General features: G+C 39.9%; 7 protein-coding genes and 3 non-coding genes across 21 annotated transcripts; 6 read left to right on the top strand and 4 right to left on the bottom strand.

Annotated features, from left to right (window-relative positions):
• Positions 1-23,134: 23,134 nt before the first annotated feature.
• Positions 23,135-27,036, bottom strand: RPS12 (ribosomal protein S12). 2 transcript variants are annotated; one of them, XM_085575193.1, is made up of 6 exons: positions 26,978-27,036; positions 26,816-26,934; positions 26,290-26,406; positions 24,530-24,632; positions 23,967-24,068; positions 23,135-23,224 (listed from the first exon to the last, which is right to left on the bottom strand). In XM_085575193.1, exons 2-6 carry the CDS (start codon positions 26,827-26,829, stop codon positions 23,162-23,164), a joined length of 399 nt encoding a protein of 132 aa, XP_085431319.1. In that variant the 5' UTR covers positions 26,830-26,934; positions 26,978-27,036; the 3' UTR covers positions 23,135-23,161. The 2 variants fall into 2 exon arrangements, with proteins under 2 accessions (XP_085431319.1, XP_021396357.1); XM_021540682.3 differs by having other exon boundaries at positions 26,816-26,867; positions 27,006-27,036.
• Positions 23,544-23,678, bottom strand: LOC116183524 (small nucleolar RNA SNORA33). The gene has a single exon (XR_004148156.1). It is a non-coding gene; the product is annotated as a small nucleolar RNA SNORA33 (small nucleolar RNA).
• Positions 24,135-24,221, bottom strand: LOC116183525 (small nucleolar RNA SNORD100). The gene has a single exon (XR_004148157.1). It is a non-coding gene; the product is annotated as a small nucleolar RNA SNORD100 (small nucleolar RNA).
• Positions 25,512-25,586, bottom strand: LOC116183516 (small nucleolar RNA SNORD101). The gene has a single exon (XR_004148148.1). It is a non-coding gene; the product is annotated as a small nucleolar RNA SNORD101 (small nucleolar RNA).
• Positions 27,037-32,611: 5,575 nt separating the features above from the next.
• Positions 32,612-47,781, top strand: SLC18B1 (solute carrier family 18 member B1). 3 transcript variants are annotated; one of them, XM_021540559.4, is made up of 14 exons: positions 32,613-32,770; positions 33,096-33,235; positions 34,277-34,372; positions 36,121-36,194; positions 36,971-37,118; positions 39,849-40,005; positions 41,465-41,601; positions 41,834-41,935; positions 42,842-42,933; positions 44,084-44,179; positions 44,746-44,820; positions 46,242-46,335; positions 46,435-46,481; positions 47,269-47,781. In XM_021540559.4, exons 1-14 carry the CDS (start codon positions 32,734-32,736, stop codon positions 47,339-47,341), a joined length of 1,368 nt encoding a protein of 455 aa, XP_021396234.1. In that variant the 5' UTR covers positions 32,613-32,733; the 3' UTR covers positions 47,342-47,781. The 3 variants fall into 3 exon arrangements, with proteins under 3 accessions (XP_085431311.1, XP_021396234.1, XP_085431310.1); XM_085575184.1 differs by lacking the exon at positions 32,613-32,770 and adding an exon at positions 32,847-32,993; XM_085575185.1 differs by lacking the exon at positions 41,834-41,935 and having other exon boundaries at positions 32,612-32,770.
• A 3,673-nt stretch (positions 47,782-51,454) lies between these two features.
• LOC110476002 (pantetheine hydrolase VNN2-like) lies at positions 51,455-54,819 on the top strand. Its single transcript, XM_085576219.1, has 4 exons — positions 51,455-51,641; positions 52,635-52,773; positions 54,175-54,328; positions 54,700-54,819. Exons 1-4 carry the CDS (start codon positions 51,455-51,457, stop codon positions 54,817-54,819), a joined length of 600 nt encoding a protein of 199 aa, XP_085432345.1.
• A 565-nt stretch (positions 54,820-55,384) lies between these two features.
• LOC110476003 (pantetheinase) lies at positions 55,385-69,968 on the top strand. 2 transcript variants are annotated; one of them, XM_085575183.1, is made up of 9 exons: positions 55,385-56,239; positions 57,933-58,174; positions 58,279-58,409; positions 60,107-60,299; positions 61,732-62,023; positions 63,154-63,527; positions 65,706-65,876; positions 66,248-66,407; positions 67,251-69,968. In XM_085575183.1, exons 2-8 carry the CDS (start codon positions 57,962-57,964, stop codon positions 66,365-66,367), a joined length of 1,494 nt encoding a protein of 497 aa, XP_085431309.1. In that variant the 5' UTR covers positions 55,385-56,239; positions 57,933-57,961; the 3' UTR covers positions 66,368-66,407; positions 67,251-69,968. The 2 variants fall into 2 exon arrangements, with proteins under 2 accessions (XP_085431309.1, XP_077638330.2); XM_077782204.2 differs by lacking the exon at positions 67,251-69,968 and having other exon boundaries at positions 66,248-66,558.
• A 4,304-nt stretch (positions 69,969-74,272) lies between these two features.
• On the top strand, positions 74,273-80,167 carry LOC110476058 (pantetheine hydrolase VNN2-like). Its single transcript, XM_021540684.4, has 7 exons — positions 74,273-74,528; positions 74,633-74,763; positions 75,800-75,992; positions 76,558-76,849; positions 77,699-78,072; positions 78,229-78,399; positions 79,686-80,167. The coding sequence occupies exons 1-7, from the start codon at positions 74,316-74,318 to the stop codon at positions 79,803-79,805; spliced, it is 1,494 nt and encodes a 497-aa protein (XP_021396359.3). The 5' UTR covers positions 74,273-74,315; the 3' UTR covers positions 79,806-80,167.
• A 6,403-nt stretch (positions 80,168-86,570) lies between these two features.
• TAAR1 (trace amine associated receptor 1) lies at positions 86,571-95,458 on the top strand. Of its 3 annotated transcripts, none has more exons than XM_085575186.1 (3): positions 86,571-86,936; positions 89,696-90,876; positions 93,036-95,458. In XM_085575186.1, the coding sequence occupies exon 3, from the start codon at positions 93,139-93,141 to the stop codon at positions 94,138-94,140; it is 1,002 nt and encodes a 333-aa protein (XP_085431312.1). In that variant the 5' UTR covers positions 86,571-86,936; positions 89,696-90,876; positions 93,036-93,138; the 3' UTR covers positions 94,141-95,458. The 3 variants fall into 3 exon arrangements, with proteins under 3 accessions (XP_085431312.1, XP_085431314.1, XP_085431313.1); XM_085575188.1 differs by lacking the exon at positions 86,571-86,936 and adding an exon at positions 86,943-87,541 and having other exon boundaries at positions 90,735-90,876; XM_085575187.1 differs by lacking the exon at positions 86,571-86,936 and adding an exon at positions 86,943-87,541.
• Positions 95,459-109,878: 14,420 nt separating this feature from the next.
• On the top strand, positions 109,879-141,536 carry STX7 (syntaxin 7). Of its 6 annotated transcripts, XM_085575189.1 has the most exons (12): positions 109,879-111,156; positions 112,057-112,133; positions 113,238-113,424; positions 116,553-116,692; positions 130,942-131,011; positions 132,592-132,682; positions 134,289-134,426; positions 135,058-135,110; positions 135,748-135,838; positions 136,491-136,563; positions 137,537-137,619; positions 140,126-141,536. In XM_085575189.1, exons 4-12 carry the CDS (start codon positions 116,611-116,613, stop codon positions 140,216-140,218), a joined length of 774 nt encoding a protein of 257 aa, XP_085431315.1. In that variant the 5' UTR covers positions 109,879-111,156; positions 112,057-112,133; positions 113,238-113,424; positions 116,553-116,610; the 3' UTR covers positions 140,219-141,536. The 6 variants fall into 6 exon arrangements, with proteins under 6 accessions (XP_085431315.1, XP_021396361.1, XP_085431316.1 ...); XM_021540686.3 differs by lacking the exon at positions 112,057-112,133 and having other exon boundaries at positions 109,879-109,923; XM_085575190.1 differs by lacking the exon at positions 112,057-112,133.
• Positions 141,537-142,030: the final 494 nt, after the last annotated feature.

Raw genomic sequence — 142,030 nt, 5'->3', positions numbered from 1 at the left:
TGGGAGGGCAAGAGCAATTTGGCCCACCCCATTTAAAATGTAAACAGATCTCTTAGTAGGTAGAGAGAAAAGTGAAAATTAATTAGCCAGCTTTTCTTTTGTCTTACAAAGTTGGTGGGGAGGAGGAAAGGGCTGCAGAAACAGAACTCCCCTTGCATAAGACCCTTCAGGAATACACCTGAATAAGAAAATATGCCAGATGAATTCAGAGAGGTAGTCTGCACACAAACACTGAGCAGGATAAGAGAGCAATTAATGTTAACTGAGATAATTTTTAATGCATTTCAGAGGAACATGCCACGGTCTGTCTTAAAACATGGAATAGGCATTATCCTGATAGGCATGGAAAACTCTGCTGAGGAGGTCAGAGTTTCAGTAGAAAGAATGTGAGGAGGGAAATGAGTATGTAAGATGAATTTTACAATGAGAAATCAAGTATTAGGCAGAACAGAGACTGGTGGTTCAGAGGATGATGAGGAAATCCCCACCAACACAGGTGGTTTCCCAGCATGTTCTCCTCTTGCACTGTTTGGGCACAATGGGGTCACCCAGGGTAGTCCAGAGTTGATCCCTTCTACAGACCCTGTTCTAGTCACTGGTGAAACCCCTTGGCAATGCAGCCACCTCTGAAAACCTGTGCCTGGGCTGTCTGCAGATGCACCTGTGGAGAAAAGTGAGGTACAGCCTGGTAACAGCAGCAGAGAAAAGCTAAACTTTTCTTATCTATTCCCTTCTTTTTGAACTCACCCCAGCTAAATGATCTTCCCTGGTTCTTAAGGAAGATTTATATGTGACAGCTAAAAAACTGATGATTATTTTGTTTATCACACACAGCAGCTTTCATTGCAGAGATATAAACAGCATCTCTTGACTCCAGTTCTCTGGGGTCATCTCTCTCAAGTTCTTTTTTGGATGTTTTTATAGCCCTAAAGCTCTCCCCTTTTAGAAGGCAGGACTCCCAAGAACTGCATGTTTTATTCACAACATCAACATTGATAACACAGTCCACCATCAATTTCCTCCCATATGTATGCAAGCTCATTAACCACAACAGCTTTATTTTGTATAATTCAGAAATTCTACTGAAAAAAATCCAAAACACCAACCCAACCCTAAACCTATATTAAGTAGAAGGTCACACTTTGAGATCAGCTGGTTTTATGTAGGTGTGTCCAAGATGAAACTGTGATCCCAACATTACCACGAGCTTCAACAAAACCTTGAGGTGGGACCTGCCAGTAGAGGGCTGAGAAGAACAGAACTCACTGAGAGATCTGCTGAAAATGTCCCTGCAGCATACTCAGCATCCTTGGTATCTCCTACAGGTAACCATGTGTCCAGGTCTCCATTAACAAATACTTTGATTTTCTGAACTCTTGCTGTGCTAGCCACCAAAAAAAAGAAGAGGAAGAAGAGGAAAAGAAAGAGGAACAAGGAGGAAGAGGAAGAGGAAGAGGAAGAGGAAGAGGAAGAGGGGAAAAAAGGAAAATAAGGGAAAGAAGGGAAAGAAGGGAAAGAAGGAAAGCATGTTGGGTTTAAATTTCTTAGCATTTTAGCCTGGAAATTGCACAGAGGCTAATGAATCGTCCCAGGCCCCTCTCCATCCTCAGCTAGATCTGCATCTAGTATTCCTCTCTATGTTTACAGTTGGGAAGAAATTGAATTAACTACATAGTATTATTTTAGCATAAACGAACAGGAAGACTGCACCAAAATTGATGACCCAGTGGGTGTTGCACCTCCCTGACTGTACTGTATATGCAGAGCTTTCTAGACTCAAATTTATTGGTTTGTCAGAAACTTTAGTTATTTTCATCAAGTTGAGTTTTACATTAAACATTCCTCAACTTAATTGGAACCATGCGGACACATTTGGGCAGCATCCATATTCCCGCTCAAATAAAAGGGGTACTTTGTTACAAATTCAGCATACTTCACTGTTAAATTATATTTTTCTAGCAATTACAATTAAATATGAAGTTCACACTTAATAGTAGACCTTGTAATCATGTGGGAGTAGTTCTCCTGTGAACATCATGCATGGGTGGGAGAAGGGAGAGCCCTGTAGCCTAATTTTAATAATGAAATAAACAGTTGTGCTGGTGAGTAATTCAGGGATTTTAAGACAGAGCATTGGCAGGATGGAAATAGTTTAAGGAGCTTATTTAACCCTCTCACCTGCTACTTCTAGCTCACTCAGGAATCTCCACCACCCAATTTCAGCCAGAGAGGAACAGCACCAAGAGATAGGGGAAGGGGTCAAGGGGTAATGTCATGCCTGGTTGTTCTTGCTTTTAGTCTCCTTGTGAAAGTTGTTGAGGACAGCAAAATGAAGTTTGCACAAATATTTTAAAGTTCTCTTTTTTCAACCAATTTGTTTCTGAATTTAATAACAACAATTTTGTAAAAATGCTCTGCTTTTCTGGCATTTGTCTTGAAAAATGGGTAATGTTGTTCAGAAAATTGAGATTTCATTTTAAATTTCATTTGTGGTTTTATGCTTTCAGGCCTGTCCCTGTAAAAAGCAGGGTCTTTCTATCATAAAAACAGAGTGTGAAATATTCCAGCAAGTTATGATGGTATTTCTACTATCTTGAAACATGTTACTACTGACATCTCATGGAGTTACAGAATATAAACAACAGTGAAAAATACAAAACCTAAACCTTACAGGAAAACTTTCTCATTCCTATTTTTTTTCTTTTATGAAAACAAAGCTTTGAATTTGTATTTGTACATGAGGAAAGCATGAAAAATACAGGGGTCTAGGCCTGAGAAGACACTGGGATGAAATCTGCTTCACTAAAACAAAGAAAATCCAAGATTAACTTAGAGGAAATATGTCTGCCCAGCTCAATCTAATTTCCTAGACTTTGCCCTGAAAATCTCTTGCAAATTAACTTAATTTCCACCCTGTCTATTTATAGGCAACTGGAGCTTGTCCTTCATGCAGTTGATGCTGCCCAGCTACTGTCACCCATCAGTGACAACCCAAGGCATTCCCTGCTTTCTCTCTGCTAAGCTAGGTTCAATATGTTTGAAAGAAATCTCCATGCATGCCCAGCTCAGAAGGAAAGTAAATTATGAGACTGTCAACAATTCAGACAACCTGCCCTGGCAGCTCCTTGCATTTGTGGACATACATTTGTGGCCAGTCAGGGATGTGCATTATCCTGGTTTTGGCTGGGATAGAGTTAACTTTTAAAATTAAAAACTAATATTTTTTTTAGATTTATTTTTTTTGTAGCTAGTACAGTGATGTGTTATGGATTTAGCATGAGAATAATGTTGATAATACATTCATATTTTTTAGTTGTTTCTAAGTACTGCTTATACTAAGTCAAGGACTTTCCAGCTTCCTATGCTCTGCCAGCAAGAATGCTGGAGGGGCACAAGAAGGTGTGAAGGGACACAGACAGGACAGCTGACCCCAGCTGACCAAAGGGGTATCCTGTACCATATGGCATCATGCTTGGTACATAAACTGGGGGGAAAGATTGGCAGGGTCTGCTGCTCAGGGACTGGCTGGGCATCTATTGGTTGGTGAGTGGTAAGCAATTGCACCGTGCATCACTTGTTTAGTATTTTTTTTAATTATTGTTATTATTTTTCTTCCTTTTTACTCTTATTAAACTGTCTTTATCTCAACCCACAAGTTTTCTCACTTTTACTCTCCCCCATTCTGCTGGCCGGGGACTGAGTGAGCAGCTGAGTGATGTCTAGTCATCATCTGAGTTTAAACCACAACATGAATGTGTCACATGGGCTATAGGAACAGGATTTATGTCCTCAGACACATCTTCCACACTGAGCATGCTGCAGATATCTGCACCAAGCATCTGCTAGCTGAGGCACAGAATTTAAAGGAGTGTTTTCCTTCTTCATCCTGCACATGTATCCTGTTTGTTCCTGTTCCCACCATTGTTTTTCCTGCGTAAAGCATGCCTGGAGAAGCCAGCTCCAGGCAGGCATGTCTCAGTTCCCTAGGATGGAGGAATTAAATAACTCAAAGCTATTGAAAGCACTATCCTACAATGCTATCACCCTATTTCTGATATTGCAGCAGAGAATTAAACCTACAGGAGTACACTGTTCTCACAGAGCCTGCCTTACTGCTTCCCTGACCTGCTGAATTCTCCCGGTCAGCCCTAGAGCTGCCGTCCTTCTGGGTGGATTGGTCATCCACATTGGTCATCTGGAGGGTCCTAAGGCATAGCAAACCACTTCTCCCACTCAACCTTTTCTGCTTTCACCTCTCCTCTTTGCCCATGCAGCCATTATAGTGGTAAATACTGGAGAGCTCATCTACTTCAATAATAGATTAGTGCTGCTTGAGGCACTGAGGATCTCTGCAAACACTTTTGGGGTTCCCAAGATGGTTCCAAGCCACTTTCACTTGGTACAATTTAGCTTCATGTTGGTCTCATGGCACTGCAATTTCATTTTAAGCTGGGAATTTTTTTTACACTGGGGCTTTTCTACAAAAACAACAAACATGACTGCACAAACCACACATTGAACTTTGGAATCCATACTGTTTGACTAGTTTTGAAATTTTACAAAATAATGATCCTTACAACATCCAAGGGCTGCCTCCACTCTGTTACAAAGTCCCAGGGGTTCCAGAGGACTTCCAAGGCCAGCACCTTGAGGTTTCTTTCTCAAAGATTCTCATTGCCATGCTCCAGCTCATGCTTTCTCTGAGGGTGGCCAGATTTCACCACTCATGGACAGCACAAGGAAAGTTCATATGAAAAGACAAGGCCAGAAATATTCTACTGAGCCTAAGGCACAGCATTTCTTTCAGGACTTAAACCTAATTCCCCATCATTCTGCAAATACGCCTGAAAAGGCATTGCACAAAAAATGAGACTGCATTGCAGCAAAAGATGCCTTCTGCTCTTTAAACAATCCCTCTTCAACAACACATATTCTCATCTGTGCATTTTTAATAGAAGCATAATTTTTGTCATATGTTGTAATGAATAGCATACAGCTAAATGGTGCGTGTAAGACTGTAATTCCATCTGGGAGTTTGTTGACATTGATAAACCGCTTGGGTTTTGCTTTTGTGGTTCATGCCATTACAGCAACTCAACAGGATTACAATCCTGTTAGATATAGCTGGTTATAGGCATTATACCATATGATAATGATTGTTTCATTAAAGAAAGTACTTAAAAATTCAGTTGAAAATTCTCATCAACATTCTGATAATATGGCATTAAAAATTATGTTTATGTTATTACCTGAGTTGCCAGTCTAGTTTAAGATTCCGCATCTCAGGCAATGAAAATACTTTAGTTGGATTTAATTATATCTATGCTGCGGGACCAAAGCATTTCCCTTGCAATTTTGTGGCATCACTACTTTTATAGGATATGAAAGCCAGAACATTGCATTGCCCATGAAGAAAAGTGAACCAGACAAGTCTAGTAATTTCATAGTCTAAACTGAGTCAAACAGATACAAATAGGGAAAACTGCAGGTTTACATTCTTTTTCTATAATTCCCAGTCACTAGCAGTGATAGCAGTGGCAGTGCTAAGGGTGGTTTAAAAACCCTTATTTATTAATATTTTCCTTCAATTCTATTGTAATTAATAGATCAGCCAATCCATGCATGCATTTCCCTGAAAATGAAGCTTATGTTAAAACACATTTCCCGCTTGTCTGCAAGTAAATGCATTAAACCTATGTGAAAAGGAACTTTAATTCTTCTACACTTTACTCCAAGTTTGTCTGGATCACCATGGGTTTTAAACATTTCAATCATGCAGCCTGTTTCTAGCATGGCTTCACTCTGCTAATTGGCATTTAGTTCACAATTAATTAACTGCACTTAATGACTTCCTTCAGCAAAGCCCAGATGTTCTAGGCTGGATGGAAGGGAAATATTTCTGATATGAACTCTTCCACTTATACAAACCACTGGAATGGCCAACATAGCCTGATAGATTACTGGAGGCACTGTCACGTCTGATATCCTGCTGCTTCTGTCCATTGTTCTCTGTGGAAAGGCTATTATCTGTAATACCCCCTGCACTAGATTCTCAGATTTCACTTTTTGCACCAAGCACCACCAGCAGGAAAATCTCAGGGATGGGTCACAGTAGCCCATAGGTCCAGGGCAAACAGGACAGAAAGCAGCTGCATTTATTGGACTAGGTGAACTTCAAAAATCCCAACACAAACTACTCTGTAATTCTTCCCCTTCCTACTGCTGGCTTTACCATTAGCTGCTGCTCACTCAGCACCCACACATCAGCCTCAGGTGCCTTGCTGCTGCTTCCAGACATCCACACAGGAGCATCCTGCTAGCATCCTGTTCACACATTCTTGAACACTGCAAGAGAGTAGATGCACTCACCCCATCTCCAGTAAGAAAAAATAGGGAAAGAAACTAGGTGACAAAACTACCCAGAGAGTCAATGGAAATTATTCTCCTGAAACCTGCAAACCGGATCATTGTCTAGAGGCTTTGCAGGTGATGAGAAGCTTCCAGGCAGAGGAAGTATTTAAAAAGCATTTGCTTTAAAAGCCAAACTACCGTTTAAAGTGTTAGGACATCCAGAGGTCCATTTGCCTGTTTATCCCCATTTCATGCAGTTTCAGACTCCACTACTGCTGTTTCTTACTCAACAGCGACACACTACAGAGACTGGAAAAACTGAAGTTTCACTTTCAAAATAATGGCACTTCCACCCTGTGGCTAGAACCTTCTCCATAGTACAAAATCTTTGCAGACATAGCTTTCACAGCAAATTCTGTGGAGATGTGATGCATACTGGCAAGAGAAGTTTGCTAGGAATGTCTAAACCAGCTAAACATGACAGAAATTAAACCTCTCAACAGAGCTTTTAGCTTCTATAAGAACATAGACCAGAACTGATGGTTTAATTAAGGCATGTTTCCTTTATTCTCTTCTGATACCCTTAGCTGACAAGGCTGTATATGCAAAATGTTTGAATGCAGACAAACCTGCTTCTTCTGGGGAAGCCACACAATGGCCAGCAAACAGTTCCAGCATTGATGGGGAAATGGAGGGGGCTGAAGCAATACAGCTGTGACATGTGGTGAAGCAGCCTTCTCCTGCATCCTGGGCAACACCCAACAGCAACACAAAAATCTGTGGGGGGGAATTTAGGGTTGCAGGTTGCTCCCACAGAAGTTCTCTGGAGATAAGGTGGAAGGAAATAGAAGTAAACAGAAGGCAACCACCAATGAATCTAGTTTTGCAGTGATTTAAGATGCCTAAATCCTTTCACTCAACATCTGGACTAAATTCTCATTAGTCTTAAACCATTATCAGAAAACCTTAATATATGATTCCTTCCCACTAGGCTCTGTCATTCTCGTCCAGATATATCTCCACATTTGTCCAAACAATACAGATTTTTCCCCTGTTAACAGTCTACAATTACAACAATTCCTGTGAGGGCAAGATAGAAAGGGAGGAAGGCTTGAAGGGCCAGTCTCTATCCCCTTTTGCACATCATTAATAACACTGTTAGTGCAATAATGAAGTAATCTTCATTATAAATGCAACAGAGAAAAAACAAAATGTGATTCAAGGTGGGATCAGTGAATGACGCCATCAGTTTTTAAAAATAATATTTAAAGTAGGCAAATTTGATCTGAAACCATTGAAAGAAAAATATGGGAGACCATAATATGGGGTCATTTTACAGTATCTCTTTTGTAAACTTAAAGGTACTTTGCCCTAGGTTAGGATAGGATAGAGTTAATTTTCTTCTCAGTAGCTGGTAGGGTGCTGTGTCTTGGATTCAGGATGGGAACAATGTTGGTAATATACTGAAGTTCAAGTTGTTGCTGTGCAGTGCTCATTTCAAGTCAGGGAGCAGCTGTGGGGCAGCTGTAGTTAACCCATAACACACATTAATGAAAGTTACACTATATACACATGTAAAGAGTGAACATTAGTGCATGTAAGTTATGATACTGTTTTCTGATGAGTACTGAAAAATTCCTGGAAAAACATTTGATAACTACTTAATGTTTTGTAATACTTTCAGCTGAGTGATTTCCTGCTCTAATGGCCCTGCAGTTAATTTCACTGGGTTTGGAGAAAAGACTATAGAGAAGATTTTTGGTATTTCTTTATGAAGCTTAGTTTTATCCTAGGATGAGGAACCCTCATCATTTTTACAATAGCTGAACCAGGAATGTGGCAGACATTATTAGTCACAACACTATGGGTAATGCTAATAATAACTAAATATACTAAATAATAATAACTAAATAAACTAAACTAATAATTTCTTTACTTCAGGAGTCACAAATTAAATAAGACAGAAAAAATTAATCAGGAAGCAGAAAGCCAAGACTAAGTAACTCAGATTCTAGGGCAGGCATAGTACATCTATCAGAATTTTTAGGCAATTGATCTTCAAGAACAATTAGAAGGTGGTGGTCTGTGAAAGGAGTCCAGACATTCAACAAACCTCCTTTAGCTCCTTCCTCCCTCTGTCCTTCATGATCAGAGCTGCAGCTTCCTCATACTGTGCTCATCTTGGCACTGACCTAGAGGGAAAAGAGTTTAAAGCTTATCTGTTTTACTTTTTGTAGAGTCGCTTTGTTTCCAACATTTTGTGAAAGCAAAATTTTGTGTCTTTCTTAGATTAGACACATTTGTGGTTTTGTCCATATTATATATTGCTATGGCTAGATACAATGCCAAGTCCAGGCATCTGGTTTGTACAAAGGATGGGTATGTGATTCTGATTCCTTATTTTGAAGGAGGGAAGAAATATGTGTCTCTATGTCTTTCCAAGTCATTTAGAATGAAGGAAACACCTTACATATAACTTTTAAAAATATGCTATTCTGAATAAACATGCTATGAAGAAGATGACAAGGATCTTCTCTTGTGTTAGATGTTTCTTTTACAAATAATTTTATTTCTAGGACTTCATAATCTCCAGACCTGATTTAACAGTTTCCACATCAACTTCCACTGAAGCCAATAAGAACAAAGGGCCAAAGTGTGCACTTGCTAGTTCGTCCTTTAAAAGTAGGGGCAGCTGCAGTGTATTCACATTTACTGACATTTATTAAGCTGATTTTTAGCATTGCCAACTGGCCACGTGGATTTGCAGTCTCATGGACTGCAATTTGAGTTTGGGATATATTCAGCTTGCACACTGAGAGCAGAACTGCAGCTTTGGACAGTTTTTAGGTGGCTGTGCTAAGGGTAAAGCAGCCATTTGGTACTGTGTACACATTATTTTTAAGCACTGATCTTGCCTTTGATTTCCTTCCAATGCCTTCCCCCACATACAGCCAACTAACCAAGCACAATCCACTTCTTTCTATGTGGCAATTCCTGAGGTTTTGTTCTTGGTTTGTTGGGTCTTTTGGAGTTTTTGTTTTTTGGAAGGGAGATTCTCCCTATTGTTACCAAATTTGGAGAACAGACAAATCCTAGTGGCTGCTAGTCAGATTCCAGCAGCCAAAACCATGGAGCAAGGAAACAACTCAGGCTTTTCCTGTAAAATCTTAAGTCAGGCCTACTTATCTGGAGTTCTCTGACTTAGCACTGGCCTGAGGTGTCTTTGTTCACAGCACCATGGGGGTTCATGCACCAGAGGTATGCAGGCACCTGGACCAGTCTTCAAAAGCTCCCCTTGCAGTTCTGGAGGAGTAGATGCTTCATTTCACTCATCATTTAAACATCTGCTTTAAGATGAGATTAAGTGACCCCATTTGTGTTTTCCACTGGCCATAAAGAGAGTCAGGGGGTGCTCACTGTACCTTGTAGATACATAGGTTTGGTAAACCAGCCTTGAAGTCATAAACAGAGACACCAAGGGAGAGATGAAGGACCTTACCAGAAGACACTCAATAGCCTTCCTGGTATTTTGTCCCATGAACTGCTTCTACAATTTACTTCAGAGAGTTATTGAAAAACAAATGCAAAGACTCAAGAAATTACTTGGACATAAAGGACCAAACTTCTTTCTCCCCATTCTTAGTCCAGGATTGTACACACTAAACTACAAATCTCTGTGCCACCCCTTCTTCTTGCTTCAAGATTTCAACTTCTACACTGCACAGGTCTAGCTTCAGCAGGACTGGGGAGACACAATCTACACAGATGGACAGAAAAGGCTGGATTAGTTCAGAAGATAAACCAGTTAAAATCACTATTACAGAAACTTTCTAACACAGGAAAAAATATAGAATGGGTATCTATTTGCTGGAATAAAAATATACCAAATTAAGGTACTGTACTGCACATATTAAAGTACTTAAGTACTTCAGATTTTTAAGCACAAGGGAGCGTGAAACTCTGACATCATTATCATTATAGTCAAGAAAGAAGTGAGCAGAGATACCATGAATGTTTGCAAGTACATTTCCTTCTTGTGAGAGCAAAACACCTGCACTTATATGTGTGCAAAAACATGCAGTGGGGAAGTTAGGAAAGAAAGTAATTCAATTTTTCTAGACTCACCAGGAAAAAAGAAAAATAGATTATGGCATATTTTTCAAAGAAAAAAACCAAACAAACTAAAAGCTGTAAAATAACAATGGAGAAATTTCTTCTTTGCATCAACACAGATTTCTGAAGGCTAACTATAGGCTATATTTTATAATATGATGAATTTGTAAATGTTCTAATGAGTAAAACAAAGAATATTATCTTAATTTAATTGAAAAAATTAAACTACAGCTAAAAGAAAATATTCACTGCTTGATGCAAATGGCAGCAGTTGTAATGACTTTATGCATATACATCAAATTAGCTCATATTTAAAGCTTTAAGGATTTGCTTGTGTTCCTTATAGTCTTCCTGATTGCCTTAAAACACTAAGACTATTCTACCATATTCTTCTAAATATGGGAAGTTTACTAGGAAATGTTTATTTATTTTTTTAAGTTCACCATATTTTCTTGAGAGAATTGTTTTAATATCGCCTTTATGGGTTCCAAGGTCAATGTGGCACATCAAAGTTTTCTTGAGAGAACCTGTTGAATTTCTATGTGACTTTTCTCCCAGGGCCCAAAACTTTAAAAATCATGTTCTTTTCTTTCCTGAGGTAATTTTCCAGCAATGAGAGCTACTGGGCTTCTATGCATTTTAGTCAAAGCTTCTTCAAGGCATTTTTTTCCCTATGGTCTTTTATGAGTTTTCTCATAGCTACCCAAATAATTTTCAAAAAGTCTCAGCACAGTTTCACTAGTGACTGCTCAACAACTATCAGTGAGTGGACTTTAGGTTTTCCGAGCCTTTCAGATGGTGCAAACTGCCTTCCGATCCAGGAATTATTGCAGTCAGAAAAAAAGTCTCCTTGGAAATGGAGGATGTGAGAGACCACAGGGCTTCCTACAGGCACCAGGGAAACATTGTATGGATAAACTTTTGTAGGTCTGAAAAAAATTAATTCATGATCCAGTTATAAATTAGATCACCATCTACATAAACCTGTTTCAGGAAACCAGAGTTGCTACATGCTGACACTCTCCCAAACCCAAACACTGCAGTAGTCATACCACAGCCATGAATCTCCTGTTGGAACATCATATGACTATCAAAGGCAAAGTAATTTGGAGGTCAATTTATCAAATATACTGATTAAATTAAACTTCTGCTCTATTATTAGCAGTAGATGATGACTTTGTGTACCAATTCTTGGATCCATGATACATAGATCTAATACAACGTGGTCTGTGTCCTAAAGCTATGTCGAAGAAACACAACACAGAAATAAAAAGCCACACTACCCTCACTCTTTGTAGCTGGCAATCTGAGGGACAGATTTGCTCTACACTTCATAGCAGTCACTGGCAAAGCTGGGAAACAATTCAAGACCGGTGTCCTAGCCATAAAACCATGCTTGCTCTCCTGACATAGAAAGAAACGGGAACATGCCAGAGATGCAAAGCAAATGCCAAGTTGTAGAATGGGCCCCTGAAGTATTTTTCTCCCTGGAGAGAGATTAAAGCCTTGCAGTACTTATAAACACCTGCCTAATGATGACAGAATTGAATTTATTGCTTCTTGCAGCAAAAATGCCTCAGAAATAAGATACTAGATGCCCCATTGAGATCATCCAAAACAGCATGTGTTGTAGTTATCACAAACTTCAGGTGGTAGCCCGAAACATCTGCAGCACATGTACAATTTGGTGAACACTAAGGCGCAGCTTGTAGAAACTCTGCCTGGGACCCTCCAGAGATTGTAAAGTAGCTGAGACATGATAAGACTTGAAAGAACACCTCACTTCATGATCCTCCATCACTACCCCTGCACAGCAGCTCCAGTGGAAGCACTGCCAGATGCCTAAGTTGTGCACCTTCTTCTTCAGCTTATCACACTCTTAGGTTAGTGAAAACACATTTCTGAGGCTGGGATTTGTTCTGTGTTAGGATCCCTGTTTGAACAGTGATCTTAACACAGAACTGCTGCACCTTTTCCTTTGGGAATCAACTGTTCTCCAAAAGTACTTATGCCACAAAGTATTTCTAAAAGAACACTGAGCTTCAAAAATGTTATTCAAATGCAAGATTTTAAACAAATCTTTCTAGTCCCTCTTAACACATCTACAAGGTCAAAAAAACCAAAGCTCTGCCATAACCAGCATCCATAAGAATAAGTAATATGATGCCTAGACAAAAAAACTTTACATCTCTATCATGTATAAAATTGATATGAGTAAAGGCAATGTCCATTAAACTAAATTTGACAGTGATGTTAAAGGTGAGGAACTATAATTTATATATTGCCTGTAACACAGTCAAATTCCTGCTAGAAATGGCAAAACAATCTAAACCACAGCTGCCTAATATTGTTGGATTTCTTTTCTCTTATTAAAAAAAATCATGACTTTTTATTGATAGGAGATGTAATCAAAATGGACCTTTTTGACTGGAGAGATTTAATCATGCAGGTTGAGGAGGAGCCTATTTGCAGGTCATAAATTAGGTGAAAAAGATCTATGTTTATTTATTTTCATTTCTTCTCCTCTGGACAAAAATCCCTATTTTATTATCTGGAACAACTGGCAAATATTTTAAAATATGGTCCTTACAAATTTAGCTTCATTCCTCAGATGTCAGGCCAACAACAGCTAAAAGAAAAAAAACAAATAAATTCTTGCCCTGTTCACCCTTTCACCACCTTCATAATTCTGTTCCTCTCTGGAAAACTTAAGAGAACTGGTGAACATTGCAGTGTGCCAGAGAAGTCAGTGCACACAGGCTATTTTAGATCAAAGGGAGAAATGCCTTCTGAAGTGCCAAGAACTTCCTTGCTATTAGGCCCAAAAAAATGTGCCAGTTCATATTTTCTGATGGATTAAATATTATGAATATTATCTAATAAGGGCAGACCTGGGTGACTAAAGACATTATGGGCTGGACAAATACAACTTGCAACTCCTTATGAAAATAGCCCATCCTGATGCACAGGCATCAGGCAACATGCTTGGAGGTGACATACATAGAGAGCACATGCCAGCTTCAGCCCTGGACCAATTTCAGCCAGAAGACAAGTAGATCCAAGAGCGATGTAATTCCCAGGATGACATTGTCACAGAAGGTGCATCCACTGCAAAACCAGAGCATGCTCAGAAAGAAAGAAGCTCAAGGACATTTTAATACAATTTCCCACAAGTAAAGATAGAAAGCTAACTGGATAGGTATATTCATGGTTCTCATATTCCCAACTCAAACGTTAACAAAAAAAGATTTTTACTTCTTTCACTTCTAAGCTACCCTCAGTCTGCTAGTCTTCACCTTTGAGCTGGCTGCTAATCAGCCAGGCTCCTAAAAAGTCTTGCTTCTTGACTACCAAAGGATTGTAGCAGCTACCTCTTCTTGACTTGCTTTCTCTGCAAGTACTGACTCCTTTTGTACCTTTTTAAGCCTGCGACCTTGAAACAAGAGATTTTAGACAGCAATTCGAGCTCTTTTAGCACTCCAAGGGCATGCCTATCTAATCTTTTTCTATCAGAAATGCCCCAGGTGGTGAGACCAATGTCCATCACCCAGGCTTCTGTCTCCCACAGTGGCTGTGGTAGAGGTGGCTTAAGGCAAGCACATGAAAAAAATCACTATCTGAAATCTAATCTTCATGCTCCTGCATCCTGCTGTTAGATTTCAGGTGTTAGCGGGAATATTACTGCCTTCCCAATAGGATCTGGTTTGCGCTTTTTATCCATTAATTTGTCTAATCTATTTTGAAACTCTTGATATGTTCTGACTTCACACTTTCTTGCAGCAGCAAGTTTGAGAAGTTTATTACAGGCTTTGAAGAAAGGCACTTTTAAAAACCTGTTTTAAATTACATCTGATCAGTTTCAATACATGTTCTCTGATCCAGTACTGTAGAATTTGGTAAACAAGTTTAGCACTCATCCTCTGCGCTGCCTTCTTGATGCTATAAATCAGCTTCACCCCTCTTCAGCTTTCTCACCAAACTAAAGTGAAACCATAAGCCTGCTGTTACTTTTTTTGTAGTAAATTTAGACTTTCTTTTAATTTTTAATTTTTTTTTAAGAAGAAATATACCCTTCTTGAGATGCAGAGACCAATTGTAGGTGATACTCAAGGTGTGGAGGCACAAAGATTTTCTACATTGTCAAAATGTACTCTTTAGTCTTTTTCTCAATACCGTTCCTGATATGGGCAATTTTAGCTGCAGGTACACACTGAGCCAATGCTGACAGAGAACTGCTAACTCAGCATGGCTTGGACTGTTCTAAAGCACCACAAAATTGTTTTGGAGATGCTTAAATTAACTCCAAACAAGAGGCTAGATCACACAGCCAGACAGGGTAATGCCATGAAGAGATGCTTGCTTAAGCCCTGGAAGATTTACAACTACACAATGGCAGTGTGCAAACTCCTCCTAGTTTTGGTAGCAGCTTATCCATCTAGGACACCTAAAATCACAGCACATCAGGTAAAGCAGGCAGGCCAACAGCCCTCCTGTGCATTTGAAATGTCTTCAGAACAGTACCTCTCTTTTTGGGAGCCTTCTCCTCTCCCCCCAAGCTCTGTATCTAATGTGAACATCTGCAGTCTATGTACAACAGAGTTAATAATTACAAGAAAAAAAAAAATCACAAATGAGCAAATTCTCCACAATTTAAGACTTGTTTTCAGTCACCAAGAAACTTTCCCAGTATCCCATCTGAAGGGCAAGGCATAGCTGTTATGGAATAGTGCAGGATGGAAAGCATGAACAACTTCCTCTTCATCCAGTGCTGCATGTCTTCTCCCTCCCTATGTATGCCACTGATGCACCTCAGAAAATATTTATGAGTTCTCATTCAAATACTTCAGCTGATAAATTTAATATCATATTCCCTGGGGTAGGCAAAAAATAAAATATTGCATTGGCCTTCACACATGTGGATATTATATTACTTTACAATGAAACCCAGCACAAGCTGCACATTGCAGTTTTTACCACAATCTCCTTGGTAGGAATGTTTCAAATACATTGCATATGTGTGAATACAATATAAGCATACTGAAATGCTTTGAACACTGTAATACATCAGACACTTGAGACAGGGAGGGGGAAAAAAAAAAGCCTTCACCTATCTTGGCTCTTATCTCAAGTCTATGCTGCTCCTTTACGTGTTTGACAGTGGTGTTCTTTGGTCTGATGGATGGCGCTACTTACAAAGTATGAAGTGAACTTCCAAACAACCGGATCCTTGACCACATCCCCCAGACCTGCTAGCTTGTTTGTTAAGTATCTCGGTGAAGGAAAGCAGACGAGAGTGCTTGCCCTGTGTGGTACAGCTCCCACAAAAACGGATTAAAGGCGTCACGGCTGAACAGCAAAGTCCTTGGCTTTAGCAAACACATTTCTACACACCGTAAAAGCCCCAACACCTGACGTGCTGGTGTTTTACAAGGCTGCAGTGCTGGAAAGTAGGCATAGAAGCCGACAGCGTTCAAAGGCATTAAAGAGTCACATTGCCCATTCGCTTCCTGCGCTGCCATCCCGCCGGGATCACCGCGGCCGGCACCTGCTCCCGCGGCCGGGCTCGGCTGCCACCTCCCGCCTGGAGCCGGGAAGCGCCGCCGGGAGCCGGGAGCCGGGAGCCGGGAGCCGGGAGCCGGGAGCCGGGAGCCGGGAGCCGGGAGCCGGGAGCCGGGAGCCGGGAGCCGGGAGCCGGGAGCCGGGAGCGTGCCTCGCCAGCCAGCCCCGGCACCGGGACAAGCAGACCGGGCTTTGCGCTACCCGTCCTCCCAAACGGGTCTACTTGCCCATGCTACGCTTTGGGAAATTAGAACTTATTAGCTACAGGCACCCATCCACGCAGACCTCCCAGTCTGAGACTCTTCTAAACTCTATTTTTCAAGAATAAAGCACACTTGGTAGCTTTCTATGCATAGAAATAAATTGAAACTAGAAAATGCCCATATGTGTGAGCATTATTCATTCCTAAAGAGCAAAGCGCTAGCAAGCTGGCACATCCAAGGAATGAAAACACACAGTCAATGAACATTTCCAAGTGACTTACCAACCTCCACACAGGAGCTTGGTGGCACAAATATTCATCACCATTTTTAACCATAAAACCATAGTCTTCATTTAGGTCTGCTGGGGCTGGTTTTGAGCAGGGGTTGGTTGTTTCATAGTATATTTGGTTTTCTTGTTTGGTTTATTTTATAAACTGCAGACTTCACCCCAGCAGAACCTTGGATCATTCTTAGGCTCTGTTGGTTTGCCTTCAAATTTCCTGAGACAACTGTAGAAAAACAGCATATGACTGAATGTTTAACCGAATCATACATGCCAAGAGACTTGAACAGGATGGCACACACAGCCTTTTTTCCCCACCTAATACTATCTTGAGCTTTGTAATTTACCTTTAAAATGGCACACCCATGTGTTTTTATGGATGCAATTTCATTCTTCCACTCTTCTGTCCCTCGACAGTTGTTCTCCCTATACTTTGCCACTCATTTTATAGATTTTTTTTGGCAGGAAATCAAGGGTGAGAGAGGGTCACCTCAAGGCTCATGGCCAGATTGTCTCTGTCTCATTGACTTAGCCTCTTGCAACTGTTGCTCTGCCTCCACCTGCCACTAACCATGTTGACCAGTTTGCCGCTTCTCTTCTTAATATAAGAAAAATCACTCAAAATTCATGTTCAAACAGCAGCTTTAGGGGCATTTTCACACAATAACGAGTAAAAGAGGCACATATATTTCCAATAACTTTAATCTGAAAAGGACATGTATATGATCTTGAAGGTCAACTAGAATGATGATGCTGTTCACAAATGATCAAAAAAGGATCAAGACATACTAGTATTAAAAGGAAGTGTAAAAGCTGTTGTGCTGAAAAACAAATGGTAGATAACCACAAGGGAAGAGTCAGAACAAGCTGAGATTTCTATTTGGAGGGATGGAAGTCAGCCTCTGCAGAAACAGGATATGAATTTACATGTTTTTTTCAAGTACAGTAGCTTGCTAAATTCTGTGCTTGTAAAGGTACTTCTTATACACGTGCTGACAAACATCCTATTTTGCTGCTCTGAAAACAGCAAAGCTAAAGGGTCATACTTGAATTTTGTCCATTCAAATAAATGGATGAAAAGGAATATATACCATAGCTCTATTGACATATGAACACTTTTATATATATGGATATCTAAGGGTGTTTCATTTGTTTTTGGGGAGGGGTTCTTCAAAACATGACCTCAATTCCCTTAAACACATAGTCTTAAAATAGAAACCTTTTGGTTTTTTCCCCCATTTGCCTTCCTAAACCTGTCCTAAACATCTGTATTATGTTATCCAACACACTGGCTGCTAACAATACAATCAATACAAAAGGTTACTTAGGGGTCATGGATTTTTTCTGTCTTCAAAATACAAAGCTTATTTTAACAGGGATCTGATCGCTTTCACTGTAGAAAATGTTTTGGAATTATTCGGGTGAGAAGGAAAAATAAAGCATACTGGAAGAACTTTTTTTTTTTTAATTTGGAAACAGGTAATTTAATAAACAATTCTCTGCACATCCACATAAAATACATTTTTTAAGTTTCACACCTTGATCGTAAATTTTATAGGGCAGGACCTTGGCATGCCAAGAACTGACATAAATGCCTTTTTCATCACTTCTGGAAAACAATATGTCTGCTTACACATTAGTATATTTTAGAACATCAACATACTAACACTATTGTTCTGTTTCAAAGTGTAAAACTTACCTTACCTCAGACCTTAGTCAGACTAAAGATGAACAGATTCCTGACAGTGACTGAGCTATAGGACAAGCTAGGTTGATTTGTACCTGAACATTCTCTCCCTTGTAGATATATTTTATATAACTCTGTTTTGTGCCTATTAATCTTTCAGTATTATGAAATATTATGTATTAATATTTTTTAAAACAAAACAAATTGTGTTTGGATTGTAATTTTTTTTTTAATTAAAATTTTTTAAAAGCATACTTGTTACTTGAAGTATCCCGACTTCATGTAATATGTTGCCCAGAGGACTCAGTGAAAATATTTTAAATACTTTTACTTACAAACTATAACCCGTCCCCTGCATTTATGAATTGGAGAAGAGGGCAAAAGTTCCTTAAGACAAAGTTATTTTCAGATTAATTCCCAGTAGTTCCAACAATATGACTTGGATGCTTTCAGAATGAAAAGGAGGAAGCATGGTAACAAATGGCTGAAAGTTCAAGTATTTGTATAGTGATTTACTTCTGTAAAAGATTGTATCATAATTTAGTGTAGATCAAGTACATGAAACAGCTGATGTGCACTTAGGGGTTTTTGTGGTGGACTTCCATACAAAAATAATGCCAGCGCACCAAGAAATTATGAATGCATGTGGGATCATTATATACAACACATACTAACCACTCCATCTGCTCAATTTATTAAACAGAATCTCAAAACAAACATTTGTTTGTTGACCAATGCCTGAAAAAAAATGTGTATTTATTTAAGTGTCTGAAACTATTGAAAACATAATTTGTCATTATTTCTGTTTTCCTTAAGGCTTAAAAATAAAAACCACATCTGTGCTCACCTAACATCTACTATCTGGTTCAATGGTCTTGATGCCCAAGATTTTTAGCTTTTTCTATTTTTCTTATATTTGTAGCTTTGCAGATTGCTAATGCATGTCTGTAGCTCCTACTAATTTCTGTCCTCTTTTCCTACATTTAGGAAAAGTAAGCTAACCTCCTAAACACATTCCTAAAATAGTTTAGTCTTATTCCAAGAAGAGAACCAACTACAAGGATGTTCCGTTATACAACCAGAATCTGGACTAGAGATAAGAGAACTGGGGCAAAGAAGCCCCTGGGCTGCTTCCAGAGGGGCAGTACCCTGGGAAATATTACCTAACCCACCAACCTTTTAACTGGACAATATGTGATAGGTATACTAATCAATTAACCTTAGAAAAATTGTAGAATTACTGTACTATGTTCAGTTTTTGCCATATGGTGTACCTGAGAACTTTAAAGGTTTGATTTTATGTCATCACTCTAACGTTGTTAGGGCAAGTCTAACACAAATTACAAATCTTACTAAGGTTTCACATCCCAAACATATAATCTCCAGAAGATCTTCAAGGCTGACAAATAAGATACATGTTCAGAATTCTTTCACATCCTTGGATGAGACCTTTGCAAAGTCTTCAGAAAGGGAGCAGCTTTCAGGGACAAGGCCTGTACCAGCTCCAGGAAAAGACACCTGAGGAACACTGGCTTGCAGCTGGCATAGCCAGGTTTTAAGAAAAAAAATAAGGAACAAAATCAGACAAGTAGAGGCAATTCTTAACCAGAAATCTTAATAGAAAATATTGGGGTCTATGCCTAATTTTCTACAGGTTATTTTGTGGCTTAGACTAGTTCTCACCCTTCATAAAGTACTTATTGCCTTAAATAAGACAGGAACATCTCTTCTCTTGGCAAAGCAGGCAAACAATTCTCTCTGAATTAATGGCTGAAGCCCACCAAAGTGCTTGTGCAGATTTGCTGCTGACAAGCCCTGATGCCCCAACACTTATGCTACTGCAAAGCACACCAGTACACTACAATGGGATCCTGCTGAGTGAGCTGTCCTAAAACAGAATTACCTTCAAGTGAGCTCTTAGGCTCACACATCAGAAGCACACACACCCCCTTTTAACAAGCAGCAGAGGAGCTGTGCCACTAGCCCAGACTCCAAGGGCCTGAAAAAGTAAAATATGCACTGTCATGGGAAACAGAGGTCAGGTTTAACCAATTCTCCTACAGGAGCTGCAGTCAGGCCCATGACTCCATTGAAGTAGGAACTGTGTAAATGTGGTGGTGCTGCTGTTCTCCAGATACTTGAGATTTTGTAACCTACAGCAAAACACAGACAGAAAAAGAGTAGTGGTCCAGATGACACACCAGTGGTTCTAAAAGTAAATGACCTTAACTGGTTTCAAGACTTTTTTTTTTTAATTATCATAGAGGATGTTATCCTATGCTCTCTGGAAGTCTGTTCTTGACACATTCACAATAACTTACCAGAATTTCTTCAAAGCACTTCATTAGCTTTCTACTTCATGGTGAAACATATTTTAGGCCTGTAAACACCTATCCTTCCACACAAAATCACCCAAACCTGTTATTTCAGTTCAGAAAAAAAATAATCAAAAGCCATAAAATATGCATCACTGAATAAACCATTCTGTGTTATCCCTGTTTCAAAGGGAAAACATGCAAGACATTAAATACAATGAACAAAGGAAAAGTCAGGGTCAGTCCTGGAACCCTAACTCTGAAGTCTTTAATTTCCATTCCCATTTTTAGTGCTAACCATATGCATTCTGGAGGCCAGTAATGTACCCCATGGGTAACAGGGCTGCAACCTCAAGTAGAATCCCAAAGCTTACCCCTTATCTGAAATCCTGCAGGATGTATCAAATTCAATCCATCTTCTACAATTAAGAAAAAATATCCTTTTTTAAGCATGAAGATATTGGCTCTTAGTCTACAAAAGAGAGGCCTTAGAGAAGCACTTACTAAGTGTTGCAGTATGAAGGACTAAAAGTCCCTTCTTCGCCTCAGTCAATTTGAAAAATAAAATAAACTCTTACTAAATATTAAGGTGAATCAAAAGCCTTGGGTGGAATTTGGATCTCAGGAAATTTTTGAAAATAAACCAAAACCTAGGGATAACCTTAGAGTAAAAAGCATAAAGCAAACTTAAGTTCTCCAATATTTACTATGCATAGACTTGAAGGTCACTTCTTGTTTAATTTCCTAGAAAAGCCCTAATTTCACACCTAAGCATTTTGATAAAATTTAGATTCCAACCTAATTCCTTCTTTCAAAAAACATTTAGTGTTGATTCTATTCCAATGGGAATGAAAAGGAAAGATGGCATGGAAAGATGCCATTCCCTAGTATTAACTCATTGCTATGCAAAATGTTATGGTGCCACTAAAAGAAACGTTCCTGAACGTTTACTGAGGTGTCATTCCACTGCAGCAAAATAAACACTGCCTAACAAACTTGCTTCTCGCTTGTAAACAGCTCCCCTTACTTAAATCCATTCACAGCCATTAAGAGGAAATGCAATAAATCAGCTACTGCTAATTCAGTTGCCATTCTAATGATATAAATCAAGCATAAACATTTTGATGTTATTTTTCTCACACCAAGTTAAAACTGTTAAATGAGTATTTTGTAAACCTAGTTTGTGTGAGCTGGACTCTTCTCAACTTGGTTGCAGGCTTAACACGTGTGAATTAAACCATGGAATATATTAGGTTGGAAAAGATCATGGAGTCCAACTACAAACCAAACACTGCCAAGCCCACCACTAAACCATGTTCTTTAGTGTCACATCTACAGGTCTTTTAATTGCCTCCAGGACTGCTGATGCCACCATTTCCCTAGGCAGCTTGATCCAATGCCTGACTGCACTTCCTAATACCCAGTCTGAAACTCATCAGTCCATTTTCTCTTAACCTGTAACTTGCTCCTTCAGACAAGAGACCTCCACCCCATTACAACCTTCTCTCAGATGGATGTAGAGGCATGGCCTCCCACAAGCCTCCTCCAGGCTAAATAAACCACTTCCTACCTGACTCCAGACTCTTCACAAGATTTGCCATCCTCCTTTGGACAAACTAAGGTCTGTTTTCTGAGAACATGCATTAGTTTAGCAAAAGGATACAGACCACACAGATTTAAGCAGGTGACTTTGAGTACACCTGAGAATGTTACTATAGAAACCTTTTCTACAACCCAAGTCACTCAGCTCTAGCTACTACAAGTAGCAGACAGGGCCAAACGTAGGAGACCCTTCAAGAGCCTACAAACCCTAGTGAAAACTTAAGAACCTGAACACAGATAAACATTCTCATCAGGAATTCCCACCACCTCAGCCACAGGTGCCCATCCCCACATATTCGCATTCATATCTTACACATTCACACCAGTCTGAATCCCTTGCTTCCAAAAAAACAGATGAAAACACAAGTTCTGAACCAAGCTATCAATTAACTATTATAGAAACCGAAACACTGGCAAGTTAGGAGTTTAACACTGCCTGATCTGAGCAAGTGAGAATTTAACTTGGCTACCCTACCTACTGAGAACTACAGAATCAGATCTAGAGGTGCATGAAAATACTAGTTAGAAGATGTTATCACCCACAATTTCAGGCAGAGAAATAAAACACATATTGTGTCCATTAACTTCCCTGGATAAATCAGGAAAGCATTCATAGAAATCCTGCAACATCTCAGTAGAACTGGGAAACAGTAAAGGCTGTTCTCATTTGACTCAGCAAAAGGACCCAAACTTTTATCACAGAGGCACTAATGCTTTAGATAAGTTACTCAGAATCCTAGAAATACAGACCAAAGCACTACCAAGCAAGGATAGTATTTAACTGTCTGCATTATTGCAACTTGAATCTGGTGCCATGTTCTAGCTGGTAACTTCTGGGGTAGGAACAAAAAACAGAATTAACCTAAAACAGGAATGGTGGCAGGGATCTTTTTAGCAAACTGACAGTTAAAATACTGATAAATTACACCAACATTTGAAAAGTTTTTTTGCATCTTCTGATGCTGTCCTTTACAACTCAAAAGAACTGTTCCAGACAGCAAATCATTAATCACACATACACTAGACTGGTTCAAAATTTATTTGTCATTCATTTCTTGCACTTGAAGTACTCTTCAATGACATCTTTGGCCTGAGATTCCTTGCCATAGTCCTGTAACACAAAATAGCCCATTATTAACATAAAGAGAGACCCATCCTAAATTTTACAAACTGTTTTTCACAAGGACAAATGGATTCTGACACTTTTTCCACAAGAAATTCCCAAATTCCACACAAATAAGCTCAAACAATTTGCCAGTTTTTCCCCTCTTCTTTAATAAGGTTATTCTAATAAAGTACTGTTCTATTTCATTCAAATGTAACACCCATTGACAGGAATGCAAACAAAATCTTTTCTGCTTAAAGAAACTCAAAGCATGTGAAAAAGTAGCATAACTAACGCATGCAGAAGGCACTAGTCTTCATTATGAAGATGTAGCCATCTCTTGGGACCTCAGAGACCACAAAGTCTTCAAGGCTCGTACTGTGGCTTTACTTTGCCAGTGTTATTGTGAAATAAGCTCTGCAAAACATTTTCAAGTTGAGCAGACATACTGAACTGGCTCTTCTGTCTATAGCAAAGCTTCCTATCTTCTAGGTAGGCCTTTCCTCTTAATGATTACTGGCAGGTAGGCATAGATACTTTGAGGACACAGCCATTAACTCACAAAATGTACATGAGTAAATAAAACATGACAGGGACTATGAAACAGGAAAGCAGTTTCTATTCACTATCAACAATATAATACTACTAAAAAAAATTAGCTGTATTTAACAGTTCCTTATCTAAAGCAACATTTAGTTTACTACTTATTTTCAGAAGTCACAAAATAAGACATAATCAGCAACCTTACTTTGACAACCACACAACTGCAGCCCACCACTTTGCGAGGTTTTCCTTCTCTGTCGATCTTGCAGAGACCCACCCATTCGCCCAGCTTCTTGTTGTCATCAACCTGTGCAGAGCACCACATGGCATTAGAGCTTGCCACTTCTGGCACAGCTGGCTCAGCCCAGAAGCTGCTGTACGGTCAGAAGCATTGGGTAACGGATGGCTGCTTTCCTCACAGGCATCAGCAGAGGGAGCCAAAGTATCATCATCGTACAGCTTGAGCCTCCCTGAAGTCACAGCAAAGCTTCTCCCACCTTCCACTCCCAGCAATATTTTAGTTCTTATACAGGACAGCAGAATTTACTTTAACTGTGCAAAATAACCAATCCACATCCCTTGCCATTTACACCCACAGCTCTTGTTCTGTGGAAAAACAGCAATCATGCAGAACAATCTGCTGCTAAGGGAACTTTTGCCTAAGTAAGCCATACACAAAATTACAGTAGGGTTCTAAAGCTTCAGCTCTCTACATGCTGGAACAAAGAGCATAACTGCTCCAAACTTTTGTCTCAAGTTGACACTCACCTTTATTAAGTTGATCTGATGTTCTGCACAGAGTGCTTCAACTAATTTTACATATGTGGGCTCATCACAGTTTGAAGCCAGAACACAGAGATGGGCTTGGCGTCTAAAAAAAAAGATAACTAAAGATGTTACTTGAGGCATTAATTAAAATTTCTTGATAATCAAAGAGAAAAAATTGCATTCAACACATGCATTTATAGAGAACCACGTTTTAAGTTTCAACTTTAGATTACAAGACACCATAAGCTTTTGAAATACTAAATATACTTTTAATGTGATTGGTCATTTTTAATGTTTTTCATATATACATTACAGGCTACTTATATGTTGTTAGCTTTATCCTCAGTCTATTCTTGTTTTGAAAGCTTCTAAAAATCCCGCTAAATAAATTCTCAGCCACTGGAAAAAGGTCTGATGACTGGATAAACACAAAGTCTCCTACAGAACTGTCACTGTTACAAAGCGACCAAGTTACAAGTCACCTTTTCTTATTTACCACAGATTACAGTTTTTTAACATTAGAACTTTAATTACTAAAAGCTTAAATTTCCACATCAAGGTGTTTAAAGTTCTTCAGAACAATCTTTTCTACTTACGTTCAGAGAAGCTGTAATGACAGGGCCTCAATTCTAATTAGGATCTTTGTATACTGTGGTACAATGTTAAGATACCAAAGGGATACCTGACAACAGAGAGAGCTGAGTAGGTCTTCTATACTTAACCTAATTAATTGTGACCTCTGCAAACAAAGTCAGTTTTCCCTAAAAAGACCTTCTCCATCAGAATGCCAGACTGCCAGAAACATTTCCAAGCAAGAATCATCGCACACAGGTGAGTACCAACCTCACGCACATCATCTGAACACACAGCTTACAAAGCAGTAGCTGCACTCAGAAGAACCCACACAAAGTGGCGGTCACTCACCTACGTTGTGTTTCTCTGCCCTTGTTTAGTGCCTTGCCCCAGAGGTTTCTGCGTACAGGTTTGTCAGACAGCAGCTGTCACTCACAGGACGAGTGAAGGGGTATCCGACTAACTGAGAAGTCATCACCCAAACACTGTAGCTTTCTATTTAAGCAGATTTTCCTTGCAAGGCAAGTATGGATTTGCATATAAACACACACATACAGTATGTGTACAGGTATACCTGTATATACACTTTCCCTAGAAAGGCCATAACTGACTATCCATCCAATGACTAGCATTTAAGTTCAATGCTGTTTTGACATTGCACTTTGACAATTTATTTACTGTTGCAATATACAAAGACAGCAGAACAAGTATAAGAAAGCTATGATTTAAAGCTTTTTCATAAAAACGAAATTAACTCTTCCAGAAGTTCGAAATACATATTGACCGGATTAAAATCTTATAAAGTTTTGAGAATACTTTCTTCTTAAAGCATAGGGTTCTTGAGAGCCAAATTTTTATAGCCACATACAGCAGGCTCCATTCAATTTACTTCACAAAACCCACACAAACACTCGGTGGCACTGGGGCCACAAAATGACAGAACCTAATACACCAGGTGCTGCCGTTCTTCAATCATCGAGTTTGGCTTCTGTATTCTAAGATTCCACTTTAACCCAAACCAGAAGTTACAAAATACAAAAAATTACTGGCAGAAAAATATTATCTTGTATAAGTTTTAAACTGAACACCTGAACAAAATGGCCACTGCAGGTGCTCAACACACCTCATCACAAAGTCTCACCCAGTTTTACTAATCACAGTAGAGAAACTGGTGACGCCACACTTACTTGTCCAAGGCTTTGGCTGCTTCACGGATACCGCGAGCAAGGCCATCGTGGATAAGTGCGGTCTTCAGCACTTCTTGCAGAGCGGTGTTAACATCCATTACACCTCCAGCAGTAATGCTAAAGAGAAAACATAAAATGTTCTGATCGTGGCAATAACTTTCAACTAAAACCAAAAGCTTCCCGTTCACCTGCAAGCATCCGGCCGTTAAAAAGTACAGAAAAAAAGCAAGTTAAAGCACTATACCGAATAAAGAACAGACGAAGGAAGAACTTGAAAGAAGCTAAGGCATTAAGTCCTCCTGGCGAGCCACCGGGCCATGCTGCCTCCACGCTCCGTAGGGAGGAGGACGCCATGCGCACAGCGGCCCTGCCAGGCGGACCCCGCGCCCATCTCCCGGCCTGCGGCCCGCAGCAGCGCCGCGCCGGGGCCCGGCCGCCCGGCACGGCCAGAGCTCCCGAGCCTGCCGCGCAGCGGAGCGACCCGGCCCCTCCGCCCGCCGCCCCCGACGGCCCCGGCCCCGCTCACCCTTCCTCGGCCATGGCGCTCTCGGTGGGTGCGGTCCCCGCCTGGGTTCCTACTGCAAATACAGACACAGGCCGCCCCGGTGAGCGGCGCCGGCCGCCCCGGGGCCCCCGCCCGGCCCGCTCCCGCCGCGATGCCCCGCGGGCCGGGGGGATCCCGCCCGGCCGGGCCCGGCGCCGCCGCGGACACTCACCCGGCCCCGCCGCGCGCCGCTGCACAGAGAGGGGGCGGCGCCGCCGCCGCGCGCTCTTATAGCGCCGCAGGACCCCGGCCTGCGCGCGCGCGCTGGGGCTGTCCGCCGCGGTGCCTGAGCTCCGGCTTGCCCGTCTCGTGTCCGCGGCAGAGGGAGATTTGTGCGCGTTTGAAAGCAAGAGCTGGGAAGTGGTTTGAAACAGAAATGAAAGGATGAAACGCAGTAGCTGCAGGCAATAACTGCAAATTGGCAATTGCTGTTATTGCTGTAAGCAATAACTGCAAATGCTCTATGGGCGTACCTCTGCTGTTACCAATGACTGACCCCAGCAGAGGCCCTTCCTCAATGAGGGTTAAAAAAAGCCTCACAAAAAACTCGGTTTGCTGTTTTCCAGGGAACGATTTAGTCTCCAAAGGAAAGCTACCACCCAAGAGGTTCCATAAAAAGGAACATTGTTCTTTTACCGGAAAAAACACTTTTAAGTGCTTAAAGTCTCCATTTGATTTGGGGGAGCAGCCTCTGGGGGTAAACCATTGGTGACAGCTGGGCAGGAGTCGCGTAGGGGTGGATCACCAGCCAGGGGTCACCTGGGCTGCTTCCCTAGGGCAGGACGTGCACCTGGTGCTGCCAAAGCGGTCACTGGGCTCACTGGCACCGTCCCTGTGTCGCTGTGGCCAAGAAATGGAGAAAACACCCTAATTCCTCTCTCTGCCAGCAGGTCACAACACTGAGCTGTAGATTGGAGACCTCGTGAGTGGGGCTGCTCGCCCCTGTTCCTGTCACACATGCACAGGTGATTCAGCTGATGGCAAGTGCAGCCCACCCACCACACTGCAATGTGTTTCTTGCTCGGGTGCTGACAGTCTGACACAGGCTTTGTACATTCCAGCTGCTTCAGCCAGCTTGACTGTTGGGTACTCTACATGTCAACATCTCTGTAAAAAGTACATAGAGTAAAATATAAGAGAAATAGGTAACAAATATTGATAGCCATGGTTTGTAACTAGTGCAATCAAACACATTTGTCACCAGTGTTGTCAGCCACCTTTTCCACAATATGTTCTTCCTTGGTCTTCCTGGTGTTGCCAAGCAGCAAGATGTAGGCTAAATACAGCTAGGGAAGAGACACTGTGCACAAAGCAACTCACTGGAGCTGGTCAGGGCAGGGGAGGACAGAAAGGAAAAGTGGAACCTGCTCAGCTGTCTCAGAGCCACCCCACATGCCCCCAGCTCAGGCTGCACAGCCTTTTAGAGCCTGCCTGGGGGAAAGGCCTGGCTGGGGGCTGCAGCACTTCCAGGCTCCAGCTGTGAGACACAGCTCATGTCAACTCTTGAGGCAGTCAGGTACATTTGCATTACAGAGATCTAGAAAGAGCAGAAGCCAACCTCTGAGCAAGTCATGGAGAGAAGCACAGTATGGGGGCTGTCCTGTCCTCTCCCTGCAAGCTGAGCTAGCAAGGACAAAGGTACACTGCCCCCTGCTAACACGGGCAGCCTCCAAGATGCATTTGGCACCTCCAATGCTGCCATATATTGCTTGAAACTCTGAACTGCAACTCCTGTTGCAATACCCCAGTGTGTTGCAACCACTGCAGTCCTAATACAGATATTCTAATTTAGCAGTTCCTATGAGACATGTGGTCCTGACTTCTTCCGTCCTTCCTCCACAAAAAGTGGGAACATGTAATTTCCTTTGTATTGCTCAGAAAGCATGCAAGCAGACACAAATAATACTGCCTGCTTTTTTCCCATCTCTTCAGGGGAGAATGTTTTTCCCTATATCCACCAATCACTTAATCTTCTTGTGCCCTTGAAAGGACTCAAAGGCACCTAATCTATAGAGTAGTTTTTGTACTGAGTGGAACAATATACCATTATCTCCCCTAAAGGATAAGAAGTCTGTATGCAGCCTAAAACACATCAGTATCTCCAGGAAGTGCTATATACATTCAGCCCAGGAGATGGAAGTATGCACATCTGAAAGCTTTGTATTACAGCAAAAATGATAATAAAAGTCATAGTCTAATATTCTAGCAGTAGAACACTAAAAAGCAGTTTTCCTAGAACAGTTGCAAGAAAGCAAAGCTGTGCTGAGATAAAAGTTATGTATTTGTAAAGAGAGGGTTTTCATTGGCACTGAACTCTGTGTGGAAATGTTGGTATAGCCTAGTAGGAGTCTGTTATTTTTGTCTAATAGCTAATGAAAGTGCGTGATCCTGTTGGAAGGTCTGCTTCATTGCACCGTGTGAGCTCAGCGGTTCATGTGGCCATTCTGCATGCTGTTGGCACTACTCCACCTGCTCCACCTTTCTGTCCATATTCCTAGAAGCAGTAGCTAGCTTCTTAAGCTCTGCCTTTTCCCTTGGAGTTATGTTCATTGAGGACCCTGCAGTTCAAATGCTGGCATACAGCCATGGGGAATGACATGTTTAAACCAAGGATTGCAGTCCTGTGCTAAAAGTACTTCCGGTGCACTTGAGGCTGGGTGAGTGGTGTAATGAGAGTGCTAGAAAATGGGGAGCTGCCACATGTGGGGTTCTAAAGGGCTGGGGTGGTGTCAGTGCAGATGCTGACCTGCAGCTTCACTGAGCAGCCAGCCCCAGCAGAGAAATTTGGTCCTCTCAAAATTTGGTTATACTACAAGCAGCATAACATGCTACCTATAAACTTGGATTTGGGGAGAGGAAGATGAGCTGCTGTCACATAGCATTCAAGAATTTTGATTGTCTCCAGCCTGCTGCTCTGAGTGATCCATTTGCACTCACCATCTTGCTGCATATATTTAAAAACCCTTTGGTTATAGCTGTTATCCTTTGTGCTTGCCATTCAGTTCCTTGACTCTCCCTGACTGTCTCCCTTTCCAGGCTGTCAGCCTTCCTTTCTTTTTCCACTCTGATCAAAATGGGAACTGAACTCAGGGACCTTTCAGAAGAGCAGTACTGCAGCGAGACTATAATGGTTCACTCTTGTCTCAGCCATCCTTCTCCTTTGCCCCATTATGTCTCCTTGTCTCTTGGTCTGCTAACATATATCTTCCCCTTGTACTAACCCTGGAAACCACAAACCATGTTTTCTTCAAAATGTCAGACTTCAGGGATCGTTTAACTGCCGTATTGTAAACTGGAGACTCAGGAACTGAGTAATGAACAGTTTAGACAGTGGCACAGTGTGGTGAGGCAGCCACGTAAGCAGATGAAAGTATCAGGTATTGCAAACTCTCAAGAGAGGTCCATGACACTGCTAAACTCTGAACAATAAATTCTGAATTTCAGTTCTGAACAATCCTTGCAAAAACTTACTTTCATCTCACATCTGTCTCTAGAAATACAAAACATAGGCATGAACAATAAATAAATGTCATAGGATAGAATTGTCTCATTTTCCTTGCAAAACAGAAATTATTTCTCAGTCCTGTGGAAAATCAAGCTGGAAGCCTTCTTGTTCTATATCCACAGAAGTTCTGCTCACCAACCCCAAGGGAGACATGTGTCCTTCCAAGTGCCTCTAGATGTGGAAAAGAACAGCCACCCATGGGTAAGAGATGTCTGTGTCAAGTTTCAAGTGCTTGAAGAAATTAAGGAGATATCATTCTGGAGTTTCAGGGAGAGGACAAGCTATGGTATTTCAATACCAATTCGAAATTAACTAAGGCCTTCATTCATGATAACCAAAAAAAAAAAAAACCAGTTTGCTGGTTTCTGTTGCCTTCTACAGATTTTGCATGAGGTGCTAAAAGGATGTGGTTATCATGTGGTCACATTAGAGTAATTTTAAACTATTTCCCAATAGCATTGTGCAGCTGCTGACAAAAATATATTAATATGATGTAAGTGTGCACTAAGGATTTTCTTGATAGCAATGCAAGTCTTTCTAAGATCTCCACAACTACACAGAGCAATAATAAGGAATATGTATTCCCACATGTGCTGAGCATTTCATAATGTTCTGGATGTCTGTGAAGGAAGCTATTCTTAATGCAATTGTCCTTCATGTTTTTATCTTGTGAATATAAGCTATGAATTTGACTCTATGTCTAGTATTTATAGAGAACTAGTGCTCTAACCCTTGAATTCTACATTCAATTTGGAATCTGAAAGAAAAAATACATGTTATTAAAGTTGTTGCAGATGTGACATAAGCAAGAAAGGCTTGTATGCTTTGAAAAAAAAAAATATTTTTTTATTAGACTTGATAAACTGTTGTAATAGGCTGGTAACAGGTCCTGGTTCTAAGGTTAGCAAGTATTTGTAGCTCTACTGGTTTTGGCTGGGGTAGTGTTATTTGTCCTCACAGTAGCTAGTATGGGGCTGTGTTTTGGGTTTGTGCTGTAAACAGTGTTGATAACACAGGGATGTTTTAGTTTCTGTGGAGCAGTGCTTGCACAGAGCCAAGGCGTTTTCTGCTTCTCAGCTCACTGCAATAGTGAAGAAGCTGGGGGTGCACAAGGAGCTGTGAGGAGATTCAGCCAGGGCAGCTAACCCCTACTGACCACAGGGATATTCCGTACTGTATGATGTCATGCTCACCGTATGCAGAGCTGGAGAAAGAAGAAGAAAGTGGGGGACATTTGGAATGATGGCATTTGTCTTCCCAAGTAATGCTTACATATGATGGAGCCCTGCTTTCTTCAAGATTGCTGAATACCTGCCTACCTGTGGGAATTGGTGAAGAAATTCCTTGTTTTGCTTTGCTTGCAAGCATGGCTTTTCCTTCACCAGTTAAACTGTCTTTATCTCAACACATAGGTTTTTTAACTTTTGCTCTTCTGATTCTTTGCCCGATCCCACTGGGAGGGACTGAATGAGAGGATGTGTGGGGCTGAGTTGCTGGCTGATGTTAAACCACAATGATAGCTTAATAAGAATATATGAAAAATTAACCAACATGTTCTATTAACAAGTTTCTTTTGGCAATGCATAAGCAAGGACCTTCACTATTGAAGTCATGTATCACTGCTACTTCTCACACTCCTTCACTATTGGAGTCATGTATCACTGCTACTTCTCACACTTCAGCCTTCTGTGCACACTGACTTTGTGGAAATCTGACTATAGGCTTTGTTGGGTTACTCATATGTAATTAGTAATGAAAGGACGATTGGTGTTTGAAAATAGTTGGAACCTGTGGAGTTAAGAGTCTAGACTCAAAAGAGCAAGTACTTGGAGTAGGAATTGTTTAATCTCCTGAAAATAATTTACTGCATCTCCATCCACAAAAAAGGAATGCTTCATTCTCTTGCCACAATTTTATTCTTTCTCTATAAGTTTCTCTTATTCACTCTACTTGCCCGCCATACTTTGAATATATCACGCTTTTGTTGTTATCCTTTTGTGAACTCATGATGACTTGCAAGTGCTCCTCCTCTCGCCGGAGGCTGTGTAATAATCGGCTATCTTGCTCGGTGTACCAATCTTAGCAATGTGCCGTGAATGCCCGGAGCCAGGTGTGCATGCCCTGAACCAGGTGTGCACGCCCTGGGCCAGGTGTGCACGCCCTGGGCCAGGTGTGCAGCGTACCCCGGCAGCCGGCGGGCTGCCATCGGACGGCGGCCAGCCCGGCGCTCTGCCGGCCCGCGCGGGCGGTGCCGGCGCGGCTCCGGGCGCGGGGCGGCCGCTCCGCAGCCGGGCATGCTCAGTGCCGGCGGCCGGGCTGGCGCTGGCCCCGGTCCCGGTGCTCGCGGAGCCGCGGGCGCTGCCACACGTGCGGCGGGAGGCGCGGCTGCGGCCCCATGGGCAGCCGGGCGGCGGGCGGCGAGCGGCCCCCAGGTGCGAGGCGGGGGCGCCCCGCGTTCCTCGGCCGGCACGGCCCGGGCCGGGGACAGCGGCTCCCCGCGGGCTGCGGCCGGGCCGGGCCGGGAGCTCCGGCCGCAGCCCAGCGCCTCCGGGGCGGGCTGAGGGGCGGCCGCCGGCGCCCGCACCGCGGCCAGGTCCGCGCTCCTGCACGGGGCAAAAGGCAGCACGGCTCCGCTCCGTTCTCAGAGCCGGGAGGGTACAAGTTTTGTGTGGATTTTAATTTTCCAGCCTGGTTTGTAAATTCTTCCCCTCTGTTAGCTTCTAATACTTTGTTATAATTTTCATTTGGTACTTTTAGATGATGGCATGTCAGAAGCAGTTGGTGAGGAATCAAGACGGCTTACCAGAGAACAGCTTTTTACGGTAGTTGCAGCAGCTTCTATAAATTTCAGTTCAATGATGTGCTACTCAATCCTGGGACCCTTTTTCCCTTCAGAGGTAAACAAACAATTTAGCTACTCTCTACATTACTTGTTTGCATGTTGAAACTTTTAGAAATTACTTGAGCTCCATGGGACATTTATGGCTGGCTGTAAACTCTGAGTTAAGACTTTTCAGTTGTGGGAATTCAGTGATAGCATGATGCTGCAGTAGCTACATTGCATAAAACGGTGACCTGGATCTTGTCAATGGATTAATCTTCCCTATGACTGCAGAGGAGACAGCAAACCAATGAGATGAGATAGAAATCAAAATGAATTCTTGGAGAAGTGAAAAAAATTTTTGCTTAGTGTTGCATAGTAGTTTTGTAGAGCTGAGATTAAACTCTGCCAACGTCCTGACTTGCATTTCTGTGCCCTAGCTACTCAATGACTTTTTATTTATAGCTGCCTCTGTTAACTCATTCTGGGCCATCATTAACTGTGCTGACTTCCTCACCTAGGAAGGGGGAAAAAATAAAATCTCTGCTTATGTTGAATGAATACAACAAAGAAAAAGATGGTCATGGTGCCTTTGCAGCAGAAGTCTATTTCTCTCATTACCAAATTGTTACCAAGTATTTCCAAATAAATATTCTTTTTCTCTAAATATTCTTGTGCTTGTGCCCAAATGAGTGTATTTAGCCAGTTAAATAAGTAAAAAAATTGTCTGGTGCTTGTTATAGGGTGGCGTGTCACAGTGAAGATAACAGATATCTCCGTTTACTGCCCTTTCACTGTGCAAGGGATCAAAGTTTTGTAGCTAGTACCCTTGCACACGAATTGAAGCCGCCTTTATATAGTCTGGCTGCCTGCTCAGCAAATAACACGCTTTCATTCACTGACAAATTAACACTGCTTTTCCCTTGATGACATATTAGAAGTGCAACATGTTTTTAAATTGTTTTGTTACCTTATGAGCCCCTACTGCCTTTGAGAAAAGAAATTGCTTTCTAACTGCATTAATAGACAATTAAAAATATTTAAATACTCAAGGCATGAATGTTGTTCACCGCAAGAATTTGACTGAGTCTCTACATGGTTGTGATTTTTTTTGCAGGCAGAAAAAAAAGGTGCCAGTAACACAATTGTTGGCCTGATTTTTGGATGTTTTGCTTTGTTCAATTTCTTGACTTCTTTAATATTGGGAAATTATGTAAGTATAATTGAAGCTGTGACCTTTTTCTGTGATGACACAGGGTGGTAGGTGAAGGCAGTTCTGCAAGCCTGAGAAAAGAGACATCTCTTCAGTAGTGCTCCTGCAGTTTTCTGTCTGCAGTAACTGGAGTCTGACCAGTCAGTCTGAATGTGATCTAAGTCTTGTCAGTACTCTTCTGTTGTTCCTGAGAGTAGCATAGGGCAACAGACATGTAACTGTTTTGTCTGGTTAACTGTTCTGTTTGGTTTGGAGTAATCTGATGATCAATTCTGCTTTCTATGACCTCCTTTCTCCAACCTCCCCACCCTATTTTATTTGTGGCACTTATATATTCTGCTTGCCTTTGATGACATTAAGGTGTTTTGGTTTTGATTTGTTTTTTTCTTTAGTTAGCTGCACCTCTTCTTCTTTTCTGGTATGTTGTCTTTTTTTTTTTTTTTTAAATATTTGCTTCTGTTATGCTTTCTGCTGTTTAACTCAGTTTCCCCTTCAACTTCATTCTGTAGTAATTTGAGAGAAATGTCTCCATTTCTTGTAACTTGAGCTTTCCCACAGTTCGGGATTCTTTTCATGTTGAAGAAATCACAAATAAATTATATAAATGTTTGTTTGTTTATGTGCTGCAGCACTGCTGTCTATGCAGTATTTGCTAGGGCTGCTCAGGATCATTCCCTAAGCTGGGGCTGCTGCAGAGCAGCAGTTCAAAATTGTCTCTCTTTGACTGGGCAGCCTCTTTGCTGAGGACTGAGTGGTGAGTGCTTATTCTCTGGTGCTGAGGTGGATCATAAAGTGTCACATAAGTGCCATTACTAAGTCCAAGTCTTGGTGCCTGTAGTGGTATTCAGCTATGGCACAAGCCTCACCAAGTACTTTACAGGGGAAAGAGTGTGTGCCATCCTCACTGCAGACTGCTGAAGTGACTATCAATAGACCTGGACAGTGCAACAATCAGAGATGCTGAGGGTTTCAGTGAAACTCAGCAAAATGTGGGCTCTAGTAATAATGGCTGAAAGGCAGGGACTTTGTTCAGACCTGAACAAAAAAGGAGCCTGAAATACCTACTGTCCTTAGGGAAAGTTGCAGCATGGAATTAGAAGCTCAGCTGTACTTTGTTGTGGGATTGAGTTTCCTTTATGGCATGCCTCCTGTCATCCTTCACTCTGGTGAGAGAGTCTGAAATGAGTTTTCTTTATGGCATGCCTTCTGTCATCCTTCACTCTGGTGAGAGAGTCTGAAATGAAGAAAGGTGGGGTCATTCCCTGGTATTGAATGGAGAGGCCTGAAAGTACCATGCTTCCCATGCCAAAGCTTTGTGATGTTAAGGGTTGTCGTAAATGTGCTTAAAAATCAGCTTGCATTGACTCTCACTAAACAGATTAGTGGTGGGTATTGCTGGCCTTGCCTCAGTCAGTGGTAGTGCTGGAGGGGAGGTTTGGAAACAAATGTTCTTCTTGTTTATAATGAGGAATGCTTGCTGTAACCTGCTGCTCTGCAGAAGCTGCAGTATGCTGCTGTGAAATAGTTAACCGCAGCATTGTCTTACCTTTCTAAAACTGGGTTAAGTCACTTAACTGTTCAGAGTATTTTTAGGTTCATTATTGAATGTAGGCACACCAGTTCCAATCTTTTAGCTACAGGTGCTATAAAGTTCCCATAAATTTTTGATTTCTTTACAGTAACTTACGTTGAGAATTTTTGATCTTTCCTTGAAATACTAACATGTAAAAATGGTATTTAATTTACAGCTTTCACAAATTGGAGCAAAGTTCATGTTTGTGTCAGGGATGTTTGTTTCAGGATGTGTGACCATTCTGTTTGGGTAAGTAATTTCTATTGCTTGGTTTTGTTACATTTGTCTTCTGATAATTTTCATCCGTATGAAAATATGGACATAAAATTAGAAACTCCTGGGCATCTTTTGTGTTAAGTCATCTAACTTTTTGCATCTTTAATTTTTATCTACCTCTTGTAAAGCAGAAGCACCTCTCCCTTTCACTAGGTTTCAGAGTCTGTTTACTATGAAAGCAGAGGAGTTAGGTTCTATCTATTTAAATAGTAGTTCATGGATGGTGAGAAACCTGTCAAAGTGCAGCAATAAGAAAACTATTTCTGCATGATGTTTTAATTATTCTTTCCTTTAAATATTGGGCTTAAATGGGAAGCTTTTCCTGGCAGGTGGAGAGGCTAAGTCACTAATTTTAGCAAAATAAATGCTTTATTAGTAATAAAGGAATCTCTTATTAGTTAGTTCTAACATACTGCATCAGACTTCTTGCTTGGAAAAGCAGGTAGCTTGGAAGCAGGTGCTTGGAAAAGCTATGAAATACAGCAAAGGTGGCATTGGAGTTTTTCACAGGTTATGGTTTTCATGCTCTTTTCACTGCCAAGTAAAGGGGAAAAGGAGAAAGCTGCCAGAAATTGGTAGCGTTTGAATGATTTCACTGATGTGGTTCAAAGACAAGTGGTAATAGAAAGCATTGAGTGTCTTGTAACTGCGTCTTTTAATGAACAAGGAATTATGCTCTAGGCCTTTAGTAGATGGCTTCTTCCATCCTGAGAGAAGTCAAATATACTGTTGGGATTTTTCTTTTCCAGAATGCTTGACAAGGTGCCAAGTGGACCAATGTTCATCAGTTTCTGCTTTTTAGTAAGAGCAATGGATGCAATAAGCTTTGCAGCAGCAATGACAGCATCGTTCTCAATCCTTGCAAAGGCATTTCCCACTAATATAGCTACTGTCCTGGTAAGTTCAGAAAGCAGTGTTACAGCTGAGTTCCAGAAATATGGCAAATTGCCAGTGGGCAGCCTAAAATCAGGAGGAGAAAATCTGTTGTCTCATATGCGGGCTTATTTGAAATCATCATGTAATGTTTTGTTTGTAATCTAGAATCACAGTCATAGAATGAGTTTAGACCTTAGAATAACTCTTGTTAGATATAAATTAAGCTGTATATATCAGTTGCTTGTGCTTTGAAGACAGTTACTATTGGCGACAGTAGTTATCTCTTCAGTGAAAATCAAGACAAAATACTAATACAATACTACTACAACTTTTAGTGACTACTTCTACCTGGATAGTAAGGATCCATGTGAATTGATTAAAAATGGTAAATTAATTGAAATGGTGTTGATTTAAATGACTGAAGGATGCAAAACTGAAACAATTTTGGCTTAATTTTTCTAATCTGTTGATGAAAGTTATTTATGGAAAGAGAGCTTGAATTTGTTGAAATCTCGAGGGCAGCATTTCTGATCATCAATAATTCATTTTAACTTGAGATACTACCCTTTTTCAGTTGAGGTTTTAAGGTGTTAAAGAAAAGTTTTGTGTTTAACAAGATGCTGTTTTCTCTGTCTATTTTTCAATACATCATGGTTTTCAGTTCAGATTTATTCTGTCAGAAATAACTGCATTAAATTTTAATGAGTGAGCAAATGTTGAGAACTTATTTAAGAACATGAAATAAAATTAGAAAAGTTGCTGCTTTTATTAATATTGTTGTTAAACTGTTTAATTACTTCTGTGAATAGAATATGTCTTTCTAAGTAGAAAAAACCCACTAAGTTGTATCAGCAGTGGTTAGCTGACCTTTTCATTGGAGAGCAATTTATATATTGTAATCATGTTTTGGATTTATTCAGTCAATAAGGTTTAGGTTTCCTGTTTGTAAATTTTAAAACATAATTTAAATAGGTAAGTAAAGTAATTTTGACATAAAGGACTTGATTACCCATTTTATAATCAGAATTAAAAAGAAAATAAATTCTGTTATGGCAGCACAGTAACCATAATGGCATGGCTGAAAATGGTATCTGATGGTGATGGTCATCTCAAGACCAGAATCAGAAATGCTACACAGCTGTTGCTTGGTACCTACCTTTATTTAAAATCTAGAAAGGGTGCTATAGAAAGACAATTTCTAAATGTTTGTGTTTTTACCATATTGTGTCTCTAGTATCTTGTTCTGCATGATAATAAAACCTCTTCATATTATTCGTGTAGATTTAGTGTCCTTAAATAGACATGATGGAGAGACTGAGCTCTGAGGCAGGAGGCAGAAGAAAGAGCTGATTGTTTGAGCAAGGCGTATCCTTGGGTAAAAGTGAAGCCTGAAGGAGTGATGAGGCTTTTTTTTAGCCTTGCTTTCTGTTGTCCTTCTTGATAGTGCTAGATGGTGAAAAGCACCTTTCCTCTCCAATTTTTGTACAAGTTTTCAGCCTTCCTTTTACTTGTTGGATACCCTAGAGGTTGTATAGGGAAGTTATTAAATATAGACACATTAGCCTTGTTGGAGTGGGAAATTGAGCATCTGTCAATGTGATCCCTCTGTAGAGTAAGGAGGTGTGGACTTCAGAACATAAGCAATCTCACTTCTCTTACAGTATCATGTTTATCTTATCCTCTGATCTGTACTACCGCAATGTCTCAGCTTCCCCCTCATGCCCTTCCCACTTCATTAACTTAGAAGGCCTAAATGAGGTATAGACCCAAATAATGTAAATTGTTTAAACCAAAGCCTCACAAATCAAATGTTTGTATGGCTGGTGAGCAACAAAACTGAAAGTATCATCTGGATGCAGTGATGTTAATGGCCATGCCTAGTTATTTCCTTGGCTAGGAAAGGAAAAGGTTGCACCCTAGACTGACCTAGGGTAAAGAACTTGGCTTTTGCTGACTGTTTTCAGGACATTTGACTACTTTGACTTGTATCAGTAAAATTAAAGATGAGGATGATTCCCTGGAGTATCTTTCTGGGTTCTGGAAGTTATCAAAACTTTTATCCGTAAGCAGTTATTACCACTAGCTCTTGCTGGTGGTTTAAGAATTGATTAATCAAGTGTTGAGGCAGATGTTGACAGTGGTGACTATGACATTGTATCAATGTACAGATGTATCTGTATTACTGTCCTTTTACAAATTAGTATCTTACAAACCATACCAAATTATTAAATTATATCCTAAACAATCTGAGTTGTCCCTATTGCAGTTTCATTATTTTTTCCTACGCTTAGGGAGTGAGTCCAAACAGTTGTTTATGGAGAGAAAGCTTTAACTTGGCACATGTACTTCATCCCATGAGATGATGACCCATCTGAGTAGGTTTATTTAAATCCTTTCCCTCAGGCTGGAGTGTAATGGCAGGTGGGAGAGGTGATCCCTTCAGCCTGAGGTGTCCTGTGGATGCTTTCTGCTAGTCGAGCATTTGCCTTGCCTCAGGATTGAGATCTGTTAGGTGACAGCAGAGTTGTGAATGCTGCAGTATAGGTAAAGAGTGTAGTGAAGCAAAAGAGGTCATGGCTGTCACATAACTGTGGAATTCCTTTTGCTGTCCCACCCTGTGAAGGTCACTACTAGATCTTGTCCTGGCAATGCAGTTTCTTGCTTTTCACTACCCATGGCTTGCTTTGTATTGTTGCATTGTATTTTTTCAACACACTGACTTCCTTTCTGCTTTCTTTTTTCATCCTTTAGGGCAGCCTTGAAATTTTTTCAGGACTCGGACTGGTGCTGGGCCCACCTTTGGGTGGCTTTTTGTATCAATCATTTGGTTACGAGGTCCCTTTCATCACACTGGGATGCATAGTGTTGGCTTTGGTGCCTGTGAATATGTGCATATTGCCAAGATATGGTAAGCATCCTTCTACCTGCTTCCTTCACTCACCTTAACTTCTCATGTACTTAAGTGTCTTTAAAAAAGTGTCAGCTTCTAGAGTCTGATCCAAGTCAGAGGGCAAAACCCCAGTTGAATTAGCTTATCATGTTGATCAGGCCCATGTGTAATGCTAACCTAAATTCATGAGATGGCCTGGAATTAACACAACTCCTCATGCCCTTCTGCAAACAGTAGGAACTTCGTGTGGAAGTGAACTGAGACATATTTTTGTTTTCATTTGTCTTAGATTTAGGGCTTGTAAAAGACCAGTTGTGTCTGCTTCCTATAGGTTTGTCATTACAGCTAGTTGAAGAAAAGCTGGAGACAGATTTTGCCTAAAACAGGAGAACTCAACATGTTTGAGGAGTGAACAATGGAGGGGAAAACTATTATAGGGAGGAAAAAAGATGTTTATTTGTACTAACAATCTGATCTGATTAACAGGAAAGAATTTTAAAAAGTTAATAAAGAAGGGGTTCAATGAAGTGATGGAGGTCATATAAATTTACTAAATTTCAGATGATCCTGTTTGGACAGAAAACTAGCTTAAAGATAAGTCCTCATGCAAGACTGTAAGGTTACAGTTCTGTTATTCTTTTCTAGAGAAAAAAGAAAGCTAGTACCTTTGAAATGATTCTTTAATTTTTTTTATCCTTTAATACAAAAACCATGGAGAAAAACTTAAAGTATATTGGCTTTTAGAAGAAACTTACAATGATTAACCATGTGTTGTTGCTGCTGGCTTTCCCCCCTGACTTCCCCAAGCTCTGAAATTGTCATGATATTGCTGCCAATTTGGAAGTATGTTACATAACTATTAGCTCTGAGCTGGTGGATGCTAATGCTTTTTTCATTATATACTTCGAGACTACATTCAGATATTATAGGAGACACACCATCAGGAAGAGGGCCTGACTTAAAATTCCCACATAACCATGACATCTGAGTTTTCTGGAGTACAAATGAACATGTTGGAGTTCAATTAGTTGTTTAAAAACTTGGATAGATCTCAACTGATAAATAGCTATCTTAGTCTCAAAGGATGTTTATTTTATTGGATATGCATTGTTCATATATGTGTTCAAGTATCAAGCTGAGACATATCCATGAGGATTTCACTGTATAACTGCTAACAGAGAAGCAAATACTTTTTTTACACAATTGGAGTAATATATGCTTTAGTTCTTTTCAAGCTGGGGATTTGCAGTGTTGGAATCTAAATTGTATGCTTTTCTTCTTCACCTACAGAATTTTAGTTTTACTATAAAAATAATATAGCACATAATAATCAACTGTTGACTTTCATCTGTTGTGCAACAGGAGTAAGAAGACTAAAAAAAAGAGAAATACTATTTCTTTTCTAAAGCAGGAAGATGAATCATGAGCTTATGCTGCTGAAAATAATGCAGTTCCCCCCTCTCTTCTGTTGAAACAGATTCGACTCCTACAAAGGAATCCTTTTGGAAGCTCATTCTTCTGCCAAAAGTGCTAATACTCTGTTTCACTATATTCTCTCTAAGTGCATGCTTGGGTTTTTTTGATCCCACAATATCTCTATTTATCCTAAAGAAGGTAAGCCCTGCTTAGCAATGAAAACCAATGAAACTGAAGCTCTGTGGATGATTTCAAATATGTGAAAAACCTCTGCAGGGTATCAGTAAAATACTTGAAATTGCAAAATACATTTCAGTATTTTGACTTAATAAATAATTCATTGAAGGATATATATAAATATATGTCCTTCAGTGAATGTAGCATATATGGTTTGTCTTGGTTTTTGTTTTATTTATCTTCCTCTCCATAGTTCAAACTCCCAGCTGGTTATGTGGGCTTGGTGTTCCTTGGTTTGGCACTCTCATACTCCCTATCTTCTCCCCTCCTTGGACTCTTAAGCGACAAACTGCCGGTGAGTTCTACCCTGCTGTTTGTGCAGGGTGACTGAAGCACTCTGTGCACTTGCTTAAAGGTGGGGAACAATGAATGAAACAAAGGATCTAGGCCTGGTCTTGTAAAGGGATCTGCCTTTCGAGACCTTGCACGTGCACCCATTACTGCCACGTGGGAGGCACTAATCTCTTTTGTAAGATTCAGGGTAATTTAAGAATGTCCAAGTCAGTAAAGAAAATCAGACAAGCAGCTGAAGTGTGCTGAGCTTTCCTAGAGGACTAAGCAAAATCTTTTTCAAAGCAATATGGAAGAGAGTAGGAAAATATGTCCCAGTTATCCATGCTTTTAACCACATCTAATTTTATTATCTTTTGAGGAGTAAAGATGTACTGGTTAGCTGTATTGACTTTATTTCTTAAAAAGTGTAATAGTCAAATTAGATCAGCAGAGTGGGCTGCCTGTCCTTTAGCCTCGTCCTTTAGCTCTTTAACAGCACCATAAAAAGAGACTTTGACAGTGGTACACCGAAAACTGCATGTTTGACAGCCAGTACTAATTGATCAAGGAAACCTACACTTTGAATACTATGCCTGAAGGACAGTGACAATTTTCTGATACTTTTTTACTGACACAAACTAGTAATGCCCTTTGTACATGAGAATTGCATAGAATCGTGGAATGGCCTGGGTTGGAAGGAACTTAAAGATCATCATAAAATAATACAGGGTATCATTTCTTATACTAAAGAAGACTAAGACCTAAAATACTTTGCTAACCGAGAAGGACCACTGCTCAGTATCCTGAAATCTCTGTACTAAGCCACTGCTGACAGTGATTGCATCTGGGGTGAGGAAACAAGAATTTGTTGGTTTTTGATGTATGTGACAAATTCCCAATTTTAAATTGCATAGCTTTTCTTTCACAGTACCTCAGGAAGTGGCTGCTGATATTTGGAGACTTGATAACAGCAGTGTGCCTTTTCATGCTAGGACCCGCTCCTGTACTGCACATTGAAAGGTACTGCCTCTACCAGAGTCTGTCCCATTATATGATGTTTTCAACCAGAGTCATGTATCTCTGTAAGTCTGTAATTAGCAGCTCTGACCATGAAACAGTTTTGGTTTTTAGCTTCTACTTTTGACCATGAAACATAGTTGTTTTTTGATGTGTAACATGAGACTGTGAATGTAAAGCTGTGAAAGCATCTGAAAATGGAGGTTTTATAGCTTCATAAAATAGATAATTTTCTTTTGCTTTTCAGTGTTACTGTGTTCATGTTAATATGTATGGTAGGAAGAACACTGCTTTTCATTTTCCTTCCCTCACAATTTTGTGGCATTTCCTGTTAAGCAAAACAAAGTTCTCATCTTATTTTCCAAATTTTTCTGTTTCATCAGTGTTTTTAAACTATGGGGTTTATTTGCATGGCTGTGCAGCAGTACTGATTTTACTTCTCTCTATATCTAGCCTACTGAGAAAAGTGACAGATTATAGCTTTGTTTTCACTAGCAAAGACAGTGTCTGTTGTACCTGAATGCTGTAATGTCATATTTCTCAAGTTAATTCACAGCAACACATTCTGCTACATTTACAAAACAACTACTATGATAGAAGATACTGTGTTAAACAAGATACTGTGTTAAAGTGATAGGCTTGTTAATGCATAGAGCTCCTCCTCAGTTGCTAATTTTAAAATATCATAGATTTGTAACTGGTACGTTTTCAAATTTAGATCATAGATTTGAGCTAGGGAGAAAAATAAATTAGTAAAGTCTTCAAAATTCTTTAGCTAAGTCTACTTGGTTGTAATAATTAGGCTACAGAATTTTAACTTCAAAATCCTTTACTTCTGCAACAAACCAAGTCTGGTGCTTGCACACAGTCACTGCTCATTTAACCTCATCTGTCTAACTCTACCTATATGCATGTCATAAAATGAACTGCATTTGATAAGAAAATATATAATTTGAGCACGATTTTTTTATATTCTTTAACAAAGTATTTTTTCTAAAGCATAGAACTGGATTTTTCAAGTATTGGGACTGGCTTCAAGATACATAGTTTGCTGATGAGTCAGGGAGAGCTGATATAACAGCCTTCAGTCAAATGGAGTCCTTACTGAAAAGAGTCTTCAGCAGCTAACTTCTTGTAAATGCCTCTCTTTCAGTCAGCTGTGGATATTTGTGCTAGTGTTGGTTTTGATTGGCTTTTCCCTTGGCATGAGTGCTATCCCGGTGTTTCCAGAGATCCTGCAATGTGCACAGTAAGTAACTCAGTCCAACCTTTCTTTCATGTTACTGACACAGGAATCTGCAACTGTTTTTCAGGGGTGAATATGAAGTAGGGCTTTTTTGCCCCTTTTTGAGACAAAGGTAGATAGTAACACTTAAATGCTTCCACTACTCTCTTGTCTTCTGACTGAGCATCCCAGTCATTCTCCTCCCAGTATAACTTTGTAAATGTGTACCTCAGTAATGACCTATAAGGGTCTTGATTTACTCTTATTAGTATGTTCCTTTTGGAACAAAGTGTTTGCTTCTAAAAAACCACCTGTCACAGTTTCACACTTACCATATGAAGCATGGGGAGTTGGTGTGATGGTGTGATCTTAACTTGGGAGAAACCAGAGATGAGGAATGGCGATGCAATCCTCCAGAGAGGCAGCAAAGAAGAAAGTACTGGGCAAACAGACATTCTACTGTACACTTTTGCTTGTTAACTATTTATGTGGTGTGCAAATTAAAAAGAGGGGAAAAAGTCTGTAGGTAGAGGCTACGGACTGAGACACAATATATATTGTACTACCCTAACTGGTCTGTCCTTCTGCAGTGAGAATGGATTTGAAGAAGGCCTGAGTCTTCTGGGACTGGTGTCTGGGCTTTTCAATGCCATGTGGTCCCTTGGGTAAGTGTAGCCCTTTTTGTAAGCTATGAGAGTTCAGCTGTTCCACACCACTACCACATGGAAACTTCGCTGTCACTGTGCTGACCTTGATTCAAAAGTTTCTTGCTTGACAGGTGCCTGGTAGGCATGTTAAAGCTTTTTACCCAGCAAAAGGTAAAACTTTTGTTTTGACAATGCTCTGAACTTGTCTTTCTGAAACATATTGCTCTGCATATCAAAAAGCTGCAGTGATTAAAGTGGATGTTTGCTTGCACTTCTGTGTGGTCATTTTTCCTTTCACTAAAATATCTAATGCTCAATACAGAGAAATGTGGACCTTAATTTTTTACAAAGCTAAGCTCACCCAGATGGAGTAAGCTAGATGTCCGCTCTTGACTAATTCTGTTTTCCTTTTTCCATTTTCCACATTTCCTCCTTTTGTCTGGGTAGCTTAAGGTAGAGATTTCTTTTTAAGCCACAGCAATTCTTTAAGGTTTATGTTTGTGTAGCTTAGCAGAGTGTGTTTATAACTGTATAGTGTGTTTATAACTCAGGGTCATCGCAGAAATAATTGAAAGATGCTACTGGCTGAGTGGCCCCTCAAAGCTGTCACTCAGTGGGAAGTGACAGAGTGCCCCTATTGGCAGTCACTTACAGGATATTTTTATCTGTTCTTGTAGTCCTCTGTGGCTGCAGGTATGTTTCAGTGGCACAAATGTGCACCATTTTTTTCCAAGATCTAGCTGTCTAGCAGTCCTGTTTATTTGGTATGGGGTTTAGTACAGACACAGGTAGTAGAAAGTTAGCAAACCCCAAGTTTATGCTGTTATCAAGCCTGGTTTTATAATGTAACTTGCTTCCAGGAAGTCTCTCTAGTTTTGCAGAGTTTTGTCCCTTTCTGTTGTGAGAAACTATATAATGTAAGACCTTTCATAAAGACACAACAGCTCCATAACCTTTATGACCTGCATTTTTAGACAAGCATAAAGGTGCAGGGCAGTTACACACAGATCAACCTTGCAGTGACCATGTCTGTCACATTGTGCCTCCCCAACTGCTTATATTCATCAGACCTTTGTCTTGAAGTTTAGAAACTTTGTTTTGAGGGATGTGACTTTGAATTTCTCTTAGAATTGATCAGTGTGTATGTTTTCTTAGAGCATGGTCTTTAATGGGGTCTCTCTACTGAAAATTACTGCATTCAGCTTTCTGAGGTAGATCTTATTTCCAGATGAGGATGTAATTACTGACACCTTGGTAAACAACAAATTCATAGTTATTGTGAATTTTAGGAAAGTTAGGTCTGTGGAAGAAAATCTCTTTGTTGTCAAAGGTGAGAATCTATGATGGAAGTCCACAAAACCCAATAAACAGTTCTTTGAGAATATGCTGTGTTATCCTTTATGTTTGGGATGCCAATACCTCATTTTGATTTGATGCAGGGCATTTGTAGGTCCTATTCTGGGAGGATTTCTAAATGAAAAGCTGGGTTTTGAATGGGCTGCAGCCATTCAAGGAGGTTGGCCACTGTTAAGTGTAAGTAATTATACATAATTTTTTATATCTGTTGCAGTTATGAGCTATTGCATAAGTTTGTTATAATTACTATAATTGTAACTGGCTGTTTCTTCAAAGGGTCTTGCAACTGGAATATTTTATATCATTGAGACAACAAGGAAAAGGTATGCTGAGATATTTATTCTTAATTTTTCTTGCAATCATGTTAAGCAAACCTTTGATGTACTTGCATTTTTTCCTTATTACCAGACTAATAATGAATGATAAGATGAGCAATAAAAACATTGCTTAAACAATTCGTCTATATGGTTTCCTAAATCCCTACTGATCTAAACAGACAGCTAAACCAGGCAATGTCTATTCTATAAAAGCAGCAGGACTATGGCATTAATGAGCAAACTCTACTGATGGTTCCTCCAGGAGGGTGTCTGTGAGCTGAATTGTTTGGATGGTCACAGAGAGCAGTGGTCAATGGCTCAATGTCCAGAAACAGACTAGTGATGAATGGTGTCCACAGAGGTCTGACTTGAGACCAGTACTGTTTAGTACCCTCACCAACAACTAAAAGAAGGTAGATTCAGACTAGATACGAGGAAAAAATTTTACGATGAGGGTAGTGAAACACTGGGCCAGGTTGTCCAGAGAGGTAGTAGATGCCTGGAAACATTCAGGCCCAGGGTGGACATGGCTCTGAGCAACCTGGTGTAGTTTAAGATGTTGCTACCCATGGCAGGGTAGCTGGCCTAGCTGATCTTTCAAAGTCCCTTTCAATCTGAACCATTGTATGATCATGGGAATGAACAGTGCATGGTTCTGTGCAGTAGGAGGGAACCAAATCCAGTGATCCATGTAGCTCTTTGATTCTTTGCCTGTTATTTTGGTATCACATAGAAGTATCTAGAGGATATAAAATCTGTGTTATCTCTCCTGTTCTTTTCCTTATGCAAACAGTTCCAGTTCCAGCCTGCAAAATCCTCCTGGTGATAATGAAGAAAGGACTCATCTAATGGGCAATGAAACATAGCCAGACATACTTTCAATTCTCTGTTTGCTGTTGTGGTTTTAACCCAGTATTGAGGTGAATGGCCTTAACTGTGCTTCGTTATTCTGGAGCTAGGGCATGATCCCTTAGTGAACAACCAGTTGTGGTTTATTTGTAGAGGCATTACTGTTTTGAAACACTAAACACTGACTGCCTTTGTTTTGGAAGTTCTCCTAAATGATGAGTAACCCTCAGCTGCCTGTTAAATTGTGTTTTATGTACAGTGCACCACTGTATGTGAAAAGATGTGTTTTCAAATGTCTGGTTTCTGTGCTTGTGTGTGCTGTGCATTAATCTTGGGTAAAGCTATTTTGCTACCATGATTTTCTGTATATTTTTAAAGGAAGTTCATTATCTTGTAAAAAGAGAATTATAAAGGATTGAGCACAATATTGTTTTCAATAAAGCAACTTTTTCCCTAAGTTTTGTACATTTTCTTAGACAACAAGAGTCTAAAACACTTCTTGTCATACCAGCATTTTTGTTATCTTGAGAGTGCCTGAAATAATGAAAATTTGACATGTCTACACAATAAAAACTGATCTTCAGTCCTGGGGGAGACTTAGCATCTGGTCTATACATTTATATACATACACAAAAGATAAATGCATGTTTTTATTATATGTGAAGAATCAGCTTGGTGATTGTGAGATTTATTTTGCTAATACATGCTAGCTGGAATGTTTGTTGCTTCTGCAACAGCAGATCTGTAAGGAGTCTAGGGCTACTGTGGGGGAAAACCCCAACATTTTCTCATTGTTTCCAGATGCTCAGCTAAAGATATTCAAGGGGAACTGAGACAAGGACACTCCTGAAAAACTCACACTAGACTTTTTGACCTTGGTTGTGGCAAAAGTCTTTTAATTTATCATTGAGCTCATAACTGGCTTCTAGAAGGGGTTCTCTGTGGTGGCTTTTTTTCCAGTTAATAAGAAAATGGTCCGTCCTAGCAGCTTCCAATCTTTATTTTGTGACTAGTTCCTGGATTTTACATAAGAAATACTTCTTTCTGTACCGGAGCTCTTTTGGACTAGGAAGAACAATTGCTGTGGTAGCCAAATGAGCTGTGAAACTTCAGGGTGCCAAAGGGCAGGCCTTCCCATGGAACATCTTAGTAACTTCCTTTCCTTTTTGTATCAGACATTAGACTTTACTGAAATCAGGAATGTACACCTCTACTTATTAGGAAATGCTGACCATGCCAGTGCTGATGATGAGCCGGGTGAGAAGGAGCTGAAAGGACTAGAGTTGGATGCAAGATACAGATCTGTAGACATGTGACTTAATTGGCTCAGTTTGTGCAATATGTTCTCTTACCTGATGTGTGCTGTTAGGACTTTAGATGGGCCGGAAGACCAAAAAGAACACAAATGTCACAGAAATTATTGAGCTGCCCTGCAGTGTGTGAACTTCACAAGACCACCAGTAGAAACTAGACAAGCCTAACCAACCTCTCTGACAGGGCAGTGAGGGCTTCTGTGGGAAGCTAAGCCACTCCCTTGGTTAGTGCTGTGCTTGTCTCATGCAGTGGCAGGTCTGAATACCAACCTTCCGCTGCTGACACAGCTGTAGAAGCTGTAATGGCCAGAGACTCTGCCAGGTATAGCCAGACTGCAATTGGTGGGACCAGGGCAGCCCCGAGCAGGAGCCCGTGTGGCAGCACTGAGCTCGGGATCATCTGCCTGCCTGCCTGCCTTCCACACGCCTGTGCCCTTAGGTTTGGGCAGCGCTGGCTCTGCTGGGAGCCAGGCTTGCCTTAAGCTCTGTCACTACAGCCTGGCTGACCCACGGGTCTGGCAGGTGGTGCAGTTCTTTGGTGCTGCAGAAGAGTGCTGGCTTCCCTGCCACGGTGTAGAGCAGAACTGCTCAATTCTGGCAGCTCTCTTGCCTTTGATACTATGAGACTTACCAGGCAGGGTGATTGTGTAGACATCTCAGGGGTGTCAGTTTTCAGCCACCCTGGGGAATTCTCCCAGGCTCTGTGCAAGACTCTCTTTTTAAAGTCCACTGCCTTTGCCTGTCTGCGGCCTCCTCTTATGTGGCTTCCAGGCTCCAGACATGGGGCTTCCTAAAATTTGTGCCTCTGCTGTGCTTTTGGTGCTGTCTGCTCTGGGGGCCTGTGCCATGGACACAGATGTTGCAGCTGTCTATGAACACAACGTGTTATTGTCAGAGGACACTGAAGTGCCAGTTTCTCCTGAGGAGGCCTTGATGCTGATGGAAAAAAATATTGCAATTTTGGAAGCAGCCATGAAGAAAGCAGCCAGACAGGTATTATGGACTCATTGGAGATATTTGTTTGAGTAAACACTGACCATTTTTTATTGTCTTAATGGTGTTTGTATGTTGGTACCATATCGTTGTGACTCCTGAAGATGGCATTTACAGATGGGAAACAATATAGCCTTATCTTGGAATATCCCAGACCCACAGGTGGACTGGATTCCGTGTGCTCACCCTGGAAGGTATCATCCCTGTTCTACATGGGGGAGCAGTCTGAAGCAAAAGACAGCTCGGGGTGATTGTTGATAGTTTTAAATGTCTTGAAACAAGTTCTATGAAATGAAGCTATGTTAAGACATCATATAGTTGCCATAAATAGCTTCAGATAAATTTCATCATAATTTTTCTCTGCCGTTTTAAATCAGTGTGATTTTTTCTGTTTTAGTTTGTATATCAGGAATGTTGAGATTTATTTAATAGAACAAACAAATGCACAGAATTTATGTTTCAGTAAGGAATTCTATGCATGTTGTAGAAAATGTTCAAGGTACAGAATTATTAGGAATATTTGTGAATAAAATAACAGCTACTACTGAAAGAATATACTGCACAATACAAAACTTAGATTTTTGAATTATGATATGGTAGCCTTTTTATTCTGTTATTTTCCTTAATAAATTGTACCATTTTTTGAAGCTGCAGTAAGCAGACAGATAACAAGAAGAAACAAATCCTAAGCTACCTCAGCACAACAGCCACAGGAAGAACTGGAGCAGAACAGCTGAGATTAGCCCATGTGTGGGTGTAACTTCAGCGCTGTTCCACACCCCGGCAGCAGAATAGAGACTTGAAGGTGTGATTTGCTTCCACTGCGAGGAAACCCCTCATTCCTCAGTTAACGTGAGGTGATTGTAGCATTATGAAGCACAAATCTGCTGTCATCTGTCAAGTAACAGAAAACAGCAATCTCCTTATAGATATGGCTTAGATCTATCAGGCTGATGATCTGTAGTCTTAACATAAGAAATTTTTTTTATTAAATGGTTTTGATGTTTTATTTTTTATTTTTTCCCTTCTGATTAGGTTTGATCCCTCATCCATGCTTGAAAGACTGAGCTGTCTGGTGAGGAGTAGCTCCATCTATGTGGTTGCAAATATGGGAGACAGGAAACTATGTAATTCCGGTGACCCAAGTTGCCCGAGTGATGGCCACTATCAGTACAATACCAACATATTCTTTTACTCAGAAAGGAAACTAGTGGCTCATTATCACAAGGTGAGAAAATTTTACAATGTTCAGGAAGTGCATGATTCTCAGGAGATTAAAGATGTGAAACAGAATCTGCTTCCTGGACTTCAATGTATTTCTGCATAGAGTGAGACCAATAGACCAATTGTCAGAGGGCAGATGGAAACCACTGACACTATTCTAAATTTAAAAGCAAGTAACTAAATGCTACTCAATAAACCCTCTACTGCATCTCAATAGGATGTGACACATAAGATATTTAAACATTAACATCCTAAATAAATTCTTCCTAACTGAACACAAATCCCTTTTACTGATATAGATCAGAAGCAACAGATATTTGTGGTTGACTTCTCTTGCAGTGGTATGAGTTCTCCTATTTGAAATTAACATGTAGTACATTCACAAAACATATTATCCATTATTTGTATTTATGTGACTGGCTCAATGTTCATTTAACTCAAATGGTTTGATTTATTTTCTAATATTTTATTTTCTCAATTTTTTTTTCCTTTTCCATGTGCGATACAGCCTTTTTGTGACAGAGAAACAGTTTAATTAACCCAGGATTTGTGACTTTCAATACATCCTTTGGCTATTTTGGCATTTTCCCTTGCGCAGACATGCTCTACCATGACCCAGCTGTGGTCATGGCTAGCAGATTTCAGATTAACACCATTCTGTTCCTAACTGCTTGGGTGAACACCCTTCCACTGTTGTCAGCTGCCCAGTTCTACTTAGTACAGGCCTTGGGAATGGGGGTCAACTTCCTTTCAGCAAATACACACAACTCCACTTTAGATATGACAGGTAACGTGACAGTGCTCTAATTGTCCCTCATTCTCATTAAGCATGCATACTCATGTCAACAGGAATAGGACACGAGAACTTGTAAAGTTCTTGATACAAAGAAAATAAAAATGTGCCATGTAAGAACTTGGAAATTCTTCAGTTGATTACAACACCTCTAGTCTTTGTTAAATAATCAGTCCTGGAAGTTTATGTGTGTTTTTCTTCATCTTCTGACCCTGGTGTTTTATTGGTATTTTGGCCATGTGAAGACCCAAACTTCATTTTCTCCACTAGATGGAACCCTAACGCTTAGAGATGTTCTTGAGAGTTCTGTAAATAGTACTTCTGGGCTGGAGACCATGTGTGTCACATTTTCTTTGTAGGCTTTGTTTTCATTGTATATTTTTCCTGAGCAGATGCTAGAAGTCAAGAACAAATTTTGTGTGAATGTGTTTGCAGAATTGAGAGAAACGTACTGCTAAAATGTATCTCTAAACTTTGCCATCCAAACAAAAGGAGATGCACGCCATTCCTTTAGTTCTCAGTATATGACCCTATGTCATACAACTCATTCTTTATTAATAGGTTTTACTCTGAGATTTAAAGTTGTCTCTGTTTATGTAAAGAACTTGCTTAAAGATGTGAAATTTGGTAATATATTTTCCTTACAGAACTTTTTGATTGGACAGTGTTACCACCCATTTTAATCAGAATTACTGATTTATAATGCAGTTAGAGAAGAATGCAAAACTTCAGCCATTTAAATCATATATAATCAGGACACTAATCTTGTCACTCGCAATACATGAAACACCAGAGCTTGATCTATTTTCCATTGATGGCAAAAAAATATTAGGTTAAGATTGTAGCCTATGAAGGCTCAATTTAGTTTCAAAATAGTCTGGTAAACATTAGAATTACATTTTGCACGTATATAATTAGTGACTACTGCTTACCTGTCCCATATATTTGCTTTCAGATTAGAAAATTTCTGATGTTATGTGTTTGCAGGGAGTGGTATTTATGCCCCAGACAGTCCAAGAGCATATTACTACAATACTGAAATGGATAATGGTCACCTTTTGGTAACAGAACTCAGTTCACACCCACATCTCTCTTCTGACTATCCTGTTGCTGTCAACTGGACATTGTATGCCAGCCAGATCAAACAGCTTCCATCAAACAAACACTCTTTCAGTGGAGTCATTTACCATGATCTCTTCTCCTTTATGGAACTCACTGAATCTGGGGGAAATCAAGCCATTTGCCAGCAGGACCTCTGTTGCCATCTCTTCCAAGATGGTAGAGAAGCAGGAAGATGAAATTTATGTCCTGGGTGCCTTTGACAGGCTACATGTTGTTTGAAGTATTATTTGCAGGTAAGAGTTTTCTGCTCTTATTTGAACAGTGAGAAGGATGCAATACTCTCTTTGCAGTCTGTTTGCCTTTATTTATTTTTTTTTTTAATTGTAGGCATTTAAGACAAGGCATCTTTTACCACCCCCCCACCCCCCCCCCCAACATTTATTTTCTTCATTATACATTTTGACTTCATTAGGGATGTTAATCTGCTTTTGAGCGTTACAAAATTATGTAAGTATAGGCCTTGGGTTGACCCTATGCTGTCACACCCTTGAATGTGAGGTCACCCAGCAGTTTTGGCAAGGACAGGAGAAGATAAGTATGTATGTTTCTCTGTGCTGATTGTACATCTGCAACACATCTGAAGAAGTTGCTCTTAAGGTTTTTCAGGTTATAGATTTGTCAGGATTTATTGCTGAGGGGAGATCTTATTGCTCCCTGCAACTACCTGAAAGGAGGTTGTGGTGAGGTGGAGGTCGGGTTGATCACTTCTCCCAGGTGACAGGACATGAGGAAGTGGCATCAGGTTGTGCCAGGGGAGGTTTAGATTGGTTACTAGGAAAAATATCTCCACTAAAAGGATTCTCAAGCATTGGAACAGGCTGCCCAGGGAAGTGGTTCTCTTGCCATCCTTGAAGGTATTTAAAGAATGTGTAGATGTGGTGCTTAGGGACATAGTTTAGTGGTTGGTTTAACAGTGCTGAGTAGTGCTTGGACTCAATGGTCTTAAAGGTCCTTTCTAATCTAAATGATTTTATGATTCTAAGCAAGTTTCTGTATATGAAAATGACAGAAGAATGTTTGTGTCTCCCTGTCTTCATAGGGATACTCTTGTCAAAAGAGAGCTGTTTTCTGCTCAGTGGTCTGTACCATTGTGCTGATGTGATTATCTACCATCTGGTTATCTAACAAAATAAGGACATTAAATGTGGATATACCATTTGTATTTGCTTGACTTGTCAGTGTACTGATTCTTCAAAATTTCGCTGCCACACTTTTTTTTAGTGTGCTGCAAATCATTTCTTTATACAGAGAAATATATAGAGAACTATACAGAGTATATACTAAATAAATGCATAGATGTATTAAATAGGTTTTTCATCATGACAACTTTTCTTGCTATCAAATCCAGCTTATAGTTACTGAAAGCTTAGTGATGTTTTGCCTTTCTGTCTCCTTCTCCCCACAGATCTGCAATCTTTCCTTGTAGCACGTGTGGGCAGCCCGTGGAGACAGTTCAGACCAAATTTGAGATGTTCTCCCTCAGTGGCATTTTTGGCATCAGCTACATCTTCCCAGAAGTGTTGTACAGCGGGGTGCAGCTGGCCCCTGGGGAGTTCAAGGTAATGGGACACCCTTGTGATTTGTCAGGCATCAGTGGTCAAAAACCCACTACAAGAGCAACTTAGTTGTTACCAGAGTCCTCTGTCCTCTGCCTTGAGTTCAAGGCAGCTTTATTTCTGCCTGATTTTCCTGATTGTATTCAAACAGTAAGTCCACCTTGCCAATTCTCTTCTGCCCTGTTTCCCCAAATCGTCTAGAACAAGACCTCCCTCAAGACAGAAATGTAGTTTTTCTCAGACTTCCTGCTAGCTCCAATTGAGACTGAAGCTCTCTCAACTAGATCAACATTCCTGAATGTATGATTTTATGTTTGCCATACAATAGTACTGCTTTAAAGCTGCTCTTGCTTAATTTATTTTTTCATAACCAGGTGCTAGCTGATGGACGTCTGATAAATCAGAACACTACATCAAAGCCAGTTTTGACTGTAACACTCTATGGGAGGTGGTATGAAAAGGACCCTCCAAGCACGGATCAAGCTTCAGCATGATTTCACTGTAGATCCTTCAATCTTTCATCTGCTCATTTCTGTAATGCAAATTAATCACAAATGATATTAATTAATACTAAACATGTTAATTAATACTAATATTTCTAATTATAACAGCATTGTATTCCTCAATTTGCCTTATCTAACAGCATAGTCATTGCACATTGATTTATTGACTTGATTTTGCAGCCAAAATCAATATTCTTCTGGAGTGTTGTGGATTTCTATATGATAACATACGTTGGCATAGGCTTGGACTTAACACTGGGAATAATAGAAAATAAATTCCTCTGACTTTAGTGGTGTACAAATCAGTAGGGTTGTGCCCCAATAAAATCAGTTTTTAATTATTTGAAATTTTCGTTGGAGTACTAGCAGCCATTTTCACAATGCTGTTCACACCCCATTGCTGAACAGGCACTTTTGTGAACAAGAGATTACCACAACCTTTGAAAGTTCTAATTTCCTTTGAAAAAGAAACCAAGTCTTGAAAATATGTACCTTCAAAAAACAGTTATTCAGCTCAGCACACAGCAATGCATTATCATACAAGGACATGTACTTCCTGAGAGAGTAGTCTACATTAACCTTTCTGGCCACATTTTTAGGATGTGGAAAATCTCCCTAACACAGAATTGTTGATAACTCTTTGTGTCACAAATGCTCAAACCAAGCAATTTCTCAGGAGCATGTCTGTGTTCCCATGGAAGAGTTGCTGCTACCAGGGCAAGGGAGAACTGGGATGGTGCCAGCAGGTGTTGGGTAAGGGAAGTGAAGAGCTGGAGCAGGTGGGACACGCTGGCACTTGTGAGGATGTGGGCCCTGCCGACTGTACTTCTTAGGTAACTAGACTGGATTACTTTGTGTTTCCCAGCTGAGAGTTCTATGTGTGCCTAATTCAGTTGTTTCTTCTGCAGGTTTGTTTTGAAGCACAGACATTGTTTATACTTAATCTGAACAACATCAATAAAAAAATTGGGGTTTTTTGACAGGGCAATATCCTAAAAATAGGATTGTAGTCCGTGAAAGTGTCAAACTCAAGCCCTCTACAATTCATTTAGTAGGAGTAATGGCTAACATGCGGGGAGGAAAAGCACTGTATCTTTAAATCTCTACCTGCGCCCTAGGAAAAGCTGTCCTGTTAGGGCACAAGTGAGATAACTACGTGCTCCTGCCAGAAGCGAGCGCCTCTGACTTCCCGGCTCTGCTCACATGTACTCAGTGCTCGGCAGTGATTGCGCGGCCGCCCCAGCGACCTTTCACAGCCTTCTCCAGGCACGGTTAACCCTTGGGATGCGCAGCAGTCTTCCTCACGCTCTCCTCTCGCTAAGCGCAAGGAAAGAAGCCGGAACACAGTCTGACCACAGACTCCCTCTACAGCTAAGCTGATTTAGCACCAAATTGCATTCTGCTTCCCAAAGTAAGTCCTCATGTAGCCGTCACCATGAGACGGTAGCAGCGATGAGGGAGGGGTGCAGGGGTGGGAAGAGTGGATTGGGAGGAGAGAAATGTGGAAAGTAGGCGGGCTCTAGATAAGTTTCCCTTTACATTGTCCGCAGCCACGTAGAGCCCCGACCACTGCAGTTTTCTTCAGTTTCTTCGGTGGATTTGTTTGTTTACCTGGTGTCAGTTCCTTGTTCCTGGGCGAGCTCCCAGCTCCGCAGGAAATAGGGAGCGGTGCCTGCTGGAACAGAGGCAAACAGGGAGAGCTGCACTGCACCGTGTCCCGGCAGTGGGACTTGAATTCTGCTGGGCATTCTCCAAGCACTGCACTTGTAAATATTTTCTGCTCAGCCCTGGCAGGGCAGTCACCTTTCCGGCTGATGTCCTCACTATTGCTAAACAAGGGAGCATTTGCTGCTTCCTCTTTCACACTGATGTCTGACTGTGCTTAATGTGACTCAACCTATATTTCATGTGGTAAAAACGTGAGGCAGAGAGGGAGGAAGGCTTCCAAGGTACATTAGTTCAAGTATCACCGAGATCTCTACTGCAGCCTTAAAAAGGCTTGTCTTTAAGCTACTGAATGAGCATGCTGCATCTAGTTATGTGTGTAGAACATCACTAGATAAAAATCCAAGTTCTTAATGATTGAAATCCTCAGTCAGCACTACTCTGTGAGAGAACTCTGTGCTGGTCTGTGTTTTCTGAACCAGCTCTACAGTGGCAGTCTGCTGTAGCTGGAAGCAGTCAGCCTGTTCCCAATGCTCACATAGCCTTTTTCAAATGAGAACACTGCAAAGATTAGAAGGTCAAAAATGGAAAATGTAATTAGAACAAATTTATTTGAAATAAGTTGAAGTTTAAAATGAAGGCCTCTCAATACACTGCAGCTTCCTGTGGACAGAAAATGTGCAGAGGAGCAGGCATGCTACTGCACCTGGTGAACTAGCCTGCTCTTTTGTTTCAGGCTAGTGAGAGACAGGCAATGAGGTACTTACATACCTTATTTCAGAGGAAAAATTCTATCCTGATTCATGTTTTCTGGTGAAAGACTGTTGGAAAGTGATTCTCAGCTAAACAGAAGTGACTGGCAGAGACATTGGGATGAGTTCAAGGGACAGTTTTGTTGTTGGCATGCTGGGTACATGAAATCTAAGTACAGTGAGATGCTAATGCAATTTCTTTGGTCTAGAGAAACTCAAATGTAAGCTGCACATACTGACACACTGCACAGGAATTGAGGAATACGAAGATGTTAGAATAAAGAAGTTTAAATTACCCTGAGTTTTGTCACTCAAAATTCACAGAAGTCTAGCTCCACACATGGCAATATCAACCTTGGTATCAGTTGAGCCTTCACAGATAAATAGTCTTGTAATCAGTGGTAGGGAAGAGTATAACAACAAAAATTGGATTGTTCTTTCTAGATTGTTTTTTTTTTACTGATTTATTTTTTTTTTTTTACTGGCCACATTAGTGTTGGCATTGCCCAGCATTTTTGTTTTGTTCAGTTGTGACATCCTTTATGTGTACTGCAGTACTTTCTTATACCTCACACTTGGTTCCAAGGTAATACTTTAACAGACCTGCAGTTCATTCCTCCCTCTTTCAAAGTAAACTTTGTCCCCCTTCTCATGTCTCTGCATTTTTCTTTTGCACTGTTTGTCCAGAGCACTCTAGGAGCTGGGAGGCTGCAGCCATGCTCCCTTCCCAGGCTCTCCTGCTCGCTGTGGTGTTTGCACTGGCAGCCCTTCAGGCCCTTGCCTCCGACACCTTCATGGCAGCCGTCTACGAGCACGCCGTCATCCTGCCGCATCCCACCCAGGAGCCCGTTTCTCCCAGCGATGCTTTGGCCCTGATGGACAAAAACATGGATGTCTTGGAAGGGGCCATCAAGGAAGCTGCCCAGCAGGTACGAGGGCTACCGTGAGGGTTGTCCATCAGTGTTTTCTGCTCCTGCTGACCCTCCTGGTTGTCTGTTGATGGGTGACCATTAAATGGAGCTTGTTGTGACAGGGTGCCCACATCATTGTGACTCCTGAAGACGGCATCTATGGCTGGCGATTCACAAGAGAATCCATCTACCCCTACCTGGAGAATATCCCTGATCCAGTGGTGAATTGGATTCCCTGCACTGACCCCTCAAGGTGATTCCTTTTGCAATGGTTTAGGTGATTTCCACCTGTTATCTCATGGAGCCTTGAGCAACTCACATTGAGTTACTAAGAACTGCTAACAACTCTGATACAAGTTTCAATTAAAATTAAGTTTGAAGGAAGATAAATTGTTAAATAGCATGTCCATGACTAATTGATGAGGGAAACATGAAGATTTTTTTTGATTAAACACTTAGGAGAAAGTCAAACAACATACAGAATTTGGATTACTAAAAGTAGAGGAAATGTCTCTTTTTGATGCCAGAATATCCTGTTTCTCATTCTGCTTTCATTTTTTTCACACTCACTTGAATAGAATAGACTCTAAAAATTATTAACAGTAGTATTTATTTGATGTTTTGGTTTGTTTGTCTTTTACAAATGACATGTTGAAACAAAAGCACACAAACCATTTTTGTGGCAAGAAGTAGTCTCTGAGCAAGAGGTGATGAAGTCAGTAAATAAAGTCCAAACTTCTAAATTATAAAAACGCAGGAACTTTTAATCTTGGTTTTCCACAATTAAGGTAAGAGAAAGTCTGAATTGCTAGAGTCTCTGTGTTGTAGAACATGATCTGTCATTCAAGCAGCATATTCCAGCAGTGACAAAGTAAGCTATAGCCGAGCATTGGACTTCAGACTCCTACAGCTTGCAATACGTGTTCAGCTAGGGAATTACAGCTGGGGTCTGCCCTTTTCACCATGGCTTTCTGCACCTGCTTGATAAGGAGCAGGTTATTGTATCCGTGAGCATATAATAATTCAATGCTTCCAAGAAGAAGAGTCACAGTTGCACAAGATGTGCAACTTTTTGTTGAGATGTAAGTAGCTAAAGTATACAGTCTTTCATTGAAGGTAGAGTGTGGGGTAGCAGTGTGTCTAAGCATGTCTTTATTCTAGTGCATCAGACAGGTTTAGCAGAGGTGATCTGAGTCCCTTGTCACTGTTCCAAATCAGGGGTTTCATTAGCGGATTTTGGGACTATAACCCTTGCCATCACTGTCTGGCATGCCTTATTCCTGGTGCTGTATATGTATCATGCATGGAGGTCCTCCTTTTTACACCCTTCACAGCCGTAGGCATTGCCACACTACAAAGGGGAATGAATGGCTGCTCTCTTTATGGCCTGGTATGGATGCTTCAGAGGTGCTGCCACTTTCTGGCACATGGGCCCTGTCATATCTCAAAATTAATAACCATGGTTACAGGTCTGTGCACTCCTGTCTATGGGAGGAAATGAATTGCTGAATTACCTTAACCATATAATCTGCATGATCCCACAGCTCAACCCTGCTTAGCGTCCTAAGGACCCAGAGCTGCAGTCCTCAGGTGCCAGTATGCCTGATGCTAAAATATCTGCTTGTGTGACATCAAGCTAGTGTCTTCCGCTGCCCAGAGATTGCTCTCCTGCCCTTTCCCAGCCTGAGGATTACCAGTTTACTGCAGAGCATATTCCAGGTGCTGAAGTGGACTGGCAGGCATGTCCCTGCAGAGGCCAGTGGGAGGCTTCCAGGGCCTACCGCAAGGTGCAAGAAGTAATCTGAGGAAGCACTGCAGCAACTCTGTGTATCTGCCGTGGCTGCAGGATTGGAGATGCTGCTGGTGTGACCTCAAGTACTCTGGAAATGGACACCACCGACAGCACAGGGTTTGTTAATTTTGTTTTTCTCCTTCCCTAAAATGCCATAGATTTGGTCCAGCACCAGTGCAGGAACGACTCAGCTGCATGGCCAGAAATAACTCCATCTATGTGGTTGCAAATATCGGGGACAAGAAGCCGTGTGACTCCAGCGATCCCAGCTGCCCCAGGGACGGTCGCTACCAGTACAACACGGATGTCGTCTTTGACGCACAGGGCAAACTGGTGGCTCGGTACCATAAGGTAAAGTGGTCTTGGAGAGACAGAAATTAATTTTCCACTACTTCCAGAATGTCTCAGTTTGGGAAGAGAATTAGATACCAGTCATTGTCCACTGGCAGAGTTTTGTTTTTCTTTATAATTTAAAAGAATATCTCTCTTGCTATGAAGTGTCAATCCCAAATTTGCATTTGCTGTCATGTTTCTTAAAACAGACTGGAGTGAAAAATGATTGTTGTGGTGCAATTTAGTGTCATATGGTTTTGGTTGACTTCCTCAGTTCATTAGCTCACTACTACTGCAACTTCTGCTACTTGAGCAGCTTCAGTTTTCAGTGCCAGCTTTTCACCAGACTACCATTTAATGTTCCTGGATTTCAATGTTCACATCTATTTCATGGTAGATGAGCAGTCTGATTTCAGAGAGGCATGACCATTTTTTCTGATGCTGTTTTGGCACAGTTTTTGCACAATGGGAATTATTTGGACAAAATGATGGTCCTAAGATGGGTGTAAAAAGAGATAAGGATATTGAAACATTTGCAGCAGATGGAAGTTCTTCTTTCAGTATTATGTGCCTACCTGCAAGTTCCATCCAAGCTGTTTATGAATCATGTGCCAGATATCATGCCAATGTGGGTAGAGTGAAGTCAGTTTATTTAATGTGCTTTGGGCCCAGTATTTCATCTGGTTGTTTACAGACAATGTCAAGATATCTATTTGTGAGCAAACTGGGTGAGTGAAACACTGATAATGCAAATCTGTCCCCCAGCCTGCTATGGCTCATGTGCTGAATTACAAGTTAAGTAAACTTGAACTTCTTTTCTGGTGTGGTGTCCATATTTACTTTCAGACCACCTGGATATTTATAAAGTACTCTTAATAAATATGCATGTGAAGGAAGAAGGAAAATGTTGGAAAACTGAGAGCATCACAAACTTCAGTTTTTCTGTTGGCTGAGATCATCTGCCTTTCCTCCATCAGCACAGCCTTTGTTTTCTTCTATGCATTATCCCAAATACTGTCCTGTGCTTCCTGCTGGTTCTCTGTACTTTCAGTGCTTCTGGGCACCTCCACACCAAAGTCACCAATTTTGTCTCTTGGCACCAGATTCCCCGCACTTCTCTTACATTACTATTTCTCTTCTGGTTGCATTTGGGTTGCCAGAAATATAAACTAGGTGGGGGAAGTGGAGAGATTATTCTTACAGAGATGACACCAACAGACCTGAAGGCAGCTGGCTGCTTTCCTAGCTAGATGCCAGGGCAATATGTAATATGTGTTCCATATTTTGGGTACGATGAAAATATAATATTAGCCAGATTTCCTACTTTTGAGGGCTTCCAACACAGGTCAAAAATTTTCTTTAGTCATTCTGAACAGTTTTAGGGAATGATTCCAAGACACATGGTTATTAAGTACCTCTAACTCGTTTCTTTATTTTCCTTCCCCTACAGTATAATCTCTTCCTAGGAGAAGATCAGTTTAATTATCCAAAAGAGCCAGAAGCTGTCACCTTTGAGACTCCTTTCGGAAAGTTTGGCATTTTCACTTGCTTTGACATCCTTTTCTATGAGCCTGCTGTGGTCCTGGTGAGCAAGATGCAGGTGGACACCGTGCTCTTCCCAACAGCTTGGATGAATGTCCTGCCCTTTCTGACTGCAATTGAGTTTCACTCTGCTTGGGCTATGGGCATGCGTGTCAATGTCTTAGCTGCCAATACTCACAACACTAGCATGGAAATGACAGGTAACTTAATTTTCACTCTGTGCAAGAATCTTTATAACCAAGAATCTCTTATTCCCCATTCTACAAAATAATTTTGCAGAGCAATATAATGTATTTCTCTGGAAGGTGAAGAGTCTATTTTCAAATTTCAAAGCTGATTGATCCTATTCCTATTGGTTTCATAAAGACACAACAAGACTTGTAGTGTTTTATTTTCCCTAGTTTCTTAGGATTATCTTTTCTTTTAATGCCTCTAAATAAGTAGTAGGTCACTGCCCTTATACCTGAATAGAAATTTTTGTGGTTTTTAAGGCATTTTCCGTCTGCACTTCTAAGTCTATGATTGAATGCCAAACTGTGAATACACTCGTCAACCATATATGTGGCTACATATATTCTGCCAAATTAGATATTTATTTTTATACCTGTTACAGAAAACCATTAAAAACACATGTTCAGGCCTGTTGTAGTAACATTGCTAAGATGTCCACATCTTCATTTTAGAATGTAGCATTGATTTTTTAAACCTCAGCTTACACAACAGTATATTTCAGCTACACCAGTATCTTCACTGAACTGTGCAACCACAGTATTGTTTTGAGACTTTTCATGTGAAATGCCTGACAGGCTTCTGCAGTGATGGGTGTGACAGACCTTTGATTTCCCTCTGTTGCTTGGTGCTAGTCAGATGTGAATCACTCATGAGGGGAGGAGTTTGCAGCCAGTGTAAAGGGGGCTGGACAATTGCTGTCTCCTGTTCACGGACAGGCCTGGGATAGTTTCCTGCATTGTGTTTTGGATTGTCTCAACCAGTAGCTGGTCCTTTCACATCAATCAGCCAAGAAAAAAGGAGCTATCAGCTCCATTGCATACAGGAGAAAAGATAACTGAGGAGGCCATAAATATAACGTAACATAAAAAACCAAACATCCTCTGCCTCTGGCTACACTGAGAAGACCTTATTTAAGGGAATAAATGCTATTATTTGCCAAAGCATGAGCTCTGTGTACTGAGTTGCTGATGGTCACCTTTGATGAGACTGAAATACCTATAATCTGTGTAGAAGAGTGGATAAGCTATCAGTAGAGACAATTAGAAGGATAACATGATTTTTTAAATTCTTCTTGGGTTGACTATTGTGTTCTCCACAGGGAGTGGCATTTATGCACCAGCTGGAGCCAGAACATACTCCTACAACAAGAAAACAGAAGATGGCCACCTCCTCATTGCTGAACTAGATGCACACCCTCGTCTTTCTCCTGTCTCCCCACCTGCTGTCAGCTGGAACTCATATGCTTTGAGTGTTGAAAGATTCTCACAGAATGACCATGAATTCACAGGAATCATCTTTGAAGACCTCTTTACTTTCACGGAGCTCACTAAGCCTGGGGAGAATCTTACTGTCTGCCAAAAAAACCTCTGCTGTCACTTGAGCTACAAGATGGCAGAGAAAAGAGATGATGAAGTTTATGTGCTGGGTGCTTTTGATGGCCTTCATGTTATTGAAGGACAGTACTATCTGCAGGTAATTTTTTGGAGGGGGTTACTTACTTTAGGAAGCCTATTTACAGGGAGAAACCTGTGGTGGAAAAAAGAGAAGACAATGTCTCTCTTCTGTGCTGGAGTCCTAAGTGCACCTTTTGTTAGTAACAGAAAGAAGTTGCTAAAACTTCCAAGCCTATTTGCCTTAAAATCCAACAAATGCAGTAGAGAGGTCTCTAAACCTCTTTTAAATGCCCAGAGTACACTTACTATTTTTAGAGGTGTGCATTATTGGCTAAATTTAAGTTCTCTTCTGTGAATATCTGCAATTAATCTCCTCTGTATCACAGAATCACAGAATAGTTAGGATTGAAAGGGACATCTGAAGATCACATAGTCCAATTCTCCTGCCGAGGCAAGGTTACCTAGAGCAGATTACATAGAAACACATCTGGGTGGCTTTTGAGTGTCTCCAGAGAGAAAGAATCCAAGACCTCCCTGGGCAGCCTGTTCTGATGCTCTGCCACCCTAAATGTAAAAAAGTTCTTCCTCATGTTGAGGTGAAACTTCTTGTGTTTTAATGGCCATTTTGCTCCTCATGCTGTCACTGGGCACCACTGAAAAGAGCCTGGCACCATCTTCTTATCTCACACCTTTGAGATATTTGTATGTATTGATGAGACCCCTCAGTCTTCTCTAGACTTAACCAGCCCAGCTCCTGCAGTCTCTCCTCATAAGAAAGATGCTCCATCATCTTTGTGGCCTCAGCCAGACACTTTCCAGTAGCTCCTTTTCTTATATGGGCTGAGGAGCCTGAGCACAGTACTCCAGATGTGGTCTCACTGTACTTTCATCAAAGAATGATGTTAAAAATCAGTTGATCATAGCTATCTTTATGAGATACTCTGCTAAGTTAGGGTCACAGAGATGTTAACTTTTTGTCATTATCCAAATCATAGCAATGAAGCTTACTTAAATAGCTTATGACTTTTAGTGGAAATATCCTCTCTTCCTCTCTTTTAATCAAATATTTGGAAAGACAGTGAGTTACATCCTTGTTGAATTTGCTTAAAGCCATATTTGGAAACATCCTTTGCCTTCATAATTATGTTACTGTGCCAGCAGATTATACTTTTGTGTAGTTACTTCTGCCTGTCAGCATTACCATTTTGTACCAGCTAGTACAGACCTCGGGATATGAGAGGAGGTGTTATCCAGAAAACAGCTCATCTAATACTACGAAGGTAGCTTGAATAAATTCAGTTCTTGGTGAGTATTGAAAGTTCTAGAGAATACAGTAATTTCTACTCTTCCTTTTTCCCCTCAATATCTTTTCATTTCCTCAGAACATATTCCTTATTTCTCTGCTTATTTGCATTTCAACACAAAACTATATTTGCTGATGAATAATACTTTTGATTTTTTGCAAACATGCTTCTGTCCCCCAATACCAGACATGTAGAAAAACTCTATCACCTATTAGCAAAACCAGACAACATGCTTTAAATCATTCCTGAATCAGAGGAGTGCTAGCCCTATTTCATATTTCCTCATGAAGACCATAAATATTTATCAGCTGGATAATTAACTCTCATGACAAAAGGGAAACAACATTGTGATTCTTACTTTATGTGCTGCAACTACTAACACGAAACCGTAACAAAATATGCTAACTCCTTGGTCTATATTAATTAGGATTTGGACAGGGAACATCAAATTCAGATTTCCCATGGACTACCAGGCCATCTAATGAAGTACCACCATCAACATGTACAATTAGCAGTAAGAAGACCTGGATGTGCACTTGTATAATGTACCTATGTGGAAGACTTTGTTTACTTTGCCTAGAATTTCCATTCACAAACACATCTTCTAAGACATGTGGGAAAGAAACATTCAAATAAGACGACTGGCAATTGAAAGAATTAGTGGAAGGGACAGAATCGGGTTTCAGATATGAAATAAGGTGCTTAGGCTGCACTTATGTCAGAGACAATTTATTTATAAAATTATTAGACTAAGGGTCTAGAAGGTCTGGAATACACCCAATCAGATCAAGGGGTAAAAAAATAAGCTACAACTGAAAAGGAGTCACCCAAGAATTATGAAAACGATGATCCTGTGACTATCACCTGCTCTGACACACATTAGATTTGATGACACAAGGCTTTCCTACCGGTGTTACTGTCTTGCTAAATACATTGTCTCCTCCTCCCCGCAGATCTGCACCCTGCTCAAGTGCCCCAGCACAAACCTGAGCACGTGTGGGCAGCCTGTGGAGACAGCTCAGACCAAGTTTGAGATGTTCTCCCTCAGTGGCACGTTTGGCACCAGCTACGTCTTCCCAGAAGTGTTGTACAGCGGGGTGCAGCTGGCCCCTGGGGAGTTCAAGGTAATGGGACACCCTTGTGATTTGTCAGACATCAGTGGTCAAAAACCCACTACAAGAGCAACTTAGTTGTTACCAGAGTCCTCTGTCCTCTGCCTTGAGTTCAAGGCAGCTTTATTTCTGCCTGATTTTCCTGGTTGTATTCAAACAGTAAGTCCACCTTGCCAATTCTCTTCTGCCCTGTTCCCCCAAATCGTCTAGAACAAGACCTCCTTCAAGACAGAAATGTAGTTTTTCTCAGACTTCCTGCTAGCTCCAATTGAGACTGAAGCTCTCTCAACTAGATCAACATTCCTGAATGTATGATTTTATGTTTGCCATACAATAGTACTGCTTTAAAGCTGCTCTTGCTTAATTTATTTTTTCATAACCAGGTGCTAGCTGATGGACGTCTGATAAATCAGAACACTACATCAAAGCCAGTTTTGACTGTAACACTCTATGGGAGGTGGTATGAAAAGGACCCTCCAAGCACGGATCAAGCTTCAGCATGATTTCACTGTAGATCCTTCAAGCCTTCATCTGCTCATTTCTGTAATGCCAATTAATTACAAATAATGTAATTAGTACTAATATTCATAATTTAAATGGCATTCTATTTTTCAAGTTGCCTTATCTAATGGCATTGTTACTGCACATTGATTTATTAACTTGATTTTGCAGCAAAAATCAATACGCTCCTGGAGTGTTGTGTATGTGTTTTTATATGATAGCATTGGTTGGCATAGGCTTGGTCTTAACACTGGGAACAAGCCTCTGACTTTAGTGGTGTAGGATTCAGTAGGGTTGTGCCCCAAGAAAAAGTTTTTAATGATTTAAAATATTTTTTTGAGTATTAGCAGCCATTTCCGCAATACAGTTCCCACCTTATTTCTGAACAAGCACTTTTTTAAACAAGGGATTACAAGAACCTTTGAAAATTCTAACTTCCTTTGAAAATGAAAACAATTCTTTAAAATATGTTCCTTCAAAAAGCAGTTATTTGGATCAGCACACTGCAATGTGTTATCATATCACAACCTAACTCACAGTTGGAGTCTATTTTAATCTTTCTGGCCATGTTTTTAGGATGTGGAAAATCTCCCTAACACAGAATTGTTGATAACTCTTTGTGTCACAAATGCTCAAACCAAGCAATTTCTCAGGAGCATGTCTGTGTTCCCATGGAAGAGTTGCTGCTACCAGGGCAAGGGAGAACTGGGATGGTGCCAGCAGGTGTTGGGTAAGGGAAGTGAAGAGCTGGAGCAGGTGGGACACGCTGGCACTTGTGAGGATGTGGGCCCTGCCGACTGTACTTCTTAGGCAACTAGACTGGATTACTTTGTGTTTCCCAGCTGAGAGTTCTATGTGTGCCTAATTCAGTTGTTTCTTCTGCAGGTTTGTTTTGAAGCACAGACATTGTTTATACTTAATCTGACCAACATCATTTAAAAATCCAGACTCACAGGAGGCAGAATACATTGGGTTTTTTTGACAAGGCAATATCCTAAAAATAGGATTGTAGTCCGTGAAAGTATCAAACTCAAGCTCTCTACATTCATTTAGTAGGAGTAATGGCAAACATGCGAGGAGGAAAAGCACTGTATCTTTAAATCTCTACCTGCGCCCTAGGAAAAGCTGTCCTGTTAGGGCACAAGTGAGATAACTACGTGCTGCTGCCAGAAGCGAGCGCCTCTGACTTCCCGGCTCTGCTCACATGTACTCAGTGCTCGGCAGTGATTGCGCGGCCGCCCCAGCGACCTTTCACAGCCTTCTCCAGGCACGGTTAACCCTTGGGATGCGCAGCAGTCTTCCTCACGCTCTCCTCTCGCTAAGCGCAAGGAAAGAAGCCGGAACACAGTCTGACCACAGACTCCCTCTACAGCTAAGCTGATTTAAGAAAAATTAGCACCAAATTGCATTCTGCTTCCCAAAGTAAATCTTCATGTAGCCCCTAACATCAGGCGGTAGCAGCGAAGGGGGCAGGTGCAGTACAGGGATGGGAAGAGTGGATTGGGAGGAGAGAAATGTGGAAAGTAGGCGGGCTCTAGATAAGTTTCCCTTTACATTGTCCGCAGCCACGTAGAGCCCCGACCACTGCAGTTTTCTTCAGTTTCTTCGGTGGATTTGTTTGTTTACCTGGTGTCAGTTCCTTGTTCCTGGGCGAGCTCCCAGCTCCGCAGGAAATAGGGAGCGGTGCCTGCTGGAACAGAGGCAAACAGGGAGAGCTGCACTGCACCGTGTCCCGGCAGTGGGACTTGAATTCTGCTGGGCATTCTCCAAGCACTGCACTTGTAAATATTTCTGCTCAGCCCTGGCAGGGCAGTCACCTTTCCGGCTGATGTCCTCACTATTGCTAAACAAGGGAGCATTTGCTGCTTCCTCTTTCACACTGATGTCTGACTGTGCTTAATGTGACTCAACCTATATTTCATGTGGTAAAAACGTGAGGCAGAGAGGGAGGAAGGCTTCCAAGGTACATTAGTTCAAGTATCACCGAGATCTCTACTGCAGCCTTAAAAAGGCTTGTCTTTAAGCTACTGAATGAGCATGCTGCATCTAGTCATGTGTGACTTAGGGATGAACATTACTAGATAAAAATCCAAATACCTAATGATTGAAACCCTCAGTCAGCACTACGCTGTGAGAGAACTCTGTGGTATCTGCATTCATCTGCTGGTCTGTGTTTTCTGAACCAGCACTACAGTGGCAGTCTGCTGTAGCTGCAAGCAGCCAGCCTGTTCCCACTGCTCACATAGCCTTTTTCAGATGAGAACACTGCAAGGACTAGAAGGTCAAAAATGGAAAATGTAATTAGAACAAATTTATTTGAAATGAATTGAAGTTTAAAATGAAGGCCTCTCAATACACTGCAGCTTCCTGTGGACAGAAAATGTGCAGAGGAGCAGGCATGCTACTGCACCTGGTGAACTAGCCTGCTCTTTTGTTTCAGGCTAGTGAGAGACAGGCAATGAGGTACTTACATACCTTATTTCAGAGGAAAAATTCTATCCAGATTCACATTATCTGGTGGAAGGCTGTTGGAAAGTGATTCTCAGCTAAACAGAAGTGACTGGCAGAGACACTGGGATGAGTTCAAGGGACAGTTTTGTTGCTGGCATGCTGGGTACATGGCATCTAAGTACAGTGATATGCTAATGCAATTTCTTTGGTCTAGAGAAACTCAAATGCAAACTGCACATACTGACACTTAGCACCGGAACTGAGGAATATGAAGATGTTAGCATAAATAAGCTTTTAAGACACCCTGGAGCTGTGTCTTGCTAGGTCCTCTGCAAGACAGCAATGGAATAAACTGTCTCAAAGCAACCACAGTGAACCAGCTCATAGTGATTAATCCAACCTATGAAATACCTTCTAATGAAATCACTAGTAAGAGATATGGTCTGACGTACTTTGTTCCTGTTTTGTCGCATTTTTCTGATCTCTTAATGTGTTCTTATGGGTACTCCTCTAATAAGCTTGTTTCACATTCTTCAATCATGTCCTGAATCATGGACACTTGATAAGTAAGGAAAAAACCTGCTACATCAGTCATTACTGTGATGCTTTTTGGATGGTGAAGCAAGGATCATCTGAAAGAAGACCCACAACCAACATGCCTCCCCTTGATTTATCCATAACTGAAGCTCTACATTATTATTCTTATGTCCATATGGGATGTAGCATAACCTACAACAACAATCCCGATTATGTTTCTCATTTCCAGTTGCAACAGCTCATCAATGTGTTTGGTTTAGTAATAATGTGGTAATATTATCTTATTACTACTATTTATTGAGAAGGATCTATTTCTATGTCATAAGATTACTAATATGTTATTAGTTCAAAACAGCAGTTGTTTTTCTCTGCTGGATTTTTATTTTTCTAACCCTCAGAAAGCCTGAATTGTATCCCACAGTGTACATTCTTATTAAAAAAGCATTTAATATTTTTTCATGGCAGATTATTGATGGGATCAGTAAATAAATTAGTGAAAGATGTGATTTGTGGCAGGTCTATACACATGCTCAATATTTCTTTGTCTCTGGAATATGGCTTATACTGTCTTATGCCAGTCTGCTCTTTTACCACAATTAGACCCTTTTTCCCGTATTTGTGTTGCTTTGGTTTTATATCCTTTATGCTATTGGTGCCTATCACTGTGTAGGAAATGGCAACACAGTGCATCATGGAAGCTGAACGAGGACTCCAGTCAAAGAGACCCTCCTGAAACAAAATGTGCCACCACTTTTTCATCAGAACATGATTTGAAACATTATTCATATGAAACCTCTGTTAAAACAAAACTTAGAATTGAAACCTCTGGTTGTCAGTTCTGAAAAACAGCTTGATGACACTTCCTGACTGCACTGGATGCTATTCAGTGACAGAATTTTTACTGCAACTAGTGAAAAAGTCACTGAGTGATCTGGTATCTCATAGCAGCTCCTCCCTCCCATCTTCTCTGTTTCTTTCTGGTCAGTTAACACCAATGTATGTGAAATAATTCCTCCTTCTTGTTAATGCTGGGTGGTGCTGCCCTGCAGATTAATTTTCTCTAGGAATTTGGGGATTTAGAATTCTATTTCAGACCAGCTAGTCCTGGTGAGATGGCACTGTTCACATTTTTGCTTTCTCTTCTCTCCAGTGGCTTGTGTTTTGTTGATGCTGCTGGACCTTAGCGACCTTCTTTCAGCACATCAGTGTATAAAGATGTTCATGTTCTATGTCTGTGTCCTTAAGAGTGGTTAGAGACCTCTGTTTGTGTAATTTCTCCTTGCTTTTCCCCACATTGTTACCACTGCTGGTCTCACCATGGAATCATAGAATCTTCAGGGTTGGAAGAGACCTCTGAAATCATCCAGTCCCAATGTAAACTTGGAATTGCCACTGTAACCACTAAACCACCATGCAGTGCCATATCCAGACCCCTCTTAAACATCTCTGGGGCTCCACCACCTCCTTGCACAACCTATTCCAATGCCTGACCACCTGTACAGTGAAAAAAAAATTTCCTAATATCTAACCTGAATCTTCTCTGTCCCAATGTAAGGCCATTACCTCTGGTCCTCTCACTGCAGGCACAGTAGGAGAGATAAGTCCCCACCTCATTGCAAACTCCTACTAAACAAATCCAACTCCCTCAGCTGTTCCTCATAATGCATGTTTTCTAGACCTTCCAGGAGCCTTGTTGCCCTTCTTTGGACAGGCTCCAGCGCCTCAACGTCCTTGTTAAAAGTGAGAGTTCCAGAATGGAGCACAGCACTCAAGATGCAGCCTCACCAGTGCTGAGTACAGCAGATGATCACTTCCCTTGTCCTGCTGGCCACACTGTTCTTCTTACAGGCCCAGATGCCATTGATCTTCTTGGCCACCTGGGCACACTGCTGGCTCATACTGAGCCAGCTGTCAGCAAGCACTCCCAGGTCCATTTCTGCCAAACAGCTCCGGAGACACTTCTCCTCCAGCCTGTAGCACTACCTGGGATTACTGTGACCCAGGTGCAGGACCCAGTACGTCACCTTCTTTAATCTCCTTCAATTGTCCTTAGCCATTGGTTGAGTCTGTCCAGGTCTCTCTGTAAACCCTTCCTACCCTCACACAGATCAACACTTCCACCCAACTTTGTGTCATCTAGCCATTTTTTTACCCACCCAAGATTTTTACTGTGATGCTGTCAAGGTCCTGAATCCCATGTTCTGGAGCTGGTGAGACACTGGGAGTGCAAAATTCTCCAAACTCAAGCACTGATTACCGCTGCTCTGCTCCATATGACCTTTCTTGTTTCCAAATGTAAATAGATACTCACACGTGACATAATAGTGACATGTCTCACATAATGACATGTTTATCAAAGCCCCCAGACAATGTGCTTTGACTCATGGAAGCTCAACATTATTGCTGCTAAAGTCACACTGTCTTAAAACCTTGTTTGAGTCAGTTACTGTGTGACCACAGACAGATCTCAGTCCAGCAAGGGATTATCCAGTGTGGTCCTCTTCCCATGGGTACAAACTCAGTGCAGGCACTGTACTTGTCCCCAGGGAACCTGGTGGGTGATACCACAACTCTCTCCCAGGGAAAGGATCTGGATTTAATGGAAGTTATGGCACCTGGGAAGATCTCGTCTTGCAGACAGGATTCAGCAGTAGTGTGTGGCCAGTCTCAAAGTTGAGAGGTGGCTTCTTCAGGTTTGTTCACTCCTGATGTCAGTCCTCTGGATAATGGAATGTGTGTGCAAGTGGTGTAGGATCCCAACCCTGAATGTGGTGAGTATCTTGAATCCAGAATTTTGTTCAAGGCCATTGTGGTTTGGTTAAGGTATGTTAAGTATTTTTCCTACAGAATACTGACAGAAGCCATAATGACACTGAATTCTTTTTGCTACAGAGATTGCATAACACTTATCATTGTGAAATGTGTTATTGTGAGAAGTGAGTCAAGCATACAGAAAGTAACCCTTTGCAAGTCCACCCATTAACCACATACCAATTCACTTGGTATAAAAACAAGGCTGCGTGTAACCACCGATAACAATAAACACTTCTTTGAGGGCAGTGCAGAAAAAACCCTTTTGTTACCTGACTGCTGAGTCAGAACCAAAGGTAAGAAACTTGGGTACCAGATACAAGTGATTTTTGTGTACATACAGCTTTAGCTTCAAGATTTCTGCTGGAGTGATCTGTGGATATAAGAAAGCACATTGCAATAGGCAAAATCTAGAAATTGTGTGTCCTATTCAGGATGGTCTTCCTAGAGAAACCTTTGGGGACCAGAGATCTTCAGGACTTGGTTATTGAGCAGTTGGTGTGCTGATGGTTTTGCTCAGACAACCAGCCTTCCCCACAGCTCCCCGCTAGGATATGCAGCAGCCCCCAAAGTCCCTGCCACTCCGAGCTGTGTTGACACAGGTATTACCCATGCTGGGGCCTGCCTCCCCTAGCCATGCCTGCACCTCACACCCTTCAGTATGGGCAGGGATGTGTCCATCATGGTCTCTGCTGAGATTTCCCAAAGTTCTTTTCCTTCTGGGACCCAGGCTTGCCTTGAACTGTGTAACTACAGCAATACTATGCCTGATTATTTTGTACGTCTGGTAAGTTACGTTTTTTCAGCTGCAGCACTGTGGTGACTTCTCAATGGCTTCCCTGCTGTTACTGCGAGGCAGAATTGCTCAATGCTGGCAGCTCTCTTGCCTTTGATGCTGAGTCTTTCTGGACAGGGTGATTACATGGGTGTCATCTTTTAGCCAACCTGGGGAATTCCCAGCTTTTGTGCAAGACTTCCTCTTTTTAAAGCCCACAGCCTTTGCCTGCCTTCGCTTTTCTCTTGGGTGACTTCCAGGCTTCAGACACAGGGCTTCCTAAAATCTATGCTTTTGGTGCTGTCTGCTCTGGAGGCCTATGCCCTGAACACAGATGTTGCAGCACAATGACATTTTAGAATCGTAGACTTGATTAAGTGTTGGCTTCTCCTGACGAGGCTTTTGTGCTGATGGAGAAGAATTATTCTTCTCCATCAGAGTGAAGAGGAAGATTTTTCAAGGAGGAAGAAGGAGTTTTGGGGTTTTTTTATTTTTTTATTTTAAATGATAAGTCAGGTTATATTCCTTTACCCTCACTAAAGTACCACAGGTCCTAATTAAGGTTTTTCTAGGGATCATCTAAAACCATAGTAGTAATATTCTATAAACAAAATGCTGTGCTAAAAATTTATTTCCGTGAGAAAAAATGCTGCTTTTCATGAGTAATTTCAAGTTGCTTATTGTACAAAAGCTTCCTTTTGAAAGGACCATCATAAACAAACAATTGTGTTGTTGAATTCTTTCTCACAAAAAAAGCAAGTCTCTTAGCTGTAGGCAGAAAGGTCAGCACAATTCAAGGGATAGTTTATATTGCAGTGTGAGCCCAGTGGGGAAGACACTCTCAAGGCATCCACTTGAACTGAAATAAGCCATTGGCCAAAAGCAGGAGGTATGGCAGGACCACATGTCTGATAAACATTGCTGAATTATCTGCACTCTGGAACAAGAGGGCTGTACCCCACACAGGGGGTCTATCTTCAGCTGTGGCTGAAGTTTTCACTGATGGCAGCCATGTGCAGTCAGGTGATATGGAGCAGTGTATCCTAACCAGGTGAGTCTGGGCTTGCCCTGAGATGGGTTTAAAAGTATGGAGAAGGATGCAAATGAAATGTGCAAGTGCTCCTTCCAATAAACCCCTTATAGATTAGCATGGCTTCTGACAAGTTCTTTTAGGCTTTTGTTCTATTTTTTAAAAAAGATTTCATATTGGAAACAAGATCAAATTCCTAGGAAAACTTCTTTGACTTTTTGGCCAAAATCTTCTCAGATTACTCAACAGAAGATTATGGCCAAAGCAAACACTTCAGTATTTACTCCTCCTCTTTCTCTCTAGTTTATATTCCCCATACTGATCCAGGAGCTGGGAGGCTGCAGCCATGCTCCCTTCCCAGGCTCTCCTGCTCGCTGTGGTGTTTGCACTGGCAGCCCTTCAGGCCCTTGCCTCCGACACCTTCATGGCAGCCGTCTACGAGCACGCCGTCATCCTGCCGCATCCCACCCAGGAGCCCGTTTCTCCCAGCGATGCTTTGGCCCTGATGGACAAAAACATGGATGTCTTGGAAGGGGCCATCAAGGAAGCTGCCCAGCAGGTACGAGGGCTACCGTGAGGGTTGTCCATCAGTGTTTTCTGCTCCTGCTGACCCTCCTGGTTGTCTGTTGATGGGTGACCATTAAATGGAGCTTGTTGTGACAGGGTGCCCACATCATTGTGACTCCTGAAGACGGCATCTATGGCTGGCGATTCACAAGAGAATCCATCTACCCCTACCTGGAGGATATCCCTGATCCAGTGGTGAATTGGATTCCCTGCACTGACCCCTCAAGGTGATTCCTTTTGCAATGGTTTAGGTAATTTCAACCTGTTATCTTACGGAGTCTTGAGCAGCTCACATTAAATTACTAATTTAATTCTTTGATCTATAAAAATTCACAAGTACTGTAGAAATGAGGTGCATCAAAAAGAGTTCTTAATTAAATGGTAATGGGAATATGTCAAGTAAATGCATTGAGACAGTTTTACTTGTGAAAGGACAAAAATGAGGATGTTTTAGGCAGAATAATTATTTTAAAAACATGCAGAACTTTAGTGATTCAGATCACTTGTGCAAACATTCTGTAAGTAGAAGCTAATTTATTATCATGTTAGCTGCATAGATCCGACAAGCTGATTCAGTCCTCAGCTGAGTGGGCTGAGTGTTTTCTAAACCAAATTGCATAAAATATTAATCTACATCAGAAAGAAATATCTTTTGGAAATCCAGCCACTTGCACACCTGCTGTGTTACATGTAGAGGTGGCTCTAATGTGTATCAGCTGGGGACACTGAAAAGTCTGAGTTCATGGCTAAACTAAGTTTTTATGTTCTCTTTTGAGGCCTCTTTTGAGGAGTTCTTAGCTCTGTAAATACTGTGCCTGCTTCTTACTAAAGGCATAGAGACAACCATTATTAAAAAGGAGTACAATTGTCTTCTGAATCAGGGCTTAGAGCTGCTTGATAATTCACTTTTTAAGCTATTTAAGATTCATATCTCTGTACTAACTTATTCTCGTCTTTGCTTTGTGAAGGTCTCCACATCTTTGTATGCATATTAGCTGGGAATTCTATCCACACAGAAAATAACACTGTAAAGGGTACAGGAAAGAAGAACACATGGAGTCCATTTTTAAAGATAAAAGACAGTGGCAATTTAAAATGGTGCTATGAACAGAGAAGAAAATGAACAAAACCTATGATTTTATCTATTGCTTTTTCAGTATCTGGTCATGTGCAGTTAATGGAGTAGTAATTCTGAATGCATGATTTCTACATAGGTGCTTAAAATTCTAAAATACTTTTTTTCTTTCACTAAAAATGCCATAGATTTGGTCCAGCACCAGTGCAGGAACGACTCAGCTGCATGGCCAGAAATAACTCCATCTATGTGGTTGCAAATATCGGGGACAAGAAGCCGTGTGACTCCAGCGATCCCAGCTGCCCCAGGGACGGTCGCTACCAGTACAACACGGATGTCGTCTTTGACGCACAGGGCAAACTGGTGGCTCGGTACCATAAGGTAAGGAGATGCTTCAGCATCAACCTCTAATTTATTATCAATTAATTTTTCAGCTCTCTGGCACAAATTTCAGGTGGTTTATGCAAAAATTTTATGTTATTATAAAGTGACAACCAATCCAGGATGATTTGATGATCTTATGGACAGAAGATTGCTTGACCAGTCACGCAAATTATTCTCAGGAACACTGTAGCTGCAGAGTGCATGCCAGCTGCCAAACACTTGAGGGCTACATTTATGACAGTAAATGGTAAAGAAGCATTGACAGAATTTTCCATACTCAGTGAATATTAGCTTTTCCTTGATACATTCATAGCCAACCTAGACAGTGCTTTTGCAGGGGGCATCTTGGCCCTTGGTCTTGGAGTTTAGCAGCTAATACTGAATGGACATTGCTTTCAGGAGGTAGAAGGGGTGGGTCAGCTGGATGGATACAAACCAGCTTTGCTAGCCAGCTCAGCTACCTCAACTCCCAGTTCTGTATTAAAACTTGTCTCAGATGCAAAAGCTGTTCATAATCTTGCCTTATTTTCAGTTTCTAATATGCCATTTTTTTCACCTGCAGTACAATCTGTTTAGAGGTGAAACTCAGTTTAATTATCCAAAAGAGCCAGAAGCTGTCACCTTTGAGACTCCTTTCGGAAAGTTTGGCATTTTCACTTGCTTTGACATCCTTTTCTATGAGCCTGCTGTGGTCCTGGTGAGCAAGATGCAGGTGGACACTGTGCTCTTCCCAACAGCTTGGATGAATGTCCTGCCCTTTCTGACTGCAATTGAGATTCACTCTGCTTGGGCTATGGGCATGCGTGTTAATTTACTTTCAGCAAATACTCACAACACCAGCATGGCAATGACAGGTGAGTTGCATGCAGGGAAATTGTTCCCAGATCCAGAAGCAGGCAGACATGTTTTAAGCATAGTGAAGTCTCTGAAAAACAGTGTTTTAATTGGACTAAAGGTCTTTGTGATTTTGTACTGAATGCAACAAACAACTTCAGGTAAGAAAATATTGAATGTTCTGAAAAAGGTAAAAATAGAAAGCCTGTGACATTAACTTTTGATAACTTAAAAGTGAAATTTTATTTCAAAAATAACACAAAGTTTCCCTTAAATTTTCTCAGTCTCTCATCTAGAAGCAGCATTTTCTTTTTAAAATTCAATCAACAGCTAAATGGAGAAAAAAATGTTTTAACCAGACCCTAATAGTGTAAAACCAAATGGAGAATTCCACTTGTATACTGAATAAAACATTCCTTTTTTTTTCTTGTGGCTGCAGTAAACTTAGAGATATTATGTTTTGCTCTGAATATATATTTGCTGCCTATTTTTTATTCTCCTCATGAGAAAAGGGTGTAGTTGCATTTATTATTCTCCCTTGAAGCAAAGTGAAAACTACAAAGGAACATTTTTGCCTGCCCTAAATAGACTGAGCTGAGTTTAGGCTACAACCCTGTGTGTCCTTCAGTGAAACATAACTACCCCCATGATTGCCTCCTTTGTCAAATCTCACTCTGAGGGCTATGATTTATTTTTAAATGAATCTGTTTTAACACTAGGATGGGTATTTCAGCTGTTCTGTGCTTTGAAGTTATACCAAAACTCTCAGTAACGTGCTGAATGAAAAGAGTATCACTGAAAAACAATGCCAGTGTGGTGTGAGGGGTGACTGGTGCTGGCTAACGGAGGGCTGCTGATGTCCTTGGCAGGCAGTGGGCTGTTCACGCCAGAAGGACCCGCCGCCTACCACTACGACAGTGTCACCGAGGAGGGACATCTCCTGCTAGCAGAGTTGAGTGCACATCCCCGTCTGTCCCCCACCTACCCTCCTGCTGTCAACTGGAGTTTGTATGCCACGAGTATCAAGAAATTTCCTGGAGAAAATGACACTTTCTCGGGACCTGTCCGAAAGGATATATTCACTTTCAGAGAACTCAGGCACAAGGATGGAAATTGCACTGTTTGCCAAGGAGACCTTTGCTGTCATCTGGTCTACCAGATGTCAAGCAAGAGGAAAGATGAAGTTTATGTCCTGGATGCATTTGATGGGCTTCACGGTTCTCTCATAAAGTACCACTGGCAGGTAATTGCATGTTTAGAAGTGAGTATGGCCACATGCCAACCGCCTAAAACCATTTGTCTATTACTGCATCCTGGGAACTTTTCTTGCTATCAAATCCAGCTTGTGGTTGTTGAAAGCTTAGTGATGATTTGTCTTTTTGTCTCCTCCTCCCCGCAGATCTGCACCCTGCTCAAGTGCCCCAGCACAAACCTGAGCACGTGTGGGCAGCCTGTGGAGACAGCTCAGACCAAGTTTGAGATGTTCTCCCTCAGTGGCACATTTGGCACCAGCTACGTCTTCCCAGAAGTGTTATACAGCGGGGTGCAGCTGGCCCCTGGGGAGTTCAAGGTAATGGGACACCCTGGAGCTGTTTGTTGCAAGGTTTCTCATGCTGTGGCACTGAAAACTGACCTGGCAGCAAAGTCCCATCCCACAACGACTTTCTTTGGTTCTGCAGACTGGAACCCAAGGGGACAGATTTAAACAGGTGGATTGAATCAATCCTTACTGATGAGGACATACCAGTCCTGGAGCTCTTCAGTGCTTTCTTTAACAAATCTGTCTTCCCACTGCAGATGGTAAATGAAGAAACAATAGATTTCAATGAGCTATTTCCTACAGGTCTCTCACGATGGGCATTTTAGAAGAAAAAGAAATAAAATATTCTGAGAAATTGTCCAAACAAGAAAAATTACTTAGAAGTATCATATGTAAGAGCAGAGATTCTATGCAGTTAAGATGTTAAAAGTGATTTTTGAGGGGTTTGTGGGGTATATTTTTTTTATTTGTCAGTTCATATTTTATTTTTGCCAAAAGATGTTTCTATTAATGAACCTTAAATAAGTTTTATGCAATAGGCTAGATGAAATTCTAATTGACTGGAAGAGGTATCTAACAGACAATAAAGACAGTGAGAAAGACCTGCAAAATTTTAGGGGAAGCAAGGGTGGTTTTTTTTTACAAAGTAGGAAATTAGAAAGCCTTGTTCACCCTTTATACTTGTTTTTGAATGAGACTTCTGCAAAAATAGGCACATCAAAGATTTTTTTTATTATAAAAATATGATTATGGTCTAATTTTAAAACAATAGGTTGTATTTTCTTAACAAATGCATGCTTACCTTTTGTTACAGGGGCAAAGAATATTTTTACAGGTGTTCACAGTTGGTGAACAGTGATTTCAAATTGATAAAAAGGAACTAAAAAAAGCTACATATGGCCAGTATCTTGAAATTCCCTATTTCCGCCTGAAAATTTTTTGGAGTCTACAAATCAAAAGATGTTTCAAATATGTTCTAGATGTGCATATAACCTTTGTTGCCTTGTGTGAGTAATTAAAGAGAACCTAACAAATTAGTTATTTTCACTCTCACCTTCTTACAAGGTAGAGAAAATTATCTTTTTCCTAAAGACAGAGGAAGGCTTAGCAACTTCTGTGTCCAAGGAAATGTGGGAAGGCTATAATGGGGAGGCTGTGGCAGACCCAGAGAGAATTCTGTTTTCTTTCACTATCATGATTGTTTTTAAAAGTGTTGCATCAAAATATTCAGCATCTAAGGTCTATTCTTTCTGTGCTATGCAGTATTGCCACTCTGATAGTTGACTATTAGTGCCATTCTTTCTCTTTTCCATCAGGTGCTACGTGACGGGCGTTTGAAAAGCAAGCATGGCACTTCAAAACCGCTCATAACAGCGACACTTTTTGGAAGGCTTTATGAGAAGGACCTGCCACATCCTCTGCGAATTTCCCTGTAAAGTATCTCCTTAGGAGTTACACACTCACTAGAGACAGGAGGGGAATTTCCACCTGAGCCGTAGCAGTTACCTTGTATGATTCCTATTCTGCAGTATTGCACTTCTGCTCAGCACCTGTGGCAGTTGGGCTTATATGTGATAAAGTGATGTGTTCACCCTGCTGTGCATGCCTTTTTAGCAGTGCTTGAGTGAGTGGAATTATTTTTAGCATACATGATCTGTCACATGAACCTTTTAATCAGAAATTTTGTTTTCCTCAAGATTTCATATAGATTGATAGGATTACAGCATAAAGAAGACTGATACCAAAATCTATGAAATGTGATTTGTCATTTTATTGAGAATAAATTCTCTCCAAGAAAGCCTTTCTGTCCCTTTTGCCCCTTCCTGTTTTTCAGACTGTATAATCATTAAGTGTCTGCATTTCTCAGCCTTACAGCCCAGTCAACAAGTCCTACTTAACACTCAATGAGCCTTGGCCCCATTCTGACCAAGGTACTATACAATAAAGAGAAAACTAGATTTGAAATTATCTTAGGTGCAGTCTTAGAGAGAGAAAGTGGTGCTCCATAACCCTCCCAGGTGTTGGGTCTGGCTGTGGTCATAAACCACATCCAGTTCTGCAGTCCCTCTGATCTTGCACCTTTATACGTGGCAGATGGGTATTGGGTCCAGGACACTTCCAACTTACTATATACATCCAACTTACTATATACAACACACTACTCCAACACTTTCTCCTGGGTATATGGATAATTTCTTTAAAACTGTTAAGATATATGACATAGGCAATCTTTTAGCATCTGAAACACATTTCACCCTGAAGCATGAGAAATGGGCCTTATTTTGGATTTCTAGCAATGATACATCAAACTTGGCAGCTCTGGTTCTCATTTCTGTCTATCATGTTATGGAGGAAATGACCTTTGTTTGCATCAAATATGCCTTGAAGTGGTCCCTACCTCCACACTTATCCCATAGCATTTTGCATCTTCTGCCATTCTTACAGCCTGCACCAAGGTTAGCACTGAGCTGTGCTAAATGTGGCATGTAAGAAACACTCTGTGACTTCCCATCCCACACACACCTATGTATGTTATCCAGAAGTTGTTGAAATCACATGATTTCTGTTTGCCCCGTGCTGCAACTTTAGGGGCTCTTTCTGGGAGTGTTTTCATCCTGAAAATAAAAGACTTGAACTTGCAACTCAGTGCGATAAATGTACCACTTGGGCGCAGTTACTCAAAACAGACAGTGATTCTAAGTTGTGCTTGCTGGTTCCTTGTTCAGCACTTCACAAGTGAACACAAAAATCTTCCATATATTGCTTGCTGGCATTTCTGAAGTTCTGGGTACTTCCCAGGTATGTGCAGAGCTGACTGTCTTGGGTTGTCAGAGCTGGACACAGGTAGGATACAATTAATATTGCTAGTTAAACACAGGATATCAGGAAAGGACTCTTGTATCTCATCCATTAGCAGTGCAGAAGTCCAGGCTTCCTTGAAAATTATACTAAAAGCAAATTTGAAGAACGTCTGACCTGCAGTTTTTGATGTGCTGCACAACTTTCCTCTTCCTGAGAGGTTTCCAAGGGTGTCATACAATGAACCACTGAGGAGTTTATAAAGCCCTTTCCCATTTCTGGTGAAAAAGCAAGAATTTGGACAAGCAGAGAATGAAGTCACATGGGCTGTTGCAGCATCCTCAGAATAGCTCCATCATTTCAATACACAAGAATCATGAACCCTGCTTTTGAGAGAAGATTCCCTGAAGGGGTTGCAAAAACCAACCAGATTTTCACCTCAGTGACTGGTGTCACAAGTGACTAGACAAAGTTCAGTAAATGAAATGTGAGGTTTTGTAATAAAAGGAAATTTCAAATTATGCAAATTACAGAAACATTCAGAATATAGAAGCAGAGAGTTGATGAATGCCCAATGCAACACATTACATTTATCTCTAACAGCAGCAGTATTTAGTGACTCTGGGACAGATATGCTGGAGTAGAAAAGTTAAATTAATTTATAAGTATTCATGTCAATGATCCCACCCCAAAAGCTACTACAGATGGTATCTTAATGAGACACATCCCTCTCTGAGCAGGAAAAGCGTGCTCTTCATACATCAATATATCTGCCTTACACCTTGATGCTGGCCAAAGCAAACGAGACACACCTGTCCACAGTGTTTCTAACCACACAGAAAGAAAAACAACTTCATAATAGATTTTATTGATGCAAGACTTCAGATGAAGGTAGAAAAATACTCCATTTAAACAAATACGATTCAAAGCTTTCAGCTACCTTAAGTAAAACTGGTGACAATTTTGGGGAAACTGAGTAAAATTTAATGTAGTTTATTTTACATATTGAGTTAAAGTAAGGAGGTCTTGGGAAAAATTAGAGAAACAGAATCTTAATAATCTAGAGTTTTAAAGAGAGAAGAACTATTCAACCATCCTTACACATATATTTAAGTCATCATGACCTCAAATAATGCATTAAATAATGTGGTACTCTGAGGTAAGAGGTTGTGCGACTTGTAGACCAAGTAATTCGAAGCTAAATGTTTATGAACAACTCATGTTATCATGGGTGAATTACTGACAGTATGGGATAGCATTCCTAGGTACATTGAATCAGTGCAGTTACACTGAGTGATAGACAGAATGACAATGACCTAAATTGGAACTGCAGAATTTCTAATTAACCAACAATTGAATTATAACTCCACTTCATCCAGATGATGATGGTGTTTTCAATGCTACTGCCCATCACCAGGGCAACAAAGCTGAAAGAGAGAACTAACTTGCACAGGTCAATAAAGAGAGCAGCAGTTATTGTAAGGTTTACCACAGTTAATACAGGAATGCTTCTTCTCTGTGGCTTGTGATGGACCATGCGATGTCATGAAGCTCCAACAGTGAAGTAATTATAGTACACCTTCCAAAAATGAACCTTTTAACACTGTAAACAAACACCACCTGAAGCCACAGATGAGCATGACAATGTTACCAAGTGCTGTTGATCTGTGAGTCAAACACAGCTGATTGGTGAAACAGAAACTTTGCATATTGACAACAGAATGTTATTTTCTCTTTCAGTCTGGAAAAAAAAATAACAGCTGTGAAAGTATTAAAATATTTCTTGCAGTCACTCATTACTATAAAGTTTCAAGGGAAATAATCCATGTTCTGTTCAGATAGTCTCATGGCAGCAGAGAATATCTACTACAAATATGTACAATATAGGAAACACATTGTAACTGCATGATTTTAACTTTGTCTATCCATCTTCATTTGATGCTTCTAATGTTAAAGTTAATTTATAGTCTGGGACCTGTGATAGTGTCAGGATGCAAGATTAACAAGGAGTATACAAAGAAGGGATAGATTTTAATGTCAAACGAATAGTCAAGCTTTAGGAAATCCTCTTTCAGAAAAATGGGAGAATGAATATTTAGATACAGTTGGTCACCCAGCTTATGTACTGCAAAACATAATAGCATACAACCTAAAAAAATAATTTTAATACCTTTGAGATAGTCTTCAAGAGCAAGTGATGACTTTTGTAACAGGAATTTTGAACATTTACTTCTAAAGGAAAATTAGGAGTATGAGACACACTTGAACTTATCAAAGTTAAATACATGGAAACATTAAGGTCAGGTTTTTATAAGACCGTTATTTTTCTATTTTGCAATTCACTTTGATGTGTTTTCCAGCCATCTGAGATTGATTTTTATACACTGAAAAAGGTCTATTCAGTTCTAGTTTTAGGGCTCTATAAGAAAAATTCATTGCTGGCAGGGAGAGGGGGGCATTCAGGCAAGACTTTCTTGTTAAACTTATGGATGAGTTTGGAAAAATCTAACCTTTATTCTGCAACATTTATGAAATTCTTAGACAAAATAGAGTACTGACAATTTTCATTAAGTTGAGCAAAGAAAGTACAGTGAACTCTAGGCCTATGCCACTGCCATGTTACTTACAGACTCTTTAGGATACACTCTCCCATGCTTTTTAGAGACCTTTCTAAGTTTTCCATATAGGATTTATTCCTGTGCTACCTAAGTGTTGCTATATAATACCTAAAACTCTCCCTTCCTTTCATTTTGTCTCCACTAGGAGCCAGAATTCTTGACTTAATGCTCTGTTCACTGAGGTCCAATGAAGTTGGACAGTTTGAATGGACATTACATTCAGTTTGCATCTACTGATTGTGTATCTGCAGAAACAGAGCTGTTCTACATTTAGCTTTGAACTCAAACAGCCATAATCTGTGGGTTTTTTCAGTTCTCTCTGCATGGAGGGTCTCGCACAACTTGACTGGGTTTAGTTGTGGTTGGAAGTGATCAACTCTGCCCTGAAGAGTTTCAGAGATAGTGACTGATGCAGCTCCCATTCTGACAAAAGTTAGGCATGCTGATCTAGTGAAATTCCCAGTACCTTTATCACCCAGCTGACAAAGTGTACAAAAATTGATCTAAAAAATGCACAAACCTTTATTTTCTTCCTATCCCCTTATTGTTAAGAGGTTGTCTTCTCCAGTTTTTTCAGAGAGGCTCTTATGCCAAGTTGGCTGCAAAAAGTACCATAAACAAATGGTGAAAACACATTGTCATTCATTCATGGGTACATTTTTTTAAAAAGAAGAATTATTCTTGTTTAAGAAGAAATCAAACATTTCTGATGCTGATTTACAGGAGTGAAGAGCCAACTGTAAAAACATGGCCCTTAATAAATCATGAGGTATTTCCTGGTAGCTAGGCTGAAAGACAGAAAGCTTTTGGCAGGTGTGAGTAAAAAATATGTGTGGTCTTTTCATAACTGGTATAAATTAGCTGTACCTTAAGAGTATCAGATGACTGTATGTATGAGGATTGTGTATATATAAAAGCTTAAGTTTAATCAATCATTATTACCTAGCAACAGGCTTAAACATTTATTTTGTTGAAGAGTTTATGACATTATCTTTAATGTTACACTAGACCTTTTAGTTGTTTATTCATGTTAACATTAACCTGTTTGCAGGAATTCTTCCTGCATTAAAGCTCAGCATTAGACTAATCAAAAACAGAAACCTCTTGTACTTGAGGGTTGTGTTATACTTAATGTGACTACTCTTGTATTTTGCCAAGGGAATCTTGCAATTCCAGTTGCTTCCTGCTGAGCCTTTTCTTATAGATTGTTTTCCCTTCTGTCACCAAGGATGTGACCTGTATTCCTCCCTGATTTGCCAAGGCTCATCATTAGATCTTGATGACTTACAAACATTTGCAAGTAGAAGGGAGAATTGCAGATAAGAACAAAATGGACTACGGGGAGTAAAAAAGGGAGGGAGGAAAAGAGAGAGATGCTTTCTCTTCGCCAGTTCTCACCTGCATGAACAAAAACGTACGCAAGATGGTAGAGGAACATTTAAACAGCTGAACCTCCTGTTGCCATCTGTTCCCTCTAAGTGTCTTGTGTATTGGCAGGAGCTAGCTAGTCAGTAAGAACTTGATAACAACTCATAAATCAAGTTCAAATCAACTTCAGTACACCCTTACCTCTTCTTCAGTGACCTGGTATTCAACTGATATAGAGCACCTACTCACAAGATAAATAAAGCTTTTGTGGTGAAAAAATGGGCTGCCCAGGCATGCCTTCCTGAGTAGAGGGTCAGCAAGAGAAGGTACAGCCTCTGGCACTGGTAATTTCTGCACTAGTTGTGTTCCTGTTTCTGCAGTGCCATGATACCACTGATGCTCATGTACAGCATCACTGCTTCCTACAGCAAGAAATTACTGCAGAAGCAAAAGATGGCCCTAGCAGGTTGCCCCCATAAAAATGGCCCACAGTGCATCAGCACTGGCATCTGCAGCTTGTTGGGCTTGCAAATGGACTACTAGAAACATATGCAATATTTCTGGGGAAATAGCATGTGTCTACTGTTGTCAAATCCAGCATTTGTGAAAGGAATGGAGAATAGTCCATGAGAAGGCAAGTTAGAAGACACCATTTATTGACATGTAAGTCTTTATTAGCAAATTTTACCTCTCAGTGGCTTCCAGTAGAGTAGTCACACTTCTAGACCAGAATGTGACATTTCAGGACTTTCATTTCACCATGAGTTGTCCTTGTCCAGCCTTACATCCTTTGTGCCCCCTTGCCAGTGCCATACTTCCCTATGTCCCAAGCTTATCCCAGTCCCAAACATCCAGGACAGAAGTTGCAGCCTGAGCTCCACAGGTCCTGCTACAGGCTCAGAGAAACCTCTGGGGAGCAGGAGCTGAAAGGCCTGGCTCTCCAATGCAGCTCATTAAGTGACACACACAAACTGACCCAAATTGGGTAAGTTCTTTTCTCTGGGGCTACATATTTTCCTGGAAGGATGCTCCTTCTTGGGTTCCACAGCATTACTAACACTATTGTTTGAGGATGGGGGATACTGTCATTGAGCTGCAGGTATAGCTCTCTGGTATGGTAAAATATATATAAATAGGAAAGCAGCAGCTCTTAAGTCCCTGCTACAAAGCAGATCATATAAACACCTGAGCATCATAAATAAAGAGCTAGCAAATTTTTTCATTAGAAGGAAACAATATCTTTTAATCAGTCTTGTCAGACACTGTCAAAGTATTCTGCTTAGAGCTTTTGGAAAATATCCACTCTGGGATAGAGAAATGAAATTTTTAAAGATAACTGAAAGTGTTAAAGTTTGTCAACATTACACAAAACGGAAATGTGTAAGTGAAATATTGGGCAATGTTAAAAACGGTTCAGTGCTATTAACTCCATCTGTTCCTTGACCACAAAGAACATTTCCTTCACTCCGCATGATTCTTTTATTGAAAGACGCCTGGCTTTAGCTTACTTCAAATTGATTCATCTTTGCATATGCTAGTGGCTTGTGTCAGAATAGATTTATTACATGTTTATCTTTTCTGGATATTTAAGACTTACGTCATCCTGTTGATGAGATTTTCCCAGCAGTCTGTGAACCAGTCAGACCAAGCATGCAGCCACTTAGTTGGAAGAATTAGTGTGGGATGAGTCAGTCCCACGCTGTATCTGCAGCCCACGCCGGTTGGTGATGAGGAAGTGATTCCTGTGCCATATCTTCCCCAAGTCATGCAGTCCGGAATACGGTGAGCTGCTGATTTGCTAGTCTGGGATGTAATTTTCTTTCAAAGGTCAATCTCCTACGGTTAGCACTGAAGGTTATGGTTGTTATTCTACACAGTTCTTTCTGTAGTGAACAGCAATAGCACCAACAGCAATAAGCATGATTTAAAGTATGACTTAAAAAGCTATTCATTCCCAATGGCTGAAAGAGAAACATAGGTAGGGGGCAAAGCTCTTTTCACAGACAGCTATGAATTCAGAGTAAGTCTCCTTCCTTTCTGTGAAGTTGTTAGAGGGCCATAAGGATGCAGAATGGGCTTGTACCTTTTCACTGTTCAGTGCTTTCATTTTGGAGGTGGTGTTCAGATGCCAGCAAATATCGACAAAGCAGTTATAGTCAGTAAGTGCAGTTTTTTCCTGTTGGATTGGTGGGTGCAGAGAAGCACTGGCAAGACACAAGGGACCTGCCCTGCTGTGCTCTGCTTTGTGCTGCAGCTGCAAAGATTCCCTTGCCCTGCTGGAGTGAGAGGCAAGGAGCTGCTCCTGCCCTTGGGAGCCCTGAGAGAAGCTTTTGCTGCAGAATGAAGGCAATGGACCACATTATGGCATTACTTACTGAGACTACCAAGTATGTAGAATCCCTCACCCTGTGCAGAGATAGTTTCTTGGTTTTGGATGGATATGTTTTGCTTTGCTATTAAAACATTATTTTCTTGGAATCTCTTACTCCTCTGTGAATTTCAGAGATTTGCATTTATGTTGGAGCTTGGATTTATAGTCCTTATCCTAAGCACTATACTTGCAGAAAGAGCACAAACATTGCCTTACTGTATAAACAGCTGGCTTTACTTGGCAAGGAAAAGTGATGTTTTCCACTGAAAACTATGAATAGAAACCATGGGAAAAGGTCTACAGCTCAATTATCTATTCTCCAAATTCCTCTGATACAAATCTGGGTTAATTTCAGACTGTTTTCAATGGAATTACATCAGGTTTGCAGAAGTAGCATTCAGATTAGTAGCTGACAGATCTTCTTGTTTAACCATTATAAAGAAATAATTGTTTTGTACTAATAGCTTATTGGGAATTTGGGCATTTCCCCCTACATTTCAAGCATATGAATGGAAACTTAGGAAGATTTTTTAAAATATTGTGGTCTTTTTTTTTCCTTTTTTTTTTTCCTGAGAACCGCATAAAGGTGAGTGGAATTATACACTTCCAAAACGCCTCTTCAGGCATAAGGTTACATTACAGCCTGCAGTATTTATGAATCCATGGTTCTCCTAACAGAGAAACAGTTTTTAAAATTAACTGTGTGAAAAGGAGAAACTTTCTGCTGATTGACCAAACAATACCCACAGAAATGCAAGCTAAATGAATCACAGTAGAAACCAACACTTTCTTGATATTTTTTTCACAATAACAGTTCTCATTCTCAAGTCTTTTTCTGTTCTTTCCCACTTCTAGTGTCCCTTCCAGAGTTTTGTGTAAGAAGGATGTGGAAACTTTTCAACATATTTTTCAAATATCTTTTATGACTAGAAAAGTGCTATTTCCATTCCCTTCTGTGCTGTTTTCCATTTTAATTACTTTATGCTTTAAAGACAAACAAGAAGAGTAGATAATCCACAGTATTCTAGACACTGTGACATCTCTCTTTTTTGGTTTTTCAAAACTCTGAGAGAACTACTTATTGCAGAAATATAATTTCTTTTAGGAAAAAAACCACAGCAACAATTTTGTAGATAAGTTTTTACTTTGAATTTTGATGTATAACTGCTCTACTATACTACAGATTCACAAGACTGCTAAACCCTGACAATTTGTAAGTGCTTTGAGTTCTCACAAAAACAGTTTGGCATGTTTCTCTTTGATATTTTAAGGAGCAAGGCTGAGAATATTTTAGTGACATAAATATCTGGAATATTTTTTCCACATCAGCATTAAGGCACAAGAAAATGCCTGTTTGAAGAATCTGCACCAACAGAGTGAAAGCTTGTTACCACAGCGTTACTTCTCACTAAAAATTAGTTGACAATTTGGCCTGCTTAATTGCTTTGATATATCAAAACCTTCTGCTTTACTTTCATTTCAGCCAACACACCATTAAATATCACTGTTCCCACGCTCACAGCTCCCCGAGATCTGTGGTTCACTCCTTTCCGATGTGTGGGTCTTGCAGGACAGTTTTACTGCAAGCCAGGAGAGGGAGGGAAGTGCTGTCTGACCAGACACAGGCTGGGCACAGGAGGAGGCAGAGCAAAAGCCACAAACCCACGCTCCGTGGCTGGCTGCTGCCTGCCCCTCTGCACCAGGGCACACCTGCTCAGGGCAGGGGAAGGCTCCCCAGCCCCAGGGGCTCCCCCAGAGGTTTGCAGGTTGCTGCCAAGCAGCTGCCTCTGGAACGAGCACTTGAAGCAGAGTTGCCATTCCAGAAAATTCCCTTAAGTTTTGTCCCTGTGTTACCCACAGGAGAGCGTGGAGCGTGGTGGGAGAACCCTGTGAGCATGCATGGCCTTGGACTGAGTGCCCATAATGAGCTGGCTGCCACACTGCTCTATAGCAACCAGTTGTACAGAGTAATGTAACATGGGTTTATTCCCCAAAATTTTACCTTCTTACAAAATATATACGTGTCAACACAGTAGTTACCAAGGCCTAAACATTCACTCCTCAAAGAGAAGTGTCTGGCTCCAAGGAAGCACACAGCATCTCAGAAGGGTGAAGGCCTCTTTCACAGACCAGTATTTGGGACCTAATATTTTTTTTCACTTTTCTCTAGCTCTGAAGAATTGGACCTGACTCCTCTCCTCAACATAACCTCTCAACACTCTCCAGTGGTTTCTCTCTCAGCTTGATAGTTGTTTCTGCACTTTTTTAGTTGTCAAACTCTCTTGCTATAGCAGAGAGCCTTGTAGCTCAAAACCCCAGTCTGCATAAGAGAGCAGACAGAAAAAAAAAAAAAAAAACCAACAACAAACCAAAAAAACCCCAAAAAATTAGAGTTGTATGCACTCATTTAAATTTTTGTGCATATAACATAATAAAGTATCTAACCCAGGCCATCAGAATAATTTGCAAGAAGCAGTATCTTAAACCACATTGTTGCATATGACCTCAAGGCACCCAGCTTAGCTGGGTTTTAGCTGATGGTCATCACAATAACGCTTTTTTACATTCAAGAGTATCACTACTTTAAAAGACTGGGTGGTCCTTTGTGGAGCAAAAAATTGATACTCTTCATCCGTGACTCTGGTATGGCCAATAATAGGTGTTTACTTAAAACACTTTTTCATCAGTTGTAGCTGTTAACTGGTGAGCTGATAGATTCAACCTGTTTGTTCAGTAATCATAACTAGGCTGGTAGATACACAATGTGTCACTCTGTCTACATTATACCTTTCCAAGGAAATCTTACATGCTGCTGTAACCAACCTATACTTATGTATTTTGCTATATTTTAAAAGCTTACAGGAGGTAGACTACATGGTGTCTTTTGTTCTTTCCTTAGATAATACTGGGCTGCTCACAATATGGCTGTAACATTTAATCAAACAAGTAAACACACTTCAAATCAATTCAATTTACCTATAAATAAGGCCCATTAAACATGTATGAGTTCTACAGCCATGATTTTGTTCTCTGTGTGGGTGACAAATCAAACAGTTTGAGCTACTGTTCACATCAGCAGCTGCTATTGAGTCAAACGGCCCAGAATGCTGGACCACATGCCAGTGTTCATCACACCAGCATCCCCCAGTAACACATGGGGATTTCTGGAGGCTACTCCAGCTGCGGATTAAAAGCCTGTTCTCTCAAAGTTTGTGTTACCCAGAACTGAAATGGTGGTGAAGAGGATCGACTGCCTTCTGAGATGGTCTTTAAGAGGAAGAAGTGCCACTCAACCAGCAGAAAACAAATGAGTGTCAAGAACAGATTCCTACCCAGCATGAAGTGACAAAGGTAAAGAAGAGGGTTTTAAGAGTATGCTTCTTTGTATTTCCATTTTATTGCATTTTAACTTTTGTGACTTTATATGGAAGGAAAACATTCTGCTTTCTTCTTGAAAATATCTTCAGAGTTCAGGTCACTTGAACAGTTTGCCACATGTGTTTTGATTTATGTAGTTTCCATGTAATGCAAAGCCACACACTAGATCCAGTTTTCTCCAACCTTTGGCTGGAGTTTCTATTTTGTTTTATTAAAAAAAGTAAAAAAAAAATTTCCCTGATTTTTTTTGTTTAAGAAAACCTGTTTTCAGGGCAGATCATATTTCTTTAGGCTAAACAGTTTATCTATCAGAAAACACAGAGAAGTTATCGATCTTCTAAATCTTAAATGAAAACTAAAGATAGCATGTTAATTGTTTTTTATTGGCTTCTTAGAGTGTTTTACCACAATAATTTCATTTAATTTATTTATACTTTTATACAGAACAAAGGAAGTTCAAAATCTATGTGACATATTTACAATCTTATTGGGCTTAAAACCTTTATAATGATGTCCAGTAGATACAGTCAAATTGGTGTTTAATTCTTTCTACTGTGAATATTGAAAATTTAAGTTAATAAATATTCATCTGGCCTTGGGTGTAAACGTGCTGAAAGAAGGAATGACAGGCAGCAAAAGAAACATGAAGAGACTGACAAAAATGGAAGGAAAAGGTATATGAAGTGATAATTGAAATGAGGTGAAAAAGAGCAGAGATGGTGTTAAATATCAGTAGGCAGAGAAAAGGGGAAGTGAAAAACACCCCAAACAGTACATAAATATACTCACACTCCATATGTTCCCAGCTCCTGAGAGTGACTTTGGGTGAGCCTTGTCCCTGGTACTTGGGTGCCACTGCCTGGCCCTATTTGCAAAATCCTTCTGTATAACACAGGCTGTTTGCTAGTTGTAGCTGTCAAGGTTTTTCTAGCTATAGTTTTTTGTTCATTCAGTTTCCAGTGCAATGGTGTGCTTATAATAACATTTAGTTTAGTATGAGAAAGAAATTATTTTTTAAATTGTGTTCTATCCAGAATAACCAGAGGCAACGAAATCCCAAAGCAAGTGGGTTAAATCAGTACTGGCTGAATTGTCACATCAGTATTTTTCTGACAACCATTTTACGACATAATGATAGTGTTAATGAGCAACATATGCTAATGATCTCTGGTTTTTCACAATAACACTATCTTTCTGTTATTTAAAAGAAAAACAGAATTTTCAGAAATAAATATTGCTTGCCAAGTGTTTAAGTACTTTCATTAAAAGTTTTCATAAAAAGAGTGACTTGCAAAAGGGACATGCTACTACTACACAAGAGGACAGTGATATTTGTGTCCTTAGATGAAAACTAAACCTGTGTTATGAAAATGCTTCTCTCCATGTTTGTGCCTTAGCTAGAAAACAGACTAATATATTAATACTCATAGTAATGCTAAACTCCTAGCACTGAAAAAAACTAGAGCTCAACAGAAAAAAAACCATTTGCTTATACAGCAGATAATGTTTTAGATTAGTCGGATTCTTCCATTTTATTTTGTCAGCAAAAGGGCAGAAAAGTTTTTTTTCTTCTCTTAGATCTTTTCCTTGCATCTCTATTTACAGCTAAAGCCTGCAAGGACTTTCCAGTAAAACTTGATCTGTCCAGTCATCACTATCAGGGCAGGGCTGGAGGAGAGGTCAAGCATGGACTCCTCAGATGTAGCCTTCTGTTTTAGACTTGCAGGTTTTAGACTTCTTTATCCAAAATGAAGTTGAAGGAGCTTCAGAGTTTAAAGTTACTAATTTTCAAGAGCAAAATCGAGATACAGGACTCCAGCCAATATTGATGAAGACTAGGACTAACAGAAGCAGGAAATATTGAAAAGGGCTTATCATCTGCCTGCTGGACAAGGCACTGCCCAGTGCAGGCCTCTCAGAGTCACTGCTTCTCTGCTGTGAGCACAGCCCATTATGCAGCTTATTTCACCAAAGGAGATGCCCATTTCCAGGGAAGTCAGATGATAAAAGTGTAATTCTGATAAATGTAATTACAAAATACTTTCATCCTTCATGAATAATGAGATGTGAATTTCCTACATATCCAACCAAATGAAAATGTTTACAATGCCCTTTTATTTTCCTCTCTGCAGCTCTTCCCATCTAGAAAAGTGAAAAATCAGTCATAAACATACCTCAGAATTAGGAAAAACAGTACCTGCTGCATAGCTACGTGGATTTGAGACCCCAATAAGAATGCAATTGTGCTGTGAATTCATAAATGGCTCTTGCATAAGGAGCAGCTGGTCGAACAGCATCCGTATTTCCATGTACATCTTCATGGTTTGCATTATTCTGTCCACAGTGGTTGGAAATCTGACAGTTATCATCTCAATATCACATTTCAAGCAGCTCCACTCGCCTACAAATTTCCTGATACTTTCAATGGCTACAGTAGACTTCCTGCTGGGATTCTTCATCATGCCTTGCAGTATGGTGCGGTCTGTTGAGCACTGCTGGTGTTTTGGGGAGTTCTTCTGCAAGATCCACACGAGCATGGACATTATGCTGAGCACAGCTTCTATCTTCCATCTTTCCTTCATATCCATCGACCGTTACTATGCTGTGTGTGACCCTTTAAGATACAAATCAAAGATAAATACTTTTGTCATCGTGGTCATGGTGTGTATAAGCTGGATGGTCCCTGCTGCTTTTGCTTTTGGGATGATCTTTCTAGACCTAAACTTGAGAGGGGCAGAAAAGATTTATAATCATGTCCACTGTGCCGGAGGATGCTTTCTCATTTTTAGTGAAACTTCAGGTATTGTGGCCTCCATAGTGTCTTTTTATATCCCTGGATTTGTTATGCTGTGCATCTATAGGAAAATATACTCTGTAGCCAGGAAGCAGGCAAGATCCATCAATGCAATTAGCAGAAAAAAAATGCAATTTGAAATGAAGCACCATATTGCATTCTGCAGAGAAAGGAAAGCTGCTAAGACCTTAGGTATCATAATGGGAGTGTTTCTCATCTGCTGGACTCCATTCTTTTTCTCTACAGCTATCAATCCATTTATGAATTACATGATACCTCCTGTTCTCATTGATGCTTTGGTTTGGTTTGGTTATTTAAATTCTACACTTAACCCAATTGTTTATGCATTTTTTTACATGTGGTTTCGCAGGGCATTGAAGATTATTCTGTTTGGAAAAGTTTTTCAACAGGACTCTTCCAGGACTCATTTGTTTGCAGACTAATATGTTTTAAATGGTTGGATTCATGGTTTTGAACTTTTGCCTGGAGGCTGAACTCCCAGATGTAAGAGCTGTGAAGGAAGGAAATTCCTTCCAAAATTTGTTTACCTATTTACCAATGCAGTCCAAGCAGATAAGCAACCATTGTGCTTTAGGTATTCTTTTGTACGTAGTGTTTTGACTATATCTATTTATTTGCAATGCACAAAAGACCAAGACTTCAATTTAAAAAAACTTATAGCAATTTATATCCCTGATCTTCATAATTAGAAAAATATTCTGGCACAACAGATTAATTTATTGAACAAGGTGTATTTATATTACAATATTTGTGTTCATTTGTATTCTCTTCTAGAAAGAGCAGAGAAACCTTTTCTTTTGGATTTCTTGGCATTTTTGGCTAATCACCCAAAGCCCTCTAAGTTTTGTCCTTCCCCTTCAATATGTGTGCAGAGCTCAAAATAGGGCAATAGCCAACCATACCCACACACTCCATGGAGAGAAGGTGAGACAGAGAAAGGTTGTGCTGCTCCTTTGGTTTCCATTTCAACTAGTACTTGTCACTTACGAGTTTGTCACTTAAAGGCTTTGCTGCTTAATGAGATCAAAAGTGTGTTTAACAAGATCAAAAAAATATGAAGTATGAAGTGAAAAGCAATTGCAAAAGAGCTTCATTGCACCTGAGAATGACAGAAAGTGATGTTTATCTAATGAATGCTTAGATGTGAAAATTATTTGCTATGTTACATCTTAGATAACTTTTTTTTAGCTTGGACATATTATTTTGTCTCATGGCAATGCTGTAAGAGTTTTCGAGGAAAGCATATAGAGAATTCTGAAGAAATCCAGTGGTTGAAGTCAGCTGAATTATGAAGCAACAGTACTGGGAGTGGGCAGGAAATGATCAGTATCTGAGAAAAGACCATGGAGAGAAAGTGATGACTGTACTAAAGTAAGTCTGTAAGTAAGACTGTACTAAAGTAAGAGCTATACTCAGCAGTGTTCCTTGTAAAAGTGTTCCTTGTAAAAGTGCATCACCTCTGTATCTTGTCTTTGTTTTCTGTACTTTGTAGAGTACTGAAGCACTCTATGCTGAAAAGCTTAAACGTTGAATGATGATACATTTCAGCAGGGCAAAGTATCAGGATCTGGAATTGTGTATATTACTGTGTCATTGCCATCTTTTAAAGTTTGCCTTCCTAGAAATGACATAAAAAGGAACAATGAAACATACACCACATCAGCACTTCCTTGCTAATAACAATATGACTACTTTAATACTTAATCTCAAAAAAATAAAGCAAGATAAAATTTTAAAAAATCTCTTTCTGATACAAAATGGGTCATTATTTTCTTCCTTCATCTGCAGTGAGTCTGGCCCTGCTGTAGTTAATATTCTCACCCTCAGTGTTACGTTCTGAAATCACTTGGACACTTTGATCTCACTTGAAGTAACAATTACAGAAGTGCTGTCAGGTGATACCTCCTTTTGTCTGATCATAATTTAGATTGAAGGAAAAATAGATCCTATGTGACAAATGCGATCTAAGGCATTTTAAAGTATACTTAGTAAGATTGGCACATATTAATGTAGTCCCTTCAGGAAGTCAATGAAGTTGTTTCTTTCCTTCTATTCCTTATGGCCCTATCTCCCTGAAAATCTGGAAATATTACTGTGCTTACAGATAATTCCAGCTCTACCAGAGTTTACAGTTGGTAATTTTCTTTTCATAACTTGTGGCATCTCTGAAGCATTGTTTTCTGGTTGCAGGAGGAATTTGTGAATGAATAGGATACTACCTTGCTTGCAGGACAGACTGTAGTTCAAATAGGCCCTGCAGACAGTGCCTGGACCCTACTGCAAAGCTAATTCTTATAAACCCACAGAAACCAGAGCCACACTCCAGAAGTCAGAACAATTGCTGATAAAGACAGTCTAATAGGTAGAGCAAAAGCCATGTATGCAAGTAAAGAAAATGAAGGGATTCATCACTACTTCCTACCCACCAAGCAGACCTTCAGCCTGTTTCGAGGAAAGCAGGGCACCACCTTGTGTAATGATTACTTGGGGAAAAAAACACTGTAACTCCCAACACCCCAGTTCCTCCTTCTTCCCCCAGGGTTTTTATTGCTGAGCACATCATATGGTGTGGAGTATCTCTCTGGTCAGCTGGGTTCAGATGTCCCCTCCCAAACCATTGTGCACCCCCAGGCTACTCAAAGAGGAGGTTTTAATCCTGTGTAAGCACTTCTCAGTTTTCGCTTAAATGGGGATTGTGCATGTGTTATCAACACTGCTTTCATCACAAATCCAAAACACAACACCACACAAACTACTGAAAATAAAATTAATCCTTACCCAGACAAAATCAGTAGAGAGGGCATCCAAACATTGTGGCTGCATAAGACCACCATATACTATTTAGTGTAAGTGGAAATAGTGGAAGAAATTTTCAATGTACAGATTAAAAACTCTCTGGGCAAGCCAGCCTAACCAAGGTGTCACCAATATTTATTCTCTGCAGAAGAAGGAGTTTCCACGTACAGATTGCTGGTGAGCTTCACCTACCCCTAGAAGGCTGTCTTCCTTGCTGTTAAACTAAAAGACAGCTTTGTTCATGGGCCAACTCAGAAAGTTTCAGAAATAACATTTTCCTCTGGTGTCCTATTACCTAAAGGTGGCACCCAAAAGAGCCTCCTTGCCTTCTATTTCAGAGAGCCTTGTCTGGCACAGTGACTGTAATGAAGTCCCAGGTTACTTTCTCTCATTAGCTCTAATCACAGACTGAGTAAGGCTATTTCCTAGTGTGAGGATGATGTGCAAATGAGATGTGTTAATGAGGCCACAGGGACTCCATTTGAACCCAAGACATGAATAAATTAGGAAAGCATACGAAAAATGCCTGATGCTATTGTCCAATCATATTATGAGTTAGGTCTGGTGGAGCAGAATATACTTTACTGAAATATCAAAGAATCATAATGCAAATGAAATGCAAAGGGTATTGTCAAATTCCCTATCAACACATTTAATTAGTGACCTTTTTAAACACTTTCCAGATGGCTACCTTTTGCAAAACAAATTATTCCCCTGTGAATGATTTCAAATATTTTAACTTCCCCCAAAGCTTGTGCAAAGCAATTATTCCAGAAAGACTCTGTTTCACTTACATCTGTTCCTTTTGTCACCAGTGAGGACCATTTGCAATGTTGCCTTCTTTCCACACTTTGTACAAAACTGACACCATCTTTCAGAGTCCAGAACTGCTACCTGTATCCTGCCTTAGTGCCTCATGTTTTAATTAGCACCTCATACATGGTGGTATCACCTGTGTCCTAATCTCATGGTCCCTCAGATACCAGAGGCAGAAAGATGGGAAAGGAGGATGGAAAAGAGGAGAAGCACCAGCTGTCCAAGCAGGACCCTTCCAGAAACCTCAAAAAGGAAAGAGTCACTCCACAATTGAGTATTTTTAAGTCCTAGATAAAAAAAAAAAAAAAAAACAAAAAAACAAAACCCAAACAAAAACACAAACCCAAAAAAAAACATTAGTGCAGTTTTCAAACAGAAAAAAATGAGCTGTCAAAATGTGTGAATATTGCAAAGTGTATGGCTTTTCTTAAATCATTGACTCATCTAGGCAGTGCACACTGTGCCTTCTCTGTCCTCTACAATGCATTAATATCCTTTCAACAAGGGGCAAAATACCAGATGCAGTCAAACATTAGACATAGTGTTCTATGAAATTCTTCTACCTCTGCAGATTTTCTGATCATCTTCATTTTCTATGATGCTACTTCCACACATGGCACTTGAAGACTAAATTCAGAAAAAGACTTTGTCTGCTTGTAGCACTTTTTGACTAATCTGGTTTCATTAGACATTAAAGTCTATTAACTTCTATGATGAAATGACTGACCTGGTAGACAAAGGAAGAGATGTTACTATTATCTACCTAGTCTTCAGGAGGGCTTTCAACAGTCTCTCATAAGGTTTACACAAAGAAAATAATGAAGTATGAGCTGGATGAGAAGACAGTGAAGTGGATTGGAAAATGGACAGACTGGCCATTTTTTGCATGCTGATCATTGGCATGAAGTCTAGTTGAAGGCCAGCAACTAGTGATTTACCCTAAGGGTTCATGCTAGGTCCAATCCTATTCAACATCTTCCTTCATGATCTGGATGATGTGGCAGAATGTACCCTTTCAATGTCAACAATTCTGTGATTCTATGAAATTCAATTCTAGTAATATTTACTGAGTCTTGCACAATGTTACATGGTTTTGCATAACCAGGTACATTTAATTTCCTACTTTAGGTTTTTTAATAAGATCTTTTCACCTTCATGCTGCCACTTCAAATACAACTAGCTGCATGGGTAATTGAAAATGTTTCTGTGAAATGATTATGTCTTTGTAAAACAAATTCATTTCATAAGAGACTGGACCCACAAGTAACCTAGACAGTGGGAACTTCCACAGCCTGCTGCTAGGTGTCATGACTTCTTACTTCCCATAGGTATCAGAAAAGTCAATTTTCTGAAGTACTGGGTGCTCATAGCATGCAGACTAAAAGCTGATATCTTGATTCCAGCAAGAGTTGATGTTGCCCTCAGAGCTTCCTCTGGACAATTCTTGTTTCAGGAGGAAGTTCAAGCTTCCACATCCAGGTGAGGGCCTCACTCTAGGAGCATGTCCATGGTCCTTTTCCTTTTTGGTGCATTCCAGTTTGAACATGCAGGACAGCTAGATATGGTTAAAGTATCCCACCCAGTAAATCTGCACTCAGCCTCCCTGTTACAATGCCTCAAACAGCAACATTCAGACTTCTCTTCAAAGACAGTGGTTTTTATTCAGAAAAGAGATATATTTTTACCCTCAAATTATTTGCAGAGCAGGAACGTAGGTATTTCTGCAGTGCCTGCTTGTCATCAGAATAGTTAAAGTCTATTTTATTCTTTTAATCTTTTCTGTCACAGTTTAAACATTCAGGAAAGATTTCCTACCCCCTTGTGGAGGCCATAGGCAAAAGCAGCTTTCACAAAAAATGTCAGCAACATCTTGTATTAAGACAGGAGCAAAAAAAAAAAAAAAAGCTAAATAAAAAAAAAACATCTGAAAACTTTGAGAAATACATTGGTTTAATTTTGCAAGCTCTGTGTTGATCTTTTAGCATAAAGTTTCAAAATAAATTCTTCACAATTTAAATTAAAAATTTCGGTTTGCTGGGACTAATTTTTCTACTCAAAACTAAAAAATGTCAAAGAAGTCAGATAAGTTCAGGTAACTTAGTGCTAAATAGCATCTATTTTTCAGCTACAATGTTTTTTAACAAAAAATCCTACAACATTTTAATCAGCTTTAGTGAAAATTAGGTAAATGAAAGAAACTGTTCTAAGAAATTCCCGACAAAAGGGCATATACAGCTATAACAGTAATTTATTACAGTCATTTATTTATTATTCTGTTTATAGAACCTAATCAAATTATCTTCCTTCTGGATCAGTTGTGTATCAGCCTTAATGGCTGCAGCAGCCACAGAGCATTGATGAAACACTACAGCAAACATTGATGTTAGAAAGGATGTGCAGTTTCTCAAAAGACAGCCTTTTTAGCTTTTTAGCTAAATGAATCTTTTTAGCTGTATATAAACCAAGAACATTCCAGTTTTTCCTGTAAGAAAGGAGGAATGTTTTCACTTTTATTTTTAAATTCCCATTTCCACTAAAATGCAGGATGGAGAAAAAAGACTCAAAGAAGAGATTGTGTACTAAAGGACATCTTTTTCCCTAGAAAACTTCTCCCAGCAGATCTTTTTCTTCAATGTGTAAGCAATTTTTTAATCTGTTGTTTTTTGTTTTTTTTTTCTTCAGGATTGACTGTGTTGCAATACTTTGTTGAATACCTCAGTTTGCCAAATCATGACTTCATCCAGACTCTGGAGCTCACACCTGGTGAAGTATTGGTCTGACTTTGTTAAGATTTCAAAGCCTAGAAATGCAAAGTGTGGGCTTTGCCCCTGTACTATGTGCACGTACAAGTGTGGAACCATCTTCTCCAAAATATGGATGTGGGAAATATGTCTGTCAGTGATTCCATCCATCATCTCTAGAAATTCTCTCTCCCAACAAGTTTCTGGTCTGCACCATGGTCAAAGCTGACATTTCCCCAGTGTTATGCTTTGACCCACAGCACAGCCAGCTCCATGAAATCATGCCAGTACTTTGGGGCTCCCTCCTACAAACCCTGCACATTTTCTTATGCAGTTGTATGTAGCACCTCACCTTCCTGTTGGATTTCTCTCTCTTGACTCTAATTATACCATCTTTCACCTATTTCCTTAGATCATCAAAATCACCATCCCTGTGAAAGAAGTAATTTTCTTAGATTGCTTTTCAATTTTATTCTTGTTCACCTTTAGCTTGGTTTTCTTAGGGTTAAATATGATCTGGTTTGTACAGTTTTGATTTGTTTTTTTTTTTTCTGTTGGTTCATTGGCCGGTTGTTTTGTTGTTCTTGACTACCTTTCTCCAATAGTTGATATTTTTACTAACTTCTCAGCACCTAAGGACTTGTGCAATGATACCTTCTGATGGATTATTTCAGCCCTGCCTGCAGGTCTATAATTTATGCTTTATAATTTTATTAAAAAACACTTTGAAAATAGTCACTGCATTTGCAATACTCAGACTACTATTTTCAGTGTACTCTAAACCTTCCTGTTTTATTCTTTATAAATTAATTAGCAATGCCTGGAATTTCTTTCAGAAAACTTTGCAAATATTTATACAGGTTCCTTTCTGTTTTCAGTATTTGCATTTACTGTCACAGATAGTAGCAGGTAACCTTGAGTGGACTTAGATCCAGCATGACAATACAATAACTTAAGAAATGTTGTGCTGGATTCTGGGAAATGACCCGGCACACTGAAACATGTACAAGATACATTATCCAGATTCTCTGCTGTGTATACACTGTCACAAGTTACATGGCCAAGACATGGAAAAACCATTGTATCCATGAGTCAGTGGAAGCACTCATGCTTAAATCACAGGAGGTAGTTATTTAGATATCACTGTCTGAAAGTTAACACCCTAGTTACACCAATCTTTCCAAATGAACTAGGGGATGAGAACAGAGCCAAAATATTTTCCAACTGAAAACACTCCCATCATCTTTACCTACTCATAGGACTGCAGACATGGTAAACCAATCTTAGTCTTATTTTATAAAAGTAATTTTTCATTCTGTAGCTGAAAAATATTTTAAATGTCAGTTGATTTATGGTATGATGACCTACTTTTGAAAAAACTTCCTGCCTTTCCATGTGCTACACAGCATTCCTTATGAAAATAAGTTATCATTTAGGAAGGTGGGTACATTTCTTCAGGGAAATTAAAGATTAGATTTTTCAAAAAGGGAATACATGAAATATAAATAAAACCCCTATAATATTTGTCAAAGTTTGCATGGGCAAAGCTTCAGCTACATCTCGCCAGTGGTTACTGCACTGCGCCTCTTTCCCACAGATAGGACACCAAAGTGATGGCTGGGTTTTGCTATGCAGCTATTTTAGTGTGTAAGTACAGATAGAAGATGACCCTATCTGGTGATGCAAAACATTCTGGTGTATCTAGCTTTTCTAATTTCATAGGCTGATATTTTTTTTATCAGCCCATAATAATAATGATAGTGATTTTTATTTCTCACTGTGGCAATCTAGCAGAAATCAATATCTCATCCAAGCAACATGACCAGCAGTGCAACATGGTCCACTCAGAAAGGAAGAAAATGTGTTTCTACAGAGTTTGAAAATTATGTTTAAAGTCTATGGAGCAGCTCTGGATGAGAACATCACTTCTTATCCCGCAGATTCACCACTGGGCAAGCAAGGAAGGAATTGCAGGCAATTATATTGGCCATTTCTGCTTCCTTTGGTGGAAATTGCATGTAGTGAGTGGTATCTGCACAGCCTGGGACTGGCAGTCTGGCTGCAGGTCAGGGCTGTGCAGGTGCCAGGAACAAGCAGAATATGGGTGATGTGGAGGTCTGCTCTGACCTGCCTTGCTCTCTCCTACCCCTTGCCCAAGCCAGTTCAGCCCCTTTTCTACTACTAAAATATTGCTCAGTGTGAAAAGGCAGCTTTGGATGGACCATCTCCTGGTAGTTGAAGGCCATTTGGTGCTTTACACAGGGAGGACTAATTGGTGGCTTGTATTTCAGTATATTAATTCTTAATTGGTTTTGTTCTGCCTGTGCTGTGAAGCACACCACCTTACCTTCCCCTCTCCCTTCCTTTTCTATCAACTTAAAATAGCCTAAGTGTCTAATTTTTCTTCTGAAATGTGAATTAACCTTGTTTGTTTTGGTTAGATTATTCCCAGATTACTTGTGTTTTGCTCATTGCAAACAACACAAAGGGAATTGGGAGCTCTGGAGAAGGGCTGTATTGGTTGTACCTGCAGAACTCTTGTGCAGTTCAGGGATTACTTTTAACACCTGTTATTAATTAATTCTTCTGCAGGGACCTATTGACCCAAAGACTATCACATTCAACTATTCAACTCTTTTCTATGTATATTTTTCTGTCGATATTTTGCAATTCCTCTACTTCATCAATAATCACTAAAATTTGTACTTTGGGACCACAATCAGAAAAAAGTTTGGATAGAAAAAATGATGAAATATAATGTTTTGAATATGATGAACTATTGGTATTTTTCAGTTTATTATAAGATTAGTATCTGCAAATCTGTCATAAATGAAAAAAGAGACAAAGGATTACAAGATCGATAAATTGAAAGAAACAACATTTTCTTTTGTATTAAAACAATCCTCAAGTAAAGTAAATATATGAGTTGTTAATTTTAAAGATAAGAGGCAAGATATCTTCTTTTTATTGACTTTTTATTGACTTTCTGAACTAAATTATCCTTTTTTCAGCTGACTAATTTGACAAAGATGCTACAATGGAGAAGGCAGTGATTTCTTTTCTCTCCATATTTACTTTTAGCATGATTTAAATTGTGACAGCTTACAGAGGTAATGCTTCCTAAGCTGATCATATAGGTGTGTCCTACATGAGCAGCTGAATAGATAGAAAACAGATCAATATAACTAAAAGCAGGAAAACATAAAAGCAAACGTTACATATACATGGATGCAGAAGATGGAGTAATTTATTGTAAGTGCTTTACACTTGAATTTTCCAGCTACAAAGCTTAAGGTCAAACCTTTACATTTGGACAAGAAATATGAAGATAAATTACACACCATATCCTATGGAAACCCCCTGTCTGGGAGATGGGGTGTGCTACATCTAGCAGAATCTTAAAAGGAACTGAGAGAGTATTTACTCTGCACACATTCCCACCACTCTGTATTAATGATAAAACACTCAACCAGCTTCTTCAGAGGTGGTCACTATTCACCACTAAGGGAGAGCAAAAGCCAGCACTGCAGGCTGTAAAACATGTGATGGAAAATTTGAGATACGAGTGTTCTAGCTCTGTGTAGGTCACTCAAACTGTTATATTCTATTTAAAGATTCTAGCTTGGCTCTTTTGGTAGCTGTGAGGAAAAAAATCACAGCAAAGGGGCACAGATGATGGACCTTTTAGAAAATCAATAATCCTCTGAAATTGTCTTCTTCTATTTAAAGGAATTCAGATTCAGAGGTTATTTGGAGGTATTCAGACCTTACAGGTTAAGTGCAGCAATTTCAATAAGAAAAGACTATGTATGACTTAACTTCAGATTGAACCACATCAGATAGCACACTTCTCTTTTTTTTTTTTTTTTTTGGGGGGGGGGGTGGGGTTTCCTGTGGATTGCTGGGCTGCATAGCACATTCAACATACATTCAGTTTGAGACTGTACCCAGCAATTCTGTCTGAAGAAGGAAGAGTAAACAGAAGGAACACTATGATAGGCATTTTAAAATTTTGTGATAGCATTCTTAACATTGTAACTTAATATGTGATAAAAATCTCTACTTGTTCCAAACTAGAAAGATGTGAATTGTGATTATTTGACTCTTCTCTTTATTGTGAACTGGTCCCTTTTCCCATGATCAGATGAGAAGAGAGGGAGAAAAGTACAAACCCTAGAAGAAAAAACAGCTGTAGGATGCATGCAGCTAACAGCAAGAGACCAGCAGATGCCTGGCAGCCTGTTGAAAAGTGGTAAGTTTTTCACAACATGCAGCAGGCAATTGAATCAGGCCCTACATGTGTAAGAACTAGAAAAAGGAATAGCACGGTAGATATTCTGTAGAACATCAGTTCAATACAGTGATTTTTGTAGCTGCTACATACTTTAATTTGGGCAATAAAATAAATGCTAAAACTCTTTTCCCTCTGTTTTATCTTATCATTATTTTTTTGAATGTCAAGAACAGTTTCCTTTCCTAATACAAGTTAGTTACAACTTTGAGATTATGTAACTTGTTCTGACATCTGTTTATTTCAAATCCTTTTTGGTTTTGTCCACAAGGTTTAGACTCTGATCAGAGGAAAAATATTGTTATTCAAAACATTTGAAATTAGAGCAAGTATCTAGAGGAAGGAGACAAGAAAGAGGGCTTATGTGATATTTTTGTGATTTCCTGAATAGAGTAATCATAAATTTTTAGTGGTTTTAAACTGTGACTTATAGGAAGCCTTGTGTTTGGAGTTGGAGTGTAATTGAATTTACTTCAGTCTCCTAGTGTCTGATGTCCCCCCATTTTGCCAGATTAATATTCATTGTTTTTTGGAACAGAAGACAAAGCTGTTCCTCTGCCTATTCATGCTGTAGTAGAAGGTTAAAACCTGTCTCATACTGCTTGTAGTTGCAGATTTTCTATAATAAGGTTACCAAACCCACAGGATCAGGCTGAAGTGTGAAGGGCAGAATAGAATTCTTATAAAAGTTCTGGTGTCAAATTACCACAGAAATACACAGGAAAGCTGTGGTATACACTGGAAGACCTAGACTGGGATGAGTTTTGAGACTAAGACTCTTACATTTGTAAGTAGGAATTTATAATTCTAGTGTCTAAGTCCTGATTATAGCTACAGTTGCAATGGCTGTTTAATTTCAGTTGTAGTGGTCAGTGGCTGTTCAGAAAATATGAAATTTTGCCAAATGCCACCTAAGGTGTAATAGGGAACCTGAGATGCCTACCCAGTAGCTGAGAGCCAAGTGAGACACATCTGAGCATCTAAAATTGAACTAGATATGCTTCTCTTAGACATCAGGCCTAAGCAAGGCACATAACAGAAGTTCTGATGTTTAGTTGTACAGAAATCTGCAAGCCTCAAACTGAGTCATGTTCTAGGGGCAACTTAAAAACATTGACATCTTTAATAACTTACATGAATATCTTTTGCTCTGAACTCACTGCAGCCAAGGCTATAGAGAAAGGGGACATTCACAAAGTTGCTAATTAGTTTTTCAGATATTTTCTACCAACCCTCAACAGATAACAGAAGGTATATGACATGAATGCAGTCAAGTAGTCACTCTTTTTAAGTTTTTTTGGGTGGGGTTTTTTTTTGGGTTTTTTTTGGGTTTTTTGTTTGTTTGTTTGTTTTCTTTTTTTTTCTTTTTTTTTTCTTGTTTTTTTTTTTTTTTTTTGAGTCCCTTTGCATTTATAGTTTTCTTCTCTGGAAGTGGATGAGATTTAGTCCCTCAGTGGGTGACCACCATCTATACTGCTATGTGAGAACAGTGACATGACATCTTGTGATTGTTGCTAGATCTCCTTTTTTGCTAAACTGCCAGCTGAATTATGGAGAAAGGGAGAAGCAGAACCCAGAGTACTGATGCGTACAGTAGCAATGGCAGAGTAGGTAAGTAAGGAGGAAATATTGTTAAAATTCTGGAAGTAGCCAAGATTCTTGATTTTCTGAAAATTAATTTTGGAAAAACCACTAAACAACATTTTCCTCACCTTTATAGCTGTCCTGTGTCCTCTTACCTTTGATATCTGGTTGGTTTACCTAGACAAATTCTGTCAGGATCCCTTTGTGTAAGTTTCTTCTTTTATTTTGCATGGTTCCCAAAAGTAATTAAGGTCATTATGAATTGCAAATTAAGAGGAGGACAAAGATGATGATGAACTGTAAAATAATGACTATTGATTGCTTAACAATGACCTCATTTTCCAAATGAAGATTATTGGATTCTATCGGAGCTAGTTGCTGAACTTGCAGTCGATATATTCTTTTAATATTTTTTCTTCTGTAGGTTTGTATTTCTATATCTGAACAAAGCAATGCTCTTTCATTTTATGCCTTTTATAAATGCTTATTGTTTCAAAATGGTCTGTCTGAAGTTAGAGAAATTATGTATTTTCAGGTACTACTTAATTAAACATCAGGCTTTGAAATATTAATGTCAGCTCATTTCACTACTGCAGATGAAAGCATAACATGTCTTTGAAAGTTAAATTCCTAGGCAAAGAAAGATTTGAAAATAAGTTGGTAGTGAATTTTTTTTATTATTTTTAGGAAACATTATCAATATTGTGAATAGATCTCTGTTTATTTAAAACATATGCTACTATGTTCATTACTGTTGCTGGAGAGAAAGTGCCAGCCTAAATAACATGCAAATGGTCAATGCTTTTTTTTTTTTTTAATTTAATAGAGATATTTTACAGGTCATTCTGCAGTATAATTAAACCATAAATCTATTCAAGCTGTAAACCATCATCCATCATAATTATGTACAGGCCTGGGTATAATGGGAACTTAATCTCATTTCAGGTTCTGGAGTGGATATTTTGATTAAATTAGCAAACAGAGATGACAACGATAATAACAGGAATTCTTGCTGATGGTGGAATGTGTCAGTAATAACTGCCTGGGAAGCTCTGCCAGACTCTTTGCTAAATACTGAAAACATTACTCTTCCTATGTAAAGCCAGAGGTGCGCAAATGAGATGTGATAGCAGAGAATGAAATTGGCGCCTACAGTAAATTACACACCGCTTAGGCACTGCTCATGCCTTGGAAAGAGGACACTCATCAGGAACGTAAGGCCAGGGCTGGGCTGCTCCCCTTCATTTCATCATGCATTGTGCTGGCCCAGGGAGCTGCATGGAAATGAGTGCCTCATTTCTGTGTCACTGGTGGCCCTGGAGCTTGTGCCACCCACACTGCCAGGCCTGTGTGTCTTCTCATTAGGGGCCAGGGCAGGAGCAGGAGGTGGGAGGTAGAAATACAGTCAGGAAGGTGGGTCCTGATTTGGATGCTGGGCCAGGAGGAAGGTGTGCTTTTTCAAAATCACACCATTCTGGTGTGGTTTAAGTTCCATCTCTTTCAGATGTTATATACCATACTGGGATATATATATACAGGACATCCTTTCATTTTTGTTTTATACACATGAAAAGAATATAAATGGCAAACACTCTGACCTTCAGTCAGTAAATATCCAGAGCATCTTCCATGGTATGTAGTGACTATACATAGAAGGGACTCAGCATTTCCTCTTTTCTTTGCTCAGAGCTTTCTCAATTTAATTCAGTCATTTGAAATCTGATTATGTTCCACATGAAACAGGAGAGATAGGTGAATGATGATTCTTAATTCAACCCCCAGGTAATGCTGATGTGAGAACTCTAGAGATGAGCCAATGAAATGCATCAGCATTTCTGATAACATTTAGGCATGGCTTCTTTACAACCCCTGTCTATGCATGATTGCTAGAATAAGAAACTGAAGAAATCTTCTCGTTTTATTTTAAAGGGTGAAACAGGGCATGTTCTCCCACTCAATGGCTTTTCTATAGGAGTTAACAAAAATATTCTAAGGGCATACCATGCTATTAGCAGTTCTGATCAATAAATATGATCAATAGTCTAGTAACTGTACATTTATAATTATTTTATAATTCTATTACAAAGGCTATTTAGGTATTTTTATAGTACAAAAATTTCATTGAGAAGCTTATTTTATAATCCATTTTTCCCTCTCAGGCTTTTATATTATTCTTCAACTGGTTACTTTAAATAATCATATGACTTTGAGATATTTAACAGCAAAATGTCGACATTTATGATGTGACCTAGCAGCAGGATTTTCTTCATGAAGCACACAGCTTCACTAGAAAAGTATTTGGATACCTTGTGTCTATAGAATGAGAATGAGCATTGATCAGCAGTGACTGGGTCTTACCTCTAAGCCTAAAAAAAAGTACTTGAGTGGTGGCCTGCAGGAAAAGTATTCTCACTGATGAAGGATCATTTTTGCAAGGGGAAGTACATTTTTGAAATCATAAAGTAAAAGATGTTCTGTCTTCTGGAGGAAAACTGGCAGTGATCTCTGCTGAAGTTTTATAAAGCAGGAGTGACTGAGTCAATCAATGGAGTTTATATAAATCAAGTCAGGCGCTTAATTTGGAAGGAATGTGCATAATACTCTCATTAGTGCACCATCTAGTGGGATTTTGGAGAAAACACCCACACATGTAGCAATGCTAAAATAATCACTAATAAAATAGCCTGGTAAAAATAGACTGACGATGTATACAGCATTTCTGCAGCAAAAAAGCATATCAGAATGGCTTTTTGCCTTAGTAACTTTAATCCATGAAAGTGATAAAATGACACTTCCAACCATCAATTACTGTAAGAACGCTATATAGGCCCATACAAGTGTCGGGGTCTATATTGTCTCTGTTTTCAGCATGCTTTGAGATCCAGCAAGAACCACCCATGTAAGGTAAAGGGTAGTCTTGCCTATTTCAGGCCTTTAACTTAACACTCCATTGTGTTTGCAGTTTATTAGACTTCTCTGTTATAATTGGGTTAAGATGCCTAATATATTTTTCACTGCTTCAGCTATTTCTAAATCTTAGCAATGACCAAGTTCTATGATGAAGCAGAATTAAACTTGCACTTCCCAGTTTCTGCAGCTTTTCCTCGGGTGAAGCTGGTCTGTGTGGAGGAGGCGGCATTCCCAGCAATCGGGTGCCACGGGCTGTTCGCTAAGTGCTATTTAATACACACGGGGGTATCCTGCAGACGAAGCAGCTCAGCCCCAGGGCTTTGGGGAGCGTTTGGCCCTGTCATTGTCCCTTTGAAGAAGTGGGGGAAATGCCTCAAATGCTGTGTAGGGAGCCTGGAGGCTCCCCTGTCACTTCTCAGGTAGCTGGGCCAGGAGGAGCCCCCGTGCTGTGGCTATCGTATCCTCTTTGTCCTCCCGAGCCTGGTGAACGTGTGAACGCATCCTTCTTCGTGCTCCTGGCTTCCCCTGCCCCCACTCCCAGCTGTATGGTTTGTATCTCTGCATTCAAAGGCATCTTTGAAGAGATCTACAATTTACCACGCACTCATTTTCAAGAGTCTATTCCCCTTTAGAGTAGAAATAACCCAAGCGGAAGGCAGGGCGGGCAAACCAGTCTATTAACAATGTAACGTCGTATTTTATCACGGTAATATTGTATCCTTGACCATGTTTTAGCCTTGCTTCCTGATGCAACAGCATCTTTTCCCTGAGTGACACTCTCTCCACCCTTCACTCTCGCTTTTTCCAGTCACACAGGGCTGCGGCTGCCCGGGCTGCCCCGTTCCCCTCGGCAGCCCCCGGGCCCGTCAGCAGCAGGATCCCCCCGCAGGCCGGGCGGAGCCGCCCGCCGGGGACGGCCCGGCCCCGCTCCGCAGCCGCCCGGGCGGAGCCGCGCCTCCCCGGCTCCCGTCACGGCGGGGCGGGCCGGGCCGGGGCCTGCCCGCCGCTCCCCGCCCTGCTCCGCCCCCGGCCCCGGCCGCACCCGGGAGCGCGTTCGCCGGGGCCGGGTGAGAGCCGCGGGAGCTCCGCTGGGGAGCCGGGGCGGTGTCCGGCGGGCCGGGAAGGCGCTGTCAGGCGCGGGGAGCCGGCCGCAGGGCGGCGGGAAGGGCCTCGCTGGAGCCGGGGCCGCGCCGCCCTGCCCGGCCGTGGGGCCAGCGGGGCGGCTCGGGCGAGGCGGGGCCGGGGCCGCGGGGGGAGCGCGGTGTTTGTTAGAGCCCGGTGTTTGTTAGAGCCCGGTGTTTGTTAGAGCGCGGTGTTTGTTAGAGCCCGGTGTTTGTTTGTCGGAGCGCGGTGTTGGTGTGGGAGCGCGGTGTTGGTGTGGGAGCGCGGTGTTTGTTTGTCGGAGCGCGGTCGGCCGTGTCAGCACCAGCTCCTTTCCCCGCACCCTTCCCTGTGACACCCACAGGACCAGAGCTTTGGGCTTGGCGATGCTCTCGGGGGACGGTCGGGGCCTGCAGCAGGTGTTTTATAGAGCTGGTGTGGAACTGTAGGGTGCATTTCCACCCTCGCCTTGTGGAAATGCTCCCCTCGCTGTTCCAGGTCCGAGATGAGCGGAAGGGACGCGATAAAAGTGGCCGATGTCAGTAGAGAGCCCGGGCCTGGCGCGCCGGCTCCTGGCCCGAAGTTATCGCTGTTGTCCTGGTGAATCACTCGGCTCTGCATCAGAAATGGGCGCTTCTTCAAACTCAGCAAGTCAGCGGAGGGTTTCACTCCGTTTTGCTTTCAGTGCAGGGCACTACATCTTAATTGAAGATGCCCGGTGTTAAAATCTCAGGATACTTGGCCAGTAGCTATGTGCTCCCGTGCTGTGATCCCCTCCACAAGCCGTCCAAAGGCAGAGAGGGCTGTGCCAGCAGGGCGAGTGGAGCCCTCCTGACGTGTCGATATACAAGCTTGTGCTTTGCCGGCAGTGCAGCCCCTCTGCTCAGAGTCTGGGGATTGTGCAATTGCTCTTAATGGAAAAGAAGGAAAAGGGGACCAAAAAAAGAGTTAAAATATGTCAAAATTAGAAGAAAGTGGTGCTAAATTGTGGCATTGTTATAACCTGTGTCCATGTTTGCCTCATGACAATGCCTTTTGTAGTCATTGGAAGAATATGAGGTAGCGCTCTTCTTGGTGGCTTACACAGAACTGAAACTCCCAAGAGAGAAGAAAAGAGACCATGAGCTATATGTAGTCATTAGCACCCTGGTGGGCCTCAGAGAGACTTGGCATGCTGTGCAATCAGGTTTTGTACAAAGGTAACTTGTTCCTTGGTGCGCTTGATCTGTTCACTTGGTAGCAAACAAGCTACCATGATGGAGAATTGGGTGAGAGCAAACAGCACACCAGATATATCTGGCTTCTCATCCATCTTCTTTTTCCCGTGAGATATTGTTTGCCTACCAGCTGCACAAGAAACTGGGAACTTGGAAATGGTCATCAGGTCCATTTTCAGACTTCCCATTCCCTCTCTTCCCCCATAGTTCCAGTCCCCAGTGTTCATTTTCCTATTCTTTGCTTCATCATGAGGTTTTTAAATGCCTTATGTGCTCCTAGGAAACATAATTCTCTTACTTAAGGCATTTTGCCAAGCACTAATATGTTCTTAAGCTTGTGAAAGCTATGCACTTCCTTCACCTAGTTCATCATAAATATCAGTGTGGATGAATCAGATAATTGTTAGCATGTTAATTTTTATCCATATATGCTGAGTGTTGGTGATGCGTTAGGCCTAATAGAATTTCAGGCTTATGTAATTTAGTTTTTAATGCTGAGCAGTTTAAATGTTGCTGCTTTAAACTGCATCTTTGTTCAACAGAAGTATTTTTAGGAAAAATGACTAAAACACTCATCAATGTCACAATCTAATAACATAGAGCTGTTAGATGATGCAAGCTTGGTTTTGGTAGGTGTCAGCATCAGTAACATGGCAAGGCTAAGGGAATTCTGCAGAGTAGGTCGGCAGTTCCCTTTTGACTTCTCTGCTGTTAGTTTTGATGCAGTTTTAAATTTTGCTTTTTCCTACCATGTATGGATTTAAGTTTGACTTCTACCTGAAAGTAGAGGATAAAAAAATAATCTGGAAACTTTTCTTTTAAGAAAGCAAGAAGAATCTAATTTTACTGCTACTTTGTTTGCTTATTTGTTATCCTCCACAGTTGATTTTGTATTATGGGAGCTTACAGCCTTCCTGTGGATCAGAACTTCAGCAAATTATAAGCTGTAAAAGCAGAAAGTGGGAAATGTAATATCAGTCTCTAATATTTTAGCTTAAGTATAAAGGAAAAAAAGACACAACTCCAGAAAAGAATTAAACCTCCCTCGTCCCTAGCAAAAATAATGACTGATTTAATGCTCACCTGTATTTACTAAGTCAGTTGCTAAGAGTCTCTTATGAGAATCCCTCAGTTGCTGTAGCAGGAGGTCTTAGTTTTTCTGTAGCAAACATTGTGACTTGCTGAAATTTCACCCAAGTTTTTCAGCAGTTCATCACTTTTGCCTGTATTTTCACCCTGCTTAAAGAATTTTGCACTTTTTTTTTTAGGGAGGGGTAGTTTATAAAGGAAGCCACATATTGTTTAGGAGAAGCTTTGTTACTGTGACCTTTGATTAGGAAAAAAATATCCTGTAAGGAAAGCCCAATGACTTGTTTCTGGATACTTAAGGCATAAAATCAGATCAGGTTACAATTTTCAAGTGTTCTATGGAATTCAGTATGTACTTTTTGCTTTCTGAAAATTAAGGGTCCATGTAAACATTTTAGGTCCTAATGCTATAATATTGCTCAAGCAGAAAAACTATGGCTTAAGGGTTCTTACCCTAATGTATCTGGGCTAGATTTCTGGGAGAAGGAGAATTCTTTGAATATCTAAATGAGAAAATACAGACTAGATTAGGTGCTTATTAACTGTACCTGACTGCAGTCTGCTAAATTATCATGTGACTGTTGTGAAATCTGACATGTGCAGTGCTTGTCACACCACTTCATTTTGTCCTGATGGAGCTTTCAGGAATGACACTGGGCAGCTGCTTAGATGTGGAGGCTTTCTTGTCTCTACATTCACAGCTGATGGAAAAGTGGATTTTTTCTTATGCCTGACAAACACCTTTCTAGAAGATATGTTGGTACAAAGGTTAATTTTTTGTTTTGGTATGGAGTGAGCACGTGATGTAGGAACTAGTTAAGGCAGAAATTATGAAAAATATATTCAGTCCTTTGAATTCTTTAAATATCAATGTACAGTGTGGTCCTGCTTCAGTTAGTGTTTATAAAATGTTCTGATTTTTCATTTCATTTGTGCCTGTATACTCAGTTCCTTGGACTTTCTTTTCAATTCAGCTTGACAAACTAGGTATACTCCCATTCAGAGGTAATGATGTTGAGAAGAAGATAAAATACAATCAGAAACTCACACCTGACTGAAACTTTTAGAGGAACTGAAGACTACCACAATTTCAGCTCTGTTCCAGTTTGAAGGCAAAGTGTACTTCCTGCAACTGCAGCAGGCCTTTAACTTCCCTGTTTTGTAAGTTGTGCAGCCAGTCAAACCAAAATACATCATGACAGAGTAGTTAAATGCTGTGAAAGTGAAAAGGGGTAATTTCTATCGAAATTCAGTGTCTTGCTGACTGCTCCTATCACCCTGGATGGAAAGAAGTGCTTGGTGCATGCCTGTTTTGTTTCCTGGTAGTTGAAACCCTGACCTTGTCTAGGTCACTGGCAGTTGACTTTCCAAGGGCTCAGCTTATCTGTGTTTTCAGAAGAGTTTGAGTAACTCAGCACTCACAAATGAAGGGGCTGTGAGTGGAAGTAGGGTGTTCATCTGGTTCAGATGCCTGTGTTACTGTGGGAACTAGAGGGATAAAGCGTGGTGAAGATTGGGAGGTGATGACAGCTGATGGCTGTCTTCTTACCTCTCCTTCTGTCTGTTCCCCAGACAGTTGCTTACTCTGTCACCTACCTGTATTATTGAAATACTCAGGAATAGCTCTGCTAGTGGAAGAATGTGCATGGAGTAAACCAGCTGTGAATTTATGTAGCTATCCAACAAACTTACTGTAAGCCTCAATTCTTATTTTATGTTTTAAAACATGACTGATCTCATCTGTCTGTCATATGAAATGATCTCTAGTGGAGCCAAGACACTGTAATGGTCCTGACATTGTACATCCCATCAAAACTTCACCAGGAATGTAACTACAGAGTTCAGGCCCATCCCTGCCACCCTGCAGGTGACACCACCTGTGCTCCATGAAAAAGCTGCTGCTACCATGAAGACAAACTCTGCATGATTTCGACAAAAAGCTGAACAATATCCTGTGGACTTTGTACTCTGTCATCCAAACATCTTCTTGCTATCTATTGTGTTTAGCTGTAGTAGAAAGTTGAAAAATTCTTAAGTCTTATGTAGTGAACAATCTGTACGCTTGTCAGTGTAGTGGAGTGTAACTTCTGTAAAGATACTTACAGGCAGCTGTAGAAATTTGCAAGACAAAAAATAAAAAGCAGTAGCTGCTTTTGTCTAGAGTTGGATGAAATATTCAGTGTATATCTCTTGATTGTAAAGGTATTTCTGAGAACAGTTTTACAGGCAGCTGTTTGGTGAATACAAATACGAAAGAAAAAAACCAATCATGAAGTATTGTTTCAGTTAATTCTACACAAGGTAGCTTGGTCTTTTACCATCTCTTCTCCTTAGCAGTGGCATTTTAACATTACCACAAAATGTAGAAGTTAAGCAACTTTTAAAATTAACTATAATATTTAACGCAAAAGGTTTTAGTCAGCATTGTAGTTAGCATGTTACTAAGGTATCTAGAAATACTCATAGCTTTTAAAAAAACCTGTCAACAGCTCTGATAAATCTTTTTCAAACATAGTTTTTAGGTGGTTTCTTTGGATTTTATGCCTATTATTGTATTTTTCATTGAATTGGCAGATTTCCTTACTTAGTCAATATACCATGGTATAGAGCCATTTATTTGCTGTAAAGGTTGTGTGGATTGGTCTTACAATACAAATTCAGTGCGATGTTGCCTTTAATTTCCAAAAAAATTAAGGATTGTAATTCCAGCTTTGGCCCAGATAAGTGGGATTTAGGCTGGCTGGCTGACTGACTCCAGACTTTAGTCAAAATAGCTTCAATCTGCGTGTGGTACAGACAAAGGAGATGACACTGCAGACAGTTATCATGAGTCTCGGGCAATGGTGCAGCAAGTAGAAGAATGCAAATACACTCCCTGTGGCCTCATCTCCAGTCAGGTTGTTCATTACTAGGGCCTGAAGACTCCACGCTGGGCTTGGGATGGTAGTGAAGCAATCATTTCGAAATCATGCAGAGTTTGTCTTCATGGTAGGAGCAGCTTTTTCATGGGGCACAGGTGGTGTCACCTGCAGGGTGGCAGGGGTGGGCCTGACCTCTGTAGTTACATTCCTGGTGAAGTTTCGGTGGGATGTACAATGTCAGGACCAGTACAGTGTCTTGGCTCCACTAGAGATCATTTCATATGACAGAGATATGAAATCAGGTGTGTTTTAAAACAGCCCAGGTATTGCTGCCTGTATTAATACAGGCATTTCCAAAGGTGAAATGAAATATTTGGCAACAAGGACTGTTAATTGTTTGTATTTAGAAAAAAGTTTTTAAGGACTTGAGTTTGCAAATTGTAGCACAGCTGCTGTCATGCTTGACAAATCAGTTGGCCTTTTCGTTTCCTTCTTGTCACAAAGTAAATGTGCTTTATTTTTCTCTATATGTGAAACTGAGTTTTAGTGGTGTCTCTTAACCAGAAGCTGATGGGTCAGGAGAGGATGTTGTTTGGAAGGCACATGGTTTGGGTTGAATAGTGGAAATGCAGGGAAGTGGCGAAGTTAAAATGTTCAACTTGTGAAGGTGATGTGCAGGAAAGCACAGCCTGGATGAAATTGTGTTGGATATGTTGCACTTGATTATTCTGCATTCTCACTGCAGAACAGATAAACCACCAGTTTTGATTTGCACTGGTATTGTAATCTATCTCTTGTTAATTTTGATTTAGAATATTAGCACATGAGCTTGTACTGAAATTTGATCTGTATGGATGGAAAAACAACCCTAAAAATGTGTTTGAATACCCAAGTTGTTGAAAAATGAATTCCTATTGACAAACACAGCAGCTGAAACAGGATAAAGTGCTAATTCATAGAACTTAGGTGACACTGGGTTAAACTAGAACTGAAGTTGATACAAATAAATTATCAGTGTTTGGAGGAAACCGGTTGCTGCCTTTTTTCTGATGTCTTGTGTGATATCTGCTGAGTTTTTTTTCCAGCGGTTACTACCCTGGATTTTATTGGTGGGATGGTTGATATGTGGTATGTAAATAACAATATAACTGGTTTGGGATGTAATTCTTCAGAGGGTTTGTCAGTTTCAGATTAAACATACAGTTTTTTTTACTGGAATGGTAAATGCAATGAAAATTGCATTCTTTTATTACTGTGGGGAAGATACATAAGAAGTTTGACAAAGGATAAACTCTATATTTGAAGTACATTGCTTTCAGAGAGGGTAAACATTAGTATATGGAGTTTTCTTTAATATTCTCCTGTGTATTCTTTAAGAAGATGGAGACCTTTATAAACCAATGACCAAAACATAACTATTGTTTTCAGTAGGTAGAGACTGTCATTTTCCTGTTGTGGATGACCGTGACAGCAGATCTACTCAGCCATGTCGTATGGACCAGGTTTTGGGGATCCTAATCAACTAGCCCAGCGCATAACCTCTAACATCCAGAAGATCACACAATGCTGTAAGTTGCATTTGTGCATGTTTTGTGTGAAATTTTAGTAATGGTGGTGGCCTCATTCGGGGTGAATGTCTCAGATTCATTTACGAGAATTAACTGCGACTCTGCCTACTCATTTGGTAGGTTTTTGGCATTCCACACAGCGTAACCATTCCTTCCTTCATGTGTATGGTTAGCAGTGATCTGCCATGGCAAGTGCAGATAGCATCACTCTGTATTCACCAGTTTTGTCCTGGCAGCTAAAGGACACTTTAAGATGGTAGGCTGTGGTGTTTGCTGAGCAAGGATTGCATCAAGTATTCACTGGAGCTTGAATTTTTTAGCAAGGACAGAAGCTGTGGCCTTGCACCTTCCCCTTGTCCCTTGTATGTCTTAGATATGTAAATAAGATTCTGCAAGTTTTAATGTACCAGTGCTTAGTTTCATGCTACTTAGTATTTTTTAGCCACCTAACTGGGGTATTCAGGCTAGAGGTTAATTAGGCTGCTGGGATTTTTAATCCTTTTTTCCCTTTTCTGCCATTTTTCATTTTAATATGTGTTATACAAAGCAAATACAACTTGATTCACGAATTATGTAAAGTACAGGGTTCATCAGAAGGGAGGTAGTAATGAACAACGCGTGGCTAGTTTTGGTATGTGTGTTTTATGTTGTGCAGGATGCAGAGTGCATGCAGAAACAAGTATTTTAATGTTAAAACTTCAAACGAATTCCAGACAGCAAAGTATGTCAGTTTTTAATAAAATTTTGATCTTTGCTTTGCAAGACAAGTCCTAGAAGTCGGAATTTGTAGCACAGATCAGTGACACAGATTGGGTTTTTTCCTATTTTTTCAGTTACATTTTGTATTTTCTTCCAGAAAGATTTTCTTAAGATCTCAACAGACAGGAACAAAAATTGCAATTTTGCCTTATTGACAAGTTTCTGTACTTTAGGTTTGTATTTCCAGAACCTAAAATTAACATACCAACTTGTAAAAGTTTTCATGCTTTATTTCCTAAAATCTACTCAGTGAATTTATTCAGTCTGATGACTTCTAACTTGGTCTTCCAGAGGCAGCTGCCAACCTGTGACAGACACTGAGGCTCCAAGATGTAAAAAACAAGTTTTCTGTCAGGTGAAAACATGAAGTGAAGTCAGTGATTGAAACTGGAGTATTGTGAAAGCTGCTGAATGTAATTAACTGTCTTGTGCTGAACTCAGTGATTCTTTAATCTCATCTTTCCCCTTCTGTCCCTTCTCTTCCTTCTTGTGTGTCTCCTCCCAGGGCACGCTAACAGCAAGCTGCCCATGCATAGATAGGAGATATGCCAGAAGAGTTATCTGCAGTCCTGCTGTCTTTTGATAGTTAGGTGGCTAAAGTCTGAGTAATAGAGAGATGCTACTGCCATGCCAAGACCCAAGTCCAAATGTCTCCTAGCTCCACTGCTGCATGGCTTCCGAAATAGAGCTTTGCTCTGAAAAGCTCCAGCCAAGTACTTTTCTAGTTCTGGCAGGGACACAGCTGGATTCCATCCCTTGCTCTTCTGTAGATCAGACTGAACTGTAACCACTCAGTTACTCTTGCAGTCCATGGATTTTTATGAGGGTCTGGATCCTATGGACATCTTGAATGTGTTTCCTGAACTGAGGTCTCTAATGATTTAGGGACTCTTTTCTAACTATTTTTTCCCCCTGTATGTATTACCTGTCCAGCTTTCTATTGGAATGTGTGAGTTGCAAGAACTTCCAGGTCAGATGGGAAGAAACCTGCAAGCTTAGGCACCTATAGTGTTAGTGAGATGCTGAACAAGTCTTTTAGACTGCAGTTTATCATCTTGGTTAGGAAGGAAGGGGGAGAGACAGGAATCTTGACCTTAAATGTCTGGGTTTCCATCTACGCAGTTGACTTAGTTTTGCACTTCTGCCCAGAAATGATAAGCATTTGTGAGAGGCATCAACACGTTTGAAATCTTCTTGGTTAACCTGGAGGTGTGTCAATACTCTGGTTTTCAGAGTGAGACTAATAGAGGAAGTGAATTTCATTTCAGATCACCAGGCTACTTCAGGAAGTACCTCAAAACTAGTTCACACTTCTGCTAACATGCAAGCAAAGTGGGAGTACTACTACAGAGAGGGAGATAAGATACAGATTAGTTGAAAGGAAACTGGCCCTTCCAGCTACAAGCTGGCCCTTTAATTTGTTAGAGAAATACAGAATTTCCTATATTAGATAACATTGTGCAGCCAAAATTTTGTAATACACCAGAGTTTATAGGAAGTAGCTTGGGTGAGAGCAACGTTTGCCATTTCTTCAAGGTTGAATTATTGCATACTCACCTTCCAAGTAATAAATCTGATCTGTTTTAAGATAAAATACATAAATTAAGTACCTCACGCTTCATAATGCATGGGCAGGATGCTGCTGTTGTATTAATACTCTCATTTCTTTCCTAGCTAATCTAGCCCAATGTTACTGATTATCTAGGAAAGCTCCTCTCTATGCTGGTTTAACACATTGCTTCAATAATTATATCAGTTGCAAGATAGTATGCTTTTTGGTTTGGCTAAATGGAAAGACCTACATTTGTGTTTGGTAACATCTTGGTTAGCCTTTTAACTTTAAAGAACAGATTTTTTTATCTGTTGATCCAATCATGCCATTGATTGTTTTGTTGAAGATGCGTTGAGAGCTATAAATTACTTCTGTCTTGTACAAACCTTTGTTCAACTACTGCAATAAATGCTATCTCTACTGGACTGTTTGAGTTTCTTTGGAGGAGAGAGTGTTGGTGAGTACTTTTTAGGACCTTGAAAGTTGAAACTGAGCTAGCTAATGTGAAGCAGCATATGCTGCTGTTTGTACTGTGAGTTTTCTTACACCTGCCTGTGTTTGAGATCCCCATCTCCAGAGCATTCTGTGTATAGAAGCTTCTCTCAGATGTTCTTTAGAGAAGGATGTGCTTTGTTTCACGTTTCCAGCATTTCTGCAGAAATAAGTAATTATAACATTACTTAACAACATCTAGAGAACAGTCTGCTTTCCTCAGCCTGAAACTCACATTTTATCAGTGACATCTCTGAGCTGAGATTTAGGGAACTAGTCTGTGGGGTATTTCTCTATTACTTTTATTACAACTGTTTCACTGAGAAGCTGGAGTTGCAAAACTTAAGGCTGCTTTTGACATCCAAAGAGAGTGGCAGGCCTCAGGCAGGAGAGGGAGAGTTAGGTTCTCAGACCCACTCTTGGAGTTTTTAGAGTATCCATGTGATCTGAGCAGTGCTCTGAAGTCTGGAGAGTCTGAATCACATGTGCTCAAATGAGCTGCAGTGTTACATGCTGAACCTTGATGAAGTCAGCAATGCCTGCAAGCCATGTCTCGCTGGTTTGGTTTCAGGTCTGTATTAACAGACTGGAAATATTCTCATCACCCGAAGTAATGAGAAGCAGATCTGCAAACAGCTAAGGGAACTTCAGATCCAGATAATAAAGCCAAAGAAGTATATAATGAGCTAGACTTGGGCAGCTGCTAAATTTCTGTCTTACTAGAATACAATTGATGGTTAAGGTTTGGTGGTCTGTCTGGATTCTGGTCTAAAGTAACTGTAATTCTCATTCCAGGTCTCTATTATATCTGTTTATAAAATCTAGGTGACCTACATTTCATCCTTTAAAAGTCCAGTGCATTTAAAGGTGGTTGAGATTTGTCCTTAGCTTTCTGAATATGAAGAACAAGAATATGGAGGAAAGAATATGTGGAAGAATATATGTAGGCTGTAAAACTCCAACCTGTCTGGCCTTTGCAGACAGAGAACCTATTATCAGAGTGGTTTAATCAGTTTACTGAAGGAGCAGTTGTTCTAGAATTGGGTTTCACAGGTAGCACTCTTGCCTATTTGTCAGCTTAATGGCAGTGCTGTTAACTTGAGACAAATGTAAATGTTTCCTTGAATGTTTCCGTTGAGTGTTTCCTTGAAATATTTCGTCTTGTCTACAGCAACTGGGTAGATGAGGAATGAGTGTGATGCACAGATAGAAGATGAGTTATCAAAATATATTTCTCTGTGACAAAACAAATTGTCTGCTTACAAAACCGTACTTCTACCAGGCAAGTTTATTTACCCTACTGTGATATGCCTGGGAGGATGAGCACATGTGATTGGTTTTTTTTTTCCTTTTTTTCTTTTTTCTTTCTCCATCTCTTTTGGAAGGGCATAGAATTGTATAAATCTGATCTTCCAACAAGTGGCCAGATGAAAGTAGATTAAATGAAATAAACAAAAAACCTAATTTAAAGACTTTAAAATGCGTAACTTTCAGACTTCTCACAACTGAAGATGGGGGGGAGCAGTTCTTTGAAATCTGATCTTTTTCTGTGTTTTAAAGAACTGATTCTCTTTGTGTGGCTAAAAGAGAGTAAGCGTTTTATTTAAAAAGATATTCCCAAGAAGGAGAAAAATGGGAGTTGCATTCCTCTACAGGAACAACTTCACAGTTATAAATGTAGGAAGGATACAATTAGAGGAATAGGTGCCTCTTCTGCTCAACTGGAAAGATTTGACTCGTGTCTCTGACAGTAGCTGTGCAAGAAGTAGGCACCCATGCTTCCCCCCCCCCCATCCCCCGCCACATACAATAACTCTGCTGTGTGTGGGTCACTGAGAAAGCAGGCTAGTATGCCTTTGTTTTACTTTGTAGTTAATATTTTATTTGTAGCTACCAAATATGTTACTTGAAGAAGTCCCTGAAGAAAAGCAAGAATGATGCAGGCTAGATATGTAACTATCAAGTCTCCACTGGCATCTTGTGCTGGGCTTTGGACCCAGTCTTTGGGTTTTAAAACACTTCTTTTAAAGCAAACAGTAATCAAGCTAGAGAACCTACACTGTCTGTCGCAATGGATTCATATTCCTTCCCTACCAAACCCTTCTTTCACTTCCAACTCCTCCATGTTGTGTCAGCATTTTATGCAGAGTATTGGCATGGTAGGTCACTGATAGATTATTTGACTTGTTCACTCACACTGAAGATCAGCCCAACTCAACAAACACATTCTCTGCATGCTGCAAGGTAATAAAGATAAAATAAAATTCGGTATCCACAGTCCACATATAGGTTGGAGGGGGGAGTCTGGCTGACTTTGAGATATACTTGCTCATAGAGACTTCTGCTTTCTGCTGATATCCTTTGCTGTTTGTTAAGGCAGCACAAGCATCAATTCATATGGAGCACATTCCTGGAAGGTCAGCTTAAGCCGGCAGAGATCCCTCTGTCGTATGATACCTGTCCTGTGACAACAATTTTGTTCAATTTCTTTTGCATCTCAAGTTTTGTATAAGCTACTATTCTCACTGAATGTTGTTAAGATGGGAGTCAAATTAGATCAATCATATGACTTTTCCTGTAACTTTATCTAATTGTAGAAAATCATAAATGTATATTAAACCCTGAAAAATATTAACACTTTCAATAGATGCCTTTATGTTGTGGTTTAAGCCCAGTAGGTAGTTAAACAAAAGGCTGAAACCTTCTCGAAAATCTGTATCTGTCACTATGCTTGAAACACCAGCAGGTTCGCATGATTACTCTTGGCTAAAGAAGAACACAGATGGGCACATGAAAAGTAAATGAGATCACTGAGGTGTTGAAATCACAGCCTGTATAAAAAGAAAATTCTGTTTTGTCTATATATAAAGTGTGGTTTTGTACAGCTGTGGTTCTAAAGAAAACAGCCTCCCAGTAGAGCTTGTTGAGGCTTCTAACAGTGGTATTGTCAGAAATTTCTAATTAGCTGCAGTTAACCAGATTAAACTTTGTGGGAATATACCAGCTTAAGCAATTTTTATATTATTTTTATTGCTGTTGTCCAGAAGTTTTCTTGGATATAGAATGAAGTTTCTATAAAACCTGGAAAAGGCTGATTATTTAGGGATTTTAAGCACCATTACATTCTTCTACATTTCATTTTCAACCTTCTTCCAAGACTGAGAAATTGAGAAGAATGTTCGTTAATTTGGGTTTTTCTTAATGCTTGCCTTTGCAATGAGGTGAAATTATGAATCTCACAGTTCTTGTAGAAATAACCTTTTTCTCAAAATAGAAAACCTCAATAGAAAACCTGAATAATTTCCATGCAGTTCTTAAAGGGTTTTTTCCTATGTAAAATAGCATATACATTTATGGAAGCATGCCTCACAGATTTGTCTATGAATCTGGAAAGATTTTAATATTTTTGTGTTTTGTCTTGTCTTTGCCTTATTCGGATGTTATTGTGCAAGAGGGACAGGGATTTATTTATACTAGCAGCAGAACAGACTGAAAAATGAGTCTTCCATGTATGCTCAGTTGGTGTCAATATGTGTAGAAAAGGGAGTTTATCCTTGACTGACACTGTATTGCATTACAATTATTATAAATAGCAAGGTGTCTAGTGAAGACATCTACAATTTTACTGCAACTGTTGCTTTTGTTGATGGAGCAAGTACAAATGGACCCACCTTGACAAGATAACTTTTGCAAAACAGCCTGCATTTGCAGCAGAGGAGAAGGGATGTGGCCAGAGTCCTCATGCTTCTTCCTGTTGTCGAGACAGTTGTATTTCAGATCCTCTCTAAAGTACTTAAAGTGTCTGTTGCAACTCAGTTTTGTTGGATTTTTCTCCTTGTAGACAGGAGATTGCATAGCAACTTGATTATACGGAGAACCCTCTATCAAATCTCCTATAAAACTGCTGTGCTGGGGGCTGGACACCATTCAGGGTTTAGAATAAACTTAGGTCAGTGATCAATTGTGAGTGACCCCTCAGTAGCAGCTACTTGTTTGTGTGCGTTGTGTCTCCTTCCATGTCAGCTCCTGAGGTGGCTGCAGTAATGACCTGTCCTTCTAAAAACCAGACTTCCTTTATGTAAGTGGGTTGGGTTATGGTGTTTGTGCAGTTAATGCTCACTGTAGAACTATGCTTCACTTTCATAATTTAATAAGCTACTGTTATTCTTTAGAGAAATGCTCGAACTTCCGGGTTTCAGGAAGTTACCAGGGACACTTTAGGATAAGAACATAAAGTGATTGATTTAATGACTTCCTCTTGCTGAGCTGTAATAATTGATTGCATGATCAGTTATTGTGCACTTTAACAATGTGTGTTTAGTGTGTTCTACACCCACAGTAGAAGAACAGCCAATACTTCAATCCCACTTAATTCTGTCCTTGAAAGACCATTATGGATGGGAGTACACAAGAATTAAATAATTACAACATCACTGAAAAAAAATGAGGGCAGATCCGGAAACTTGAGACATTGTTGCTGGTGTTCCTGGTCACTCTGGGGCATGAGTCTATTTAGAAATACCAGAAGCTGTAACAAAATATAAAGAAAAGATTACATGACTGGATGTTTTCCCACTCTTTCAAGCATGCTGAATCTTTAGCCCTTAGAGCTCAGAGGACTATCTTCAGGCCCATCCTCATTTTATTTTCTTCTTCCCACACATACATAAGTTAGTGTTTTTCTGTGCTGATGCATTCTCCTGTTTTAGAATAATTTGTATTACACACTGAGTTGAGACACAATAAAGCAAATTACTTAAAACCAAATTATTTAAGTTTTTGGATTTGATTCCAATTAGGTGAGTTGCTGGGGGTGCTTTTTAGTGCAAGCTGGTATCCTGGATTTGATTCCTCTGATAAACTGTCACTCTTGGTTAAGGTAGGGCTAGCAAGACAGCACTGTGGCATTGTGATTTATGTAAAATTTGAGGGAGTGAACTAGAGTAATAGCTTTAAAGAGGGTCTTACACAGAAGACTTGCATCTGATGAAGATACTGCAACTAAATCAGGATTATTGAGTCATAGAAAGGCTTGTGTTGGAAGGGACCTTAAAGATCATCTTGTTTCAATCCCCAGCCGTGTGCAAGGATGCCACCAACATGACTATATCATGTTGCTCAAAGCCCCATCTAACCAGGTTGTGAAGATTTCCAGAGATGGTGTATCCACAGCTGCTCTGGGCAACCTGTTCCAGTACCTCATCACCCTCACAAGTTGAGAATTTTTTTTCTAAACCTATTCTCTTTCAGAGTGAAGCCATTCTTCCTTGTCCTGTCACTAGGTGTCCTTGTAAAGGGTGTTTCTCTTCATTTTCTTTGATCTAGGAATGTTTTCTGCAACATCTCTTCACTTTTAGTCAAGTACCCTCAGCTGAAATGCAGAAGGAAAACACACTGAATTGGATTTGAATAAATTGAGGAAGTCTGTTGTCCCCAGGCAAAAGCAGTTTTGAACTGGTGTAATTTTAACAAATAATTCTTTTGTTCCAATAACCTGCTCTGAAGGGACTCTGAAGTTTATTGGAATCCACACAAATTAATCTGTAACTGGATGTGCTGTTTGTTGACTCGTTCAGCTGGAAAGAAGTAGGAGATTTCTTCTTAGTTACCCAGCTGGTTGCAGTTAGTGTGAGGTATTTGAGAAAGCATTTCTGCAAGGTGACTGTGCTGGTGTTGTAGTCACTGCTTATTTGCCTTATGAGGCCATAGCAGGAGCATAATGCTCACATGGAGCAAATCCGTGTTGCTTGCATGGAGAAAATCCATGTAGCAAAACCACATGGGTGCATTAGGTGTACACAAAGGAACACTTTGCTGATCTGTTTCCTCTCCTTGGGCTCAGGAATAAGGAAAATTACTGAAAAGCAATGTCTTTAAATACCTGTTGTTTTAGCCCTGTGAACCTCAGACAGTTACTAAAACACTGTCTGTCACTTTTAAGTATAGGATGGTGACATAGGTGGGACCATTACAATTAACATTCAGGATGAGTTGTTCTGCTTCTTCTTCCTGTGAGGTCCCAATCCTTGATGTTTTGTAAGGCAGGTTTCATTGTGCTTGCTCTTCCTGCTTGTCTGGTTCTTGTCCTCTGCCGTGCAGTGCCTCACTGTTGCTGCTTGTGTTGCAGTTGGTGTTTCTTTCATGCACACCCAGTGAGTGCCATATTTTCTGTGGAAGCATTAGACCATAGCTTTATGAAACTGGGCAATGTGGTGGGTCTGGCTGAAGGAAGCTGAAGGAAACAGCTGCTGGATGGCTATAAAGCAGTCTTGTGTGAACAAAGTAAAAAGTGAGGTTACTGCAGTGGGGTAATAAGCAGCACTCATTAAACATATTTACTCTCAGTTTCATGCTTCTGTATTTAGATCTATTTTTGAGAACTCTCAGGATTATGTTGTTGATATATGTCATTCTCCATCTGTAAAGCTGCAACAAGCTTGGTCATGCCACTTGGGGTTTTAAAATCTGGTTTTCCAAATGTGAAATAGAACACAGTTTAAGGTAGGAAGACAGCTGATTGTGGGTAGGTCGAGAAAGCTTCTGTCCTGTAGCTGGAGTGACTAGTAAACATTGCAAAGTAAGATCATTCTCAGTTTCCTTTGGCTAATGCTGTAGGTGAACATCAATAACAGTATTTGGACACTTCTCAGCCCTGCCAGAGAAGGTAGGTGACCTCTGCTCTGTTCTTCATTTCCATTCTCTTAGTTGATGCATCACCTTTCAAACATTAGAATTTTACTGAAGGATTTGGGTAGGTTTTTTTTTTACCTTTTGTACTGCAGCAATGCTTTGGTGTTATACCTTATATAGTGATTACTACTTCACAGTTTGGGATTAAAATTATTTGTACCCATGATATCAGAGGAAAGAAGTTGTTTGCATTTTGATCTTCATTGCACTAATCTATTTGTGCCTTTATTTTAAGTTTAAAACTTCCTATGCCACCTTTTAAATGTTCTGATTTCAAGGACCAGAACCATAAGTTATGCCAACATGGATTTACTTGTAGTAATGAAACAGCTTTGCAAATCTGGCTGAAAAACAAGACAAGATAAGGAGGAATAAGAGGAAACTTTCTTCTTTGTTTGCCAGTCTAAAGCACAAGGGTAGTTGTGTGATCCAATATGTGAAGCATGGTTTTATTTATGAAAAGAAATGGTATGTATTACAGACCAGTCAGGAGTATGTTTCTCAAGTACTCCTACCTGTTAAACATTGTAAATATTTCCACTGCAATTACTTCTACTTCCGTGACTCTTGTAGAGAAAAGGAGGTCTTTTATATCAGAGTCTACTACTTTCCTTTTTATGTTCTCCTTAACTAAAGAGCCTTCTACTGATTAGAAATGGAACCACTGTTTGGCTTAGTAAAAATAAACATGAGATGACTCCTGAATAATTTTCTCTGTAGGAATTCAGGTTAGGTCTTAATTGTTTCTCTGGCTCATCATTAACCATGTCTGACCTGTTTCTGAGCATGTGACCAGCCTTAGAGAAGCTGAGTAGCTTTTATCAGCTAATAGTTGTATATTGTGAGATCTAGATCAGGAATGCTGCAAAGACAAATGAAAAGTCTTCTTAATGTTATGTATGGTATTGCTTCTTTCTAAGACAAGACTAATTTTCAGGTGAAAAAAAAATGAGATTCCTTTGCATGAAAGACAGCAGTTTCTTGGGAAAAAAAATGCATTCTGAAAAATACTCTGCTTCCTGCTTTGCTGTTTCTAAAGTGGACTTGCTTTCTTATATTGCCAGCCCTGGCAATGTGCTGTTCCTGCTGGTGTAGTGTGAGCCCTGACAGAGCTGTTGATTTTCATTCTATGCAAACATCTACCCTGATGGTCAGTGTGAAGTGACTGCAGGAGTTTGCAGACTGTTGCCATACCCCGGTGACTTTGGTAAAGAACACCTGCATGCACACGTGCTGTGTGCCCTTGTGCAGCTCCTGAGTAAAGTCCAGCAGCCACCTATGTGTGCCCAAGGAGCCTAAGTGCTCACGTGAGCCAGTATCTGACTTTGCATTGAAAGGAATTAAAATAATGCACAAAATCCAGTCAGTCTCTGTGGCAGGACTGATAATGTCTAGGACACAAGGGACCTTAGATTACTCCTATCTTTTCCAACTCCTTGGGATGTTTGAAGAATTGGGAAACTGGGGAAAGGAAAACCATAAAAAGTGAAGTAGCCTAGGAACCTGTCAAAGCTGTGCTGTGATCTTGTGTCTCTGACTGTTACCAGTATGTTTGCAGTGCAGTGCTAGGGCTTTGTGAGCTAGGCCTAAGCCTTTGGCTCTCTGGGACACTTGAGTGTTACTGATGGATTGAGGGGACCAGAGCACATGCTGTGATCTGCCAGCCTGAATTCCCTGTACAAGACTAAAAAGCTGGTTAAATGATGGAGGCAGTACCCTTATAAATACAACCATCAACAGTGAAATCTGGAGTTTAGGAACTTCTGCTTTCCAAAGAGTAATCCCAGGTTTTCAGCAGTTTTGCTCTTCATTGCCTGCTTGGTTCTTCTCTCTGCTTGTTTCACAAATGGAGAAGTGGAAGGAGCAAGCAGAAGTATTTCTGCAGTCTAACCTTTAGTGAGAGGCGCTAAGGCTACCCTGCTTTTCCCTTGAGGAAAGGAAGGGATATTGTCCCATGATCTAAGAAGTTGCAAAGCTAGTTCTTGCTTTTAATCAGATTCTGTGAGACCTGTGTGTGCATGTGAGGGAAGAAGACCCTTTCCCTCTGTGATCCTCATGGTAATATCTTTAATCCTGTTAAAAAATTTCATTCATGAAACTATCACTATAAACTGAATAACTAAAGTTTAGGTGGCTTTGTGATTATATGTGTAATATTATATAAAATATTTGAATTATAAGTAGTTACAGTGAGAAATCAGTAAAAACAAGCCAAACCAAAAGAGTTATAAGACTATAAAGAATGTAATTTTTAGGCTGTATACACACCAGCATTTTTGTATTAATACAAAGGAGTTCAAAGACTTAATTTCTTTAACTCATCAAACTGTAGGTATATACTGTAAATCAAGATTTCAGGAAAGTCTCCACTTCCTTTGTCATCCTGATCCTACCAACTTGTTTTTGGCTTTTTTATGAAGTATCGTCTAGAGTGCTGCTGAAGGCTATGGGCCAAAATTTACTTTTTCTGCTCTGCGTTTTTTTCTATTTACTTACTTGAATAAGCAATTTCGTTTTCCTATGTGGTGTACTTCATATAAACAAATAATTTAATTTTTTCAATAGTACCTATTACTGTGAAAGGTTAAGGTGGAAAATACTGAATTACAGGAAGCATAGAAAATTACATTATTTCAGTCCTTAGGATTTTTTTATCTTCTTTTTCCCCTTGTTATTTGAAGCCCTATTAGAAATTTGCTATTCTTACGTATACTTACAGACTTTATGGTAAAATATGTTTTAATTTTATGCTAAATTTTTGCATCACAAGACCTGAACTGCCACAAACTCTGCCAACCAGTTTTGAAGTGCTGGATTTTAATTTTCTCTCAATTATCTACTTATGTTCAGCTTTAGAAGTAAGATAAATATGCAGTGAGCTTGGAATGCAAATATTTTAAGTATAGGCCATGTTTCGGGGAATTTTTATTTAAAACACAAACCTGCATTTTCTTCACTTGCAGTTAAATAATGCACCTCTAGGTGGCGGTAGGACACAGCGGGACTTTCCTGTCCGTTTTGGATTCCTTTCTTTCCCTTTTGAAAGCTCATATGGAATAACCGAGCTCTTCGGCTCTGGAGTCAGAAGGCAGAGCGCCTTGGAACAAATATAGGATAATTAGCGTTCAGTTTTATAGATATTAAAACTATAAGCTCTTGAAGATAACACTAGCCAGTTATCTTTTTGTTTGTTTTAAAACAATGCATTGCACTGACCATAAAAAAGAAGTTTAATTACCCCGAGCTCATGTTAATCAGTGTGTGTGAGCAGCTGCAGCTGCCTAGAAGTGCGGGCAGGTGGGCACTGCCTTGCCCAGCAGGCAGGAGACAGAGAAGGGCTGGTCCTTAGTAGCCAAAATCAAAAATCTTCATTCATGTTTTACTGGTTTTCAGCTCAGTTAAAATACAAGCTACATGAAACCCATTTTACAGTGCTATCCCCCACAGAAATTCTGCTAGTAGTTCATGTCATTTAGGTATCTCAAAAACACTTGGCTTAAGTATTTGATTTTTTACCTCATGTAAATTTAACTTCCCCATTTTGATGTATTCATTACCTGGGTGTGCACACAAATTATTGACTATAGCAGTTGTCAGCACTGGGATGTTTTGTAAAGTAGTGTAGATAATGTAGTACCATCTATAGAACATTCACTGGAGATTTGTTATGAAGGAAAGATCAGATTATCTTTAATAAAAATGATTTAGGGAATTGCGGTTTCACCTAACTGGTTAACATAACTCATAGCTTATTTTCTCATTTTACCTGAAGTTCTGTCTCCTACAGATCACTTCTATAGTGAATGGAAAAGTACTCTTTTTTTTTTTAGTATGTTTTTCTTCCTCATGCAGAGTTGTCGCCTACAGCATTTTTAGCTGTATTTAGGAAAAAAAAAATAGATAGTGAGCTAATGAAGTGAGGATCTCACATAATATCTTACCATATCTGTCTGTGTGGTACACCAGCCTGCCTGGGGAGAGCCACGGAAATACAGGGAAACTATAAGTTTTGCAATTTTAAAACCTACCTATCCTTTAAATTGCTGTCCATTTTTCTTCTTGCTTTCACATGTGACACTAAAATATATTAGGTTGAAAATAAGGCTCAGACAATATGTTGCTTGCAGTTCAAAACTAATATGTTTAATGAAATATATTTTAAAATCACTGGCAGTTTGTATCCCAGACTTAAAAACATAAGATTCTCAAAATTGCAATTTAAACCTGAACACATGAGTTTTATTTCCTTTTTTATGTACTGTAAACCCATGAACGCTTTATAGCTGTCTCTTCATTGATGCATGGATTCTGAAATATTGTGTAAGATAATGTTCTAGAAGTCTTCCATATGGTTTTCCAAAATGATATGCATAAAGTAAATCAGAATACGAATGGTGCTGTTTATTTTAAAAATAATTTTAAATAATAAATATTTAATAAAAAAAATAATCCCCTGATTTAGACTTACTATAATGAAATAATTTACTAATCTTTAAATTGCCTGTTTCTACCTAAAGATTTGACTACATTCCCATCCTTCATAAGAAACCTCAGGTTTTGTCTTTGACATGGCAAAAATCGTTCAGTAGTTATTCTGGGACTTACAAATGGGATCTTCGCAGTAGGTTGAAAAAGTCCTGCATATCCATTTCTGTCAATTTATTTATATGGCTTTAGAATTGTCAAGCAAAAATGCATTCAACTGAATAGCAATTGTCTCTGCCCCATTCAAATTTTTCTTCCTCTTCACAAACAGCTGCTGAAATACAAAGAATACTCCATCAGCTTGGAACACCACAGGACACACCTGAGTTGAGGCAACAGCTGTGAGTACTTCACATCATAACACTTAATTTCATTGCATCGCAAACAGTGTCCTCTTAGGTGGTGAGGTGGGTTTCTGTTAGGAGAGTGCTTGATTTCCCTGAGAAAGGTGAGCATAGAGAAATATTTGAAACTTTGATGTTGAGATGTGCTTTCTAAAAATATGATACTCTGTAAACTCGAATCAGCTGATTTGCCTGTGCACATTGCCTGCAGTATCAGTGCATCTATAAAACCTGTGCTGGTTGTTAGCAAAGTGGCATAACCAGAAAGCAATATCACTGCTCAAAAACGTACCCCCATACCCCTCCACTCTAGTCAGTGCTTCCAATCTGCCTGTAGAAGTGTCACAAGGTAATGAATATATTGGGGTGGGTTTTTTGTGAGGTTTTTTACTGAGAGAGGAAGGGGAATGTTGTTTTTAGTGATGAAAGCTACAGTAAGGGACGGCATTATAAAATAAATACCTACCAGAAATAGTAGTATAACAGAAGTGAAATTGGACTCCAAGGCAGATACTCTGCTGGAGTACAGTCACCTAAAGGTGGACTGTACATATGCCTCTAGGAGAGACAGCAGCTGCTCTCTACTTCTCTGCATGGTCTAATGAACCAGTGTGATTTTTTAAATTAAACTCCTTTACCACATTAATCTCAGCATTACAAATGCATGTAAGCAACATGTGCTCATCCTGGCATTTTTTTGTGTGTTTCATGCTGTGCTGTGGCCATTGAATATTAGAGGAGGTGTTTATTGGACCAAAGTTTTGATGTTAATTTTGTGTGAACAGCCAAATTTCTTCATAATAGCCTCAGTTCAGGGCCCATAACATTAGCCAGGGGATATTCTTCTAGGAACTGGGAATAGGTGAAGAGCAACATACATACACAGTTGATGCAATAACCCAACAGGATCTAGGCATAAATTCACACCTATACAGCACAGAAACTGATGTTAAGGACATGCTTCAGACCCTTACTGGGATAACTGATGTATGTATGATAATGTATATATATGTATACATATATATGTATGTATATATAGTAAACTTGTTTGAATTTTTATTGGTCTCTCACTTGTCTGAATATTTGGCCTTTCCAAGGGTTATTTGATTATTTTAAATATTGATGCTGATGGTTTGATAATAGCTTTCCAGGTAAAACCTTTTTACATAGGCTTGGCGAGGAAGATGCCAAAGCAGGTAAAGAATTTGAGTTGCTTCAGAAAAAAGTGAATATTGCTAAAGGATTGTGTGATAATATCAGAAGTGTTCATATGAATAGTATGAAAGTATGTATTCATAATGACTACAAATGTATTGCTGCACATTAATAAAATAGAGGAAACCTAGGGGCAAAAAAAAATTAGTCATTATTAATTATGTTGTCACACTGCACAATACACATTCTTCAACACCTGTCCTGCCTGGAATCCATGATTTTATGCCTTTACAGTGAAGAATAGACTAACGATGGCTTTGTGTGCTTCAGAGAAGCTTTTAGTACTGATGTTTTTCTGAGAATCAGTGAAATTCAGCAAAGTAACCCAATGGTCTCTAATGAAAATTTGCATTTATTTTTAGGCAACAGAAGCAGCAATACACCAATCAACTTGCCAAAGAAACTGACAAATACATTAAAGAGTTTGGATCTCTGCCTGCAACAAGTGAACAGGTATAAAACCAAAAAGCATAGCTTGTATGACTAATATGTTGGTTCATGTAAAGTATTTTAGTCACTTCAGTTCTTTATTCCTGTTTTCAAAGCACTGTTTAGTTAGTCAGCACATTTGCACAATGTGGGAATACACTAAAATGTAAGAATATTTCTTTGTCGTCCAGACTTGTACCAAACTTGTATTTATGTATCAGGAATGAAGTAGTGGGAATCATGGCAGTGTGCTGTGCATTTCTGCTTTTTTAGGTATCTGGACACTTTATTATCCATTGCAGTGATGCTGTGTCTGACTCTGCCAGCACTCTGACTGCTTCCAGAAATTGTGTACCAAAACACTGCTCACTCACTGTCTGAATAACTTGATTATCCCAATATGTCTGTTCTGCATCACTCAGATCAGCATATGCTATGTCTTGTCATAGGCTTTTCCTTTCTCAAGAGGACTAGACAGGAGCTGTTACTAAATCAGCCTTTTTTCTGAGGTCTGTGTAAAATCTTTTAGTCAGAAACTTGTGAAGTGGCTGTTGTGGTTAGCACACTTCTGTCTGCCCTCCTGTGGTTTCTTATTCTAGCAAAATCTGTCACTTAAATAAGGGAAGAACAACCGGATCCTAGAAAACATGGATTCAGGTTATTGTCACCTGAACAACTAGCTTGGTCTGTGGGTAGTTACTAAGGAGCCTTTGGAAAAGTGAATGGTCTTGAAACACAGAGTTCAAGTGGCAGGCCATGATCCATGTGTGTACATCCTGTCAAGCTGTAAACTTCTAACAGCAGTGTTAGAACTTGGTATATAACCTCTAGTTCAACCAGAGTATCTTTAGTTTGTTGGTTTTTTTTTCTGTTTGCTTATCTTGGAGTTCAAAAGTTCACAGTGAAATGTTTTACTGTTTAATTTTACCCTTTTATGAAAGGTATTTCTTAATGAAATGCATAAATAACAGATTCATGAATGGCAAATTACAACCTTTCAGAAATTTGTAAGGGCTGATCTATGAATATATTTAGGCAAATATTGTAGAGGCTCTCCTGAGTGCCCAATATTCCCCTTCCCCTTACTACATCTTAAAAAAAACCCAAACCTGAAAGGTTAGAACAAGTATTTCTGGATCTGTTCTAAAGCATTTAAGGGGGTATGTGAACCCACTTTGGGATTAAGTTCATTATGTATTTCCAACATTTATGTAAAATATATATGAAGTGCTCTGTTCTTTCTTTTCTGCACCCTTCCTCCCCTCTATATTCAGTCATCTCCGCATATATCAGCATCCCTGTGAAAATATTTCACACCAAAGCAGAAGATTTTACAATCAGTGGATAATAAGGAAGGTAGAAGCTTTCTTATCACTGCTCATTTCTCATTTTCAGCCATTAAATGAAAATAAATACATTGATTTCTTCTTTAAATGCCTTAATTAGTGTGGTTATGTGATCCCAGAAGGAAAGAAGGTTTGTCCATGGAATTGCAAATGGTTTTGTTGACAGCCTTCCCTTACACCAATTTAGAAGAAAGGGTATATATGCCTTGATATTTAGCAGACTATTTAGTAAAGCCTTGAAAAGCCTGAGCTCATTTGACTTGGTAAAACTTTTTCTCCTACAGCGTCAAAGAAAAATACAGAAAGACCGTCTTGTGGGAGAGTTCACCACAGCACTAACAAATTTCCAAAGACTCCAAAGGCAAGCTGCTGAGAAGGAAAAAGACTTTGTAGCCAGAGTAAGAGCCAGCTCAAGGGTGTCTGTAAGTATCAGAAAATGTGCCACTCTATTCTTTACATTGGTGTTAGTGCCTCCACAGTGTGACTTAGCTGATAGCTGAGTCTAAATGCTGCAGAACATGTTATATGATTTTATAGTAAAGGCTGCATTAAGTTGTAATAACCTCCCTGGACAACTATTGCTTTTTCCTTGCCTTTGTCACACAAAGGAATGAACTGCCCCTGTATTCATGCTGTAATCTTGCAAAAGCAACTCCTAGTGAATTTTGAAATGCTTTTGCTCTACCTTTACATATCAACAGATTTTTTCCTTTGGGGAAGAATGACTTGACAGATTTCAGTGAAGTATTAAGGTGGAAGAGTGCTGGGTAGCTTCAGATTTTCCTTGTCAGTATATCAATTTTGCCTTTTCACTCTGTGCCAAATACACATTCTGTATGTGTAAGTTGTAGCAGGCAGTTACTGAGCTAAATGCTTTTACTCGTATTTCAGCCTTATACATGCATAAAGCAAAATCAGGATGAGAACGTGTTGAATCATGTTTCAGTTTGACCTACTAGAAACCTTCCAGTATTGTCTCCTTATAGAAATGCTGCCAGTGCTCTTTTCAGGGCTATAATGTTTTGCTTGTATTTTTGCACACTGATCGTGTAGGGTGGGGCTCCAGAAGATAACTACAAAGAAGGAACACTTGTCTCTTGGGACAGGTAGGTTGAATTACTTAATATGCCTTATCCTAGCTCAGAATAATGACTGGCCTACAGGGAAGCAAGCTGCCTATGATTTTTTTGGTGTTTAGCATAAAGATACTTTGATGGCATATATTGGGAGAAAAAGAAGCAGTTCACATAATGTCCCTCCTTTTTTCCTGATGCTTCAGATGCAACATGTTCTTTAGCTCCCCTAAGCTACATTTGGGTTTTCTGGGACCCAAACTTAGGGAAGAAGTGTCCAACTTGAATAAAGTGAAGCTGCTGTGATAAGGGCCACTATTAACTGGGAACTCCCATTGCTTCCATATTCTTCAAGAACTGTTTCTTAGTCTCAGATTCTTTTTTGTTGCTCAGATGGATATAAACTATGCAGTTGATAATTCAGAAGGAACTTTGTCCTTGTATTCATACCTCGAATTTCCAGTAAGTCACCTGCTCTGTGCAGCACTGCTCCAGCAGCTCTGCTACACCAAAGCTATGATGGTCATACCATTTCTGTTAGCCAGGGACAGACAAGGGTAAAACCACACCATTTTATTAACTGATATTTAACTGTAGTTTTATCCTTACAAATTCTTTCTCATTGTGTTCAATTCTGCATGGGTGTTGGTTTTGTGGTTTTTGTCTACAGTCAACCACAAGCACAAGTGCAAGATGAAGAAATTACAGAAGATGACCTCCGTCTTATCGAGGAGAGGGAATCTTCCATTAGGCAGCTTGAAGTAAGTATAGGTGGTTTTAGAGCAGAACATGTTTTTGACATTCCAAAGAAATAGCATTTTTAAAGGAGCATGAGCATTAATTGGAGGCTTGAATCTTGAGCAGTTTGGATTTGTCTGTGGCATGTGTTTTCCCTTCAAAACTGCAAATATTACCTTTAGATGTGGAATGTACATTTGAAATCTACTGTATGAAAACCATGTTTTGATATACTGTGTTTAACTTCAGCAGTTCTGCTGTGGATTAAAAGTGCTCATGTGATTGCAAGAAAAAGTGCAATTTTTTCCAATAAGGTCATATTATAGAACCATTTTAAACAGTGAATATAAATGTAGCAAAATAATACCTCTCCTCATACATCTTCCCATTGTATCGTTCAACATGTACATTTCTAAGTGGATTTTTTTTTTTTTTTACATTTCTGGGAATAGAGATTTTCTGTTTCATTGAAACAGAAGTAAGTAAATGTTTCATAAACTCCTACTAAAAGTTTTTGAAGGAAAACCTTCAAAATAAGCACATTAAGGTTTTCTTTTTCATCCTGTAGTATAAAGAGTCATGGATGTACACACTGGAGGAGAAGGAGCAGTATTCATATTTAAATGCACATAGATGCTAAAATGTGTGATGTACATTAATGATTCCATTTTGCAGGCTGATATTATGGACATCAATGAAATTTTCAAAGATCTAGGAATGATGATTCATGAACAGGGTGATGTGATAGGTAAGTCCAATTCAATTACTTGAATTTTTTTAATTAGGTTTCTGTGGAGAGCTGCAGTGTAGACCTTCTTTTTGCTGGAAAAATTCCTCTAATGACACTATCAATGCTAAAGCAAATCAGATACAACCTAATAGACTGGCTGAGATGACTGGGATTACAGTAAAAAAGAGTGCTTAAAATCTAGTTTAAAACATGCAATTTTTAATGTGTTCAAAATGTCTTTAAAGTAGTTTTTTGAACTGTTTGTACATAAACTGGAATTTGTGAGACATTTTTATTGTATTTGTTAATGAATCTAAGTGTGCAGATTCGGCAAAGATTAATTCTTTGCCATTCATGCAAACAAGTTTATTGTTTTAACAAAAAGTGATTAGAGAATCCATTTTCTGCAGCAATTGCTAAGCCATGCTCTTATCTATGTCCAGAACATATTTTCAGAACATTTTTTGTCACCTTAACCCATAATTGGTTCATGTTTTTCTACTGAAAAAAATACAATCTGTGTCAATATGATAGAACACCAAACTAGAACCATGCCTCTTGGGATATTGTTTGGTTTGTTGCCTCTGTTTCATAAACCTTAGGACTTTTCTTAATCTGAGCAGAAAGTAGTCAGTAGCAAGTTGGAGAACAAGTGAAAGGTAATTTTAAAAGAAAAAAAAAAAGGTACTGGAAATTTCTGCCCTGATTGGTATAGAAGTTTTAGCCCTGCATGCAGAAGAGGAACAGGAGCTGTTACAGGAGAGCTGTTACTTGTCATGAATTCAGCCAATTATTGCCCGAGCAGTTCTGGAATGAACTCAGGCATAAGTGTAGGATGGGTCAAGCTTTCATAATACAAGGTAGGTACACTAATGAAGACACCAGCATTTTGGGGCAGCTGTTTATATGCTCTCAAGTATATTTCAGCACTCTAAACCTTTGTCTGGGTTATGGCTTATCAAAATTTGAAATCTTTCTTTTCAAAACAAAGACAGCATAGAAGCCAATGTGGAAAATGCAGATGTACACGTGCAGCAAGCAAACCAGCAGCTGTCAAGAGCAGCGAACTACCAGGTAATGCCAGATGGGTGAAACTGTACTGCAGTAGTCCTGACTTACACTTTCTTATGGACTTCAGATTTTGCCTAGCAAGCTCCTCAAGGCTTGAAGACTTAAAAGTTTGTTAGACTACAATGGTATTTCTAGGTCAATATAAAATAAGTCATTGACTTCTGAAACCTTTGGGTTTCCTGTGAGGCTGTTTCCAGTCAGACTGTTTCAGAACCTTCTGAGATTCTGTGAGAGCACCTGGAGTTACACCTTTACTTAAAACAAACAAACAAAAATCCCAAAACCAACAAAAAAAAACCTTACATAAACAGACTCCTACTTCCATATACAGGAACCTTTAACTTCTTGAATTATGAGAGAGCAAGCTTTTGGAGATCACTGGAGGAGTAGGGAAGATGGCAGGAAGAAAGATGTGCCAGTTAGAACCAATTTTTGTGGTCTAAAATCTTCCTGAAGCTGTATATATCCAGCTTTTGCTACTTGCTACTTTGATGCTAAAAACATATTTCAAACTGTCAAACTTTTTTGAAAAGCCTTTTAATATCTTTAAATGCCATTTCTTTATACATTTTTGGAACTTATTAGAAATAATCCTATTAGTAATTAATCTTCCCCTTTAAGTTAGAGTTAGTCCTTAGACTTTTTAAAAAAAATCCTCTTATGTGTGTTAGTAGTAGATAGGGCAGTAAATGAGTGACAGAATGTATGAAAGACTGCCTGCTGATTTCAGAAGTAGTAGAGGGTGCATCCTTGAACTGTATTCTCAGTGGGACTAATTGTCACCTTAAGTACATTTGATGACTCCTATTTTGATGCTTAAAACATTCAGAAAAAAAAATAGCAGCCAAAAATTTCAGTGTAAGGTATAAGTTTTCTGGTTGCAATTTGAAATTAAAAGCTTCATGATTTGTTTTAAGGAGAAAAGGATCTTCCGATCTCAAAGGAAGGTTATCAAGACTTGACAAGCTTTTATTCAGTGGGTCTTGCAGGAGGCACCAAACACTGCAGAGTTGCTCTGTATTTGGATGAAAGCACTGTCTAGTTTGCTTTGGATTTGAACTTTCCTTTGCTTGAAAACTTATCCTTGTTCTAAAGTGCTGAAAAATTTCAGCAACTATTGTATCTGGCCTGACACCCTCAAGGAAGTGTTAGAGGCCCAGGTGTGCTGGGAGGGACAAGGCTGTTGATACTCCTACAGCTTCTGTTTGTGGTTGGATGAGCTCTGTATCACTCATCTGCCCTGTGGATTGCATTCACACAGCAGAGCAATATAGGCAAAGCCAGGTTGCTTCAGCACTTATAGAAATGAGCAATTGTATGTTGAAATAAGTTTACCATGCCTTGCTTAAGTAGTATTACAGGGGAAATGTTTGACTTCAATGCATTTCTGGTAAGAGGGAGGTCAACAGGATGCAGAAGGAAGAGATTGTGAGTGTAAAGAGATAATGGACACAGGAGGAAGGTACTCAGCAAACTGATAAAACAATGAAATGAAATCTTAGCCTGATGGTGGGAGAAGTGGCAATGAGACAATAATACTAGATTGAAGAGATTTGTTATGAAATTTGGTGGTATGGCTATTACTGGTCAGAGAACTGACAGCTTCAATGAAGAACTAACACAGATGTTCTTCTTCAGAGAGAAAAATTTAAAAAACCCCAAAACATCAAAACCACACAGGCAGAAGAACTTCTGCCAAGTACAGCACAGATTGGCTTTACTTCTGGGGCTATGGCCTAGAATCCCAAGATCTGAGGGTTGTTATTCCTTGACTATCAGCAAGAACCCAAGAAACCCATTTTGTAATTTTCTTCCATCCTGTGAAGGAAACCTTCAGATTCTGTACCCTTCATGTAAAGGATGAAAGACTGCTGCTGGTCTTGAGTGCTTTGATATCTCAAGTTATAGACCTGTATGAGAAATTTGAACATTCTCAATGTGCTCATAATTTGGACTTTATTGTAGTGACATCTATTTAAATGGTTCTCTAGTCACGTCTCTTTGGTTTTTTGTTTGTTTGTTTTCCTTAAGAGCAAGTTCTACCTAAGAAACATGGCAAAAACACCTTTAAAATAACTGTGAATGGATACACAGCAGCCCAAAATTGTAGTCCATTTTCCCCTTCTGTATATACACCAATAGTATTTTTTTTCTAGCAGACCATTTCTACTTTCTCTGTTTTGCAACCAATTGTCCGTTTTCCTCTCTATGCTCATGTTACTTGCCCCAGAGTTCTAATTACATCCATTCATGACATTACTGTGTTTTCTTTAACTAATTTATTATGTTTACCAGAAAATACCACTGATATAATTCTGTTGAATATAGCATAAAGTAATGTAGAGAGCTTTTTCTTTCCTTGAACATCTTTAGATGTCTTGACCATCTTTTATGTAAGGACACAATTTAGATTGCACGAGCAGTAGGACCATAAAAGCATCTGAATAATTTTCTGATGTTTTGATGTGTTACAGTTTTCAATCAACTTTGTTTTTTTCTCTGTTGCCAGCAAAGATCTCGAAAGAAGATGTGCATACTTATTATTATACTTGCTGTTGGAGCATTGCTTTTTGGACTCCTCATATGGTTAATTGAAAGATAAGTCTCTGGAGAAAGCTTTGTAATTTGTATTTAAATTAGGAAATTCACAGTCATGGTTTGCTCATTGTGAAACTGAGTAAAATAGTGGTTCTGTACTTCATCACACTTACTTTTTTTATAAGACTTTTTGTTTTAACCTGAGAAATAATGTTCTCAGTACTGCCATCGGTATAACTGCCTGGCCTCTCAGATGTGGGTGCTGTCTTACCAGGAAAAAACAGTCAGGATCATAAACTGTTCCATTAACTTAAACACAAAATATCTTAAGGTTTAGGGATCTAATCAAAGTAATGGTAACTTGTGTTGACAGGGTGGGTAATTATCTTTTAGAGTATTGCTAAATGTTGCTGCCAAAACAAACTCCTGAATTGTTGCTTGAGGCAACGAATTCACATCTCAGAATTTATTTTTAAGTTAGAAATATATTTCTTCTCTCTATCTCTTCTATCATGTTCACCTACCCATTTGATATGGGTGGTTCAAACATAAAATGTAGGTTGCTGAAGGTGATGTGATTTCTCTTTTATATCTGAAGCCTGTGAATTAAGCCTTCAGTTTGCTTGAAATATTTGAAATGTTCCATTTATCTCTATATCTGGCATCAAGCATGGTTATGTCTGGAAGCCTCCTGCAAAAGTAGGTAGGTTGAATGATGTAATTATGTGAATTTTTTGTTCCAGTCCTTGCATTAGGAAGTACTGTGTTTTATTGCACACATTTGGTATCTTTGCATCTGACGTGTGTATGAGTGCATTTGCTTAGATGAAAATATGCTCTAGTCTGTGACTTCATAGACTTACTGGGAAGAATAGAAATTCCCAACTTCCTAGCTGCACTTGAATGTCACCGTTCTGAAACTGCTGTGATTTAGTTTCCATGAACAGGTGCGAAGTTGTATGTGATGTATTTCACACAGCTTAAGAAAATAGATTAAAAGTTCAATTCTAAGTTCAACACTGGTATTTGAAATTAAGTTAAAATCGGTTAAACTGACTGAAAGCATTTAAAAAGTTTGATGCTTATAGCCTTTAAAATGACCTTTTTTCCTTTTGTGCCATTTTGTACTAATATATTAAAATTGTAAAACCAATTAATTGCCAATTAATCTATTTGCCTTTTTACTTAATCATGATGAACTAATCGAAAAGTGTACAGATAAAAAGTCACTTAATCTGTATTTTATAAAGTTCTTCCATACCAGACTGATAGAGAATACACTGTGTACATGGTGAGCTATTAAATATTATTTGGGAAGAATCTAACTAAGCATAAACGAACTGTAACCATGCAACCAAAATAAAGGTCTTTTAAAGAGTGCACTTTTCTAGTAGTTGGGTTTTTTTTTTCAGAATCCATCTTTAAAAGCACAGCTGTTGTCTTTGTCTTTATGTGAATGATTGAAACTTCTCTGAACAACTCCAGAGAATTTTGGCTCAGCTGGTGAGGTGGCTCCCTCTCTTCCTGTACTGTACTTCACATTGTCAATGAAAATACTCCTGGATCTTGCATGTCCAGCTAGTGATGCTAATGATTTGGAATTTTTAGTTTCAGACTACACTAGTCTAAACTAGAACAGCAGTCAACATTTCAGCTGGGTAGCTTTCTTACCAGTGAACTGTCTAAAACTGACTTTGGAAATTTCCTGGCTTTAATATTTAACGAACTCTTTGCATTACTGCAAACAGGCACAGAAGGATGACCTAATCCTATTTGCCCAGTAAAATCTTTTCCCTATATATGAGATACCTCATATCTGCCTTTGACATGCTGAAGAATGAAAAGAGATCTTTGGCAGCAGAACTTCACCTCTGAC

The sequence above is a fragment of the Lonchura striata genome, chromosome 3 (assembly GCF_050655825.1).
Source record: "Lonchura striata isolate lonStrDom1 chromosome 3, ASM5065582v1, whole genome shotgun sequence".
NCBI lineage: Eukaryota > Metazoa > Chordata > Aves > Passeriformes > Estrildidae > Lonchura > Lonchura striata.
The sequence above is the reverse complement of the archived record's forward strand: the minus strand, read 5'-3'. Positions and strand labels throughout refer to the sequence as shown.

Excerpts from the sequence above, each read along its gene's own strand:
- RPS12 (XM_085575193.1), bottom strand. Across the intron at positions 24,633-26,289 it reads GCAGCCAAAGCCTTGGACAA|ACGCCAAGCCCATCTCTGTG; the intron begins GTAAGTGTGGCG and ends CTTTTTTTTTAG. Across the intron at positions 24,069-24,529 it reads ATCAGATCAACTTAATAAAG|GTTGATGACAACAAGAAGCT; the intron begins GTGAGTGTCAAC and ends TGCTCTGCACAG.
- SLC18B1 (XM_021540559.4), top strand. The coding sequence starts at position 32,734 with ATGGGCAGCCGGGCGGCGGGCGGCGAGCGGCCCCCAG. Across the intron at positions 41,602-41,833 it reads CTCTATTTATCCTAAAGAAG|TTCAAACTCCCAGCTGGTTA; the intron begins GTAAGCCCTGCT and ends TCCTCTCCATAG. Across the intron at positions 42,934-44,083 it reads CCTGTACTGCACATTGAAAG|TCAGCTGTGGATATTTGTGC; the intron begins GTACTGCCTCTA and ends CCTCTCTTTCAG.
- LOC110476002 (XM_085576219.1), top strand. The coding sequence starts at position 51,455 with ATGCTCTACCATGACCCAGCTGTGGTCATGGCTAGCAGATTTCAGATT. Across the intron at positions 51,642-52,634 it reads CTCCACTTTAGATATGACAG|GGAGTGGTATTTATGCCCCA; the intron begins GTAACGTGACAG and ends ATGTGTTTGCAG. Across the intron at positions 54,329-54,699 it reads TGGCCCCTGGGGAGTTCAAG|GTGCTAGCTGATGGACGTCT; the intron begins GTAATGGGACAC and ends TTTCATAACCAG.
- LOC110476003 (XM_085575183.1), top strand. The coding sequence starts at position 57,962 with ATGCTCCCTTCCCAGGCTCTCCTGCTCGCTGTGGTGTTTGCACTGGCA. Across the intron at positions 58,175-58,278 it reads TCAAGGAAGCTGCCCAGCAG|GGTGCCCACATCATTGTGAC; the intron begins GTACGAGGGCTA and ends TTGTTGTGACAG. Across the intron at positions 58,410-60,106 it reads CCCTGCACTGACCCCTCAAG|ATTTGGTCCAGCACCAGTGC; the intron begins GTGATTCCTTTT and ends AAAATGCCATAG.
- LOC110476058 (XM_021540684.4), top strand. The coding sequence starts at position 74,316 with ATGCTCCCTTCCCAGGCTCTCCTGCTCGCTGTGGTGTTTGCACTGGCA. Across the intron at positions 74,764-75,799 it reads CCCTGCACTGACCCCTCAAG|ATTTGGTCCAGCACCAGTGC; the intron begins GTGATTCCTTTT and ends AAAATGCCATAG. Across the intron at positions 78,073-78,228 it reads TCATAAAGTACCACTGGCAG|ATCTGCACCCTGCTCAAGTG; the intron begins GTAATTGCATGT and ends TCCTCCCCGCAG.
- TAAR1 (XM_085575186.1), top strand. The coding sequence starts at position 93,139 with ATGCAATTGTGCTGTGAATTCATAAATGGCTCTTGCATAAGGAGCAGC.
- STX7 (XM_021540688.3), top strand. The coding sequence starts at position 116,611 with ATGTCGTATGGACCAGGTTTTGGGGATCCTAATCAACTAGCCCAGCGC. Across the intron at positions 131,012-132,591 it reads CCTGAGTTGAGGCAACAGCT|GCAACAGAAGCAGCAATACA; the intron begins GTGAGTACTTCA and ends ATTTATTTTTAG. Across the intron at positions 136,564-137,536 it reads TGAACAGGGTGATGTGATAG|ACAGCATAGAAGCCAATGTG; the intron begins GTAAGTCCAATT and ends TTCAAAACAAAG.